This window comes from Myxocyprinus asiaticus, chromosome 4, assembly GCF_019703515.2.
Source record: "Myxocyprinus asiaticus isolate MX2 ecotype Aquarium Trade chromosome 4, UBuf_Myxa_2, whole genome shotgun sequence".
NCBI lineage: Eukaryota > Metazoa > Chordata > Actinopteri > Cypriniformes > Catostomidae > Myxocyprinus > Myxocyprinus asiaticus.
Window position 1 is genome coordinate 33,504,815 of NC_059347.1, and position 114,345 is coordinate 33,619,159.

Here is a 114,345-nt window from a genome sequence, read left to right on the forward strand (position 1 = left end):
CATTTCACTGTTTTGGTTTCTTGCTTACAGATTGCAGTTTCGGCAGGTGGCCACTGGGGAGAGTTGTTGGTTGTTCTGTCTCTGGTGATCGACAGTTCTGGAATATTGTATCTTAGACACAAACAACTCTATACAACATTTTACACTGTGTACTCTGCACCCATCACTCTAAACTAATTTATTTCCTTGTGCACAGTTTAACTCATCACATCACATTGAATATTCACAGAATTCTACACATAATTGGAGGGGCACAAACGTCAATTAAATGAGATGGGAGGTCCACTGATGTGGTAAAGAAGAAATAATGACTCAGCTATTCACTCAACAGATGATAAGTTTGGGTACTAATGAAGACGAGGGAAGATTTTTGGGGCGGCTTTGCTGCCAAAGACGTCATACTGCCTGCACATAATCACAGATAAACAAAGACAGAGTGAGAGGCTAAAACAGTGAGACAGTCAGAGATCACAAAAGGAAGAAAAATAAAGTATTTAAAACACATTAGTTCAAAATAATTTGCAATAAAACTGTTAAAAGTTAAACTAAACTATTTCTTTCAAATGGGGAAATTACAGATATTATATATTGATTACATACTTATATTATTACTATAAATAGTGAAAACTCTTGTGTGGTCTCTTTTTATGAAATAATTATGATTTCATGATTTTTGCATAAAAAGACAGCAGTATAGGGGATTGGGTAGCTCAGCGAGTAAAGACGCTGACTACCACCCCTGGAGTCGTGAGTTCAAGTCCAGGGTATGCTGAGTGACTCCAGCCAGGTCTCCTAAGCCAGTGTTTCCCAACTTTTTTCTGCCACAGCACACTTTTTACAATTAAACAAATCCCATGGCACACCTCTATCCCACTGTCCCACATAACCATCATTGATAGTTTTCCTTTTCAAGAACTTCCATATTTTCTGTCCACTTTAGTTGCATGTTTACTCATAATGTTTGAAATTCGGCTATGCAAAAAACGCAAGTCACGTAGGTACAGTGTATAATGAGATCACAGGTGGCAAGAGTGCTAACTGGGTAATGAATAAAGCAACAAATTTGCATCTTTTCTTATTTTTAGATTGTTCTTGCAAATTAATTCTAGCAATGCCACAGCAAATATTTTTTTTATTTATCTATTTATTTACATGGCTCCAGACTAACATTTGTGAGTGGTACCACCAGTGTTAAATTCTACAAATGGTTGCACCAGCACTTGAGTTGGTCACATCGGTCCAAATGAAAGAAAATTAGTTTTTCTTTTTATCAGGATCTTGGTGATTAAAATACAGTCATCTGAAGACAAACAAAGCCTTTTTCTACAATCAGAGGGCATTAGAAAAGATTTTACACAGAAGGAAAGTTCCATTGTATACATAGTTTTACCTGTGGCATTTGCAATAATATCATAGTAACCAAAAGTATAAGTAAAACCATGATTAGCAGTAACCATAAAACAAATTATGGCATTTTTCATAAGATAAACACATTCTGAAATTAAATTGTATTCTCTCACTACTATATTGATATAAGTTCATGGTAAATATATATTTTTTAATATCTGTGATGTGTGGATTGAAACCTTACAATTTCTGTCTGTTCATTGTGCAGATTTCTCCTTTATTCCTTTTCAGTGCTGTTTACAATGTTTGGGGCCGTTTAATACAATTTTAAACTGGTTTAATCATCGACACATTATGGGCTTTCATATAGTTATTTTTAAAACAAATAATCAATGCTGAATTCGCGATCCAGTCCATGCTTCTCGCAGCTCTGTTTATGATGATTTGTGAGGCTGAGCGCTGGATACCGGTCCACATATAAATGCACGTCTCTGCGCTGATCTGTCCATTGAGCAGCGCTGACTGAACCGGGTAAAGCTGTTTCCTTTCGCGTTTGGACCGTTTGCCGTTTGATATTTCTCATACGGAACAAAAAAACGACAGAGCACAATCAGAGAGTTAGCCAACTTTATAGTCACACCAATGCGACCTCTTGCAAAGTTTAATTGCACTGTTAGGAAAAATGGTTGAAAAATTAGTCTCAGTCCGGAGCCCTGATTTATTTTGTGGAATCTGATAATTTTCCAAGGCACACCTGACTGGCCAAATTGGCCTGGTTGCTGGGGAGGGTAGAGTCACATGGGGTAACCTCCTCGTGGTCGCTATAATGTGGTTCGCTCTCAGTGGTGCTCATGGCGAGTTGTGCATGGATGTATGTGACTGTAACATCGAGCGTATTTTGTAGTATTAAACACGTATTTTTGTAGTATTAAACCGATTTCATCAGGCTCCGAAAATTCTTTGAAAAGAACGCAAAGAATGGCCTTCTCAGCTGCCATAGTTGCAACGCTTGCGTAACACAACAGGGTGTTCAAGGCACCACTGTTTCCGTTTAAATAAACGTTTCGCTACGTTTTGTCAGGGCTGAATGTGCCCCTGATTTTACATGCCGTGTTCCATAGGGACGCCTTGTGTCCGAATCTTAACTATTAGAATTTTATGTCCGCTAGCTCCAATCCATGTTCATGATGCCTAAACATTAATTTAGCATTCACTTTTATCCAAAGCAACAGAACTCTTTTTAAATTACATTAACATGAATACACGGGTACAACTAAATCATACATTGTTATTAAAAATAAAAATAATATATAATAGACCAACTCCCAGTCAGCATATGGCCAAGTGATGTGGCTTGCGATCTCTCACGCGTCGTCCATTAAGAGGCAACAACACCATGATGTGCCAAGCAGCAATTTTCTAATACGTATGGCATGCATAGGTTACAGTTAGTGGTGGTTCGGGTCGGGACAATATTTAATGAAAACTGAGACAAATTTGCAGAGCAATTCCAACTCTTATTCTGGTTGATAGGATTAAGGCAGTACAGAAGACGGGCGGGTTGACCAATCAGATAAAAGGGGCGTTTCAGTGCCGCTTACATGTGCATATCAAATTTTCAAGCCATAAATTAATTTTTTTAACAATGAAAGAAAACAAAAATTAAGCCACTTTCCCCTTTCTCTTTATTAATTTTTAAATAGAAAATGAAATAGTCAACAGAAAATGAGTTTGTATCTGCTTATTCTATTCATCAGTGTTAAAACCAATAAAAGAAGAAAACCGCATTTTTCGTTTTTCATTTTTGGGTTTAAAACATAAAAAAGAATGGACGAAAAACAAGTAATTATTTGTTTTTTAAGATCGGTTTTGTAAACGAATGATGAAATAACAAAGTTTTTTGTTTTTCCGATTTTGAATTTCTAATTGAATATGAATATGAATTGAATATAATATTGAATTATAATACATGGATTATGCATATAAACCGAGTTTATAACTTGAATGTATGTTTTGCACATGTGGGCGGGCCTGACACCCCTATTTCCATTGATTGGTCAATACCCACCGTCATCTGTTCATCCTTAAACTCGTTCATAGAATATAACAGTTCACCAAGTTCAAGTTAGCCCATTGCTCTTGCGGACAGATTCTCATCATTCTAATGAAGAACTTTAATATTTTTTTGAAAACCTTCTGACTACTGCATGTTTATTGCAATCTCATCAAGCAATGGACACCTGGATACCACAATCATTGAATGCACGAACTCGCTATTGTCACCGCGGAATGGGCTGGCAGTGATTTTTTTTTTTTTAATCTCAAAAGGAAAATTATAGCACAATTATGAATTGGGATGCTGTGCACAGACCTAACTGTAACTAAATATACTTTGTTATCTGGTCATGATTGGCTGTGTCTCATTTGGAAGGCTGCGTCCTCCGGAGGTCGCATTTCTCGGCCGCATGCGTCATCGAGGCTGTCTCGTTTCAGAAAAGCGAGTAGGACACTTACAATGCGACCTTCTTTCACAGCAATTCGGAGGATGCATGAGGTGTATCCTTCTGGGCACTCACAACCCACAATTCTTTGCTTCAACGGATATATATATATATAACGCAAATTTGCCCGTAAATATGATGTTTAAACGCACATAATGTTAATTCACAAGATGAAGTGCCTCAGTAGATGGGTGCAGAGTATATAATATGTATAATTATATTAATATATAATTAAAATAAATTATTAGACTAAAAGTACACCTGTAAAATCAGTCTTTTTATTATCCCTTTTCTTTTCTCTTTACATCATTATAACTCTCCTAAAATGTACCTCATGCATTCACTTCCAGAGGGACTTTGTTCACTTCTCACTCGAAGCGCTCGCGCTTGTTAAAGAGTGGCGTGCTGTCATAGCAACCATGTTACGTTCCGTTTCCGTTTGTCCTATGAAGGCCGTCTCGTTTAAAGAGGCTTGTTTAAAGGAGGACACTCGGTATACTGCAGCATTCAAAGGACGCGTCCTGCCTAGCATGCAGCCTTCGAAACGAGACACAGACATTGTTGTTGTTATTATTAATAATGTTAATTAAAACAAGTCAATAATTGCAGGGGAAACATAAGGGAAAACATATATATTTATTGGATGCGAATAAGCCTCGAAGGATATCTGTGGCATCATTTTTATATCAACAGAACTTGAATTTGAAAAAGCCCCTGAATTCATGATCTTGAAAAAAGACTGGGTGTAATTTGATGTCATCAAATACAGGTGCATCTCAATAAATTAGAATGTCATGGAAAAGTTCATTTATTTCAGTAATTCAGCTCAAATTGTGAAACTCGTGTATTAAATAAATTCAGTGCACACAGACTGAAGTAATTTAAGTCTTTGGTTCTTTTAATTGTGACGATTTTGGCTCACATTTAACAAAAACCCACCAATTCACTATCTCAGAAAATTAGAATACATCATAAGACCAATAAAAAAAACATTTTTAGTGAATTGTTGGCCTTCCGGAAATTATGTTAATTTACTGTATATGTACTCAATACTTGGTAGGGGCTCCTTTTGCTTTAATTACTGCCTCAATTCGGCGTGGCATGGAGGTGATCAGTTTGTGGCACTGCCGAGGCGGTATGGAAGCCCAGGTTTCTTTGACAGTGGCCTTCAGCTCATCTGCATTTTTTGGTCTCTTGTTTCTCATTTTCCTCTTGACAATACCCCATAGATTCTCTATGGGGTTCAGGTCTGGTGAGTTTGCTGGCCAGTCAAGCACACCAACACCATGGTCATTTAACCAACTTTTGGTGCTTTTGGCAGTGTGGGCAGGTGCCAAATCCTGCTGGAAAATGAAATCAGCATCTTTAAAAAGCTGGTCAGCAGAAGGAAGCATGAAGTGCTCCAAAATTTCTTGGTAAACGGGTGCAGTGACTTTGGTTTTCAAAAAACACAATGGACCAACACCAGCAGATGACATTGCACCCCAAATCATCACAGACTGTGGAAACTTAACACTGGACTTCAAGCAACTTGGGCTATGAGCTTCTCCACCCTTCCTCCAGACTCTAGGACCTTGGTTTCCAAATGAAATACAAAACTTGCTCTCATCTGAAAAGAGGACTTTGGAACACTGGGCAACAGTCCAGTTCTTCTTCTCCTTAGCCCAGGTAAGACGCCTCTGACGTTGTCTGTGGTTCAGGAGTGGCTTAACAAGAGGAATACAACAACTGTAGCCAAACTCCTTGACACGTCTGTGTGTGGTGGCTCTTGATGCCTTGACCCCAGCCTCAGTCCATTCCTTGTGAAGTTCACCCAAATTCTTGAATCGATTTTGCTTGACAATCATAAGGCTGCGGTTCTCTCGGTTGGTTGTGTATCTTTTTCTTCCACACTTTTTCCTTCCACTCAACTTTCTGTTAACATGCTTGGATACAGCACTCTGTGAACAGCCAGCTTCTTTGGCAATGAATGTTTGTGGCTTACCCTCCTTGTGAAGGGTGTCAATGATTGTCTTCTGGACAACTGTCAGATCAGCAGTCTTCCACATGATTGTGTAGCCTAGTGAACCAAACTGAGAGACCATTTTGAAGGCTCAGGAAACCTTTGCAGGTGTTTTGAGTTGATTAGCTGATTGGCATGTCACCATATTCTAATTTTTTGAGATAGTGAATTGGTGGGTTTTTGTTAAATGTGAGCCAAAATCATCACAATTAGAAGAACCAAAGACTTAAACTACTTCAGTCTGTGTGCACTGAATTTATTTAATACACGAGTTTCACAATTTGAGTTGAATTACTGAAATAAATGAACTTTTCCACGACATTCTAATTTATTGAGATGCACCTGTATATTTGCTGTTAATTTTAAATATTTGAAAATATTTTGTGTGAATTCACCTAAAAAAATTCAGGTTGTGAACTTCAAGTTTTTATTATTCTATAAGTGGTGGATTTCAGGTCGTGAAATTCAGGTCTCAGTATTCAGGTTGTTGAATATGGATCGAAAAACTCATGTGGCAAAATTCGAGGATGACATCCGTGAATGCAAGGAAGAGCAAATGAGCGTCGATGTAATCTTTCTCTCTCTTGGACAATCGCAAAGTGATGGAAACAGCTCAAAAGTCATTTTAAATGAATCAGTGAATATATACAGTATATTATACATATATAGCAGTAAATATATATAGCCTACATTTTTAATAATGTGCAAAACGTCTTTTCTTTGCTCCTTGGCAATTCACATTAAACGAATCTGCTGAAAAGGCCATGAAAATGATTCACGTGCATGCATACATGCCCAGATAACACGATCCCCAGATGATCTATAACACCTGCCAATGTCAGTGGAACATCACTGTAAACATCTCTATTTCAGAAGTTTCAAATGTTTTGTGGTCTGATTAAAATACAAAACGTCTGTGATGATCACGTCTGTATAAATGTAAGAGATGCTTTTAACTCATGAAGAACACACAAAAAGTGAAAGCAACCGCGAGGCAGTGTTTATGACTAATGTTTACATTGTAGTCTGGCGGTGTGAATAAATTCTGTGCTTCATAATCTTATGTGTTGTTTATTGACCAACAGTAGTATATACACATAAAAAATATACTGTACATTGACATTATAATGCTTTTATTATAATAATTATAATGTGTTACAATCATGACATACCGGGGTCACGTGACGCCATGCAAGGAGCAGACGTGTGAGCGACGAGCTATGCGCACTTTGCTGAATTTTTGATTATTTTCATGTTATAATCTGGTGAAATTTGATACACCCAGTTACACATTTGCCCTTTGTTGCAAAACATGGCAAAGAAGTCAAAATCCTCAGGCTCTGGAGACATTAAAAGACACTTACGTGTTCAGGATGAAAGCCCCGACAGGCCTACAGACCGGGGACTCGATTTGGATGGCGCGGCGGGAGAGGTGATCCAGCGTCAGTTGTCCAACATGTCGGTGATGTTGACGAAGATTCTTGCTGACTTGGAGGATCTCGCTGTAATACGTCGATCGATTACGGCGATGGAAATAAAATTCTCCGAGTTAGGTACAAGAGTGACTGATGTTGAAAAATGAATTGATTTTTTGGAATCTTCGGAGAGGGAATTAATCCGCCCACGACCAAAGTTGATTTGGAAAATCTCCTTGAAAAGCTTGAAGATCTTGAAAATAGAAGATATGGTGAAATTCCTAGATGAGTTTTACCCGAGCCTGTTCGACATAACAGGCTACAAGCTGGAAATCGAGCGAGCTCACAGAGTCCCAGCTCACAGATTTGCTGAGGGAGAAAGGCCCCGACCAATTCTGGCCAGATTTTTGAGATCATCCGATAAAGATCTTGTGTTGCTCCAGGCGAGGGGCAAAGGGAAGCTTTCTTGGAAGAACCATAATATTTTCTTGTTCCCGGACTTTGCGAGTTCGACAAGAGAGAAACGCGATCGGTTCAAGGAATGTAAGAAACTCTTACATCAGAAAAAGATCTCGTTCGCTTTGATGTTTCCGGCCAAACTGAAAATAGAAACGAAGGTCGGTCGCAAAGTATTTACATGTCCAAATCTGGCAATGTCTTTTATTGAATCAATGACTGAGTAAACCATTGGATGTTCCTCATGTAAGTGGGTATGACTCACTGTACTTACTCTCGAGGAAGCTGGGCGACATTTTGGGTTTTTTGCGTTGGCTCCGCCGAGTATTATTTGTGAATAACACTTTTGCATTGATGAAAGAGTACTTTTGCATTGAAGTTCCCTGACAGATTGAGAGTGGACACTACAGATGACCGCAAAATATCTACAAGCTGCTCACACAAAGGATGTCTTTTGTAAAGTTGACGGATTGTGTAAGTCATGGTATATACTTTTATGCAGCCTCCAAGTGAATTGACTCGATCATCCGGGGAACCGGGATGCCGGTTTTGTTTCTTTTTGTATTGGTTCCGCCTAGAAGCTGGAGCTTGTTCTATTGAATAACACTCCTTTGGAACACCTGTGGATTAATCTGTTCATTCTTCGTGCTTTTGCCTCCTGCTGGCTGTAGTTTGTTTTGTTGAGTTTTTTTTACTAGACTTTGGAATGATTACATCATCCACTGAACTCATAACAAGCTGGCTCACTGAAGATTCGTTTGTCTGTCCGAGGATTCTGAATGGTTTTATATCAGCTGGAATTTATTTTGTGGAAGATCACACCTTTGAGACAGTTCTGTGAATGAATCTACACATTCTTTGTGTTCATTCTTCCTATTGACTGGGTTTATTTTACAAAGTATTTTCTGTTATGTAATTTGAGCAATCCGATGGCAAAGTTGTCGTGGGGGCTCGTGGGCGTTCATGGAACTTTTGAGTTTAGAGGGATTGTCGCTGGTTGACGCTTTCGTGCACAGGGTTAATGCACACGTTTTTCTTTTTTCTGTTTGTTTTGTTCAGGGGGATGTTTGGGGGTTGATTGTTTCACTAATGGGGAATGTGGTCTGTATAATTTTGTTTTTGACATGCAATTTATTTTTTCTACTATATCAAAATGTCAAATGTTAATATGAGTGTACTATCGCTCTCCACATGGAATGTAAATGGGTTGGGTCACCCCATAAAAAGAAGGATGGTTATTTCTTTTCTTAAACGTAAGAAATATGATATAGTGTTTCTTCAAGAAACACATTTTCCCCGCAGGAAGCTGAAAAATTTGGGAAGATATGTGGTGGACATGTTTTCTTTAGTGCTGGCTCAAGAAAGAGCAAGGGAGTCATTATATTGATTAATAAACATCTACAATTCAAATGTCTCAAACAGATTAAAGATAAATTAGGAAGAGTAATTATTGTGTTAGTTGAAATTCAAGGGCAAAGGTTGATTTTGGCTAATATTTACGCACCTAACGTTGATGATCAAGGCTTTTTTATAGATCTTGAAGGGATGCTGCAAACCACTGGCACCCCTCATGATATAATATTGGGAGGAGACTTTAATCTTTTGATGGAACCTTGATCATAGTGAAGCAAAAGTGTGCAAACCCCCTAGAGCAACATTGACGCTTCACAGGATGTGTAAAAATCTTGGTCTTACAGATATTTGGAGACTTTTGAACCCATCTGGTAGGGACTATACATTTTTTTCATCAGTCCATAAGATTTATTCTAGATAGATTTTTTTAATTTGTATATACAAATCCCTCATTTCATCTGTTGTGGATTGCTCAATTGGAAATATCTTAGTCTCAGATCATGCTCTGGTGAGTTTAAAGGTGTTGCCATATACAGAGAAAAAGAAATCATATAGTTGGCTCCTTAATGTGTCCCTTTTGCAAAATCCTGATTTCCAACAAATGTTAAAGACTGAAATCAGTGTTTATATGGAGACCAACTGGTCCTCAGTATCCTCTGGGAGGCACTTAAGGCGGTTCTTAGGGGTCGGATCATACAGTATGCCACATTCATTAAAAAATCCAAAGCACAAGAACTTGTGGAGTTGGAAGGGAATATTAAAAGTGCTGAGGCAGAGCTGAAGCGCCGTATGTCATCTGATGGCCTCAGAGAATTGACCCGATTGAAATATAGATATAATACTATTTTGTCACGGAAAGTGGAGTTTTGGTTATTCAGGGCAAGACAGTCATACTTTGAGTCAGATGACAAAGCAGGAAAACTTTTGGCTAGATATATAAAGCAGAGAGAGTCTTTTTCTATCATTCCCTCAGTGAAATCTGCTTGTGGTGAAATATTTACCTCGGCTATTGATATTAATAATGCCTTTAAAGAGCTCTATCTTGATCTCTATGGTTCCACGTCTTCATCCACTGATGAAGATATTAGGAACTTTGTGGAACCATTAGATCTCCCTAAACGGACGACTGTGCAAAAAAATTCTCTTGATTCTGAGATAACCTTGGAGGAGCTTGTTGAGGTAATTAAACCTCCGGGGCCTGATGGAGTTTTTCAAATCTTATGCTACAGAACTGGCTCCACTTTTGCTAGAAGTTTATACTGATTCATTAAAGAATGGAAAGCTTCCGCCAACCATGAAACAAGCCCGGATCAGTCTGATTCTTAAAAAGGACAAAGACCCAAGCGAGTGTGAAAGTTACCGCCCAATTTCCCTGATCCAGTTAGATGTAAAAATTTTGTCCAAAATTCTGGCTAATCGATTAAGTAAAGTTATGACATCACTTATACATATAGATCAGGTGGGGTTTATTTGAGGCCGTAGCTCTTCTGATAATATTAGGTGTCTCATCAATATCATGTGGTCAGTAGCGAATGATTAATCTCCGGTTGCTGCCATTTCTCTTGATGCCGAAAAGGCCTCTGATATGGTAGAATGGGATTATCTTTTTAAGATTTTGGAAAGGTATGGGTTCGGGAGTACATTTATTGGTTGGATTAAGTTACTTTATAGACACCCTGTAGCAGCGGTGCAAACAAATGGGTTAATTTCAGATTATTTTACTCTGGATAGGGGTACCCGGCAGGGTTGCCCTCTTTCCCCATTATTGTTCTGTCTTGCCCTGGAACCATTAGCAGCCGTGATAAGAAAAGATGATGATTTTCCAGGGGTGACGGCGGGAGGTGTGGCGCATAAGCTTCTGCTTTATGCAGATGATATTTTATTATTCGTCTCCGACCCTTCTAGATCTATGCCTTGCCTCCACAGAATTATTAATTCCTTTTCCAAATTCTCAGGATACAAAGTCAATTGGTCTAAATCCGAAGCTTTGGCTTTGACAGTGTACTGTCCAGTAACGGCCTTCCAGCTGGGTGCCTTCCAGTGGCCCAAACAGGGAATTAAGTATTTGGGAATTTTATTCCCAGCAAATTTGTCTGATTTAGTCAGAGTTAATTTTGATCCCTTAATAAAAAGGTTTTCGAATGATGTGGACAGATGGGCTTCATTGCACTTATCAATGATTGGGAAGGTTAAAATTATTAAAATGAATTGCATTTCAAAATTTAACTACCTGCTACAATCTCTCCCTGTAGATGTCCCCCTATCTTATTTCAAGCAATTTGATAGCATAGCGAAGTCCTTCATTTGGAATGGTAAACGTCCCAGGTTAAATTTCAGTAAGTTACATAGGCCGATTGACAAAGGTGGGTTAGGCCTACCCAAGATTTTATTTTATTATTATGCATTCAGTCTTAGACATTTGGTTCATTGGTTGCTTCCACCTGAGAGAGCTCCTCCCTGGTTTTGTATTGAAAAGGAAGTTCTTGCCCCTATCTCGCCACTGCAAAGCCTTTCGATTAAACTAGCTGGAGAGGTTAAGTCGCACCCCGTTATTTTGCATTTGCACTCGATATGGACAAAAGTGTCCAGAGTGTTTAATTCTGATATTTACTTAAACGTAGCCTCGAGCATATGGCTGAACCCTAAACTATGTATTAATAAGTCCCCTTTCTGTTGGTCAGATTGGATTGTGAGGGGGGTTAATACACTTGGTGACCTGTATGAGGGTGGAGTATTGAGATCTTTTGAAAATTTTATTCAACATTTTGGGATTCCCAAATCTCAATTTTATAAGTATTTATAGCTGCGCCACCTGCTCTGCTCTGTTTTTGGGAGTAGCATACACCCTCCTAGAGAGGCAGATACTCTGGAAGTGGTGATTGCTGCTTTTGGGAAGGGTCAAGAGGCATCAGTGTATTACTCCCTGTTAATTCAGAGTCTGGGGGACGGAGCTTTAAATTCTCTCAAAAGATTATGGGAGAAAGATTTAAACTTGGTATTGGAGGAGGGAGTGTGGGCAAGGATTCTAAAAAACATAAAGTTTGCATCTAGAGATGCAAGGGTTCGCCTTATGCAATGTAAGATTTTACATAGATTTTATTGGACCCCCTCTAGATTGTATAGGCTTGGTCTTAAGGACACACCCATCTGCTGGTGATGCCATACTGAAAATGGAGACACTATCCATGTTTTTTGGGGGTGCCTTAAGATCCAAGAATTTTGGCTGAAGGTGCAAAATTTTGTGTGTGATGTGTTGGGCACTCAGGTCTCGTTCTGCCCCAGACTCTGTATTTTGGGAGATAGGGAGGTCATGGATTTGGAGGATAAGTACATGAAGGACTAGGTTTTGACCAGTGTGATGATTGGTAGGCAGGTTATTTTAAGGAGTTGGAAGTCGGATGGAGCACCCTCGTTCCCGGAGTGGTGCGCGGAGATGGGGAGGGTGGCTGCCTTCGAGGAGGGGTCGAGCATTAGGATGGGGATTGGGGAATCTTACAATAAGAAATGGGGCAATTATTTAGCATTTTTGAGGGAATCTCGAGGTGGGGCAGTGGAGGTAGTAATTTAGAGTTTTTTTTATTTTATATTTATTTATTTATTTATTTTTTATTATACTTGATTATTGTATGTTATTTTATGTTGTTGTTTTAGTTTTCTGTGTGTGTGTCTATATTCTATTGACCACAGGGGTGTTCGTGGGGGGGTCAGGGTGGGTTGAGAGTTTGGTAGGGGTAGGGGATATAGTGGGGGTTTAATGTTTAAAGTTTTTGATTCATTATATAGATGTTGTTGTATTTTTTGTGTTAATTTATGAATCAATAAAAATGTTAATAACAACAATCATGACATACCATCTGTGTGTTATGAACTATATACATGAATGAAAAAAAAAACGTTTGCTGGCTTTTGTCGCATCCCGCGCAGCACACTGTCTGAAAGTAAATAGAATTTTGGTCACAAAGGCAGTGTGATCATACAGTGATGTCACATGTACAGGGGCGTAGCCAGAACTTTTTTTTTCAGGGGTAGCCAGGTAAGACCCAGTGATTTTATTGGGGTGGCCAAAAAAATTCTGTGACATGCTGTATCAAAAGCAAATTCTACAGACAAAAATTCGGTAAATTCTACAGAATTTATAGATCACATATGTACACAAGGAATTTAAAGCTATCAATTTATTTCCAATGCCATACAAAAGAAGGAAAACATTTATTGGCTGCATATCTAAAAAAACAAGGCTGGGTTGGTGTGCATGTTTGATGCATGTTTTTACTAGCTGTACCAATGTAGTCGCGAGTTCAGAACCCAACTTGATCTGCTTTTCCATGTTGCTGAATGTGCCATTATGTACTGATCCTACGTTGGCATCGTTGGCACGACTACATATAGTTTCTTTTTCCATGATACTGCAGTGAAATCAGAAACAAGTCATCAAGCGTCCCCACGTCAGTAAATAATGCAATAAAGTTGGCTTGACATTAGACGTTCTTGATTCACAAATAGTCGCGAATGTAGGGACCGTCTCTAAAGATACAGAAACATTGGAGCATACAAATCCAAAACATTTACAAACATTTCCAGTATACAACTTCAGGAACATTTGAAGCAAATGACCTACAGGCATACAACCAACTCCAAAGTGTGCATGTAGGTGTCAGCAATAATGCACACCTTTTAGATTTTTGATATAATAATAATAATAAAAACAAAACAATGTCCAGTTATATGTAAGCATTTCTATATTCATTAGTATTGTTATAGGCCTTGGTGTCAGGATCTGGATTTATTTTGTGGAAAAGCGGATCAAGTTGGGTTCTGAACTCGCGACTACATTGGTACAGTACAGCTAGTAAAAACATGCATCAAACATCCACACCAACCCATCCCAGCCTTGTTTTTTTTTTTTATAGATATGCAGCCAATAACCTACAAACAAGGAAGTCTTAAATAATGGCTAAACTAAAGACTGTGCTAACTAAATTCAGCTGACTTGATACATGTGTTAATGGATTATGATAATGGCCTACTCAGACAACACATTGTTTCCTAGAGCTGGCAGAAAATACTAAAAACAGACACAAGCAGCATCTATCAACCACAAATAATATAATATTGAGCAGCTGCCATCAGAGTTGCATTGGAGTGACGTCACATCCCCTCTTCGAATGATTGGCTAGAGGAGGAGCTCTCGATCAAGAACTAGTGGACCAATGGGGATGCAAAACACCCCCTGATTTACATGAAACTCTACTCACAAGTTTTGGAAAATCAAGCGAAGAACTTGAAAAATACAGCATAAGCATACAAAAAAATAAAATAAAATAAAAAAAAAAATTAAATATGAGCAAAATTGTCAGAGCACAAAAAACAGTAATATAACCAAGGAAAACATGATTTTGTTTGCAATTCTGATGACTTTGCTTCATTTTTTTTTTTTTGCAGCATATTATAAATGTGTTTATATATTTTTGATTCATGCTTGTTATTTTTTGATCTGTGCTTATTATTTTGATCTGCGCTTTTTATTTATTTTTACGCGTATCATTTTTTTTATCTGCGCTTATTTTTTTATTTATTCACGCATGTTATTTTGATTCATGCTTATTATTTTTGGATCCGTGACCGCAATACATTTGGTGGGATTTTGATCCCATACACTGCAACAGTCTTATATGACATCACACCTCTACACACAGAGGTTTGTGCCATGTGGGAGGTTTGCAGCTGTTCAGCCTGAATAGCGCAGACTGTTTGCATCATAGAGCGGCGAAAAAAAGTCACCTGTCTGTCAGTGTTGTAAAAATGCTTTGCACAACAGGGGTGGCCAGAGGAGTGGCCAAGCTTCAATCAGGGGTGGCACTGGCCACCCATGGCCGCCACGTACGCCTCTGCACATGTAACAGGTCAATATGCTCATGCATTACCGTGAATTATTTTATTTATTTATTTTTTTGGTATATACACGAATTGAGTGTATAGGAAATTAATATAATAATACCTGATTTATAATAGCTACAGGAAATAACAAATAGTACTTTATAGGCCTCTGTATTATTATTAATATGTAATATGTGTGTGTGTGTGTGTGTGTGTGTGTGTGTGTGTGTTAATAGCCTACTTAAAAGAAAATGTGAGGAAGAAAAAGATTGACATTTAAGGTTAAATGACTCGTGTAATGATCCCTTTTGATCTTTCACGCATGCATTACAAGCAAAACAAAAGAAACTATAATGGAATACTGCTGTCTAATTTTAGTAAGGGGTACAATGCAAATGCACATATTACAGAACACTTTACTCTAAAGGTGGAGCCCAGATTTGTATTATCATGAAGGTAACGTGGTCTGCCTGAAAATAAACATAATAAATAAGACACTTACAAATCATCAGTAGTGTACAAATCTACATAAAAGGTTAGACTATCCAGAATTTTGAAAAAAATATTAAAAAGCGAGATGGCATGCTAACTCAAGCAATCCAGACTGGTGTAAACAATTAGGAACAGAATGTGTGTTGTACATTCAAAGTTCACTATATTTTCATTCAACGCTAGTACAAATGTGCAAGAGAAAGTGAAATATAATTATAATAAATAACAGCCAAGACATGCAACACACTTACAAAATGGGTAAAGGCGGCTGTTGTTTCAGTCAGCCATAGGTCTGTATGATTGAACCTATTTACAGTAACAAAAAGAGGTAGATATCTACCCGATTCATATTACCTTGGATCTTTTTTTTTTTTTTAGATTTATTATTTAATACTTCTCAACTACAATGTATTTTTTTTTTTTTTTTTTAGACTTGCAGTTAAAATGATGTAGTTTGATTATTCGTTTCTACTGGTAAATGTAATTTGCCCATATGATTATGAAATTAGGTTCTTGATGAAACTTGCTGTTATGTGAAGGATCCAATTAACTGATTAAGTTGACCTTTTCTTCAAAACACATTAATGAAACATTATAAGTATCCCTAAAGTATACCTTTTTGTGTTTTCACAATGTTGTTGTCACAGTTGTTTAAAATGACTTTTGAGCTGTTTCCCATCGCTCTGCGATTGTCCAAGAGAGAGAAAGATTACATCGATGCTCATTTGCTCTTCCTTGCATTCCTGGATGGCATCCTCAAATTTTGCCACCTGAATTTTTCAACCCATATTTAACAACCTGAATATTGAGACCTGAATTTCACGACCTGAAATCCACCACTTGAATAATAAAAACTTGAATTTCACAACCTGATTTTTTTTTAGGTGAATTCACACAAATACTTTCAAATATTTAAAATTAACAGCAACAATTTTCGATAACGTCAAATTACACCCAGTCTTTTTTCAAAATCATGAATTCGGAGGCTTTTTCAAATTCAAGTTCTGTTGATATAAAAATGACACCATACTTACTGCCTATCTGAGGCCCACTCACCATTCCATTGAATTTATGAAATAAAATGCAACCAAACGCACCCTGTTCCTGATTTACTTTGGCTAACATGCAGTTGCATTTTGCATGGTTTATTTTAAAAAATAAATAAGATTTGAACCTGAAAATGGCCCCTCGCACTCGAAACATGAATCCCTGTAATTAATTTATTGATCATATGAGTCATTGTTCATCTGTTTTAAACTTTTTTTTGGATCAAAAAGGTAAATGTAGTACACCAAAAGTGTATTAAAAGTGTAGCCTAGTCCATCCAAACTGAATCACGTTGCTGGTACATCAAGCAAAAAATCCAAGGCACTCATGGGGTATAGGCCTTAATAAGGCTGGCTATAAAAATGAGACAATAATAATAAAAACCATAATCAAATTGTGGCTAGAAGAGCCTTACTTACGTACAACAATTATTTTACTTAATTCCCATTAAGTTTTAAACACATTCGCTGTCCATAAAATATAGCCTAATATTTAACTGTGTAATGGTTGATCATATAGTGAAGGTCAAATCTTGTCTTCATGCAGATCGTATAGTCCAGATGTTAAAGAGATACATACAACTAAATAATAGATAAGGGTTTTCCATCATTATATTCAATCAGTTCATGGTTAGTTGTATCCTAAAAAGAAACTCAGCTCAGTGTAGGCTAAGCGATGAACATGCGGTGATTTAGCGCTTGCAACGTCCCGTATGAAAAGGCTTTTATTCTGAAGAAAAGGAATGAGGAAGAGCAGATGACACTGCAGACTGACCAATCAGTAGAAATGGGCATGTCACGTCCATCCACTTGTGCAAATCAATTAATCAAGTCTTATATTTATTTTATGCACTTGAATGAAAAAACGATAAATCCAGCTGAATTCTTTTATTTCTTAGATGAAATTACAAAAACTGAAAAAATAAAGTGTTTTCTAAAAATGTTCCATTTCTTTCTAGATGAAAAACAAGTAAACGGTTGGTTTTATTGGTTATTTCACTTTGAAGAAAAAAAAAATTATAAGTTTTCCGAAGGTACACTGACAATCAGGCTCATTAGTTTTGGGTTGATTAGCAAGGTCTCTGTTCATAGAAACAGTAGGCTATATACTACCTACTGTATGTTAACATTTATGCAGGGTTATAACAACATAAGCAATTCTAATATCACCGAGGGGGTGCTGGATTGTCCACTGCAGGATTTCTATTAGTGCCCGTGCTGGGCAGAGAGTTGTAGAGGTATAAATAAATGTTCACGAGGAATAAGAATATTCTATGTGTAATTTAGATTAACATCATGTTTCTATGAGAACAATATGGCAAGTTTTTTCATTAATCATAAGCATTGAGTGCTGATTTGGATTAACTGATTGAGTCCTTTGCTGAGTCATTGCAATACAACCCCAATACACAGAGAAAGAGAGAGAGAGAGCAAGATCGGGGCTGGGGTGGAGTGAGGTCAATATAGAGACATGGGGACATGTCTCTTGGCTTTAAGAGAAATAAGAGAGAGAAAGAGCAGGAACGTATGGAATCTATCTATCTATCAATCTGTCCGTCCGTCCATCCGTCTATGCACTGATAAATGTTGTTGCAATAAAATTCACGAGAAAAAAAATAAATAAAAAAGGCAAGGAACACTACTCCACTATTGGTTTGGTGTGGTACGATTACAAACGTTCAAATGTTCCTGGCCCAGAATTCTCAAGACTGTTACTAACCACACTGAACCATGCTAGTGGAACGCCTGTAGTGATGTTGCAACTCATCATTGGTCACTTGTCCAGTCAGTCCATTCTAATACTGATTTTGCAGCACCACAGTCAAAAAAGAAACCATTGAGCCTGGATCGTTACAGAACAGCATGTTTCGGCAAAGAGAACCATTCAGCCTGATATTGGAAATGCCACTGTATGCGGTACCGTGCATATTACATTCAGGAGTTTGAGTTTGAAATTGGGTGTCTTAGACTTTGATCTGTCCTGTTTCAGATGGGTTTGGCTCAACTACACTTTGATTCAGAAACAGGCACAGATTTCATAATCCACATTTGGCAGGACAATAAAAAAAAAAAATTCATAATATATATATTTTTTTCTCTGTTTCACAGTTAGTGTTATTCCTGCTTTTTTGCTTTGTAGGACACTTTAGCACTTTTATACTCAAATTCAGAGAAAACGGAGAGTGCAAATTGCAGTAACTACAAAATCCACATTATGTAAAAACAACTTTGAAGGCATTTGTTTTCTCAGTTTCAGGCATAGTTACTGCATTTTATTATATTACAATAATTGAAAATGAAATTCCACCCCACTCCAGGTGACTTCTGAGACCTCCTGACCTACCCAACACACACCCAACCCTCTTTACAAGCATTCAAACAAGCATACATGCATCACACACATGAACACATGAACATTTACACTTGTTCATTTAGCAGACTTCTGCGAGATTTATGACTTACAAATGAGGAATGTCACAACATTAGTGATTAAGGATACATTCACATGAGAAGTGCTGCAATACAAAGTTACAAAATTGCACAGGGGGAAATAAAAACATGCTAGAACAGACATGCACACACACTCTATGAGTATCCCTTAAAACCAGGCATGGCTGAAGGTCATGTGAAGTGTTTAGACTTAGGTTATCTGCTGCCCTTCCAAAGGCTAAGTATATTATTAGCTGCTGCTGCTTAACTTGCTACGTTCACCAAGACTACAGAACATGATCACATTGCTTCCCCTGTACATGCACACACACGAGCATGAAGACTCCATGCAAGAGATTCTCAAGTTCACGCCTCACTTCCACTTCCACATTGTATGTGTACAATATGTATGTGTATCTTACAGTAAACAGCTCCAGCTAGTTTTCATTCTAGTTAGTTACAATCAGGCCCAGATGGAATCTGAAGGCTTTTTCTTTCTCATTTTCTGTGCTGATTTTGAGGGAAAATATGTGTAATTCTGCGGAAGGGAAAATGTAGCTTACAATACTGTACTCTTATTGGTAACTAAAAATCAAACCCAAATTAGCCAAAAAGATTTGATAAACAAACATTTCAACATGATCCCGATCCTCTTGGGAATCATCTTGATATCTGTTACTTGTACTGTTACATGTAGCTATCACACAGCTCAGCGACTACATTCCTTAAAGGTGCACTCAATAATTTTTTGTTTATGTTGTGCTGGCTGATATGGAAATTAACTTAGACTTATACTGACACCTAGTGTTGTGGAAGCAGCACCATCATACAAAAGTCATGATTCATTTATTCAAAAGTGTCCAATAACAGGGTTCTGTAATAAAGCGTGTAGTATTCATCTGGTGATCTGAACATGTCAGCGCCCATAAGGCGACATTCTAAAAATATTTTTCAAAAGTACTATTAATTTCATTTTCAATTTCATAAAATTTTCTATTTAATTTCTTAGATTTTAAAGTGTTCAACAACATTAGTCCTCTCAGGTTTTGTGTATGCAAGAAGACATGCTGTACATTTCTGTCCAGTCCTGGTTCTACGGGGGTGCTTACAAAACTTAGAGCATCCTCAATTGCAGACCAAGGCAAACTACTGCCCATGGGTCGATTTATCATGAACGTTTTTAATTAGATCTTTCATTTGTCTGGCTTTTGGACCTATCGCACATCCACAAGCTTTTAATATGCTCAGGGTTGCCAGATAATATATGCAACACACCAATCAGAGATTTATACTAGCAAAAAATGGAAATATTTCGCCTTATGTCATACTTAATTTATGCAATCTGGCAACCATGCGAGTGCACACGCTTTCTCTCAAGATCAAAAAACAAACAAACAACAACTCAGCGCTCAATAGTGCACAGAGGGGACATGCGAGTAAAACCAAATGAGCGAGGAATATATTTATTCTTTGTGTTGTTTGTAAAAGGCTGAAGCCTGTTTTATTCAGTAGTGTGCTGAATGGGGTGCCAAACACTGACAAGACTCACATCATGACCCATGAGCATGTAAAAAGGTTGATAATGTTCTAAGAATAAAACAAGTAAATGGGTCCACTTTGCGGCAAACATTAAAATAAGCTTTTAGAATCTCTTTCCCGAATATTTTATTTTACTTTTAAACCAGACTCCTGATATAGAGTGTTAAATTGAATACTAAATTACCACTGCATTGAAGTATGGTAAAATAATCAATTAATAATTTTATTCAGCCTTTATTCAGTTTTACTAACACATAATAGAAAGTATAGCAGCAAAACTTCAAGCAATTGCAGAATGGACCTTCAGTCTGTATACACTTCAGAAAATTGTGCATCATTCATTGAGTGCATGTGGGCTTAAAAGATAAAACTATGCAGAACTTTTTATCTTCTCTGTTCCATGTTCTACTTAACAGCTGATATGGCCCCAGTACCAAAATAATTGCACACCCCTGCTCAATTGAATATGTAAGACTAATACTGTAAATTGGCAAGCAGATTTTCTTGAATACCAGCAAACACACAAAAATCCTTGCATCAAAACTTATAAACGTGTATGATTTTGCAAATCAGTATGTCCTAATCTGCAGGCGCAGAATTTTGCTGTCATTTTCAGCGACAGATCATGGGAAAAAAATCCTGAAGCAATAAATGTTTTGTACATTAAAAAAAACAAACTTTTGTTTACGTTGTTTAAGTAGCATTTAAACATGATTGAATCTATTAAAAAAAATGTGTAATTATGATACACTTTATACAGAGCACCCCCACTAGTTTCAGAAGCATCCTCAGTGATTTTGATCTGGAACCGGGCCTGTTTCTCTCTCTCTTCACTTTCTTTGTGTTGTAACTCTCTTGTGCAGTAGCTGGAGCTGTAATGAGATTCTGTTCTTTCATCATATACAAAAATGGATGTTACACAACCTATTCCCCTTTCCATTAGCACACTATTCTGACACCACCTCACAGACCTATAAAGTTGTCAACTCTTACACACCCAACTGAAAGAACTAATATTACATGATTGCAAGGCAACACCCCTTTATTTCTATATGGAAAAGGTGGGTCAGTTCTTCCAGATGACACCTTAAGTCAAGACATTTGCTAAATAGCTAAATGATTACCATGAAATTGTTCGAAATCGCCTTTGGTTGCAATCATTTGGAAAGATGTTGCAGTATATTATGGTATACCATACCATATGCATAACCAGAAGAGAAACAAAATTGGTCACCATATGTGTGCAAGACAAATAGCTGTAGGAGTGTGATCTATGTGAGGGGACATGGGGTGTCACCACAGGGCAAGGGCACTGTGAAAGTCCCCTCCCTCTATATCTAGTCCTGGTCAATGATACTACCCTCCCCCAAGCAACCAAATCTTCAAATATTACACCCCTTGAATCTGTATGTTTGAACCATTAGTCTGGTGTCACACAAAATGTTGGAGTTGGAGTAATGAATTGAGCAATTAATTGACACAAGGAGCAAAAGAAAGCCAAAACCTTTGTCTACAGTATAGATACATACATACATACATACATATATGTGTGTGTGTGTGTGTGTGTGTGTGTGTGTGTGTGTGTGCGAGCGCATGTTTGACAGGTGCTAGTTGAGAATATGAGCTGAGACTAGCATGTTATTCACACTTGGTGGTATGTTGGAGACTGTAAGACTAATGTACTTCATTGAGTCTTCCTGTGAAACCTGAAGCCATAATGGAGAAAGGGAAAACTAAACAATGCTGATACATTTTGAGGAATAGGTAACCCAAAATGAAAATTCGGTCATCATTTACTCACCAAATGTTGTTACAAACCCATATGATTGTCTTTCTTCCATGAAACACAAAAGGAGATGTTTGGCAGAATGACAGCCTCAGTCACCGCTCATCTTGTTTTCCATACAATGAAAGAGAAAAGTGACAGAGGCCATGTCCACACTAATCCGTTAAAAAACGTAATTTTACATTTCTTGATGTAATTGTTTTTTCAAAGTAATGCAGTCATGGAGAGTATTTTCAAAAGTCTCAATTAAGTATTTGGTCTCAATATAAATGTGATGATTTCAGGAATTTTCATTAGCTACATAAATTTGCAACACTTTAAATAAGATTAAATATTAGATCAAATGACCTCCAAAATAACCTTTAGACAACACATACAATGATCTCATGGATCAGGTAGATTTAGCAGTGCATAGTGACAGACAAGTGTTTATGAAAATGCTGTGGTAGTTTTTGTTGCTATTTAGCATTTTGGGGGAAAAAATAAAACGTGCCTTTTACTCCAGGGGGGCTTTAGCCCCATTGTACCCTACTGCAGTGTTTAACAATACATAGATTTTTATAGCTCTAGAAGGTTAGTATATTATGTTTCTATAATTTAATACAAACAGTAGTAAACAGGAGTACAGGCATCAAAATGACATCCTGTAATGCCTGTAATATGGTCACTGTATTTTTATTTTTTTTTTTTACAGACTCCATTAAATAACAAAATGTGTCAAAAAATGGTCTTCCAAATCTATCTCAGGCAAGTGAGAAGTTGCAAGGGGACATGTTGAAACTGAACGGAGGGGGATTGCTAGACAGATACTGTATATGGGGGGAGGGGCATTCCCATAATATAGTGTGGGACTTTAGTGTTGGGAACGCTAATAGGGTATGCACAGGGCCTCCCTGAGTGAGAACATGGGTGTGTATAAATGTGTGCATGAGAGAAATTGGAGACACAAGAGTGTCCAAATACTACATACAGTACATAAAGTGGTCATTGTATTTTGTGATACTTATGGTTATCACACTGGACACCCACTGTGTGTGCATCTGTTGTGCGTCCATCAACTGATGACTGCTTAGTCACACTCAAGAGATTACTTTTTTACAGAGCAGGAGACTTATTGGAGTTCTCAGTAATGTTTTTTTTATTTTTTTATTTTTTTTACAGTAAGTATCAACTTTGTCTCAGATGTTTCTCCTAAAATTCCTTAGGCAAAATAAAACTAGAAACAAATGAAACAATTATTGACATTCAGTAATAGTACAGAGCTATCAAGTTAATGGAGATAGCACAGTTCACATAATTTGGTCTTGGAATAATTTAATGAGAGATGTAAGAGTTCATTTTGAAATACATTACTTTGGGATGCAAACATTGGTTTACTGGTAAATGTTAGCACAGTGTTGAGATCTCTTGTGAAACTTTAGAGTAGACACGTGATTTCCGGGGCCTTTTTCTCAGGAGAAACATCTGAGCAACAGGAGATTGAAGTAAAAGTCTCAATCAGTTTGTAGCTTTCTGGGATTAAAAACTGATATATTAACAAGGTCTCATGTGTGATTCTTCTTTTCTATGGGCAACCACAGTTTAGAGTACAAGTACAAAATGACTTTAGTACAACAACTAATATGCCAATTAATATTCCATTTACATTAAAATCTATATAATTATATTCATGTGATATACACATGTCAGAGATACTCCAATCTACCCAAAGGCAACAGGTTAGCAACTGAGAGTTCATCGAACTGACTTTCACAACAGCCAGGGTTGGGAGGTTTACTTTTGGAACGTATTCCACTACAGATTACAGAATACATGCTGTAAAATGTAATTTATAACGTATTCCGTTAGATTACTCAAGGTCAGTAACGTATTCTAAATACTTTGGATTACTTCTTCAGCACTGGTAGATTTTTTCACTTGTTTTGACTATAAAAATTGTGCCAGTACAGTAAGACAAAATACACATGTTAAAAATACATTCTCTGAAAAACCTAAATATCTCATGCAGTGTTGTTTTTAAAACAAGATCAATCTAATTGATCTTGTTTTAAGGATTTTTATATATTTTTACAGGAAAACAATACAAAAATTATCATCAAGAATACAATTTTTGCCCTAATATCAAAGGTCTTACTAGAAAAAGAAATTATGATCCAACATGAATTTTCTTGATAAAAAATATGATCGTGCCTGGTAACGTGCATGTAAAATGGCTAGAAATAGCATTTTATCTTAGCGTAAAGCTGACAATTTACACAAGGTTTATTTCTATTTCTTCTGCTCCAAACTTACTTCAGACTTCTCTGTCTGCTCGTATGAATGTAACACATCATAAGAAAGTGTTTCACCGCTGTTCAAATGCACTTTGGATCACATCATTTATATGTATAAATGTTTTCCATCTGAAAGGACTAAATATTAAATGAAACAAATGACAATAAAATGCAAAGTAATCTCTTCAATAATCAAAATACTTTTTGAATGTAACTGTATTCTAATTACCAATGATTTAATTTGTAACTGTAGTGGAATACAGTTACTTATATTTTGTATTTTAAATACGTAATCCCGTTACATGTATTCCGTTACTCCCCAACCCTGACAAAAGCTGTATCTTCTTCAAATTCTGTTCACAGTGTTTTAAAGTGGCAGCTGATGACCCTTTACACTCATCTGCATAAATTAGTCATCCAACATGACAGATAAATGAATCAAAACTGCTCAGATACTGTCACAAGCTTCACCTTCAAAACTGCTAAGTGAATTTGCACTAAGAATCATGTGATGGAGACTACAAGGTAATTTGTTCCTAGGCCATCTGCCTGAAGTGAGCACTACTGATACCCATGGTATGTTTGGCAAAAGTGCTGCTCAGCCTTTTTATCATGTGCAGACCCACCATGTCCCATGCCCCATCACCCACACACTTTTCCCACTGGAAAGCTATGTATGGGGCGGGAACTGTAAACGGATATGGGAGGGAAGGGGGGATGACCCACAGCTGCCATCTCATCTAAGATGTCTGGGATATAAATTGAAGCCTTTCGCAAACTAAACAGGGCATAAGAGACAGGGACCAGCCAATCAGAATTTAGCTATCTCTAAAATGGGCCATCCAATGGCTGCAGGGGTCAGTGGTATATAAACCCAAACTGGACTAATCTTGCTTGGGTGACCCCTATTTTGGCTTTGGTGAACAGGATCTGATCCCAAGGACTGTTACCACTTTTGTTGACTTGTGTGCAGGTAAAGATATCACTATTCTTGAACAAATGATATTCTTTGGAGGAGAGAATTCTCAGTAAAATGTAGCTGAAATAATTTGATGCAGTAACTGTTAGAGGATGTAAGATGCATCCTTGTGGAAACCCCCCCCCCATAAAAAAATAAAAATAAAATAACAAAACAAAATAAAAAATAGATCTGGTCAAGCTAAAGCAAAATGTAAGTTATTTATGAGGCTGCATGGATTTTGCAGATATATTAATCCTTTAAAAATCTTATTAGGCATAAGCTATTTGCTTAATGTATTTACAGTTATTATGCACACCAGCATTAGAGCAAGTTACAGTGAAGAAAAGATGAAAGGTTTATTGATATGACAAAAGTAGGAGAGTATTTGTGAAAGGCATTTAGATTTACTAAGGGTGAAAATATAAAAATGTGAGAAATTGAGTTTTTATTTAATTTAGCATGTTAAGGTTCACATTTTCTGGGTGAGGGACACAATGGTTTGGCTGATTTTAAGCATTTGTTTAAATGAGGGAGCACATAGGTGCTTTTGCTGGGCAGAATTACACCTTGTCTAAGGTCAAAAGTGTGACATGCAGCTGTTCTGAGAGCAAAATCAGATACAGCTATAAAAACCTAGGGACACGCTACTGTTTCTCCTACAGGAGCATTTGGGACAGGTTCCCTCTTGTGGCTATTTTTAAAATATGACCATGGGGTGGGCATGTGAGAAGTTTCTGGCAGTTATATTTCACAGGGCAACTAACACATAGCAAAGGCCAACATAAATCAATACTAATGTTATTTATGATGTACAAAGAACTTGATTTTATCCAAATGGACAATTAAATCACACAGCCAGGATTTGAAGAGTGTGTATGGCACATACCATTGATTTGATCTGAGACTTTGAGGAAACTGCTCAACCCAGTTATGTAATCTGAATACATTGTATTCCATCTTTTTGGCATCTGAGTTATGTGACTATATATCTGGTATGTGGCCAGTACGTTCAGAGTTTTTCGGGAGAGGTTCAAGATAATCTAAAAGCAAATGGGAGGGAGTGGACACCATAGTAAAAATAGATCAGTCAACATACAGACCTGATAGTCTCTCCCTTTCCTTGTCCAATCAGACATATCCTATTACAGATGAGGACCTCAAGTGGAAGTTGCTAGGACACCACACAGAATTGTTTTATGTTTGCAGCTGTGTTTCACATGTGTATCATTCATCACAATCAAATAAAGATTAAATTCGGCAGGGAAAGCTGTAATATCTGATGTTTTACTCAAGATATGGTTATGGACTGTATATATTTCATTGATCACAGTATGATGTAATTGGTTAACTAATTTGAAAACAAAAGGTGTCAGTGGGAATCCATTTAAAATCATCTGGGTATAGTACAGTTTTATTGTAAATGTAAATATTTAACTTAACATGTCTTAACATGCATGGTTGGAAAACATCTATCAGTCTTCTGTTAACTGACAAAGAGTTGAATTAGTCAAATTCATGTTAAAATACTTCAGAGACAATATCAGACAGGTGACGCCAGCATAACTGCAAATTCCTTGTCAATAACAATATTTAAATGAATATATAAATGATTCAACCATATGTCAATATTCTAAAGCTCTTTCTCGCTTCTTTTGTGTCCAAACCTCAGTGGTAGAATCGCAATCATGCCTTTCGGAAACACCCACAACAACTTTAAGCTGAACTACTCAGTTGATGATGAGTTTCCAGACCTTACCAAGCACAACAACCATATGGCCAAGGTACTGACTAAGGAGATGTACGCCAAGCTTAGGGACAAGCAGACACCCACTGGGTTCACTCTGGATGATATCATCCAGACTGGTGTTGACAATCCAGGTAAGCATTGATGTCTACTTCACAAATTACCACATCTTCACCTCGAACTATACTGCAGACGTTTAACGTGTTTGTGTACAGATTAAAACATGTTGACATAAGAAACCTAAATCTATTGATAATTAGCTGCCTTTTTTCACAATTTCATATTTTCTCTTTACTGAACTCTGTTATCCAATTTAAAGTGTTTTTCATGTCGTAAGATCAGCTAAATAAGCTTTTCTAAGAGATAAATCAGCACAGCATTTGTGAACTCACATTACACATCACAACATGTTTCCTTCCATACTTAATAAATGACTGAATTCTTGCCCTGCATTTTTCTCCAGGTCACCCCTTCATCATGACCGTCGGCTGTGTTGCTGGTGATGAGGAGTCCTATGATGTGTTCAAGGATCTCTTTGACCCAGTCATTTCTGACCGTCACGGTGGATACAAAGCAACTGACAAGCACAAGACTGACCTCAACTTTGAGAACCTGAAGGTACAAAACCTGTATCATATAAAAGTAAAGTTGTATAGATCAATAGTCTAACAAGGAAATATTGGTACAACCTCGTACTGTCTCCTTGACTTCAGTTGTTTTGCATGCTTCGTCTAGTAAATCCATCTGAAAATTCACCTCAAACCATATGGGTATACTAAACAAATTTGTCTGTAAACTTGTTTAACAATAGTTTTGAATATTTATTTTTAAGAATGTTGAATTTTAAAGAGAAAATTTCCATTTTTAGGGTGGTGATGACCTGGACCCCAACTATGTTCTGAGCAGCCGTGTGCGTACTGGCCGTAGCATCAAGGGATACGCTCTGCCCCCGCACAACAGCCGCGGAGAGCGCAGAGCTGTGGAGAAGCTGTCTGTTGAAGGTGTGTAGTAATTAAACATACATGTGTACACAAAATACAGACCTGTCAAGCACTGTATACCAAGTAGTACTAGACTGATATCCAATCAGTTGTATTTGCCCAGTTGAAATTACCCTAGGGATTATAACACATAAGGGTGGAAAATCACATAAAATATTAAGACAAAATGTTAGCATGACAATCCGAGAATAACAATGAAATCTGTATAGACTACTCAGAGTAAGAACATGATCTCTGCACTGAGCACTGTTGGCTTCTTTCTCCAGCTCTGAACAGCTTAGATGGAGAGTTCAAGGGTAAGTATTACCCCTTGAAGTCCATGACTGATGCTGAGCAGGAGCAGCTGATTGCTGACCACTTCCTCTTTGACAAACCCGTTTCCCCCCTGCTGTTGGCTGCTGGTATGGCCCGTGACTGGCCCGATGCCAGAGGCATTTGGTGAGTGAAATGATTGTGCATATACATAATGTATTAGTTTCAGAGGACACATATATAACCTATATTATAGGGAATAAGTGGTAGAGGATCGTTGGTATATGTTGGGTGATAAGGGTCCGTAGGGCAAAAGTTAGTAACCTCATTAGTTGAATGGTGGTTGAATGTGTCTAATTTGGGCCTGTTCAACTAATTACCTCACACAGGCACAATGAGAACAAGACCTTTTTGGTGTGGGTGAACGAGGAGGATCACCTGCGTGTCATTTCCATGCAGAAGGGTGGCAACATGAAGGAGGTGTTCAGGCGCTTCTGCGTTGGTCTTCAGAGGGTATGGAGAACACACACATACACACGAACACAAGCACATTGATATTACTATCATTATGAGAACTTTACTTTGACTTCTATTGTTTTTTAGATTGACCTAACAATATTTTCTATACTCTAACTTTGCTTTTGACATCTTTAGATTTTCAATAAATTATTACTTAGTATATTTATTAAGCCATTTAAATTGCGGGGACAGTTAGATGAAACATAAACATGCACATGTAAACCTCTATGCTCCCCCACTGAATGTGTATTTACTGTATATGTTCTGCATTAACAGATTGAGGAAATTTTCAAGAAGCACAATCATGGATTCATGTGGAACGAGCATCTTGGTTTCATTCTGACTTGCCCCTCTAACCTGGGCACAGGCCTGCGTGGTGGAGTCCATGTCAAGCTACCCAAGCTAAGCACACACCCCAAGTTTGAGGAGATCATGACCAGACTGCGCCTGCAAAAGCGTGGCACAGGTATCTAAACACCTAACATACACATATGCACACTCATGTCATATGGGATCAAACATAAATCACAGAAATATTTGATAGTATGATTACAAAGCTGGAGACACTATTATGTACTGTAGCTAAAGCATGACTTGAAGGGATAGTCACCCAAAAAAGAAAATTCTGCCATTTACTCGTCTTCATGTTGTTTCTTCTGAACACAAAAGGAGATGTTAGGCAGACTTCACTTTCATTTGATCTTTTTTTTATACACACAATAACAGTGCATGGTGACCAAGGATAACATTCTGCCTATTTCCCGGAAGACAGACAGACACTTCCACATTCCCAGTCTCACCAACTCATTCTGTTTCTGTCAGGTGGTGTGGACACCGCTTCCGTTGGTGGCGTGTTTGACATTTCCAATGCTGACCGTATTGGCTCATCTGAGGTTGAACAGGTGCAGTGTGTGGTTGATGGCGTCAAACTGATGGTTGAGATGGAGAAGAAGCTGGAGAAGGGCGAGGCCATCGACAGCATGATCCCAGCTCAGAAGTAAAGCGGGAGCCTTCCTTTATTTATTTTCTCGTCTTTGTCTTTTTTGTTTACAGTCCATCGTGCAATCTGACAGCAATGCGAGGAAACTGCTGCTCGAAAAGACAGTCTTGACTTTGCATCAGTCTTTCCTTTTTTCCCTTCTTCTTTATCTTTCATGTAATTTCGCCATTACTTTTTTCCACTTTGTTTCCTGTTCAGTTGGTAACATCTTGGGATCAGATTCCCGGCACAGGTGCGAGTACCTGTCGTCGAGGCTCACCTCAAATTTAACCGTGGTTGTAAAAAGTGAATCAAGTCAATCAAGTTGTATTTAAATAAAAAAAAAACATAAAAACATACTACTTCTAATATTTCATTACATTTGTGTGAGCACAGTCCATTATTATTCATTTCTTTAGTTATTTCTTTATAACTATTTACACATTTTTATGTAAAAGATGCCTTATTTAAAAGTGTGTAATTTCTGCACTATTAGCGGCGGCAAACAGAATAACAAAAAATATAAATCAGCTCTTTAGGACACTCCCCTGTCTTCCATATGGCAGATAAAAAGATAGTCCCAACCTAAACTCACACCAGTGGTTGAGTCAGTGTTGTTGTGTCGGGCTGGATGGACCACTCAAACAAATAGAATTGTTTTATAACACCACAGAAACAGTGTTTTCGAGAAAAGTTTTTGAGAAAATGAAAGCTACACTATGTAACTTTTGGGCCTCTGTCGGTTAAAAAATAAAACTGCATGCATCTTGCGGAAGAACATTGTTTTGGTAATGACACAAGTTGTGTTTCGGCTCTGCGCGGATGTATGTGGTTCGAGGCACCGATGTACACATGGATACAGGACATCTTATCAGAGCGAATGAACAAATAAATAACGAAAGACAGGAAAATATGGATATCCGAAACATGTAATCTGAACAGGTAAGTGCCATATCTTATACTGTTGATTTGACTTACTGGAAACATTAATGTTTTGAAATAAATTACGTTACAAAAGTTAGGTAACGTTCATTAACATTAGACATAACGATTGCTAGTCTGATAAGGTCAAACGTTGTAAAGTTTTTATAACTGCAGGATATTCTGGCCAAATAGACCACGGTAGTAACTAATTTATAGATTGTCATTGTTACCAACCAGTGTCAACATCATTTTATCCCCATAAATCTGCTAAATAAACCATTTAAACAACATACAAATACATTCAATAACTGAACACAAGCAAAGATGCCAACATCAGTTAAGTTTATTTCTCTCAAGATCTTTTGTTTCCATTTTAATATTTGGCCAGAGATGCAAAGACCTCTGGAAGAAAACAAAAATCCCTTTCTGCAAACAGCATCAAGAATTGAATCTCTCTGTCTCTCTTGCTCTCTCTCTCGTATACATAGTTTGTCCACCTGACTTCTTTCTAACATATTGCATATTAGCTAAATGCATCATGAGAAATCCAATGTCATAGCAGACAGTTTACGTTACAGACAGCACAACACTGAACTGGAGGGAGTTTACCATTCAGACAGAACACACTCAGCAACACACACTCAAAATTCTCACTTATCTCCTTAATACCCTTTTTAACGCCTTGGACATTAAAAAGCTCATTCATACCAACACACTTTCACTCCAGGTCAAGTATGGCTGCCAAAGCAAAGGTCTGCCCTAGTCCTCTCAAACAAACAATTCCTACCCGGAGAGAGAGAGAGAGAGAGAGAGAGAGAGAGAGAGAGAGAGAGAGAGAGAGAAAACAGATCAGTAGAGTAGGGCTATAATGTTCACACATTCATGCACACTCATACACATACCAGCAAACACACACACTCTCTCTCTCTCCCTCTTATTCTTTCAAGCTTTCTGTTATTCTGTTTATGCTCTCTCTCTCTTTCTCCATATCATGCAGGAATGCAGGTTAGTGTTTCAGTTCAGCACACATAGAAACATCTGGAGAGCTAGCAGAGGGTCTCTGCTCTAGCTATGAGTTAACCTGGAGTTCTAAGATACTGTATATACTATACTCACAATATTATCATCAGTATCATAATCTTTATGTAAAGCCAGTGTCTGACTGAAATAAACCATGTATTTTTTTCTCCCAAGATAATTATTCTAGAAAATAAATTAAGTACCTGTGCAAATATACACAAATCGAAGTGTTCACATTTAAGACATTGGTGCCCACCGGTGGCCAGAAATGGGTACTACCCACAGAGCCAAAGTATGCAGCTGATTCAAGTCAACATGTGTGCACAGAGGTCGTAATGGACATCTAACAGATACAGATCTCAGCAGTCCAAACCAGACAGAGCCAGACTGGTCCAGGACCTGCACTCTGTTCAGTTTGAAACAGGAAGTGTCTCCACAACAGGAGTCCAATCACAGAGCAGACAGAACAATGACACAAGGATTTTCAGTGATTTAGCAATTGGACGAGAAGGAACAAGGTGTCTTCCTGAACGTGCAGTGTAAAGGAAAAGAATAAAGTGAACAAGACAACAAAAAAAGTGGATTAGTGAGAGGATGGATGAAGAGATGGCAAAGGTGCAGAATGGAAGGGCTCACTGTGTGACTGAGGTCAAAGGTTAAAGGCGAAGCACCACCGTGAAACCTGTGGAGTCACTCAACTCTGAAACTTTGAAGAATAAATTAAGTGTGACTCTTGGTCAGCCTTTGATATACTTGCTGTAGATGAAACCATCCAAATTAAGAACCAACCTTATTGTCCGCACTGTAAACTAGACTCTCGAGCCAAATCAAAACACTCTCGTGAACAAAGAGAGAGATGCCATTATGAGCATGAAGAAAGTCAACAGGTAATCCTTCAGTATCTATGAAATACTTCACACATGACAGCATAATTGCTACCTCAGCCAATCAAAGGGTCTCTCACACACCAACCAACGTAAATCATGGAACTAGCAAGAACTATTCTGTAAACCTTAATGCATTGCTGTACTCTTCATGTTCTTCCACGTTAGCTTTCTGGTCATGGGCTGGCAGCACCAACAGGGTGTAAGCATGGCTTAAAACTATGACAGAAAACAACTTGTAGACATAACAGTAACATCTATTGCTATTGTACCGTCACCACCACTAATAATTAAATTTTTGATCCACAAATTGTGAATTTTATTGTTAGTTTTATGCTTTGCTAATTGACATCTAATGCATTTTAGGTCTTGTTATACAACAATTGACCAGAACTAGTTTCAAAAAGCAAGCAAAAGGCATTATTTAAAATGGTAAAAAAAAAAAGTAAACTCCTAAAAAAAATAATAATAATAATTCTGATCATAAAAGAAGCAGCATATACCTTCTATTCAAGTGCCAGACCTGCACATAATAATATATATATATGTATATATATATATATATATTAACGTGCTTGTAGCAGAGAGCTACAAAAGCCATAATTAGCCACAGAGAACACATGACCTGTCCGTAAATAATTTTCAGGTCAGATAGAATGCCATACAGAACATTCAATGTCCATTTTTAAATTGCAACTCTGTTTATTTGACATAGAATTGTAAGGAATTATTAGCCAAATTATTCAATGTAAGCTTGCAAACCTGCCACACACACAACACACACATTCTTTTCTAAACCCTGTTGGTGCACTTGCCTCTAAAAATCTATTCTGCAGTAAGAGCACTAAACTTTTTCCTGCAGTCCTGCATGAAAACATCCTGCATTTTAGATACAGTAAATGGTGCATTGAGGTAATATCTCATTGTTGGTTAAGCGATCAAAATGTGTTTGTTTGTTTTTTGTTTTGTTTTTATAAATAAATTTAATCATTTAAATCCCTGGAACACTGAATTGTCTGAATGCCTATTTGAATTTATAATTGCTGACATAAAGTTGGCAATTACTAAGCTGCAATAGTTAGCTAAATATTTATCTTTCTACTCTTTGTTTTACTACTGGAGGTTCATGGAAACATTTTTGTTATCCAGACCATGATTCTCTATTTAACATACTGATCCTTACTTGTTATTAAACGGTACAATTAAAATATAGAAATGTACATTACGATAGGTTTGACAATAGAATTAAATCCAATAGAAAAGGTGTGACTTGAAAAATTTTCACATATCTACAATGCAGGAAGTGTGTTCTAACAATGATCACTTAGATCCAAATCTGAATCACACGCTCTATAACCTCAACCCCACTCTGATTGGATAAAGGGAAAGGTAACTCCAACTGCAAAGAATCACAGAAGAGGAGTCATACAAAAAGGGATATCAACCAATCACAGATCCTGCTTGAGAAGGAGCAAGAAAAGTCATTTGGCATTAAATGTTTTTCTATATCTGGACAATAAATTAATCCGTAAGTAATACGTAAACTGGCATTATACATCAGAAAAACAAATTTTCTAAGGAACTAAATTCTGCTTGGACAATCTCAAGAACAATGTGTAGAGTGTTCCGTGATGAGTCTGTGATTGATTGGCTGACAGCCTCATCAAGTTTGTGTGGGCACTGTGATTTAGATTTGATTTAGATTTGTGTGGGCACTGTGAGCTATGATGGTGTTAGGATACGTTCGCCAACTTTATGTTTGTGCATATAGTTCACTGGCAGCTACAGTTCTACATTTGCGATGATTCAATGAGTTTATGACTCCGTAATAACAAATGTAAGACACATTAATCACAAAAACATAAAAAACATATGACCCGTTTAAAATGTCAAAACTTAAAAACATACAAAAGTGATAAAAAAAAAAGAATGACATAAATTATTGAAGAATTTCATGACTAGAATGAGAATAAAAATACTAAACTGGATTCAATCCAGATCCAGTGAATGAGGATGCTCAGAGTGTGTGTGTGTGTGCATTTGTGGGTGTGAGTATCTGTGTTAAGAAGGACTCCTTTTTATTTTGAGCATGAAGGGATATGCTTGTTTTTTTGTAGATTTCCCAATGTCAGGGATATGGGTGTTCCGTGCCTTTAATGTGATTGTGTTTGTGTATGCGTGTGTTTAAAGTTTTGGTGTTTGTTGAGTTGTGACTGGAGGAGGGAGCAGATGTTGCTTTAAGTCTATTACACATCGGTGGGTGGGTCAAAGTCAGTTCGCTATTATAACAGTATAGTGAGGGGGCATATTCGAGTCAAGTCTGCACTCCGTCCCCTCAGAGCTCCACCTCTTTAGAGATCAGCGATGCGATGTGCCTGAAGGCGAGTGGGGCCCCCCACAGGCGTGTGTAACGTACTCCATTTGCCTCTGCAGGACCCACACTCAGTTGGCACACCTCAGCTTGGAATCCGACCTTTGACCCTGCCGCCCCATGACTGCAACACAGCAGAAATGGGCCAGCATGCCGGACCTGGCAGCCACACCCCCTTGCTGCCTCACGCAAGGCCAGTACCACTTCTGCAGGGACCCGGTGGGGACGGGAGAGATGACCCCTTACATCCCACCCCCCTCCCCCGCCCCAGGGCTTGGACGCTTTCTGATCCCCAGATACATAGCCACTGGTAAAGAGAGAGAAAGAGTATGACAGAAATGCTGACAGATGATTGTCAGAAAAAGATCAAATGCAAGAGTTACCGGGGAAGGACATTCTTTTATCCACAGCAACTGTCAACAAAGTCCACTCATAAAGCATTAGCTTATCAAAAAAATTTAAATCCTGTTGTCATTTACTCATATAGTTTCAGAGCAGTAGGACTTTCTTTCTTCCATGGAACACAATTTTGAAGATGCTGCTCTTTTTTTCATACAATGAAAGTGAATGGTGGCTGAGGCTGTCAGTCCCTAAAAGTCTGCATTCTCCTTTTGTCATCCACAGAAGAAAGAAAGCCATACAGGTTTGGAACAATGTGATTTTCATTTTTAGGGAAATTATTCCTTTAAAAGTAACTAAGTGGACAATCCCTGATCATAACGTGCAGTATGATATGAGGACTCACCCTGTGACCGAAGATCTGCTGACTCCCTCAGATTCATTTGTGACCCTGCAAAGAAACACTCTTTTTGAGATAGTCTGCTTTACTCCAAAAGAGTCAGCTCCATGCAACAAAAATGAACTTCACCATAACAAACAAAACAGACGTACAAACATATCTGGATCTCTCAGTCCTGCCTGAAGATGTCCCAACAAATCTAATCTGCTAGCAGGTCACTAGCTGGCCTGATGTTGACTTGAGCTTTGTGTAATGAACTATACAGTATAGTACTATAAGTAAATACTTTTTGTCTGCATATGCATATGTTCTTGGATGCAGTGAAGGATCCATGCAAACCAACAAGAGACTCCATGCACCATCATCAAGACGTTCCTCACCCTTACATCCTGCTTACCAGCAGCTCAGAGACTCACACAGTTCTGCAACGGAGAGTGCATGCAAACAGGCATGCCATGTGCTGAGACATTCGAGCGTGCAGCAAGACAGGACAACAGACAGGCAAACAGAAACAGATAGGGTAACTTACTAACTGTTTTGGATCCCTGTGGAAGAGTACAACCCGACACTGATTTATTAGAGCCTTGGCGTTTAGAGGGGTCAAGATAGACCCTAGGAGAGTGAGACACACACAATGAAGAGAGAGAGAGAGAGAGAGAGAGAGAGAGAGAAAAAAAAAAGAGAGAGAGAGAGAGAGAGAGAGAGAGAGAGAGAGAGAAGAGATGAAGTAAGTCAAAGACAGAGGGAGAGTGGATTGAGTGACAGTAAGAGCAAATGCAAGACCAAATGGCAGAAAGAAGAGAAACACAGAAATAAGAACAAAAAAGGACAGATTAGGAACAAGAGGAAGCGTGGACCAGTTTTGAAGCAGTGATGGGTGTAAAACAAACTTTTAAGCTGAAAGATTTTCTCTGGGGGTTCATTGTATTTTTGGACAGACAGCGTTCCAACAGTAAAAGGAAGCTCTGTCAGATAAAAACTTTTTTAAAGATTCAGACTTTTTGATGCAGTGATGTCTGACATTCTAGATACAAGTCATATGAGGGTTTTTTGTAATATTTATTTTACTGTAATAATTTGAATTTGTGACACAGTATAAATAATTTTTGTTGCCATCACAAGCAATTCAAACAGTCAGAAGTTATTTAGTTTAAAATGAAATCAATTCTTAATAATCAATTCACATAGATGATATTTGTAAATAAACATTTTTATTTTAAATGGATAGTAAAAATAAAGTGGCAACGCAACATACATGAAAATGTGATGTCCATCGACTGAACGCGTCGCATCGCTTCTTCAGGTGTTTCCAGTTGACAGTTTCATTTATTATTATGTGAGCAAAATGGTTTTGAAGGATCTAATTTGGTGTAATGTGTTTTGTTTTGACTGAATTCTTGTTCAAGACCAGAAGATCAAAAACGATTTTAAAAGATTTCCTCTGTATTTTTCAATTGTTCACGTGTCCTGTATCCTGTTTGTTTGAGTGCATGTCTAAAAAAAGAGAGCATGAATCCCATTTTTTTGAGAGAGAGGTTGGAAATGTGATGTGAGAAAGTATTTGATATACAGTATCAGTTGAATTGTTGTCACATTTCTGCTAAAGAGGCGGGGGATCATTTCTAATTGGATCAGAGACAGCTTTCCCATTTAAAGGATACTTAACAAAGTTGTCTGTGATGTGGCATGTGTGTGCAGTGATTTGATGATGAGTGTGTGTGTTTGTCTCCTCTTACCGGCGTGTGAGTTTGGAGGTGATTTTGCTGAACAGGTTAGAGGTGGCCCGGCTGCGGGCGTTGGGCGGCAGGGCTCCAGCTTCATGGCTGAGAGTGGGTGACATGGGTGGAGGTCCATAGGTGGGCGGTACACGGTCACGGAGTTGACCCCCGTGGAAGGTGCTCCGGATGGTGGAACCACGTGTCAGCCGACAGCGCTCACCTGAGGAAGAGGAGGAGGAGGCTCCTGCTCCCACAATACTTAGAGTGGACGGAGAGGTCGGGGGGAGACGGTGAGACAGAGAGCTGGGAAGAGTCAGAAACACAAAAGTAAATGAGAGGTAGACAGTGACCTGGGATATATAACACAGTTTACGTCTGTGTTTGTATGTGTAAATGTGTGTCTTTGTAACCTGTTGTCTTTGCCGTTCTGCAGCAGCGAGTGTCGGTCAGTGCTAGAACGATCTGTACATACGTACGTGTTCCTGCGGGTCATAGTACTTCCTGGGATATTATTCTGCAACAAAGATGGCACATGACATTTCATTACCCCCCACAAAATATCTCATTAACATACATACAGTATGGACACAAAACACGCACATGCACTTAACAGGGTTCTCTCTCTTGTTGACCAATTAATTTCCTTTGCTTTTTCGTGACCTTTTCTGTCATTTGTGATTACAGGATAAGTGTTTTTAAAAATCATTTTAATTTTAGACCGATTTGATTTATTCAGACCGATTTGTGAAGTGGTCCGATCTATTAATTAAAAAAAGATATAACTCAAAAGTAATCACTGTGCCTTGAAAGCATGTTTTACTCTACACATTAGTAATATCTAGTCGATTAAATATTTTACAGCAGAGCAAAACTAGAAAAATTTATATTCACTTTATAGAAATTTAATGGACTTTTTCAGGCATGGAAAACATATGATTTCACATTTTCCCTTTCTGAAACTCTTCACCCTCTGTAACCCCACCCTCCTTTCTCTCTCTCACAGTGGTGGCAGTCATCTCCTTGCGTCGGTCAGGTATCTCCGCCTTGTTGGGGTTGTTGGCGGTGCTGACCATTGGACTAGATGGGGGGAGGGTCCGGCTGCCCATTACACTGCAGCTGGCCTTCCTCGGCGGCATACGGCTCTCACGCAGCTCACGATCTCCGCCACTGGTCGGGCTACGCTTAGGGTGCATCACAGGCATGCTGGGACCACCTGCACAACATACATGCATATATATTATAATTAACAACTTTAACTATTAAGTTTTTTGGTTGGAATTCATGCCTAATTAAGTTTTTCATACAGAAGTCACTGTGCCGTCGCTGGCGATGGTAGGTAGGGGTGCTGCGTTGAGTCTTGCTGTGTGATGATGAGGAAGATGATGAAGAGGTGGATTGTTTGTTGGTTCCGTTGGTAACTGGGTTTGGACGCACTCGTGGCAACGTCATACTGCCACTAACTCGAGACTCGGCACCATCCTATAACCATAACGATGAATAACAATGTCACATGGCCACTGCATTTAAATCATGTTTAATTGCTTATCTCCCAGTGAGAACTACACTACCTGCCAATGGAAAAAATCAATGAAAAATACACTAACCTCAGTCTTCAGGCCCAACAGTAGATATGTAGCTGTGACTTCATTATATTTCTGATTTAGTAAAGAGTCTTTAATCTCTTCTGTGGTAAAACCCATCCCAACCATAATCTCTGTAGAAAAATAGAGAGAAATCAGTGAGTTAGAGTGAAATATGTTTCTTTTTTCTAAGGAGAAATGTAACCGAACAGTGAAACGCATAACAGATGCATGAAAGTTCAGATTTTAGCCTGTTTCCTGCTGGTCTACATGCTCACCAATGCGTTTGGGGTCACTGTAGTCCTCCGTTGGCTCAATGTGAGGCTTTAGCTCATCACCCTCAAACCCTGCATTCATCCACTTGTCTTTCATCACTTGCTGTGGAGGGAATACAGCATACCGATTACACAGAAACTTCACAGCTCAGTCATTTAACTGCACAGGCTTTATAGCTCAAATTGTACATCAATAACAGTTTGCAGCAACTTTTAAGCTAAGGCTATTCAATGCATACATTTTTAAGCCCCTTGGCTTGCAGGTCTGTTCTGATAGGATCAGGACAACAGGGAAAAACAATTCTAAATGCAAATAATAGAATGCAACTAACCACATAATTGTGTATAGTTATCAGAGTAGCAAAATAAATACGATTATGAACTTTTAAAAGGGAGGAGAACATCATGACATCATGTTTTAGGCTGTACATCCAATGAAACTCTACGGTGTTTTGATTCAAATTCATCTGTCATTTGGTAGAAGGTAACCAAATTAGGCAGATGTCAACATGGGTAGGCTGCATAACATACCCTCATCCTCAAAAATTATGAACAAAACAAGAAAAAATGACCCAGACAACATTAAATATGGGTCCATTCGCAATGAGGATAAACAGTTTTGTGTAGTGAATTAATGGGTGCTGAGAGTATGGAATCATAAATTCAAGTAACAGTTAAAAACCAATGAACCAATTTATAAATTCAATATTTGATTTTAAGAACATTTTTGTTAACTTTTGTATGGCAAACGTCCTGGTTACTTTCGTAACCTCCATTCCCTGATGGAGGGAACGAGACGTTGTGTTGATGTAGTGACTCTAGGGGTCACTCTTGGGAGCCCCGAACACCTCTGCTTTCTGAAAAAAGGCCAATGGGAATTGGCGAGTGGAATTTGCATGCCACTCTCCCAGACATACGGGTATAAAAGGAGCTAGTATGCAACCACTCATTCAGGTTTTGTGCTGAGGAGCCGAGACAAGGTCCCGGCCATTTCAGCGGGTAGTTCAGCGTTGTGGGAAGAGGGACACAACATCTCGTTCCGTCCATCAGGGAACGGAGGTTACGAAAGTAACCAGGACGTTCCCTATCTGTCACTCACTCGACGTTGTGTTGCGTTACGTGGACTGGCGGTGCGAGATGGGCAGACCACTGTGTGCCTCGTTGCCAGCGCACCAGGCCATCACGTAACCTCCCCCAACGCTCTTATGAGCGCCGAAGGGTCCTTCGGGAACAAGTCGACTGCCCAACAAATAGAGACAGGCTAGCCCAGCCGTGGCCTCTTTTTCTCTTTTTTTCACCCCAAAAAGAGTGGAATTTGTTAACCGAATGGGGGCCATAAATGTCTACATCAGGGGGGTGTCACTCCCAAGGGGAAGACACCGCGGAGACCACACCCCGCCCAGAGAAGGGGGGGTTTTCGAGTGGAAATACGTCACATGGTCTTACCAAGTCTTGTTGGAAGTATGTCATGTGGAGCAGTCACATGGTAGGTCCTATCTGAGGCTCATGGAATATCAGATAATCTGAAAGTTGGCTTGAAAAGACTCCAGGCTGTTACAGACCGTATCTGTCAGTTTACTTTCATGTGTTGATGGATGGCTCGAGCCCCGTGGCCATGCTGAGTCCAGGGACATTGAAGCACTTACCTGGCTCCTGATACCCACCATAAGATTGGTCGAGGAGGGGGGAAGAGGAACATCGTTCCCGCAGTCCGTCGGAGTCAACCCGGTGTGAGTGTGTTTGTGCCACAGCTGGGTGTCTACCGGTGGAGCGCCAAACCTGCTGAAATGGGACGGTGGACGGCGGTCGTGACGACAGCCGTGCGCACCTGATATGTGACCCAGAGAACAAGGAAACCACTCTTTTGTTGAAGTTTGAAAATGAAACAAAAGATTCTCCTCCCGGCTCTCCACTGGGGGATGGAGTGGTCTGTCTACCAACTCCATAGAAGCAGATCTCCTCGTCCCTGGGTTGCCCGTCTCAGGGGCGCTTCGAAGACTTCCTAGGGTTCTTGGCGGCCGGCCATGAGACAGGAGGCGTCTGCTTCCTGCGGTGGGCTCCACGCCGGGGCCGGGCCGTGGGGGTGGGCTGAGGTGGAGCCGGTGCTGCTGCTACAGGAGGACGCCCTTGGCGACGGGCAGACGGGGTGCGGGGTCTTGAGCCATGCCAGGGCAGGATGTGTTGAATGGCCTCCGTCTGCTGCTTCACCACCGAGAACTGCTGGGCAAAGTCCTAGACGGTGTCGCCGAATAGGCCTACCTGGGAGATAGGGGTGTCAAGGAACCGTGCCTTGTCGGCCTCTCTCATCTCGACCAGATTGAGCCAAAGGTGGCGTTCCTGGACCACCAGGGTGGACATCGCCTTGACCTTCATCACCCAGAAAGCATGGTCGGTTGCCGAGTGCAGTTCCTGCATCAATCCCGGGTCAGAACTACCCTCGTGCAGCACTTTTAGCACCTTGGCTTGGTGAAACTGCAGGAGAGCCATGACGTGCAGGGCGGAGGCAGCTTGTCCAGCGGCACTGTAGGCCTTAGCTGTCAGGGACGACATAAACCTACAGGCCCTGGACGGGAGCTTCGGGCGCCCGTGCCAGGTGGCGGCGCTCTGCAGGCACAAGTGTACCGAGAGCGCCTTATCCACCTGGGGGGATCACCGAATACCCCTTGGCCGCCCCACCATCGAGGGTAGTGAGAGCAGGGGAGCTGAAAGATCAGGATCGGGCAGTAAAAGGTGCCCCCCATGATCTTGTCAGCTCTTCATGCACTTCTGGAAAGAAAGGGACCGGGGTGGGGTGCGGCCTTGAGTGGCGCTCTAGGCCCAGGAACCAATCATCGAGCCGTGAGGGTTCAGGGGAGAGCGGAGGGTTCCACTGTAGCCCGACGCTCGCAGATGCCCGGGAAAGCATGTCCGTCATCTCCGCGTCGGCCTGAGACTGGGCGACCACACACGAAGGAGGGAGCCCAGCCGAGGGGTCCGCATCAGAGTGGACGAGCCCGCTCTCCGATGCTGCGCTCGATAACTCATCATTTTCCCGGGCTCTGAATAAGAGGTCGAACTCGCTGTGAGACGAGCCGGCGGTCTCATCCGAGAGCCCGACCGGGGCAAGCGAACGTGCTGGGGAATGGGAGGTCCGTGGGGGTTTACCCGGCGGAGGTGCTCCCATTGAGGTCCTCAAATCACCCCCAGTGCTAATCGGCACGGCCTCATACCCTTAGGTAGAAGGACCGAGGCGGGGAGCCGCTGGGGTGGCTTGCTTTACGAATGCAATCCGTGACCGCAAGGTTGCCATGGTCATGTTCTCGCAATGAGGATAAGACCCATCCACGAACGATGTCTCCGCGTGGGCAGCGCTCAGACACGTAAGACAGCGATCGTGGCCGTCAGAAGCGGAGGGATAACGACCGCAATCAGGAATAACACACAAACGGAAAGGCATTTTTAAAAAGACGTTTCCGTGTGCCGCTCTTTTAGAAAGAAAATATACTCTTTTAGAATATACTCTTTTGCTCTGCCGAAGCGCCCAGGGGCGTTCTCTGCTCTCCACAGGGGCAGAGGGGGAGAAGCTGCTGAAATGCGCCATAAATCCAGCAGTGAGTGATTGCATACCAGCTCCTTTTATACCTGTATGTTCGGGGGGAAGTGGCATGCAAATTCCACTCGCCAATTGCCATTGGCCTTTTTTCAAAAAGCAGAGGTGTTCGGGGCTCCCAAAAATGACCCCTAGTGTCACTACATCGACACAACTTCGAGTGAGTGACAGATAGGGAACAATTTTGATACTGTTACACTCTGTCTACACCGGACGAGTCTGTTGACGAGACATGACGTGATGCGAAGGCTTGAGGCTGTCTACACCACAGATATCTATACATAGAAACCTCATTAGCAGCTGTTCCTATGGGCCACGATACGTTGGCGTGTTCGCCATATTGGAACGGTCAAGAGCCATCCATCAACACATGAAAGTAAACCGACAGATACGGTCTGTAACAGCCTGGAGTCTTTTCAAGCCAACTTTCAGATTATCTGATTTTCCATAAACATTGGGCAGTATTTTAAATGATATAAAATTCCTGACTTCACTTCTAAAATAATGTTTTTTTTTTCATAGCAAACTGAAAATAAAGTCCTCTTCAAATGAATGTATCATGGCAAACATACTGAAAATTAGCACACAGTCTGTCATTTTATTACATGATGAACTGTTTCTACACAAAAGCTGTTTATGCAGTGGTCTAAGGCTTCTTCTCCATTCACTTGAATTTAAACAGCTTTCCTTGTTGACCGCTCCAAGATGGCACTGCGGTCGACATATCCGAACCAGCCGACTGAGGCATCTATAGACCTTATTCAAGCGAGCGCCATCTTTGATTTTTAATGGGAATGACAACGAGGCTGTAAAGGATAGACTTACCATCTCTTTAATGGCACAAATGGTATAAAGCTGTAAAAAGCTCCTTGATCACATCTGATTTTCCAAAACTCATGTTGTCTGGAGTTCTTTGTATACTGAATGTTTTTAGAAAGATATTTTTTCAATGTTTTGTCTGCAGAACGTTCCAAAAACACTTTAAACTGCAGTAAAGCCCACTGAAGAGACTGCAAGCCTATCCCTCACAGCCTCATTGTCAGTCCCATTAAAAATCAAAGATGGTGCTAGCGTGAATAAGGTCTATGTATGTATATCTATGGTCTACACTGCAAACATCAAAAAGAACATTCTAAATAATGCGCAGAAAGTATGGACCAATTAGCTGTAAGCACGAGTAAACTTCAGCAACGGTTAATAACCTGTGTCCTACGTTATTTAACAGAAATTCACTGGTATAAACATTTACCTATATACACATATCATTGTAATGTTATTGTTGCTAAAACTGCATATACATCGAAACAAAAGAGTTTTTAAATTAGTAGACTAGAGACCAGAAACATCATGAGCTGGCTTAAATGCAACCGTCATTATTTTTTTTTAATAGGTAACAAATAAAATTCCAGGCAGAAAGATGCACACGTAGGATATCTGGTAAGTAAAATAATTTTATTTCAGACAGACAGGATGATAAAGTGTCTGGAGCAGCTCAGCAGTGCATCAGCAATAGCATGGGGCATTTGTTTACTGTCGGCGCTACACGATGCGAACGGACGCTTCGAGTGTAGACAGCATCATTGACTATAATGGGAGTTATCTGCTTTAATGTGATGCACTGCTCGCGTCTAGTGTTGACAGGGTGTTAGGTCACCAATCATTGCCAATATAAAATCTGAGTCCTGAAGTAAAACCAGTTGAGAACCACTGTTTTTAATCACAAACACTTTACAGAGAAATAATATAGAACAGATGCTTCATATAATGTAATCTGCTTCCATGTCCAAGGTTTGGAAAGTGTGAGTGTTAAGTGTGTGTCTGTGTATGTGTAAGTGGGCACCTCTAGAGTGCAACGTTTGCTGGGATTGAGCACAAGGAACCTGCGCAGAATCCCCTCACAGTCTGTGGACATATAGAAGGGCACACGATACTTCCCCCTCAACACTCGCTCACGCAGCTCCTGGAAAAAACACATGCCACCAGTGTGACTAAAGTTAAATCATTAAGACAGTAAGAATTTAGAAAGCAGAATTTAGAAAAAGTATTAAAAGTTAACACACATTACACTTTATGTAAATGTTAATACAGCATCTTAAACTTATAGAGTCAAGTTACAGTTAGTATAAAGCAACTGTCAAGCAACAGCAGGTGTCTGCGCAGTCAAGCTACAGTCTTCATCTGTATGTACACCACTAGTGATTCCTGGGTGTAGGCAAGGGAGGCAGTGTCTCCTCAAAAATTCGGGTGAGAAAAATAAATGACAATACATAAATAAAACAAATAAAATATTGTGAAATGTGAGCTCAGACAACGTGTGTAGCAGTCATATTTCTAAAGTCTAAAGCCTCCCTTCAGATCATTGAGTGCCTAAGCGTAGCATGAATGTGAGGGAGGTAACCGCCGAATATAGGAGACTGTCCTCACTGCGGACTGTAGCGCAAAGACGTAGTGGATTTAATCCTCTACGTAGTTGACTTCAATGACGTACTGGATGTTTTTAATGTGCATGCGCACAGCTACATATTATATTAGATTCTCTTTACAATATTATATTATTTAGTTATGTCAGTGTGGCATATAACCTATACGCAATTTTGTTTGACAGGTTATATTAGCTTAGTGGCTCCTAAAATTTAGTAGTTTAACTACTGCAGGTAGACATCTGTGTCTGTATAAGTTTAATGTTTAAATTCATCCATATAACAAATTTTATTTTCTCTCTGGAAACTTCAAAGTTTGGTGTTTATTTGAAATACTGGATATATGCATTGTTTTGTATTTTATCTCCACAAAGATCTTACTTTTTGGAGAAATGTCCTCTGGTCTAATGAAACAACAATTGAAATGTTTGGCCATAATGACCATCATTATGTTTGGAGGAAAAAGGGTGAGGCTTGCAAGCCGAAGAACACCATCCCAACCGTGAACCATAGGGGTGGCAGCATCATGTTGTGGGGGTGCTTTGCTGCAAGAGGGACTGGTGCACTTCACAAAATTGATAGCATCATGAGGAAGGAAAATTATGTGATATATTGAAGCAACATCTCAAGACATCAGCCAGGAAGTTAAAGCTCAGTCGCAAATGGGTCCCAAGCATACCTCCAAAGTTGTGGCAAAATGGCTTAAGGACAACAAAGTCAAGGTATTGGAGTGGCCATCACAAAGCCCTGACCTCAATCTGATAGAAAATTTGTGGGCAAAACTGAAGAAGTGTGTGCAAGCAAGGAGGCCTACAAACCTGACTCAGTTACACCAGTTCTGTCTGGAGGAATGGGCCAAAATTCCAGCAACTTATTGTGAGAAGCTTGTGGAAGGCTACCCAAAATGTTTTACCCAAGTTAAACAATTTAAACGCAATGCCATCAAATACTAACAAAGTGCATGTAAACTTCTGACAAACTGGGAATGTGATGAAAGAAATAAAAGCTGAAATAAATCATTCTCTCTATTATTCTGACATTTAACATTCTTAAAATAAAGAAGTGATCCTAATGGACCTAAGACTGGGAATGTTTTCTACGATTAAATGTCAGGAATTGTGAAAAACTTAGTTTAAATGTATTTGGCTAAGGTGTATGTAAACTTCTGACTTCAACTATATGAATTAGCTCCATCACTGTACTCCCCTCTCCACCGATAGTGTCTGGAGGGCGTTCTGGCACACAGTGGATGCCATTGCATCATCCAGGTGAATGCTGCACACTGGTGGTGATTGAGGTGAGTCCCCCAATACTATGCAAAGCACACTGAGTGTCTAGAAAAGTACTATATAAATGTAAGGAATTGTAATTATTATAATTAACATTAGTTATTAAGTACCAAACAATGTTAATGTCCATGAAAGGCATCAAAGAATTGTTGATGTCAGTTTATTGATTCAATATCACAACAAGAACTGCAATATAATACTGTATCGATTCTTCCCCCAACTCCAGGATACAGGGTGTTAAAGGGATAGTCCACCCAAAACGTACTGGTTACTTTCGTAACCTCCGTTCCCTGATGGAGGGAACGAGATGTTGTGTCAATGTAGTGACAGTAGGGGTCACTCTTGGGAGCCCAAAATACCTCTGCTTTTTGAAAAAAGGCCAATGGGAATTGGTGAGTGGAATTTGCATGCCACTCCCTCGGACATACGGGTATAAAAGGAGCTGGTATGTAACCACTCATTCAGGTTTTGTGCTGAGGAGCCGAGACGAGGTCCCGGACATTTCAGCGGGTAGTTCAGCATTGTGGCAAGAGGGACACAACGTCTCATTCCCTCCATCAGGGAACGGAGGTTACGAAAATAACTAGGACGTTCCCTATCTGTCACTCACTCGACGTTGTGTCGATGTAGTGACACTAGGGGTCCCTATACAAAATGCCATAAAATAGCTGAACTGTGTTATGTGGATTGGCAGTGCGAGACGGGCAGACCGCTGTGTGCCTCGTAGCCAGCGCACCAGGCCGTCACGTAACCTCCCCCGACGCTCTTATGAGCGTCAAACGGTCCTTTGGGAACAAGTCGACTGCCCAACAGTAGGGACAGGCTAGACCAGCCGTGGCCTCTTTTCCTCTTTTTTCTCCCCAAAAAGAGTGGAATTTGTTAACCAACTGGGGGCCATAAAAGTCTACGTTGGGGGGGGTGTCACTCCCAAGGGGAAGACACCACGGAGACCACACACCACCCAGAGAGGGAGGGGGTGGTATTTTGAGTGAAAATACGTCACATGGTCTTACTGAGTCTTGTCGGAAGTATGTCATGTGGAGAAGTCGCATGGTAGGTCCTACCCGAGGAGGGAAGATCTTCTACCAACATGGTGACCAGGGTCAGAGGGGTCTCTGTCCAAGGAAGACGCAGTTTACCGACAGGGAAACGATTTAGCGGAAGATATCACATGGGGTCACCTACGGGGAACCAGCACATGTGAAGCACCTACCCCAGTACAGGGCCTAATTAGCACACGTACTGGGTCGGCAGCGAATTTCTCCACAAACTCGTCTGCCACAGGGCTAAGGAGGAAAGTCATCCAGGGATCACAGCTTGTGAACACGACTGGAGGTCAAAAGCACATGTCTTCACCTCATGGGAGGGGAAAGGCGCTATGCGCAAGCGGTACACCTGGCCATCTGTCCCGGAACTTACCTGCTTGTACCTGACAATACACGGGACGAAACCGGCTCAACCCAGAGATTGTAGAACCTTGCAAATGTGTTGCCCAGCCCGCTGCTCTGCAGATGTCTGCCAAAGAGCCGCCACTGGTCAGGGCCTGGGGAAAGGAAAGCACCGATCCGACTGTGCATCTCTGGGGGTCTTCGCGTCAGGAAGAACACCACTTAGTGAACAGACGTCACTTCAAGGCATACTGGCACCTCGTAGAGGGAGCCCTAGCCTGAGTGATCTTGTCTACCACCGCCGGTGGTAGTCCACTTAGGGCTTCCGCGTCCCGTCCAAGGGCCAGACGTGGAGATTCCAGAGGTCTGGTCGTGAGTGCCAGATGGTGTCCCGTTCCTGAGAAAGAAGGTCCTTCCTCAAGGGAATTCGCCGGGGGGGGGCTGTCGCAAGGAGCGTGAGGTCTGAGAACCACATCTGGGTGGGCCAGTAGGGTGCTACTAGGACGACCTGCTCCTTGTCCTCCCTGACCTTTCACAGGGTCTTTGCAAGTAGGCTCACTGGGGGAAACGCATATTTGCATAATCCCAGGGGCCAGCTGTGTGCCAGCGCGTTTATACCGAGAGGTGCCTCAGTCAGGGCGTACCAAAGCGGGAAGTGGGAGTATTACCGGGAAGCAAACAGGTCTACCTGTGCTTGACTGAATTGACTCTAAATCAGCTGGACCACCTGGGGGTGGAGTCTCCACTCTCCCCTGAGTGTAACCTGTCGTGACAGCGCGTCTGCTGCGGTGTTGCGGTCGCCCGGGATGTGAGTGGCTCGTAGCGACTTGAGGTGCTGCTGACTCCAAAGGAGGAGACGGCGAGCGAGTTGTGACATACAACGGGAGTGTAGACTGCCTTGACGGTTGATGTATGCTACCGCTGCTGTGTTGTCCATCCGGACCAACACGTGCTTGCCCTGGATCAATGGCCGGAACCTCCGCTGGGCGAGCAGTACTGCCAACAACTCGAGGCAGTTGATGTGCCAACGCAGCAGCGGACCAGTCCAGGAGCCGGCGGCTGTGTGCCCATTGCATACGGTGCCCCATCCCATCTTGGAGGCGTCCGTTGTAACCACGACACGCCTGGAGACCTGCTCTAGGGGAACCCCTGCCCGTAGAAATGCAAGGTCGGTCCAAGGGCTGAAGAAGCGGTGACAGATCGGCGTGACAACCACCCGATGTGTCCCGCGGCGCCATGCCCATCCCGGGACTCGAGTCTGAAGCCAGTGCTGAAGCGGTCTCATATGCATCAACCCGAGCAGTGTGGCTACCGCTGAGGATGCCATATGTCCCAGGAGCCTCTGAAAAAGTTTCAGTGGAACCACTGTCTTCTGTCTGAACGCCTTCAGACAGTTCAGCACTGACTGTGCGTGCTCGTTCGTGAGGCACGCTGTCATCGAGACTGTGTCCAACTCCAAGCCGAGAAAAGATATGCTCTGAACCGGGGAGAGCTTGCTTTTTTCCCAGTTGACCCGAAGCCCCAGTCGGCTGGCACACAACACATCCCGAGAGTGAGCTAGGATTAGCCAGTCATCGAGATAATTGAAATACGTGAAAAAAAAGAATTTCACTGTATATGTGCAAATGTATAATCTGTGATAAATAAATAAAATTATAAATTATAATTATAAATTAATTGAGGATGTGGATGCCCACTTCCCTTAGCGGGGCAAGGGCTGCCTCTGTGACCTTCGTGAAGATGCGAGGGGACAAGGACAGGCGAAAGGCGAGGACCTTGTACTGGTATGCCCATCCCTCGAAATCAAACTGCAGGAAGGGTCTGTGTCAAGGTAAGACCGAGACGTGGAAGTACGCGTCCTTCAGGTCTACCGCCACGAACCAATCTTGATGCCAGAATCTTGCTAAAATGCGTTTTTGCATCAGCATCTTGAACAGGAGTCTGTGCAAGGCCTGGTTCAGTACTCGCAGGTCCAAGATTGGCCGCAACCCACTGCCTTTCTTCGGTACGATGAAGTAGGGGCTGTAAAACCCCTTCTTCATCTTGGCCGGAGGGACAGGCTCTATTGCACCCTTCCGTAGAAGGGTAGCGATCTCCACACGCAAGGTAGTGGCATTCTCACCCTTCACCGAGGTGAAGCGGACACCGCTGAATCTGGGCGGGCGCCTGGCGAACTGAATCGCATAGCCGAGTCAGACGGTCCGGGTCAGCCATCGCGACGGGTTGGAAAGCGCGAACCAGGCATCCAAACTCCTGGCAAGGGGGACCAAGGGGACAATCACGTTGGACATACCTGCGGGTGGGGCCTCGTGGTGGGGCGGAGCCTGAGGCGCCACGTCGAGGGGGCTCGAACTCCGTGGCTGTGCTGAGTCCAGAGACATCGAAGCACTTACCTGGCTCCTGACGCCCACCATAAGATTGGTCGAGGGGGGGAGGAGGAATATCGTCCCCGCAGTCCATCGGAACCAACCCAGTGTGGGCATGTTTGTGCCACAGCTGGACACGCAGGGGTGGGGGGTCTGCCGCTGGAGTGCCGAACCTGCCAAAATGGGACGGTGGATGGCGGTCGTGACGACGGCCATGCGCACCTGACATGTGACCCAGGGAACAAGAAAACCACTCTTTTGTTGAAGTTTTGGGTACCGCAGCCTCTTGGGCATGCGGCAAAAAATGAAACAAAAGATTATCCTCCTGGCCCTCCACTGGGGGATGGAGTGGTCTGTCTACCAGCTGCATAGAAGTGGGTCTCCTCGTCCCCGGGTCGCCCGTCTTAGGGGCGATTCGAAGCCTTCCTTGGCCTTGTGACGGGTGGGGTCTGCTTCCTGCGGTGGGCTCCACACCGGGGCCCGGCCGTGGGAGTGGGCTGTGGTGGAGCCGGTGCTGTTGCTGCAGGAGGACGCCCTTGGCGACAAGCAGACGGGGTGCGGGGTCTTGAGCCGCGCTGGGGCAGGATGTGTTGAATAGCCTCCGTCTGCTGCTTCACTGCCGAGAACTGCTGGGCAAAGTCCTCAATGGTGTCGCCGAACAGGCCAACCTGGGAAATTGGGGCGTCAAGGAACCGTGCCTTGTCCGCCTCTCTTATCTCGACCAGGTTGCTGCCTGGGAAAGCATGTCCGTCATCTCCGCGTCGGCCTGAGACTTGGCGACCATACCCGAAGGAGGAAGCCCAGCAGAAGCCTCCGCGTCAGACTGAATGAGCCTGCTCTCCGATGCTGCACTCGATAACTCATCATCTTCCCAGGCCCCGAATAAGAGGTCGAACTCGCCGAGAGACGAGCCGGCGGTCTCATCCGAGAGCCCGACCGGGGCAAGCGAGCGTGCTGAGGAATGGGAGGTCCGTGGAGGGTTACCCGGTGGAGGTGCTCCCACTGAAGTCCCCAAATCGCCCCCAGTGCTAACCGGCGAGGCCTCATATCCGTAGGTAGAAGGACCGAGGCGGGGAGCTGCTGGGGTGGCTTGCTTTCTTACGAAGGCAAGCCGCGACCGCAACGTTGCCATGGTCATGTTCTTGCAATGAGGACAAAACCCATCCACGAACGATGTCTCCGTGTGGGCAGAGCCCAGACATGTAAGACAGCGATCATGGCCGTCAGAAGCGGAGAGATAACGACCGCAACCAAGAATAACACACAAACGGAAAGGTATCTTTAAAAAGATGTTCCGTGTGTGCTACTCTTTTATGAAAATATACTCTTTTAGAATATACTTTTTGTTTTGCTCCGCCGAAGAGCCCAGGGGCATTCTCTGCACTCCATGGGTGCAGAGGGGGAGAAGCTGCTGAAATGCACCGTAAATCCAGCAGTTTGAGATGAACGTAAGGGAGAATTGAATTCAGTGCACTGAATGCAACTGCTCGGCTCTGAAGAGAAAATCTGAATGAGTGGTTGCATACCAGCTCCTTTTATACCCGTATGTCCAGGGGAGTGGCATGCAAATTCCACTCACCAATTCCCATTGGCCTTTTTTCAAAAAGCAGAGGTGTTTGGGGCTCCCAAGAGTGACCCCCTAGTGTCACTACATCGACATAACGTAGAGTGAGTGACAGATAGGGAAATGAAATTTCCTTCATCATTTACTCACCCTCATGCAGTCCCAGATGTGTATGACTTTCTTTTTTCTGCTGAACACAAAGATTTTTAGAAGAATATTTCAGCTCTGTATGTCCTCACAACTCAAGTGAATGGGTACCAAAGTTTTGAAGCTCCAAAATGCACATAAAGGCAGCATAAAAGTAATCCATATGACTCCAGTGATTAAATCCATGTCTTCAGAACCAATATGACAGATATGGGTGAGACACAGATCAATATTTAAGTCCTTTTTACTATAAATTCTCCTCCCTGCCCAGTAGCTGGCAATATGTATGAAGAATTGCCAAAATAAAAGAAGAATGTCATATGGATTACATTTATGCTGCCTTTATGTGCTTTTGGAGCTTCCAAATGCAGGTACCCATTCACTTGCACTGTATGGACCAACAGACCTTAAATATTCTTCAAAAATCTTTGTTCGTGTTCAGCAGAAAAAAGAAACTCATACACATCTGTAAAGGCATAAGGGTGAGTAAATGATGAGGGAATTTTCATTTTTGGGTTAACTATTACTTTAATGGGTTTTGAAAAGATAGTGGTGGGTTTAAGAATGAAGTAACTGTACCTTGAGGTTCTGTCCATCAAAAGGAAGAGACCCGCTGACCAGCGTGTAGAGGATGACCCCCAGACTCCAGATGTCCACCTCTGGCCCATCATACTTTTTGCCTTGAAAGAGCTCTGGGGCTGCATAAGGCGGGGAACCACAGAATGTGTCCAATTTATTCCCCAACGTAAACTCATTACTAAAGCCAAAGTCTGCTATCTTTATATTAGCATCTGCATCCAACAGCAAATTCTCTGCCTACAGAGGCAAAGAGTGAAGGAGAGAGAGACAGAGATTTATGTTGTATAGATCTGAACTGTGTGAGAAAAACAAAAAACAAAAAACAAAACAGGACAAAAAGTGATACAAACATAAACAATTCTGATCACATAATACTTTACACATTACTACATATTCTCCTCAGTGTAAAGATTCCAGCTTGTACCTTCAGATCTCTGTGAACTATATTCTTCTGATGACAGTAATGAACAGCTGACACAATCTGAAACAAAATTAAAAATAATACAAACCAGTAAGTACACAAAAAACTGTCAAATAGGAGCTAAAACTGTAAACTGGAGGTTTAATGTGGTGTAACAGTGCAGTATCCTGATTATTTAGTCCTACACTGTATGCAGTATAGTGTTGAGGTAAACATCTCACCTGTCTGAATTTGGCTCTAGCCTCAATCTCTTTCATTCTCCCATGAGACACCAGGTAATCAAACACCTCACCTAGAAATCAGCACATGAAAATATATCTTAAAGATCACAATATTATCAGAATCAGTATCAGTATGAGCTTTATTGCCAAGTATGCTTACACATACAAGGAATTTGTATGTACACAACAGCTTCCAGTACACAACAATACAAAAACAGCAACAAGACTTTTCAAAAATAATTAAAATTGAAAAAAAAAAATAGATAAATATTGAAAAGAAAAAGTATATATAGAAAACACAATAGACAATATATATATATATATATATATATATATATATATATATATATATATATATATATATATATATATATACATATATACACACACACACACACACACACACACACACATACACAAATACATACATATACACACACACACACACACACACACACACACATATATATATATATATATATATATATATATATATATATATATATATACACACATACACATACATACACACACATACATACATACACACACACAGACACACACACACATATATACACATATATACATACATATACATACATACATACATACACACACATACACATACATAGTGCAAATCTAAATACAAATTGGTTATGTACAGTGCAAGGGAATGTAATGGCAGAAGAGGTAGGATGTGTTGGATAATATAAAAAGACTAAGCTGTATATTGCACATTAATTATTGCTCAAAGGAGCAGTTTTAACTGTTCATGAGATGGATAGCCTGGGGGAAAAAACTGTTCCTGTGCCTGACAGTTCTGGTGCTCAGAGCTCTGAAGCGTCGGCCAGAAGGCAACAGTTCAAAAAGGTAGTGGGCAGGGTGAGTGGGGTCCAGAGTGATTTTTCTAGCCTTTTCCCTCACTCTGGAAGTGTATAGTTCTTGAAGGGGGGGGGCAGGGGGCAACCAATAATCCTCTCAGCAGTCCAAACTGTCCTTTGTAGTCTTCTGATGTCTGATTTCATAGCTGAACCAAACCAGACAGTTATTAAAGTGCAGAGGACAGACTCAATGACCGCTGAGTAGAACTGTATCAGCAGCACCTGTGGCAGGCTGAACTTCCTCAACTGATGAAGGAAGTGCAACCTCTGATGGGCCTTTTTCACAGTGGAGTCAATGTGGGTCTCCCACTTCAGGTCCTGTGAGATGGTAGTGCCCAGGAACCTGAATGACTCCACTACTGCCACAGTGCTGTTTAGAATGGTGAGGGGGGACAGTGCTGGGGGGTTCCTCCTAAAGTCCACAATCATTTCCACCGTTTTGAGAGTGTTCAGCTCAAGGTTGTTTTGACTGCACCAGACAGCCAGCTGTTTAACCTCCCTTCTGTATACAGACTCATCATCATCTCAGATGAGGCTGATGACAGTGGTGTCGTCTGCAAACTTCAGGTGCTTGACAGAGGGGTCCTTGGCAATGCAGTCATTGGTGTAGAGGGAGAAGAGTAGTGGGGAGAGCACACATCCCTGGGGGGCACCAGTGCTGATTGTACAGGTGCTGGAAGTGAATTTCCCCTATCTCACAAGCTGCTGCCTGTCTGTCAGAAAGCTGGTAATCCACTGACAGATAGACATGGGAACAGAGTGTTGGTGTAATTTAGTCTGGAGAATAGCTGGGATGATGGTGTTGAAAGCCGAACTGAAGTCCACAAAAAGGATCCCTGAATATGTCCCTGGTCTGTCCAGATGTTGCAGGATATGATGCAATCCCATGTTGACTGCATCATCCACAGACCTGTTTGCTCAATAAACAAATTGAAGGGGATCTAGAAAGGGTCCAGTGATGTCCTTCAGGTGGGCCAACACCAGCCTCTCAACTGACTTCATGACCACAGACATCAGGGTGACAGGTCTGTAGTCATTAAGTCATGTGATTTTTGGTTTCTTTGGGATGGGGATGATAGTGGAACGTTTGAAACAGCATGGGACTTCACACTGCTCCAGTGATCTATTGAAGATCTGTGTGAAGATGGGGGCCAGCTGGTTAGCACAGGATCTAAGACATGCAGGTGAAATGCCATCTGGGCCCTGTGCTTTCCTTATCCTTTGTTTTTGAAAAACTTGTTTTTCAGCTTCTCAGAGTATCTTCATTTAGCCACTCTGATTCCCTTATTCAGTGTGTTCCTGGCCTAATTGTACAAGACTTTATCCCCAACTCTGTAAGCATCCTCTTTGGCCTGATGAACCTGCCTGAGCTCTACTGTAAACCATGGTTTGTCATTGTTAAATGTTAAATAAGTCCTAGTAGGAATGCACATATCCTCACAGAAACTGATATATGATGTAACAGTATCTGTGAGCTCATCCAGGTCAGTGGCTGCAGCCTTAAAACACTCCAATCAGTGCAGTCGAAATAGGCTTGTAGTTCCAGCTCTGCTTTGTTGGTCCATCTCTTTACAGTCCTTAATACAGGCTAAGCAGATTTTAATTTCTGTCTATAGGTTGGAAGAAGATGAACCAGACAGTGATCAGATAGTCCCAAAGCTGCTCTAGGGACAGAGCGATATGCATCCTTTATTGTTGTGTAGCAGTGATTCAGTATATTTCTGTCTCTGGTTGGGCATGTAATGTGCTGTTTGTATTTGGGCAGTTCACGTGTGAGGTTTGCTTTGTTAAAATCCCCAAGAATAATAATAACTGAGTCCGGGTATTGTTGTTCTGTGTCTGTGATTTGATCAGCCAGCTGTTGCAGTGTGGCATTTAAACACACGTTTGGCACGATGTAAACATAAGAATAAATGAGGAAAACTCCCACGGCGAGTAGAAAGGCTTACAGTTAATAAAGAGCGCTTCCAAATTAGGACAGCACATCTTCTTTAATGTTGTTACATCTGTACACCAACTTTCATTGATGTAAAAGCATGTTCCACCACCTCTCGTTTTCCCCCTTAACTCTGCGATGCGATCTGCTCTGAACAGCTGAAAGCCCGGCAGATGTAACGTGCTGTCTGGAATGGCTTCACTCACACACAGGTTTCTGTGAAGCACAAGGCAGCAGAGGTTGAAAAGTCCTTGTTTGTGTGGGTGAGGAGATGTAGTTCGTCCATTTTGTTAGGGAGAGAGCGGAGATTCGCTAGATGAATGCTCGGCAGCGTTGTTCGAAAGCCCTGCCGACGGAGCTTGACCAGCACACCGGCTCGTCTCCCTCGCCTGCGTCTCATAGTGTGTTTAAACAACACAGCTGCACCTCCGACTAAAATGTCACACAAAATGTCTGAATATTTAAAATCCGGGAAAAGATTGACTGGTATATTCAGCAGTTCGTCTCTGGTAAAACTGACTGGAAAAAGATTACTAAACACAGGACAAACAAACAAAAACAACAAAACAATAGAAGCGTTCCACACCGAGGCGGCCATCCGTGGCGCCATCATGATGATAAGAATCAATATGTTAAGAATCATGCATTATGTTGCAGAAATCCTCAAAATATTGGTGTGGTTTCTACAGTTGAAGTCAGAAGTTTACATAAACTTAGGTTAAAGTAATTAAAACTATTTTTTTAACAACTCCACAGATTTAATATTAAATTAATAACTATAGCAAACTATAGTTTTGGCAAGTTGTTTAGGACATCTACTTTGTGCATGACGAGTGATTTTTCAAAAACAATTTACAGACAGATTGTTTCACTTTTAATTGACTTTATCACAATTCCAGTGGGTCAGAAGTTTACATACACTGTTAACTGTGCCTTTAAGCATATTGGAAAATTCCAGAAAATGATGTCAAGCCTTTAGAAAATTAGCTTCTGATAGGAGGTGTACTGAATTGGAGGTGTACCTGTGGATGTATTTTAAGGCCTATCTTCAAACTCTGTGTCTCTTTGCTTGACATCATGGGAAAATTAAAAAAAAAAATCAGCCAAGAAAAAAAAATGTGGACCTCCACAAGTCTGGTTCATCCTTGGGAGCAATTTCCAATCACTTGAAGGTACCACGTTCATCTGTACAAACAATAGTATGCAAATATAAACACCATGGGACCACGCAGCCATCACACCACTCAGGAAGGAGACATATTCTGTCTCCTAGAGATTAATTTAGTTTGGTGCAAAAAGTGCAAATCAATCCCAAAACAACAGCAAAGGACCTTGTGAAGATGCTGGAGGAAATAGGTAGACAAGTATCTATTTCCACAGTAAAACGAGTCCTATATCGACATAACCTGAAAGGCTGCTCAGCAAGGAAGAAGCCACTGCTCCAGAACTGTCATAAAAAAGCCAGACTACAGTTTGCATGTGCACATGGGGACAAAGATCTTACTTTTTGGAGAAATGTCCTCTGGTCTAATGAAACAAAAATTGAACTCTCTGGCCATAATGACCATCGTTATGTTTGGAGGAAAAAGGGTGAGTCTTGCAAGCCAAAGAACACCATCCCAGCCGTGGAGCATGGGGGTGGCAGCATCATGTTGTGGGGGTGCTTTGATGCAGGAGGGACTGGTGCATTTCACAAAATAGATGGCATCATGAGGAAGGAAAATTATGTGGATATATTGAAGCAACATCTCAAGACATCAGCCAGGATGTTAAAGCTCGGTTGCAAATGGGTCTTCCAAATGGACAATGACCACAAGCATACCTCCAAAGTTGTAGCAAAATGGCTTAAGGACAACAAAATCAAGGTACTGGAGTGGCCATCACAAAGCCCTGACCTCAATCTGATAGAAAATTTGGGGGAAGAACTGAAAAAGCATGTGCGAGCAAGGAGGCCTATAAACCTGACTCAGTTACACCAGTTCTGTCTGGAAGAATGGGCCAAAATTCCAGCAACTTATTGTGAGAAGCTTGTGGAAGGCTACCAAAAACGTTTGACCCAAGTTAAACAATTTAAAGGTAATGCTACCAAATACTAACAAAGTGTATGTAAACTTCTGACCCACTGGGAATGTGATGAAAGCTGAAATAATTCATTCTCCCTACTATTATTCTGATATGTCACACTCTTAAAATAAAGTAGTGATCCTAACTGACCAAAGACAGGGAATGTTTTCTAAGATTAAATGCAAGGAATTGTGAAAAACTGAGTTTAAATATATTTGGCTAAGGTGTCTGTAAACTTCTGACTTCAACTGTACATTATATACTGTATTCATCAAACATGGAGAGAAGCCACCTTACACAAATAATGATGGACACACAGGATATAAAAGTTACTTTCATGGTCAGAAAATATAGAGTTGACACAATGTAGTAAAAGAGCAAACTCCAGTATGGACATCACAGCTCACCTCCACTGGCATATTCCATCACAAGATAAAGCGTCTTCTCTGTTTCAATAACCTCGAAGAGTTTCACTGTAACATATAAACACATTAGTGTTTAAAACGCATCTATCTATCTGTCTGTCTATCTATCTATCTATCTATCTATCTATCTATTTATCTATCTATCTGTCTGTCTGTCTGTCTGTCTGTCTGTCTATCTATCTATCTATCGTATCCATCCATCCATCTATCTATCCATCCATCCATCCATCCTTTGTTGCATTTCAGTGCATCTTACCAATGTTGGGGTGATGGAGGGTCTTCATGATCCTCACCTCTCTGAACAGCTTAAAGAGATAACAGAAAGACAAAGAAAGAGAGAGAAACACACCTATGTGAGAAAAGACACACATGAAGAGGGACAAAATACAGTTTATAGATGAGAATATATGGATTTTGACATTCTTAACTGATCATCAACATGAAGCTTTCCTGTGGAACACTAATATCCAGATACAGAAACATTATACAGTATTCTTCTGTATTTTGTTCTCTATCTCCATCCACAGGGAGTACCTAATACATAATTCGTGTTGCTGTGGTAACACCAGTATGGAGTCCTGCACCTGTTCCAGAAGGATAATCTGCATCTGTCCCATAATACATCGAACAGAAGTGTGTATAGAGGTAAATAGCTTTAAAAAGGTCACAACTTCACATGTCACGGCTTCTAATTATCAAATTACACAAATACAGGTACATGTAAACACACATTCATAAACACACACAGAGATATATATTTAACAGAAAAAATCAACTCAGCCTGATAGTCATGGAGTTTTAATCTGAAATTCAGGAGGAGCTTGTGCATCTAATCCAGTGAATCATATCATTAGAATATATATAAAAAACTGTCCTGCATCTCTCCATCAACCATATATTTATAGTTTTAAATTATAAAAACTTCTTGTTTATAGAATTGTTGTATTAAAGTAATATCACGCAATTGTGCTGTTATAACATCTTGAGACCCAAGCATTTTTTTTTTGTGATAACATTTTTTTTATTGATTCATACAATAAACAAAGAAAAGCAAAACATATATACACAGAATCAACATTTAACCCCCACCACTACCCCTCCCCCTCACAATCCCCGACCCCACCCTGACCCCCAACAAACATTCCTGTGGTCACATGAGTATATACACACAAAAAAATAAACTAATTATATAAATATATATATATATATATATATAATCACATTGCCCCTCCCTGAGAACCCTCCAAGAATGCTAAATAGTTGTCCCATTTCCAAACAAACGCATCCAAGTTCCCCAGTCTTCTAGATGATGCTTACTCAAAAGCTGCCACCCTCCTCATCTCCGTGTACCACTCCTGAAATGGGGGTGCTCCAGGCGACCTCCATCCCTTTAAAACGACTTGTCTGGCGATCATAACACTGGTTAGAACCCAATTTTTTATGTGTTTATTCCCAATATTGATGACCGCCCCGTCTGAATTAAACACTCTGGACACTTTTGTCCATACAGAGTGCAAATGCGAGATAACGGGGTGTAACTCAACTTCTCCGATTAATTTGATAGAAAGGCTTTGCAATGGTGAAATAGGGGCAAGAACTTCCTGTTCAATAAAAAACCAGCGAGGGGCTCTGTCAGGTGGAAGCGACCATGAGCCAAATGTCTGAGACCGAATGCATAATAATAAAACAAAATCTTGGGTAGGCCTAGCCCACCTTTGTCAATCGGCCTATGCAACTTACTGAAATGTAATATGGGACATTTATCATTCCAAATGACAGACTTCGCTATGCTATCAAATTGCTTGAAATAAGAGAGGGGGACATCTATAGGGAGAGACTGTAGCAGGTAGTTGAATTTTGGAATACAATTCATTTTAATAACATTAACCTTGCCAATCATAGATAAATGTAATGAAGCCCACCTGCCCACATTGCTCGAAAACCTTTTTATTAAAGGGTCAAAATTAACTGTAACTAAATCACACAAATTTGCTGGGAATAAAATACCCAAATACTTAATGCCCTGTTTGGGCCACTGGAAGGCGCCTGGCTGAAAAGCTGTTACCGGGAGGTACGCTGTCAGAGCCAAAGCTTCGGATATAGACCAATTAACTCTGTATCCCGATAATTTAGGAAAGGTATTAATAATTCTGTGGCAAGGCACAGATCTAGTAGGGTCGGAGACGAATAATAAAATATCATCTGCATAAAGCAAAAGCTTATGTGCCACACCTCCTGCCACCACCCCTGGAAAATCATCCTAACTTTCTTATCTCGGCTGCTAATGGTTCCAGGGCAAGACAGAACAATAATAAGGAAAGAGGGCAACCCTGCCGGGTGCCCCTATCCAGAGTAAAATAATCTGAAATTAATCCATTCGTTTGTACTGCCACTACCTGGTGTCTATAAAGTAACTTAATCCAACCAATAAAAGTATTCCCGAACCCATACATTTCCAAAATCTTAAAAAGATAATCCCACTCTACCATATCAAACGCCTTTTCGGCGTCAAGTGAGATGGCAGCAACCAGAGTCTGATCATTCACCACTGACCACATGATATTGATGAAATGCCTAATGTTATCAGAAGAGCTACAGCCCCGAATAAACCCCACCTGATCTATATGTATAAGAGATGTCATAACTTAATCGGTTAGCCACATTTTTTTTACAATATTTTAACGTCTAGCTGGATCAGGGAAATTGGACGGTAACTCTTACACTCACTTGGATATTTGTACTTTTTAAGAATCAGACTGATCCAGGCTTGCGTCATGGTGGGCGGAAGCTTTGCATTCTTTAATGATTCCATATAAACTTATAGCAAAAGTGGAGCCAATTCTGTAGCATAAGATCTAAAAAACTCAGTGGCAAAGCCATCTGGCCCCGGAGCCTTGCCTTTAGGCAAGGCCTTAATTACCTCGCCAAGCTCCTCCAAGGTTATCTCAGAATCAAGAGAATTTTTTTGCTCAGCCGTCAGTTTAGGAAGTTCTAATTGTTCCACAGAGTTTCTAATATCCTCATCAGTAGATGAAGACATAGAACTATAGAGATCAAAATAGAATTCTTTAAAAGCATTATTAATATCAATGGCTGAGGTAAATATTCACCACCAGCAGATTTCACTGAGGGACTGGTAGAAAAAGACTCTCTCTGTTTTATATATCTAGCCAGAAGTTTTCCTGACTTGTCCCCCGACTCAAAGTATGATTGTCTTGCCCTGAATAGCCAAAACTCAAAATAGTATTATATCTGTATTTCAAATGGGTCAATTCTCTGAGGCCATCAGACGACATTCGACACTTCAGTTCTGCCTCAACATTTTTAATATTCCCTTCCAACTTCACTAGTTCTCATGCTTTGGTGAATGAGGCATACTGTATGATCCAGCCCCTAAGAACTGCCTTAAGTGCCTCCCAAGCCATGCCCTCAGACGATACTGAGGACCAGTTGGTCTCCATATAAACATTGATTTCAGCCTTTAACATTTGTTGGAATTCAGGATTTTGCAAAAGCGATACATTAAGGTGCCAACTATATGATTTCCTTTTCTCCATATGTGGCAACACCTCTAAACTCACCAGGGTGTGATCAGAGTCTAAAATGTTTCCAATTGAGCAATCAACAACAGATGAAATAAGGAACTTAGATATATAAAAAAATATATATATTCTAGAGTAAATCTTATGGACTGATATGAAATGTATAGTCCCTACCAGATGGGTTCAAAAGTCCCCAAATATCTGTAAGACCAAGATTTTTACACATCCTGTGAAGCGTCAGTGTTGCTCTAGGGGGCTTACACACTTTTGCTTCACTATGATCAAGGATTGAGTCCATCAAAAGATTAAAGTCTCCTTCCAATTTTATATAATGAGGGGTGCCAGCGGCATGCAATATCCCTTCAAGATCTATAAAAAATCTCTGATTATCAAGGTTAGGTGCGTAAATATTAGCCAAAATAAGACTTTGCCTCTGAATTTCTGCTAAAAATATAATGACTCTTCCTAATTTATCTTTAATCTGTTTGAGACATTTGAATTGTAGATGCTTACTTATCAGTGTAATGACTCCTCTGCTTTTACTTGAGCCAGCACTAAAGAAAACATGTACACCCCATATCTTCCCAAAATTTTCAGCTTCCTCCGGGGAAAGATGTGTTTCTTGAAGAAACACTATATTATATTTCTTATGCTTAAGAAGAGAAATAACCTTCCTTCTTTTTATGGGGTGCCCCAACCCATTCACATTCCACGTGGAGAGAGACGATCCACACATATTAACATTTGACATTTTGACATATTAGAAAAAATAGATTGCGTGTCAAAAACAAAATTATAAAAACCACATTCCAAAATTAGTGCAACAATCAAACCCCAAACTTCCCCCTGAACCAAACAAACAGAAAAAAGAAAAAAACCCACGCACAACAGCGCCAACTGGTGTCCATCCCCCCAAACTCAAACAGTCCATGTATGCCTACGAGAGCTTCTGCGACAACTTTGCAGTCGGATAGCTCAAATCCGGTGTTTCTATACAAGTTTTGTGAGACATAATTACACAACAAAAAATAATCTATAAAACAAACTCCAGCCAATAGGTGTGTCACGAGGAGGAGGGCAGGGCCTGGCCGTTAGTGCGCATGGCCGGCCCCCAATCAGGCTAATCAGCTGAGGAGAGGGATACAGCCGAGCCGGATGCGGCAGTTCAAGAGAGAGAGAGCCACACACAGCTGCCGTGTGTGTTTACGTTTATGTCTTTTTACGTTTTCATTAAACATTAATTTGACTGTTCAGCCAGTTCCTGCCTCCTCCATTGCCCACATTACCCTGTTACATTGGTGCCAAAACCCGGGAAGGAGGAGGGATGCGCTGTCGTGGAGTCTTCACCACTGCCATCTCCCGAAAGGAGCAGCCATGGCCGTCTGCAGGGGGATGGAGGAGAATGCGGAGGGGCGTTCCATCCACCAGGGGTTGGAGGACTCGCTGCTGTCCACCCAGGCAGGAGTGGCTGTCGTCCGCCAGAAGGAGGAGGTGTGGTTGAGGACCAGGCGACGGCATGTCTGGGAACCAGCTAGCAAATTTTTTTCTCTCTCTCCTCACTCTTTCTCTCACTCTATTTCCGCCTCGCTCTTTCCCTCTCCCCTGTTCCCTCCCCTTGTCTCCCTCCCAAGTCTCGAGAGGCGGGGAATGCCGGCACGGCCGGAAGGGCAACGCCTCCCCTCGGAAGGGGGGGCTGTACATCATGCCAGGGATTCCCCGGCCTGAGGCAAAGGAGGGAGGAGTGTGACGAGGAGGAGGGCGGGGCGGGGCGGGGCCGGGCGGGGCCGTGAGTGTGCATGGCCGGCCCCCAGTCAGGTTAATCAGCTGAGGAGAGGGATAAAGCCGAGCCGGATGCAGCAGTTCTGCCATGTGTGTTTATGTTTATGTCTTTTTAAGTTTTCATTAAACATTAATTTGACTGTTCAGCCGGTTCACGCATCCTCCATTGACCACATTACCCTGTTACAAGGCAGTATATACACAAAGAACGAGCAGATTCATCCACATAACTGTCCCGAAGGTGTGTTCCTCCACAAAACAAACTCCAGCTACTAGGCAGAACCATAAAAAAATAAAATAAAAAAAGGCACTCAGTTTCCTCAGACAGTCAAACGAATGTTCAGTGAGCCGGCCGATTTGGCTGCTACATGAGTGCAACAAATGACCTAATCACTCCAATGACCTGCAAAAAATACTCCATAAAACAAACTCTAGCCAATAGGAGATTCATCCACAGCACTGTCCCGAAGTAAACTTTTTATTTTACTCCACAAAATAAACTCCAGCCGCCAGGCGGAACCGGCACAAAAAGAAACAAAAAAGGCACTCAGTTTCCTTGGACAGTCAAGTGAATGTTCAGTGCGTGGTCCATTCAACGTGAGTACCACAAAATAATTTACTCCATTGACTATATGAAGAACATCGCTTGCTGGTGACATGTGAATGTTTTACAGCCATCCTTAGCATCTATTCTCAATTTGGTCAGGAAAATTAGTGCAAAAGCGAACTTCCATTGATGTAAGAGTTTCTTGCATTCCTTGAATCGATCATGTTTCTCTCTTGTCAAATTCGCAAAATCTGGGAACAAGAAAATGCTGTGGTTCTTCTAAGAAAGCCTTCCTTTATTCCTAGCCTCGCGTAACATGAGATCTTTATCGGATGATCTAAAAAATGTGGCCAGAATTGATCGGGGCCTGTCTACCTCAGCGGATCGCTGAGCCGGAACCCTGTGAGCTCGCTTGATTTCCAGCTTATGTCTTGTTATGTCGAGCAGACTCGGAAAGAGCCTGTCAAGGAATTTCACCATATCCTGACCTTCTTCAGCCTCAGGAATTCCAACAATTCAGACGTTATTCCGCTGGCTACGGTTCTCCAAGTCCTCCAACTTCTCCCAGACACACTCCAAATCCACCTTGGTCGCTAGCGGATTAACAGATAATTCCCTCTTCGATGACTCCAGATAATCAATCCAATTCTCGACATCCCCCAGTCTTGTAACCATCTCAGTGAATTTCGTCTCCATGGCAGTGATCGATCGACATATTACAGTAAGATCCTCCAAGTCAGCAACGACCTTCGTCAGCATTGCCGAGATGTTCAACATTTCTCGCCAAATTTCCCGCACTTCTCCGACCAAATCAGCTCCCTGGCTCGGGGCCTCCGCAGGGGAGTCAGCTTGAGCATGTAAGTGTCTTTTAATGTCTCCAGAGCCTGAGGATTTTGAATTCTTTGACATATTGTCCTCCTAGAACAGTTATGGAACAGAGTGTATAGAATCTCACCGGTTTATGCCATTAATAGTGTTAAAACTAGCAAAGTGCGCAAAGCTCCCCGTTCACACGTCCGAACCTCGCATGGTGACCCAAGCATTTTTTATTTTCCTTTTTTATTTATAACTAGTAGCCCCTAATAAACATGCAAAAAATCTGCAAATAGAGCAAAATAGTAAAAGAGCAAATAGTTTTCCTAAAAATGTATGTCCTCATATGGGGACAGCGGGACTAAGTTGTGAAATTTTAAATAATACAAAGCTAAAGTAAGTTAATCAAATTGTTTATTATGTTTCCAGCATTTTACCAATCAGAAATGAGCTAAATTAATTCTGATACAAGTAATTGCCAGCATCTTGCAATCACTGCCAACCATGTTAAAATACAATTTTGCATTATAAATTCTGAATCTATGTACTGATTACCATTGTTCCATGTCTGCCAACCATGTTGAGTGGTGCAAACATCATTTACAGCCTGAAATGGAACTATTGGTCAGATGTTAGGAGTGAATGATCTTGGCTGCATAGAAAAGCTATAGGATGCTCACTTGCTCCCAGTGCTTGTAGAGGAAGAAAAAAGTGCAGGTACTCTCCGTGTTAGTATTAAATTAGAATTTTTAATTTTTTTGGTAAATGACACTCAGAGACTGCTTATTTTTTATATTTCAACATATGTTTATTTAAAAATAAATAAATACATTTGTGGGTTACTATATGGCAGGGCTCTTTAACTACTTTCTTCATTGGTTAGATTATCCAGATGAAAACTCAATTGGGGCCAAACATTTTTCCGTATTTTTCTTACCTAACAATTTCATTATAGCTAACATGTTAACATGAATGTCACATCCCCGATCTGTTCACACAAGATCTCCTTACCCTGAGTATTAACCCATAACCGGACTACATTTCCCAGAACCCCCTTCTTCCCGCCATTGACTCTCACACCTGATTGCCATTCATTCATTAACTCCCTGTGAATGAATCCCCGCTCAAACTTCACTTCACTGCGAAGTCTTGCCAATTCACCCGTTGTCTTGCATTTCTGAGCGTTATATTTATCTACTGCCTGCCTGTGTTGATTATTGCCTGTCCCTTGGATTACCCCTTTGTTTACCATCTTTGATTTGTTTACTTTGTTTGGACTGCTTACCTGGTTTTGACCTCTGCCTGTTTCACTACGATTGCTATTAAACTCTGCACATGGATCTTCACTCTGTGTCTGCCTCTGACTCGTCACAATGAAAAACAAAACACTGTTAATAATGTGTGTTTGTTTACATTAAAATAGTCAGGGGTATTTAATTAATATTTTTTAAGGTCTGGCCATAAATTCCTTCTTAAGATCTGGCTAAAGAACAAAATTGACCTAACACCCTCAAATAACCAATAGGTTTTGACTTACTTTACTTTGAAAATAAAAACATACAATGTAGGGTTATTGTTTATGAAAACAGAGGAAGAACATTTAGATCTGCTGAAGTCTGTATATCTTTGACAATATTAACCTGCATAAGGAAACAATAGCAATCTATCGTAGAACTGTCTTTTTAGATAAAATAATGAAAAAATGCAATGTCGGTTCTTCCTTTTTCTCTATTATCCTCCCATTCAGGAGGTGAAAATTTGCCTTTCCTTGTCCAGAACATATGGTAAACTTGTGCAGGAGACAGATATTTGTGCAGTTAATCATTGGTAAGCAGAGAACAAACTGATTTGATGATGTTTGGAATTGAGAATTCAGACACAAATCTGATCATAGAACCAAACACATGCTTCACGTTATCACTTTTAACAAGCACGACTGACGCCGAGTTCACACATCCTCCGTGAGCGGGGCATGAGCGAGGTGTGAGCACCACATTTTCGTTTCGGTGACCATATTAACAGATTACACTGTTCACACTGCAAGCGTGGTGAAGCGTCCCAGATGTGGCAGTGAGCGGATAGTTTCGCCGTTGAGCTTATTTTTGCCGCGCAGCTCACGCTGAGCTCAGCAGCTCTGAGTGCAGTACAACACTAAAATAATCAGGAGATTATAGAAAAGACACAAAAGCAAATCAAAATGATTAAAAACGAACCTATAGCACACTACAATTTACATGTCTACATTCAAGTAAAATAAAATAAATTAATAAAGGAAAGAAATAATTAACTGCTGGACATTTTGCCATTCTGTGTATATAGGTGTACAGTATAGACACAACATTAACCAATCACAACCAAATGTGCTGATAAACATGAAGTGCACATGACTGCCCACTGTTGTCCTTGAAGCAGCAATAACCTCAGCTTATTATGACCTTATTAAAGAAAAAATGTGGCGTAGGACCCCAGAGATACTGTCAAGTCATTTTTATTTGTATAGCACCTTTCACAACACAAATAAATCAATCACTTTATTGTCACTCAACCATATACACAAGTGCAACAGTGGGTGAAAGTCTTGGGTGCAGTTCCGAGCAACATAGCAGTCATGACAGTGATGAGACATATACCAATTTACAATAAACATCAGATTTACACAACACAATTTACATATCTAATATACACATAATTACAACACAATATACAAATAATAATATACAATGTACAGTATACAATACACAATATAGAATACACACACACAATAGAGAATACACAGTATACAATAAAAATAGTATATATAAAATATACAGTTGGTTGTATTGTGCTGTATTGACATTCTGGCTGTCGGCTGATAATATTTAGGCTGTCGGTTGACAGCAGCTTTACAGAAAATCATGCATTAACAGAAAATGAAACTGTAATATCTATAATGTCTTAGAGTCAACATTGTGTAGTTTGATAAAATAAGTAATTAAATAATAATGGTATTTAGAAACCCAGTGAGCAAGCAGAAGGCGACTGTGTCAAGGAACACAAAACTCCATAAGATGATGGTTAATGGACAAAAATAACCTTGGAAGAAACCAGACTCACTGTGGGGGCCATTTCCCCTCTGGCTAACATCATGAATATAATGCCAATATTACTTAATTATGTATAGTGCAAGTCATGGTTTAAAATTATTAAACTAAGTAAATGTTAAGTGTCAGTGTTTAAACAAAGATTTTGTAAGAACTGTAAGATTAATGACTAAGTTCATCCTGGATTAACTGCAGAAGTTCACATGGATGCATTGTCCTTTGTTAGTTGGCTGATGAAGGTTTTTGTTGGCAATTAATTGACAGTCTATGTATTCCATTATAAGAGTGTAGTCATCATTAGACCAAGGTGATGCAGGCAGAGATCAGTGAGGTGCATCGGTAATTTCGGTGAGGTCTATCCTAAGTCCAAGGTTCAGGCTATGGCATATGATGTATCCCATGTCTTATGGTTGGAGTTGGTATCAGTTCATCCTCTGATGTCCATCGTATAGACTGAAGTGATGTTTGGCTGGCACCGGCTGCATATAGTCGTCATCACTCAGAGACACGTGGCAGTGGAGTCCAACACAAAGCAGGAATGGAGCTGGATCCAGCTGGTTTTGGTGACCTCAGGGTAGGAGTCCCGAGGTTGAGACAGGGATACAAATAGAATAATATTAGCATAGATGCCATTCAATTTATTGCAGAGTTATAGATCATGATCACTGTTTCTGGTTCTGGCAGACCAAACTAAAGCAGCCTAATTGTGAGTTGAAGGATAAATTAGGTGTATGCCTGGCTAAATAGATGAGTCTTTAGTCTAGACTTAAACTGAGTGAGTGTGTCTGCGTCCCGAACTGTGTTAGGGAGACTATTCCATTGTTTAGGAGCCAAATATGAAAAGGATCTACCTCCTTTTGTGGATTTTGATATTCTAGGAACTATTAACAGGCCAGAATTTTGCAATCATAATGAACGTGATGGCATATAGCATGGCAGAAGGTCACTTAAGAACTGTGGAGCTAGACCATTCAAAGCTTTGTACGTAGTTAACAGAATTTTAAAATTAATATGAAATTTAACCGGTAGCCAATGTAACGATGATAAAATTGGGCTAATATTATCATATTTCTTGGTTCTAGTCAGCACTCTGGCTGCTGCATTTTGAACCTATTGAAATTTATTTATTGATCTTGCTGGACATCCTCCCAGTAATGCATTACGATAATCTAGTGTTGAGGTCATGAACGCATGAATTCGTTTTTCACCATCAGCAACAGAGAGCATGTGTCGTAATTTAGCAATATTTCTTAGGTGGAAGAATGCTGTTCAACAAACACCGGTAGTATGATTTTCAAAGGACAGACTGGTATCAAATATAACGCCTAAGTTCTTCGCTGTTGAAGACGATGTAATAGTACATCCATCGAGAGTCAAATTATATTTTAGCAGCTTGTTTTTAGAGGTTTTTGGTCCAATAAACCACCTCTGTTTTGTCGGAATTGAGTAGAAGGAAATTTCTGGCCATCCAATCATTGATTTCATTGATACACTCTGCTAATTTGGAGAATTGTGAAATTTCGTCGGGTTTAGAAGAAATATAAACTTGGGTATCGTCAGCATAACAGTGGAAATTTATTCCACGATTCCATACTTTTGTTTGGTTTGACAATTCCTCATTTACATAGACAAAGTGGTAGTGGTCTGCTAAATAGGTCCTAAACCATGCTAATGCAAGTCCACAAATGCCAACATAATTCTCTAGCCTATTCAAGAGAATGTCGTGATCTATCGTGTCGAAGGCAGCACTAAGATCTAAAAGAAGTAGAAATGAAATGCAGCCGCGATCTGATTATAAAAGCAAGTCATTTGTAACTTTGATAAGTGCAGTTTCTGTACTGTGATGAGGCCTAAACCCTGACTGAAATTGTTCATATTACTATTTCTCTGTAAAAATGAACATAGTTGGGAGGACACTACCTTTTCTAGTATTTTCGACATAAACGTGAGATTTTAAATCAGTCTATAATTAGCTAGTTCTCCAGGATAAAGTTGTGGCTTCATAATAAGTGGTTTGATAACGGCCATTTTAAAGTTTCTTGTGACATGTCCTAAGGATAGCAAGGAGTTAATAATATTAAGAAGAGGTTGTGATATTAAATGGAATACCTCTTTTAAGAGCTTAGTTGGTATTGGATCTAACATACATGTTGTGGCTTTTGATGTTTCGATAAGTTTTGTTAGCTCTTCATGACCTATGACAGCGAAGGATTGAAGTTACACGTGAGGAAAATTATGAGACACTGTTTTCTGAGGTACTGTGACAGATGTTTGCATAATTCAAATTTTATTTCTGATTATTTCAATTTTATCAGTAAAGAAATTTATGAAGTCATTACTATTGTGCTGCGACAGAATATCTGGTTCAGTTGAGGCTTTATTCCTAACCAATTTAGCCACAATACTGAATAAACACCTATGATTGTTGTGGTTATTTTCTATGAATTTGCTAAAATATGCTGACCTGGCAGCATTTAGTGCCTGTCTGTAGCTATAGACACTATCCTTCCATGCACCACGAAATACCTCTGATTTTGTATTCTTCCACTTGCGCTCCATTATCCGAGCTGCTCTCTTGAGAGCATGAGTGTGATCATTGTACCATAGAGCAGGGCTTTTTTCTTTAATCGAAGGGGGGCGAGACTATCAGGAGTGCTAGAGAAGACTGTATTTATATTTTATGTTATTTCATCAAGTTCTTCTAGACTTTGGGACTTATTGAGTGTATGAGATAGATTTGGAAGATTATTAGTGAAGCTATCTTTAGTGGTCGAAAGAATAGTTCTACCTGAATTATAGCGTGGTGTAGATAGAGTAACATTAGTTGATCGCAGCATACAAAAATGAGGTAATGATCTATCTCATCGCTCTGCGGAAGAATTTCTATAGTATCAGCATCAACTCCATATGACAGAATTAAATCTAGCGTATGATTATGGCGATGAGTTGGTCCTGTCAGATTTTGTCTGACTCCAAGAGAGTTGAGAATAGGGCTATTTCAACATGATTCTCAGTGGGTACATCACTGAGTGGGGAGAAACGACTGGAAACCCTAACAGGAATGGGAGAGTGGTGTCACTTTGCTGAGCAAGTATGCCGCCGAGACGTCACCCAAACGCCCTGCTGTGGGGGCTCTACAGCCGGAACCAAAGTGTGTGTGGTGCTCGCTGTACTACCCACATCCGAAATAGTATCTACCGGCTTCTCTTTCTCACTGACCTCCACTAGCGTTCAGTTACGTGTCTCTAACTCATTGACCTCCTCTGTTAGCCTGACTAATTCCTTACATTTATCACATGTGAATCCCTCACTGCTGACGGAAGGAGCTATCATAAACATGTGACATGAAATGCAAGAAGAAATAACATGAGCGTATGCGACTTACCGCAATTTTTTGTTGTTTTTGTTGTTGGTGGTTCCTGAGCTGTGAGGGTTTGAGATCGATGTGAATCCCTTACACAATTGTTTGTTGTTATGGTTGTTCTTGATAAGCGGTGCTTTGAGATCGATGCAATAATCCGTGTAACACAGAGGATAAAAATGGCTGCGCGCTGTAAAATGCACGCAGTTTAATCGTGTTAAAAATAGAAAGCGGATGCACGCAGAAAATGCACGCAGTTGAATCACGGTAAGAGAATAATGCGGGGGCAAACCCGATGCGCGCTGAAAAATGTCAGATGTTAAGGATTAAAAGATGAAAACGGATAGATAAACGATGCTAAAAAAGCTAGCAGGCTACAAACACAGACTCGAGCTAGGCGCCAGCAGCAACAGGTAAAATACACACAGATGTAACAGTAGAAAAGCGGAAAAACCCGAAACACGTGGTAAAATGACAAAGGATAAAATGATTAACGTATGAGAATAAGAATAAGCAATGCTAAGCAGGCTACAAACACTTGAGTGTGCCGTCAGCAACAGGAACAGAAAGCGTACAGGAGGCGTATGGCAACTTGCGTAGTTTGTAACTTTATTTTCTGCACAGAGGTGCTGATGTTACTTGCGGAAAGACGCAGCCAATGTGAACATCCAACGCGACCGCCCCTCTCACGCGCCACTCACGGAGGATGTGTGAACCCGCGTGACCCTGAACAGATGAGACGTGCCCGTTAACACTTGAAGAATGGAGAATAAAAGCAAATGTTTATGTGTATTTTCTTTAAAGGTTCGGTTTTCATCATCGATTTATCTTTTATCAAAAGGTTCTTCAGCTTTTGTATGAACCCATTGATTCTCAGTGTGATAATGCACAGTGAATATAGGATTTCTAAAGGGCAAAAAGGCCTATAGACCTTATTCACGCTAGCGCCATCTTTGATTTTTTATGGGAATGACAACGTGGCTGAGGGATAGACTTACCATCTCAAACAACAGAATTTTCTTTTTCTTTTTTGGGGGAATATCCCCTTTAACTACATGGTAAATGCATAAGAACGTACACACATGCATCAAACCGCATGACACAGAACCAAACTCTAAGTTGTTCTCTGTGTGCAACACAAAGGGGTAGTATGATATGTACAGTCAAAAAATTTTGATTGCTAACTGAGCAAAACAATTACACATCTATAAAATCTAACCAAGAAAGAGGAAATGGGACAAACACTTGTTTAGTTAACAAATGGTCCACTGAACAGTGATTCTAACATTACTATAACAACAGAGTACCATATGACCGATCAAAAAGCCAAACGTGACTTATGTTCAAGAAGGGTGGTTTATGGGTTGTGTAAAGTTAACTGCGTGTATGTGTGTTACAGGGGGACATTCTGGGCCTGTGGAGAACCGCAGCTGTCAACCTCTCCTCTCCAACACACACACTAACCACACAAACAAATGAGGCATTTTGAAAACATGCTTGCCTACGACCAGAGAAAGAGATAATTTAATAAGTCAAAAGACTCTGGAATACAATTATATACATATACATACATAATGTAAATGCTCACAGTAGACATTTGGGGAAAAATACACAAAAGATTACTGATTAGTAAAGCAAACTGTCTCTCTCTTTTTTCTCTTAAGACAAATTTACTATAGTCTAAATTTGTTTATTTAATCATTCCAACATTTGAATTATTTTATATTAATGTATTGTACTTTCAGGCAGAGCATCCACAGAGAAACACCAATGCTTCACAATTAAAGAGAAATAGCATCTGAAAATCCTCACCTAACTGAAATGTAACATTTTCTACATGTTTTAGACCTGTCTCTCTCTCAAGCCTTTATTTGGTTAAAATCTAGATCTGTCTGTCTCTCTAGCCTTTATTTAGTTAAAATCCATTTCTGTTCAGTATCTCTGATGTCTGCTACTAAATGAGTAAGTTAATTTAATTCAGCACACAAAGGGAGCTGTTTTTAGGCCCGAGCTCTTGAATTTTAAGAGCTGAATACTGCAGTGAGAGCTGGGATTTAATTTAACATCCATCTAGATTCTGATTTCAAAACTATTGTTCAAAGCCAGAAGCATGAACCTTATCAATAATCATAACTTGATGTACTGTATGTTCGAACTCAGTGGAAGGTACAGGAAAAGAATCATATAGTGGCATTGGAGAGGTGGGCTTCAGTGGGAGAATTGAAGGCCGGAGATTATCTATTGCGAGACAGATGAGTCACTGGAGCACAGCCGAGAGCGCAGACTCAACAGTTACTCTAAACACTAACACAGCACAGACATTACTGCATTGCTTTTATACTAGTATTATTATAAGGTCCTCTAGTACTAAGGAACCCACACACTCCCTTTGATCAACATAATATATTGTTCATGAGGTGCTCAATATACTTTATATGGAATTTCTCAATATTTATCGGCAGATATTTATGTAGAATCTGGTTATTTTCCCCACTTTTGGTACAAAATATATTAAAATGGCATTACTGTATGATATTACTAGACCTGGGAAAAAATCTGGATTAATGGGTTGATAATGTTTATTTGTGCAGTGGCAATTCACAATATATATATATATATATATACAGCTCTGGAAAAAAATTAAGAGACCACTGCAAAGTTATCAGTTTCTCTGGGTTTGAGTAAAATGAACTTTTTTGTTTTATTCTATAAAGTACTGCACAACATTTCTCCAAATTCCAAATAAAAGTATTGTCATTTAGAGTGATTATTTGCAGAAAATGACAACTGGTCAAAATAACAAAAAAGATGCTGTGTTTTCAGACCCCTAAAATGCAAAGAAAACAAGTTCATATTAATTTTTAAACAGCACAATACTAATGTTTTAACTTAGGAAGAGTTCAAAAATCAATATTTGGTGGAATAACCCTGATTTTCAATCACAGCTTTCATGCATCTTGGCATGCTCTCTACCAGTCTTTCACATTGCTTTTGGGTGACTTTATGCCACTCCTGGCACAAACATTCAAGCAGCTCGGCATTGTTTGATGGCTTGTGGCCATCCATCTTCCTCTTGATCCCATTCCACTGAGCCTCCGCTTCTGAGACCATCAATCAACGCATCTTACCACGTGGCTCGTTGTGCATGACACCGCGGAGACTCCCAGCATGTGGAGGCTCATGCTATTCTCCGCGATCCACGCACATCTTACCACGTGGCCTACTGAGAGCGAGAACTCCTCGTGACCATGAGGAGGTTACCCCATGTGACTCTATATTAACACACTTAAAAAAAAACAATGTAAAAATACCACAAATACCTTATAGGCACACAGCATCTACAACATAATTTAAACCCAACCCCCCCACCCCATCAAAAAAACAGGGAATTCCAATATGTACATATAATGATCTTACCTTTTGTAGGCTGGTTGGGTTCAACTGAGTTTTGTCGATAATCTTTATTGCAACCTAAATATACAATACACAATTAGAGATTTGATACAGCCTGAGCTCCAAATCAAATGACATTTTTCTACTCCAGGTAAACAGGAAACTTCCAGATTGTTTGAAATCAAAGCTGATATAGGGCCATTTTTTCATTTATTCATTAGCAGATGCATTTATCCAAAGTGCCTAATACCACATTTCAACTAATAAGAATATGTCTGTTTTTCACTTCCAACATTAGAATGTTAAATATTAAAGAAGAAAAAAGACAAATTTATCCATCTGATTTCATCAATCATTCATTAATCAGCACCAAACCTTTACATAGTATTATTCAAGTAAGTTTTGCAACTACAATGCAACTAATGTCTATGAAAACCTCTATTCAGTAAAAGGCCTAATCTGGTAACTGGGTCATTGACAAATAAAGTTGTCCGAGGTAAGAAATAAGCTTGAAACACTTGTGTTCATAGAAATGTAATCTTTGTTTCAAATTGGGTTTCATACATGACCAAAAACCTTTGTAGCATTCTCTAAAAAAATAAATAAAAACAAATGTTTTAAAAATGCCATGTGGTGTAACCATAATGTAAAGAATTTGTCTCAGGGTTACTCCACATCACCTGAACAAAATATGCCTTTTCATAAAAAAGTCAAAATAATAGATGTTTTAAAACTTCACACACAGTCTTGAGGGTCCAAAGTGGTCCTCTTTGTTTTATGGTTTTTGTCAACATAAACAACAAAATGGCTACCTACATGTTAGTTATACCACATGACTTGGATTTGGTGGACAAACATGTTTTTAAATATAATATATAAAATAATATTAATCATATTTTAAAACATAGTTGTTTCACTGCTTATTTATTTTTATTCTTTATTCTTATCTTTTCTCCCCAATTAGGAATGGCCAATTCCCAATGCGCTCTAAGTCCTCGTGGTGGCGTAGTGACTCGCCTCAATCCGGGTGGCAGAGGACAAATCTCAGTTGCCTCCGCGTATGAGACAGTCAATCCGCGCATCTTATCACATGGCTTGTTGAGCGCATTACCGCGGAGACATAGCACACAACTCACCACGTGCCCAACTGAGAGCGAACCACATTATAGCGACCACAAGGAGGTTAACCCAACCTGACTCTACCCACCCTAGCAACCGGGCCAATTGGTTGCTTAAGAAGCCTGACTGGAACTGCTTATTTTTTTTAAGAATAACTAATAAAAGATTATTCTGCACTACTCATGCCAGCATTTCTTTTTTTGTGACTTTAAAGTGACATTAAACTCAGAAACTGAAAATAGAAGAGGTGTATGCAAGTAATAGTTTTATGTGAATTGTATTTTTTTTTATGTATTTTTGAACAATTTATTACATCTGGACAAAAACAACTGAGTCATGTTATTGACCCAACTATAGTCATAGTCAAATTTGCCAAAGTCATACCTCTACTATATACATAATAATATAATATACGTATGAATAGATATGAAGAGAAACCTGTCTCAGGATTTTAAAAGTATTCCTAGCTTCACTATGGCCATGAACACACTGCAGCTAAATGTGGTTGTGACTTCTCTTCCGAGTGCTTTGTTTCTCTGTGTACACACAGAGTTTGGTTATCAATACAATTGACAACCAAATTCAATCTCGATGAAAAAAAAAAAAAAGAAAGGAAAATTAGGTAGTTACAACTGAATTTTCTTTAAATCCACACAGTGTATTCTGAATAAAGAGGGTCGCACACCAGACGCATCTTTTGGATGACATGGCGCATTCTAAATGTCGGCATCGCCCAGCTACGATTCTGGAGGCTGCTCAAATTTCTGCCGCACCACAGAGCACAAACTCGCATCGATTTCTATTAAATTAGACCCAAATCATTATCAAATGACATAGATTATTTACTCTAACCATCACTGGATGATATAGTATATTGTGTATATGCATACCTGCCAACACTGGATTGTGAAAAATAGGGAGATTGTATGATTGTAGTGTTGGGTTCGAGTCCACCTTATTCGAGTCCGAGTCAAGTCCGAGTCTTTAATCAATCGAGTCTGAGTGGAGTCCGAGTCCAAAATGGGCCCGAGTCCAAGCCGAGTCCAAGTCTGAATGAATCTGTTCATGAATCTGAATTCAAATTGTAACTGTAAACTCAACATCAATATTTTAAGCTTATTTTAACTTTCACAGCTAAGAAAACATAATTGTCAATATAAATGTAACAAAAACACCTTTATATTTTATGATTCGTATCCTGCTGAACAAACTTCAAAGTGGTTTCAGAATGAAAGCATTTGCTTTAGGTATATGAAGACAAAACTGTCCTTCAACACACTTCTTATTGTGTTCTGGTGACATTTCAGTTTTTTGTTGTTTTTTCCCCTCCACTCAAAAATAGACTAAAGAAAGTGAAAGCTGTATTAGTCATTACAACCAGGATTATTATGTTTCGAATTTTAATTTCGTTTATTTCTACTTCATTTTCAATTTGTCCTTTCAATTTAGTTTAATTTTATCTAAAATTATCCCTATCTAAAGAAATATTATATACTGCCGACTGGTTTGGGAAAATAATGAGTCAACACAGTAGTAATTTGCACTCGCTGAGAAGTTACACAACTGACAGGACGACACAGAGTGCAAGCGCTAAGCGCATGATACATTTCAGCTGATTTGCTGAAGACTAGAATGAACGTTTCATCAAATCAATGTGCGACGCAACAAAATTAATTTTTTTCTCTGCAAACGATACCAGAGACAATATTGAGAAGGACAATGAGGAGATTTAATTTAAGAAGAAAATTCTGTGACCCTACCAAAAACTGGGACTATCCTGTGTAATAAAACGGGACAACTGGTCACCCAATCTATAATTAAATTATTAACAAAGCATTTTGCTGCCCAAAATAACTTCATATTTCATTGTGCATTTTATTGTGGAAAAAACTGTAAAAGAACATATTTTAAGCAACTCGTCAATGCTTTTAAAATAGAAAAACAATAAATAGGTGCTGTTTATCTGTTTTTCATAGTTGTAGTCTGCTTTAGCAATAACAATTTTTTTCCCGACTATTTAAAAAGTTACAGTAAATTCATCAAGGACCAGTTGTCAGGTCCCCTGCCATGCGAAACTGCCTTGTAGTCTCTAGTACATTGGCTACATACCTGTCTTTATGTGTTCGTTGTGCCAGCCACCTCAGTAATCGATGTTATATAGCAGTCTCTGTAGTAACATTCAAGCATATTGGTTGACTGAGTGTGCCCCTCTGCAGGTGCGTTTGCTCAACATGGTGAAACAAACTCTGGCTACGTCTACAACATATGGGGGTGCTACAACTTGCAGACAGAGTGTCCATTTATTTCTGTTTCGTTATTTTTATTTAATTATTTTGTTCATTGCATCACAAATCAAATGCCATGGACTCGGCCTGACTCGGAAAAAAATCCTGAGTCCCAAAGGCTCGAGTCCGAGTCCGTGACAAGTCCAAGTCCATTAAAATTGGACTCGTGAGTCCGAGTACGAACTCGAGTACCCCAACTCTATATGATTGTATAAAATAGGCGTGGATTGTATGTGTGATGAACAGCAGCCGGTGGAGTATCTGGTGCCCCACTAGGGTACGATGGTGCCGCCATAGGAAGCAGTTACTAACACAGGCTGCGTAATATGCATATAGGGAGCGACAGTACTGGTCAGTAATACAATTATTTAAGATGAATAATATGAAGAAATTGACCATGTACCCAGATGGTCCCTTACCACATCCTTCACAGTTTTAGCAATAAATGCTTTTTGAGTTATTAATAAATAAAGTGTACACCTTTTCTTATATGCTGGGAACTTTCCAGACTCATCCAGAATCGTCTGTGATTGTTTACATGTATTTTTAAATTTTTTAAGTTTATTTTAATTATTTATTTGTATTCACATATACCTCTTGATTTTATGACTCAGTTATATTGTATTCCTACATTGTTGGATCTGTGTAATTTTGTACATCTTACTGAAAATTTATATTAAACCTTCTGTTTTTCAAAAACATAAATCCACAGTTATAGCAAAATGTGTGGACTTTTCAAACGGTTCCTTACCACACCATCCACATTAGCACGTTTCAGCAAAATATGTGGACTTTCTAGATGACCTCTTACCTCCCGTATGAAAAATGTCCAACTTGTATCAATGTTAAATTAACGATCTGGAACGATTTCACCGTGACGCCATATGACCAGCCTGCGGGACAAATCGCGTCACGTATTGATTCGATACGGGACACATCATTTCACATTTTACAGGACAGGTGGCAACCGTACCTGGAGTTCTAATACTGTACATTCTCATGAGCAAAGTGTGGATGTGGAAAATCGTGAGTTTATCGGAAAAATTGTAAATTGGGAGTACAGCCAACAAAATCGGGAGTGTTGGCAGGTATGGTATATATATCTTTTATACAGCCTCCACAATGTATTTTCAATTACAAGTATGTCTTTTTGTGGGTTGACAGCTTGAATGAAACCTGTTCATACAAATTGCATAATAAATGTCACCATTTCTAATCGTGCAGTTGCACAAGTTTCATATACTAACCTGCAAACTCATTAACGTCAATTTGTTCATTCCTAGAAAAACACAAAAACCTTCGGAACGATTGTGTGTATCTGCACTGCACCTGCCACCTGCACAGCATCGACACATGCTGTCCTAGCCGTGCTTCTCGTCCAGTGTGTGACTGCCTTGAGCAGTTATTAGCAAGTCCGAGATGGATGAATGTGTCTATTATGGTATTATGATTCTAGAATTGATATTTCAACATTCTAACACTGCATGCTGACCTGATTCTTTAAACATCTCCACATTCTATTATTGTCCAAGATTATAAAAGCCTTCTACTGCCCACTAAAATCACACTATATCAGGTTTGGTTTATAAAAAGTAAACGTGGGTGTGGAAAATTTCACACTCGAGTTGGACCAGTTTAAAAATATACCCAAAGAATAATAGCACACAACTCAGTTTTGAATATCAGCAATAACTGTCCAACATCTTATCACAAAAGTTGTGGTTCTGCCTATTTGAACTCTCTCTCTCTTTCAGTCTTTCTCTCTCACCTCTTTGCCTGTGAGGATGTGGCGGGCTAGTTTGACTTTAGCAAAGTTGCCCTTGCCAATGGTTTTAAGAAGCCTGTAGTTTCCAATGTGTGGCAAATCGTCTGAGCAAGAGGCCATGGAGTTACGACATCTCGCACCCAGCGAACGACTCGACACATTCGTCCCCTTCTCTGAACGACTCGCCACCAGAGACGCATGCTGGACAGAGAGACAGACAGAGAGCCAAATGTATTCAAATTAATAGAGTTCCACTGATAACAAATGGATTGCATTAAACAAGGGAACACATTTTGGTAGTGAAGCAAAGAGAATTGGCATCAAAGAAAGACCTCTCATTCAGAGTCAGACTCAAAGAGGCAGGCCATTTGCCTGTGCCTCTATTCTATACAGACAGGTAATTAGCTCAGATTTGAGAAATTATATGTACAAATTCAAAGTAGATTTTTAGTTTTAAAATAAGAGAGTTTTACAAAGGGAGATTGTGGTGAAACAGAAATCAGACTAATGCTACAGCACTGACTGACTGCACCAGATTTCTGAATTAAAGGGATAGTCCACCCAAAAATTAAAATTCTCTCATTATTTATTCACGCTCATGATATCCCAGGTGTGTATGACTTTCTTTCTTCACCAGAACACATTTGAAGAAAATTAGAAAAATATCTTAGCTCAGTAGGTCCTTAAAATTCATGTAGATGGTGATCGATTTTTGAAGCTCCATAAATCACAGACAGTCAGCATAAACATCATCGATACGACCCCAGCGGTTAAATTAATGTCTTCTAAAGTGATACGATCACTTTTGGTGTGAAAAATATCAATATTTAAGTACTTTTTAACTCTAAATCATCGCTTCCAGTAAGTTTCATGAGAGGGTGGAGTTCAAGCGGTCTCTCTTGAGATGTATTTGCGTTGCCATGATACAGATGTAATCTCAAGTTCCCTTTCAAGTTGGTCACTTCGACTTTATGTCATAAGCTGATGCTAGGGGTCACACCTGAGAACCCGATCTCACTCTGAGCTCCACCTCAGAACTTCGTGAGCAGAGCGCGAGTATAAAACAAGTCCAACTTCATCATAACTCGTGATTCGTGACTCAAGATGGCGCCGAGTATGGCTGCTGCGTTGCGAGCTCCGACACAACACTGTAGTGTTTTGTTTGTTTTGTTTACAATTCTTATGTTTTTTGTACTGGATGTTGTATGCCTTATTGTCTACGACAGACAAACACTTTTGGACATTGGTTCAGCAATTACACACCGCAAACCGGACTTCAGATTCCTCAATGCCGACCCGCTGTTTACAAACACGCCAGCGGAGCCCTTTGTCTGGGCTGCCCGGCCGCGGAAACACAGGAGGAAAAGGGGAAACAGAGCCGGTGTTCTCATCAGAGTAAGACGTCACGCAAATCGACCCCCACTACCCAGTATTCTGCTGGCAAATGTTCAGTCTCTGGATAACAAGCTCTGCGAGCTGAAAGCGCGGATCTCTTTCCAACGAGAGACGAGGGACTGCTGCATTATCTGCCTAACAGAAACTTGGATGTCTGCTGAGATTCCAGATTCAGCCATTGAACCCGCGGGGTTCTCCGTGCACCGAGCGGACAGAGCGAAAGACCTCTCAGGTAAAAGCAGAGGTGGTGGTGTATGTTTTAAGATCAACAAATCCTGGTGTGATCAGAGGAACGTACATTCTATCAAGTCTTTCTGCTCTCCTGATCTGGAATTTCTCATGCTTCTGTATTGACCATTCTGGCTACCGAGGGAATTCACAGTGTACATCCCACCACAAGCCGACACAGACTGGGCACTCAAGGAACTGTATGGGATTATAAGCAAGCAGGAAACCGCGCACCCTGAGGCCGTGTTCATTGTGACCGGGGACTTTAATAAGGCCAGTTTAAAATCAGTCGCACCAAAATACCACCAACATATTCGTTTTAACACACAAGGGGACCGGGTTTTGGACCATTGCTACTCTCCCTTCCGGGACGGCTACAAATCCCTCCCCCGCCCACCATTTGGCAAATCGGACCACTCTTCCACTCTGCTTCTGCCCGTTTACAGGCAGAAACTGAAACAGGAAGCACCCACCCTCAGAATGATTCAGTGTTGGTCGGACCAATCAGACTCTATGCTACTGTTTATGCTAAGACTGTTTTGATCACTTGGACTGGGAGATGTTCCGGTCTGCCTCTAATGACGACATCGAGCTTTACGCTGATAGCATAAAGTGTTTCATCAGAAAGTGCGTAGAGGACGTCGTTCCGACCAGAACAATACGGATCTATCTGAACCAGAAACCTTGGATTAATAGCGATGTTCACGCGGCACTTGATGCATGGACCACCGCTTTTAATTCCGGGAACGCGGAGGAGCATAAACAAGCCAGTTATGCCCTCCGAAAAACTATCAGATCAGCAAAACTTCAGTACAGGAACAAGATTGAAGGACTGTTTAAGACCACCAACTCTAGAAGCATGTGGCAGGGAATTAACATCATCACGGACTTTAAAGGGAATAAAAACTCCGCCGTGAACACCGCTGCCTCTCTCCCGGAAGACCTAAATACTTTTTATGCTCGTTTTGAGGGAAATAACACCGCCCTCACGGAGAGAGCTCTCGAGGCCGAAGCTACAGAGGTTAGTTCACTCTCGGTCTCTGTAGCGGATGTAACCTGATCCTTCCAACAGGTGAATATCCGCAAAGCCGCGGGTCCAGACGGCATTCCGGGCCGCGTCAACAGAGCGTGCGCGAACCAACTGGCTGGTGTTTTTACTGACATTTTCAACCTTTCTCTCTCTTTGTCTGTAGTCCCTACATGCTTTAAAACGTCCACCATTGTGCCTGTTCCAAAGCAATCCAAAATAACTTGCTTAAATATATGGTGTCCTGTTGCTCTGACCCCCATCATCAGCAAATGCTTTGAGAGACTAATCAGAGATTACATCTGCTCTGTGCTACCTTCCTCACATGACCCATTGCAGTTTGCTTACCGCAACAACCGCTCCACTGATGATACCACTGCATCTACAATACACACTGCTCTCTCCCACCTGGAAAAAAGAACACTTATGTGAGAATGCTGTTTGTAGACTACAGCTCAGCATTCAACACCATAGTGCCCTCCAAGCTTGATGAGAAACTCCGGGCTCTGGACTTAAACAGCTCGCTGTGCAGCTGGATCCTGGACTTCCTGTCAAGCAGACGCCAGGTGGTTAGAATAGGCAGCAACATCTCCTCATCACTGACCCTCAACACTGGAGCCCCGCAGGGCTGTGTTCTCAGCCCACTCCTGTATTCCCTGTACACACATGACTGTGTGGCAACACACAGCTCCAATGCCATCATTAAATTTGCTGATGATACGACGGTGGTAGGTCTGATCACTGACAATGATGAAACAGCCTACAGAGAGGAGGTGCACACTCTGACACACTGGTGCCAGGAGCACAACTTCTCCCTCAATGTCAGTAAGACAAAGGAGCTTGTGGTGGATTTCAGGAGAAGAGACAGAGAACACAGTCCCATCACCATCAATGGAGCACCAATGGAGAGAGTCAGCAGCTTCAAGTTCCTGGGTGTCCACATCACTGAGGAGCTAACATGGTCCATCCACACTGAAGCTGTCGTGAAGAAGGCTCATCAGCGCCTCTTCTTCCTGAGACGGCTGAGGAAGTTTGGAATAAACCACCACATCTTCACACGGTTCTACACCTGCACTGTAGAGAGAATCCTGACTGGCTGCATCTCCGCCTGGTACGGCAATTGTACCGCCCACAACCGCAAAGCACTGCAAAGGGTGGTGCGAACTGCCAGACACATCATCGGAGGTGAGCTTCCCTCCCTCCAGGACATATATACCAGGCGGTGTGTGAAAAAAGCTCAGAGGATCATCAGAGACTCCAACCACCCAAGCCATGGGCTGTTCTCACTGCTATCATCAGGCAGGCGGTATCGCAGCATCAGGACCTGCACCGGCCGACTTCATGACAGCTTCTTCCCCCAAGCAATCACACTTTTGAACTCTTGATCTCCCACGATCAAATACATCAGCACTGCACTTTATTACTCTTATATCTCACACCGGACTGTCATAAATTATATTATTATTATATTATATTCTCTCTTAATAACTAACTATCAACCAACAGCCTGAATGTCAATACAGTACAATACAACCTACTGTACATTCTATATATAGTATATATACTTTTTTTGTATTGTATAATGTGTATTCTATATTGTGTGTATTGTATACTGTACATCATATGTTATTATTTGTATATTGTCTCATCACTGTCACGACTACTATGTTGCTCGGAACTACACCCAAGAATTTCACACACTATTGCACTTGTGTATATGGTTGTGTGACAATAAAAGTGATTTGATTTGATTTGATTTGATAACCTCAGAACTTCTTCAGAGTCGAGACGTTTTTCACCTGACGGACACGCCTTCTACTTCTATCGCTGTGAGAGGAAAGCACCTTTCAGCGGACCTGTGCCTTCCTGCCTACCTAAAGTACATATGAGTGTCTTTCACCTGCAGTGTTCACGGTGTACTGGCGAAATCGCTGTATTCTTACCTGCTCTTAGCACATTTAGCATATAATTAATAACGATTTAATTATCTTGTGCGTTTGCTGTCTCATAAAGAGCGCATTTGCGAATTTGTCTTTTTCAAGATGGAATTCCGCAAATGTTTTCCTCCCTGTGGGAGATACATCCCGCCATCTGAAGGGCACAATCGCTGCATGTTCTGTCTGGGCCGTGCCCAAGCAGAAGCAGCGTACAGCAAGGCTCTTTGCGGTCACTGTGATCACATGAGACTCAGGACACTGCCCTCCCAGTTGGCACTATGGCTGCCCCCGACCAAAGATTTTCCTAGTCGACTAGTAGTTGTTAGTTTAAGCCATCAGTCAACTAGTTGTCATACATTTATGATATTAATTTAATTACTTAAATATATATATTTTTGGGGGGCATCAGAAAATGGTTTGAGTTCCAGGGCTGGGAAAGAATTTTATAAGTAACATTGCTAACACTGTTCTACATTAGAGAGAAATACTCAACCATAATAATGAGCCTTTAAAATATAAATTTTACAAGTGCATGCACAAAGCAAACCGCAGCAAAACTGGCAAAAGTGGTAATGATTCTGAATGTGTCAGAAATCCAGCAAGGAGGCTGTCTGAACATTTTGTTAATTTACAGAGAGAAATGCACATTAAGTTAAACATACAGTAAGTGAGGTACTAATTTAGCTTCCCCATTCCCCACAAACACTTGGATAAGCCTAATAGCGCATATTTATCTAGGTTATCTAACATTAGAGCGAGTGGCCATGCGAAGTGTCAAACGTTAGGCTACTTACATGTTTCAAATGATAAGCCATGTTTGAGGTCGATGAATGATAGGCGAACGTTTGCCTCCAGATTTTGCATGTCACCTTCTTGGGGTCATCCTTTACCCTCTCGAAATGATCCCACACTTTGGATTTCCTGCCCGACATAATTAATTACAGCATGGACCAGCCGTGTAAACTATCATGTCTGTCCGTCACTGACTGCGTGACTTCGCCAATTCCAGTGGAGTTTTTTTTTCTGCGACCAACCAACCAATCAAAACTTGGTCGACTAAGACTCGACTATTAGGGGGCAGCCCTAGTTGGCGCTCTTTGATAAGAGCCCAAACACGTCTGTGGCCCCCTGCAATGCCCCCTCTGTGGATCCCAAGGGACCATATGAGGAAGGCGTGCGTGACTCAGATATGGAGCATGGGGATTTTGAGGAGGATTTCCCGCTTGTCCCTTGCTCCCCACCTGTAGTGCCTCCACCTATGGTTTATGTCAATAAAAATCTCCGTCCCTCCCTGAAGGAGCATGGCGCAATTTTCTTTGGCATAATCCCGGATAACGATGCTGTATCTCTTGTGGCGTCTGAAAGCAAGGACTGGTCAAACTCAGTTGATGATTCGCCCTGCTGCTTCGTGAGCGGGGCAGCCATGAGAGTTAACAAATCCAATGCCGAGCTGACCCGCGTGCTTTCTTGGGTAGTCAAAGAGCTTGGACTCGAGTGGTCCCCTCCACCTGAGCCCAAATGCTCTCGGCTCGATGAATGGTTCTGGACGTGAGCCGGTACAAAACACTTCCCTGCTGCCCAGTTCCATTTTTCCCCGAGGTGCTCTTGATGAGCTCTCCAAAACGTGGCAAGGGCCGTTCTCCACGCACTCTCCCGTTTCGGGTGCTGCCGCTTTTACAATGCTTGACCATGCTGACCAAAAGGGCTATATAAAATTGCCACAGGTAGAGGAAGCTATCACCGTGCATCTTTGCCCCATGTACGCTCCTACCTGAAAATCTTGCCCTACACTCCTGTCCAAGCCGTGTAGGCTTACATCCTACATGGCTTCAGGTCGGGCTGGTGCTGCCCTGCACACAATGGCAGTGTTGCAAGTATACTAACCAAGATCTTGAAAGACACGAGCGTGGACCTCTCGCTCTTTAAGGAATTGCATAGCACGATTGATCTTGCACTGCATGCCATGAAAGTCACGGCCCAAGCCATCGGCAGATCGATGGGCTTGTTGGTGGCATTAGAGCTGCATCTTTGGCTTAACCTGTCAGATATATGAGAGGCCGACAAAATAAAACTGCTTGACACCACTGTATCACGCAGGGGCCTGTTCGGTGTTACGTTTTATGATTTCTCTGAGAAACTCCTTGCTGTCAAAAAGCTATCCCAGGCAATCAAACACTTTTTGCCTTGGCGTGCAGCAGCCGCTGGGAAGCCACCACGCTCACGCTCATCATCCGGATAGCACCCTGTTTAGTCCAGCAGCACTCCTGTCCTGGCTCCGCCCAGCCCCACCGAGCCAGCAGTAAAACTTCAGCGCCTGTGGCCGTGCCACAGAGGGTCATTACCTGGTCCATTTTCCAACGGGAAAAACCCTCAGGGATGCCAGAAGCATTCCTGACTGTCAAGGACCAGTGAAGAGGAAGTTGGAGCTTTTCTTTGTAAGTCCGGCCCAGAAGATGGCTCGGATTTCACCTGCTCTCCCCGCCCCTGGTTCTAATGTTAGCAAATGCTCTAGTAAAGAAATTGTATCTCGATGCCAAGTCAGCACGAGACAAACATACTCTCTCGAAAAAGAGCACTTTTCCTCCTAACTGTCTAAACCTTAACCCACAGCCCGCTGTAAACCACTCCCGTATTATAAACGGCAGCTCCCCGCGTCTCTTACTCAAGCCCCTATGCCTGCTCGCGCATTATGCGACCAAGTGGCGCACGCTACTGAGTGTTTCTCTGTGGGTTCTGAATAAATCATGGTTACAAGCTACAGTTCGTGAGGCATCTGCCTCGCTTCAACGGCATTCTGTCCTCCATGGTATCAGTGCAGGACGCGCCCATTTTGCACTCCGAGGTAAAAAATATCCTCGTGAAGGAAGCGATAGAGATCGTTCCCCTGTGTAATACTCACAGAGGATTTTACAGCCGTTATTTTCTCATTCAGAAGAAAGACGGTGGCCTTCGGCCCATTTTGGACTTATGCCATTTGAATCAGGCCCTTGCGAAGGTCCCGTTCAAAATTATTACACAGAAACAGATCCTCACGCACGATCAAGTGCTCGATTATGAAAGACGCTTTCTTTCATGTACAAATCATCCCTCGTCACAGGCCATTCTTGAGATTCGCCTTCAAGGGGATTTATTATCAGTACAAGGTCCTCCCCTTTGGTTTGTCCCTGACACCTCGCACATTCAGGAAATGTATTGATGTGGCACTTGCACCTCTCAAAGCAAGGGCCATTCGCATCTTGAACTACCTCGACGACTGGAGGATTCTAGCATAGTCTAGCACATGGACCTGTTGCTTGCTCATTTGCAGGGCCTGGGATTTCGTGTCAATTGGGAAAAAAGCTGCCTTGCGCCAGTGCAGAACATCTCATTCTTGGGAATACAGATCGATTCAGTTGCCATTACAGAGCCTCTCACGAACAAGCGCATCCTGTCTATTCTCCGTTGCTTGAAAATGTTCAAGCTAGGGAGTGTGGTCCCTTAGAAGCTTTTTCAAAGGGCTTTGGGTCTCGTGGCCATTTCGGCCGTGGTTACGCCGCTGGGCCTCCTTCATATGAGACCAATCCAGCAGTGGCTCAGAGCGTGAGTTCCGTGGTCCTGGACCTCTGCGCATTCTGGTGATGCAACGTTGCATCTCAACATTGAGCCCATGGAATAAGGTCTCATTTCTCCGAACGGGCATCCTGCTGTGACAGGAGACCAGGTGCAAAGTCATCACCACGGATGTGTCCAAAACAGGCTGGGAAGCCCTGTGCGACGGGCATCCAGCCTCCGGCTCCTGGACAGGAGCGAGGCAGCAATGGCATGTAAATTGCCTTGAGCTGCTGGCAGTCATTTTGGTACTGAAAACATTTCATCCAGAACAAACACGTGCTGATCCGGACGAACATTACGTGGCATATATAAATCGGCAAGGAGGTGCTCGGTTGCGTCCGATGATGATTTTGATTTCTTGTGGTGTCAAACTCAACTCAAGTCGATTCATGCAGTGCACGTCCCAGGTCACCTAAACTGTGGAGCGGATGTGCTCCCGCATCTGAAAATTCTCTAGGGCAAGTGGAGACTTCATCCCCACTCTGTTTGCAAGATATGGGAGATGTTTGGGGAAGCGGAAGTGGATCTTTTCGCCTCCCAGAAGACCACCCACTGTCGGTTATGGTACTCTTTGACCCAGGCTCTGTTGGGGATGGATGCTCTGGCTCACAAATGGCCAGTGGGGATGTGGAAGCATGCCTTTCCCCGATCTGCCTACTGCACCAAGTGTTGTGCAAAATCAGGGAGGATCAAGAATCAGTGCTTTTGGTCGCACCGTATTGGCCCAATCAAGCTTGGTTTCCGGAGCTGGTACAGCTGTTGCTTGCTCCTCCTTGGAAAATCCTACTGAGGAGGGACCTCCTTTCCCTAGTGGGGGGCATGATCTGGAATCCATGGACAGATCTGTGGAATCTGCATGTTTGGCAGCTGAACGGCCCCCATGTGGCTTAGATGGGCTGTCACACACGATGACTTACACCATTTCTCAAGCCAGAGCCCCCTCTATGAGGCACCTTTATGCCCTTAAGTGGCGAGTTTTCACTGACTGGTGTTCTTCTCGTAAAGAGGATCCAGAATGCTGCACTGTGGAAACAGTGCTTAATTTCCCTCAAGAGCGCTTAGATGTGGGTTTAACCCCCTCCACACTTAAAGTGTATGTTTCTGCCATTGCGGCACACCATGACCCTATAGGCAGCTTTTCAGTGGGGAAGCACAACCTTGTCATCAAGTTTTTGTGTGGCGCAAAATGGCTAAAGCCCTTTAGACCACAGTCAGTGCATATATGGGACCTCTCCGTGGTCCTGAAATCTCTCTCAGGCTCTCCCTTTGAGCCTTTGGAGTCTATGGGCTTGCGCATACTCTCTTTGAAGGCCGCTTTGCTCATTACTCTTGCTTCTGTAAAGTGTTTAGGGGATTTACAGGCTCTTTCTGTTGACAGTTTCTGTTTGGAGTTTGGCCCAGGCTTTTCCAAGGCTGTCCTCTGGCCGAGGGCGAGCTACGTGCCCAAGGTTTTGTCTACTTCTTTCAGGGAGCAAGTCATTACCTTGCAAGCATTTTTTTCTCCCTTTCTGTCTGAAGGGGAATGTTTGCCTTACATGCTGTGCCCAGTGCGAGCGTTGCGAGTGTACGTTGAGCGTACTTGTCCATTCGGATTAACTGACCTGGTTGTTTGCTTCGGGGCCATTCCAAGGCCTTGGCAGTCTCCAAACAGAGGCTCTCTCATTGGTCATTGATGCTGTTGCTTTAGCTTACAACTAGCAAGGCTTGCGCTGCCCTATTGGAGTTCAAGTGCACTCCACTCGAGGAATGGCTTCCTCTTGGGTGTTGGCAAATGGTGTGTCCTTTTATTAATATAATTTATAATTGTCCTACTATGTCCAACAAGTGTCCTATTATTTAATCATTTACAAGTTCTGTCTCTCTGTCTCTTCCCAGGTGCTTTCTGCAAAGCGGGACTAAGCTTAGTTTAAAAAAAAACAGGGCTTTGCCATTTTTACAATATATTTCTTCACCATCTCCCTCTGCTGAGTGAGTATAGGTAGAATTATCATGTGCTAACATCTGCTTATGCTTATAGGCTTTAGCCCGACCTGTTGGTTTGGTCCCTGTTCTTGTTTGAGTGTGTTCCCCCTTGCGGGACATCTCTTATACATTCTAAGCAGTTTTCTTATACCCCTGCTGAATATGTGCCCCTTGTGGCTATGTGAACTCATTCCCTTATTAGCTCTCTCCCCACTGGTGAGGAGCTATTCATTTTTCTTTTAGTGGTCTCAGTGGTTGTTGACCCACCATAATTGTTTTCCACTCCTTTACCATTGTAAGTGGAACTGGTACTTTTATTCTGCCCTTTTACTACCAACTTTTTTAGTAGATGCAGTCTAAATCAGTATTCTAGCATTATGGTATTACCCCAAGTGTCAGCTAACAATGTAACGTCAAAGTGACCGTCTTGAAAGGGAACATCTAGGTTACTGTTGAAACCCTGGTTCCCTGAAAGGAGGGAACGAGATGTTATGTAATCAGCTATAAAACTGATTTTTGCTGAAAGGTTAGAGCATCATCTCGCCTCTTCAGTCGATTGTCCTGAGGCTATGATTAAGTTCGGCTCGTTTTATACTCATGCTCTGCATGCGAAGTACAGGGACAGGGCTCTGAACTATATCTGCCAATTGAACTGCCATGATGGTTTATAGTTCAGAGTGAGATCGGGCTCTCAGAAATGACCTCTAGCATCAGCTAACGACGTAACATCTCATTCCCTCCTTTCAGGGAACCGGGGTTACAACAGTAACCTAGATGTTCTCCACTCGGTTGAGACATCCAGGATAAGCACACAAACGTACCATTTTAAGTAAAGAAACAGATAAATACAGATCTAAACCAAAACCAACCACGCTACTGTACAGCATTCCTCCTTCTCACTTGAAAACAGTGCTGCTCTTCCGGCTGTGAAGCACGTGTCAGTTCTCACATGTTTCAAATGCCAATGCGATTACATCACACGCGCATACCGCTTCTGACCGGAAGCATGCTTTAGAGTTAAAAAAATAACTTAAATATTTATCTTTTACACACCGACATTAATTTAACAGCTGGAGTCGTATGGATGACGTTTATACTGCCTGTGATTTTTGGAGCTTAAAAAATGTGATCATCATCCACTTTGCTGGGCAATAGGACGATGTAATCGGATATCGACAATAACTTACAAAGGTCCCGGTGCCAATTGCGACACTCAATTGACAGACGATGATCGACAATATTGAGAAATGGCAAAACCATGGATCTGGGAAGTCAGCAAATATATTAAACTGTAGCCCAGGGTGTGAAACTACCACCTGCCACCCGCCAAATGCGACGAGGTAGGTACAACAGGCAGGTGACCTGTAAGACGTCTCGGAGTGACACATGACAAGAAATACTGTTAGTCACAAAGACACATGCTTTTTAAGAATAGACAAAAGAAAAGCCATCAATGATTGTGTCTGATTTGCTGTTTGTTCAGAGGCTTGCAGCACAAGCCTTTCTTGTGGAACTGAGCTAAGATATTATTCTTATTTTCTTCAAATGTGTTCTGGTGAAGAAAGTCATGCACACCTGGGATACCATGAGGATCAGTAAATAATGAGAGAATTTAAATTTTTGGGTGAACTATCTCTTTAAATACTCACTCACTGATTAAGGCTCTTATTACACACAAAAAATCAGTCTACAGACAAATTAATGCAAATAAGCCATCTTCACAACTAAGTACCAAGTAATTAGTATTTTTTTTTTTTTTTTTTTTATCTATTACGTTATCTATTAACTTTATTTTATTACCTCAAAGGCCTTAGGCCACTGCAACACTTTTACTGTATTTTCTGATTGATTAAATTATGGTGTGAACATTTCCAAAGATAACAATTAACAATGTGAGAACTGTATGAGAATATGTTCAGACTGTTATGGAGTGTGTTTGTCCTTGGCCAATGTTTAAAAAAAGAAAAAAGTTGATAACAGTCATCACAGCATTGAAAAGTAAAATCATAATACACCATCACAGATGAACACATAATATTAATAGACAAAAACACAACCTCACATTCAATGACTGAAATGGATCATCATATGCATTATCATATGGATCGCTGGTGTGATTATGGCATACATGCAGAAGAGTTTGCAGGCAAACCGAGGTCAGTGTTGGTGTGTGCGAGTAATTCTACCCTATAATACGGGATTAACTTACTTTGCCATGGAGGGTTTACTCTGACTGACTATGTCATTGCTGAAACTAAACTTTTCATTTACATCAGCACATTTAAAGTTGTCCTGAGCCCAGAACACTCAGACGAACGTCTGAAAAAGTTTACTGAACAGATCCAACTGCCCTATTTAGATGCAAGAGGAAAGAGCTGAAAACAAAACAAACCCACGACCCCATTAGAACTGTTGACCACAGGATTACAGCTCAGGGATTGATTGAATTAATTACTCACCTCACACACACTGTGCCCCACGCCACCCCACTGTGCAATACTACCTCATATCTAGGGATGTCCCGATTTCATTTTTTTTTTAAACAAGTACCGATACTTCATTTTTTGTACTCGCCGATACCGAGTCCGATGCCTGTTTTTTGTTTTTTGTTTTTTAACTCCATATCAACAGTTTATTTCAATTTTATCATCAAAATGGTGTTTAAATTAATTAATTAATTAAAACTTTAATCAAATGAAAATATAACAATTAATTTTCAACATAATATTGTATTATTTTTTATCAAATGAAGTGCTAATATACAGAACCTCACAGCACAATCCAATATACAACACTGGAGTTATACTTTGTCAGGTAAAATGCTGCATAACAGAGCATCACAGATGTTAGATACTGCTTAAGTATAATACAATTACTACTGATTTATTATTAGTAGTAGTAGCAGTAGTAGTGGTAGTAGTAGTAGTATTGCAGTGAATATTGCATAACTTTACAGTAGTGATATATTTCTGTCATACTTTTTTCCTATAAAAGTACCTTTAATTTTGACGGAGCTTTTATTTTTAAGTGTTTCTGTGTTGTGTTGACCAAGGAGCTCTGACGTTATGATCCACTCTGGAAAAGCCGGTTTCTACGTGACTCAAAGTGATTATTAAACCACAAAAGGCTGCTATTTAATTAAATAAGTATGTACTCTGTATGTGCCTAGTTCTACAATGTGAATTTGCACTCTGTTTACTGTCATCTGCTACCAGGGTTGGGAGGGTTACTTTTGAAATGTATTCCACTACAGATTACAGAATACATGCTGTAAAATGTAATTTGTAACGTATTCCGTTAGATTACTCAAGGTCAGTAACGGATTCTAAATACTTTGGATTACTTCTTCAGCACTGGTAGATTTTTTCACTTGTTTTGACTATAAAAACTCTAACAGTACAGTAAGACAAAATACACAAGTTAAAAATATATTCTCTGAAAAACCTAAATATCTTATTCAGTGTTGTTTCTAAATCAAACTGATCGTGTTTTAAGGATTTTTAGATATTTTTACAGGAAAACAACACAAAAATTATTATCAAGAATAGGATTTTTGCCCTAATATCAAAGGTCTTACTAGAAAAAAATAAATTATAATCCAACATGAATTTTCTTGATAAAAAACATATATATGATCGTGCCTGGTAACGTGCATGTAAAATGGCTAGAAATAGCATTTTATTTTAGCATAAAGCTGACCATTTACACAAGGTTTATTTCTATTTCTTCTGCTCCAAACTTACTTCAAACGTACTTCTCTGTCTGCTCGTATGAATGTAACACATCATAAGAAAGTGTTTCACTGCTGTTCAAATGCACTTTGGATCGCATTATTTATATGTATAAATGTTTTCCATCTGAAAGGACTAAATATTAAATGAAACAAATGACAATAAAATGCAAAGTAATCTCTTCAGTAATCAAAATACTTTTTGAATGTAACTGTATTCTAATTACTAATGATTTAAATTGTAACTGTAGTGGAATACAGTTACTTATATTTTGTATTTTAAATATGTATTCCCGTTACATGTATTTCGTTACTCCCCAACCCTGTCTGCTACAAACAGAGCGTGCGATGTTCATAACAGAGTTTTCCCTGTATGAGCCTTGGAGGAGCCTTAAAAAGCGTGAGCATCCAGCGTCAGCACAACACCGTCTCCACACATTCACAAGCGCTCACGTTTGAATTACATGCAAACTGTATATTTATCTAATTAAATTGCAGCTTTTGCAGTTAAATAATCTCACTAGGACATAACGTGATTTTAATTTGTGGGCTGAATGTTTATGTAATGACATTCGTCAGATAGTATCGTTTTTTGTTATCTGAGCATTTTTACGAGTACGAGTACTGGAACATGAGTGCAATACCAGTATCGGGACATCCATACTCATATCCATACAAAATGTGCCATGCCCTACCCCACTCTCAGTAAACGCCCTCATTCTTAATCACTCTCTCTAAATACTAGGGGTAATGTTTTTCAAAAATGTGAACAGAGAAAAGTGGGGGTCTGGTGGGTGAATCCCAGCCTTGAGAGAGCATGTCTCGGCACATTGGTGGGTGTAACATTAGCTCAGTCCAGTTCCTGCATACATTTTCAATGTAGGACATGAGTGGTTTACCCTAAGCATTCAGTACAAAGCTCTCCCTTTCAACACCTTTAAAAACTACCAGCCAAGCTTCCATAATAATGGCCAATTAGAATACAAAAAATGTTTCACTGCCATTATCTGAACTCTGTTCCAACCTGCAACCCACATCACTGGAGGCATTAAAGGTGTAGTTCACCCAAAAATTAAAATTCTATCATCATTTACTCACACTCATGCCATCCCAGATGAGTATGACATTCTTTCTTCTGCAGAACACAAATTAAGATTTTTAGAAGAATATCTCAGCTCTGAAGGTCCATACAATGCAAGTGAATGATTACCAGAACTTTTAAGCTCCAAAAATCACATGAAGTCAGCATTAAAGTAATCCATACGACTCCAGTGGTTAAATCCACGCTTTCAGAAGCGATATGATGTGTGTGGGTGAGAAACAGATCAATATTTAAGTCCTTTTTTACAATAAATGTCCACTTTTACTTTCACATTCTTCTTTTGTTTTTTGGCGATTCACATTCCTCATGCATATCGACACCTACTGGTCGGGGCTGGTCAAATGTGGAGATTTATAGTATAAAAGACTTAAATATTGATGGTTCTCACCCACACTTATCATATTGTTTCTGAAGATATGGATTTAACCACTGGAGTCTTATGGATTACTTTTATGTGGCCTTTATGTGATTTTTTGGAGATTCAAAGTTCTGGCACCCATTCACTTGCATTGTATGGACCAACAAAGCTCAAATATTCTTAAAAAATCTTTGAAAGAAAGACATCCACATCTGGGATTTCATGAGGGTGAGTAAATTGTCTTTTCTGCAACCGAGTTACCAATAATAATCATCAGATTATTGTTCTCCGAAAGAACAGTGTTCTCAGATCCTCACTTAAAATGTCAGTAATTCTCATTCTAAAATCTGGTTACATATACTGGTTGCATGCAATTCATTAATGAAAACTTTTTTTTCCTTAATTTACATGTGTGCTTGCAACTCTGCATATCATTTACAGTAATAAAACTAGGGACCATACATAAACATAAATGCTCTAATGTATAAACTATTTGAGTGCTTTATCATCAGCTGGGTTTGTTACAGTTTTAATTTATTTAAGAATTATTCTATTATTATTGATAAAGTTTCAATAATCACTCTTTTTGACTCTTTATGTAAAATCAAGCTGTCAAATAGCAGAGAAATTGAATCTGCACTGATGTGCATGTTTACATTTACAGGGCACTTACAGATGGCAGATCATAGCAAACGCTAAAACCTCATTCCCATGGACACACTGGCCAGACTCTGTGCCGGGTTGTAATATTAATTTTCCACACTATAGTGATGTACTGTTTCCTTGATTTTCTACCGCAAATGTTGCCAATAAAGCAAAAACTGCTTACTGTGAGGGGAGTGCGCTATCATTCCCTGCACGGAGCTGCGTTGAGCGCGCTCGTGTGCAGATGATGCACTGATGTCTACACTATGCGGATGGCCTGCGCTCTGCTGTGCTGCATGCGCGTTTCGCAACGGCGCTTTTGCTGTTTTGCACATTCAAAGATGCGGCCCATTTCCCCAAAGAACCTGCTACGCTTACTTGGGCCACTGTATCCTGCCTCTCCATCCTCCCATGAACAATATCGGTCAATGACGAGCATGAAATCACGGCTGCAAAAATAACAATGCACTTGAAATGAAATCCTCAAGCTTTATATGATATTTGTGGAAACGAAGCGATGATCTAATGAAAACAATTAATTGAAAACGATGACACTTACATGATCTGTGCTCCGGTCGTTCGCAGACGGTAAAGCAGACCGAGAGGACATTTTCCCTGAGATTGCAAACGATTAGAGATGAATAACCCGAACAGTATTTACATTTAATCTCCCCCGGTAAAGGCAGCCCACATCGGCCGTGCTGCTGCAGTTGGGGCCGTGCTTCTCTCACACCGACTGCTCGGTGACCGGTGGAGCTGGAAAGCCTGCGTCTGTCATGGCAGCGGCAACAGCAGTCCGCAAATCTCAAAGATGTCCTCGAGACAGCTGCATTATTTTCTGTGTTGCACACAGCGTCTATTTGTCGATGAAAACTCACGCGCGGCGGTATAAATGTGCTAAAACCGAACAGTGCTTGGCCGGAGCCCAACGATTTTATAGCGACTCGCTACCCCCCGCCTCATCTCTGCGAGCAAAACAAATACGGCTCCGAAAACCCCGTCCTCTATTCTCATAATAATACCGATTATCTTTCCTCTCCTCTGTACCGTTAACTCTCTCGCGCGCTCTCTCTCTCTCTTCGCATCTGCTTGTCATGGGAAAAACTGAAGCTTTGTCCGGTGACGGGGCATCCTAAAGCAGCCGTTTTATTCCAGCAGCGGATATTTGAGATGCGCCACTGCTGCCTCCGCTAGCGCGCACTGACTGACTGACTGACAGACACAAACGCGTGAACGCACGCGCGCACTGTCACAACTGATGGAGTATTGAAAGATCTCCACACGAGCGGACGCAGGCTGATAGGTAACTTAATATGTAAAAATGCTCCGTCTTTACATTCTCAATCAGTCCTCCTTTTCTGCACAAAAGGATTTTACTAACTAAAAGATGTTCTTAGAGAAAGGCACAGGTTCTCACATACAATTAAGAAAAACTTACTTAAGAACTACAGAATGTGCGCCTTTTCTCTTATAAGGTCTATCGATTCCAGACTTGCAGATACACCGTAGTATGGGGTACATTTTTTATAATAAATCATTTAATCCTTACTTCTATAATAAAATGCATAAAAACAAATAAAGGTTGAATTTTAAAGTATTGCTTGGGATGATAGCGAGAGACTGACCGAACTCAAAACACCCTTGTTGAAGTGCAAATTATTACCAAATGTATTACCAAATACCTATACAAAATTGACCTTGGTAACAATGGTTTCTGCCAAAGTATCATTCTCCATTTGTTTCTTTTATGAAAGATTCGGATTTGATTATAAATTGTTAGAAGCAATGACTAAAAACGAAATGTTTTTCATTTCGGTTCGTTCTGAGCAAAAACTGTATTTATTTTTTTTTTTATTATTATTTTTTTTTTTTTTTTTTTTTCCAGTTCAGAAGTTCTGCAGCCTCCTTTCCAAATGGTTACCGGTTAGAACAAAATAAAATAACAGTTAATAACGTTCGTTTTAAAATGACAGTACTCTGCACTAAGGTGTGGGTGAAATACCAATTGCAGTGTTGCCAGATCTCGCAAGAGAAACAAGCAACCTTATCTGGAATAACAAGCCCAAAATAAGCCACTTGCCTCACCAAAATAAGAGAAAATAAGCAATTAAATGTTTTCCTGTGTGGTGGATTTATCAGCATGGAAAGTATAATTTTAATTACAGATCTGCTTCTGAGTCAAAACCTAGCAGCATCAAATCTGTATTAATGCATCATATCAACAATAATTCAGTGAAGACTTGGAAACAACTGAGAAAAGTACTTTTTACCTCTAGTAATGTTTTCCTTGTACCTGGATTAGCTGTGCATGTATATGTAGTAATTATACATACCGTAGTTGTTAAAAAGGTTTTCATTCAGAGAATGCTTCATCCACTATGGGCAAGTAGGCAAAGAAATGTGTGATGCAGGAGTTTCCTTCAGAATCAAAGCACGTTTCATATTTTGGGGCAACATGAAGTGGTGTAATTCCAAGAAATTTACTGTGATAAACCCTTTGGCCTTTGGTGTCATTAAAAAATGATCGGAACATAATTAACCAGTTACCAGCTTTTAAAAATAATGTTTTCACTTCAGGAACAATTGACATGGCAATGTTTGACCAAAAAGTTCAATATATAATGTGGATATGTTGTATGTTTTCAGAAAATGAAAGAGAATGAGGTGTAAGTCCTGTCTATGAGCGCACCAACTGTGGATCACAACCCTTTTCTGTACCATTTTACTCTTTAAAACAAGGGTTTTCAAACCAGGGGACTGCGAGGGAGTGCTAAGGGGTCCGTGAAAAACAATTCCCTGAAAAACAAATGTTGTTAATATGAAGAGTGAATTTTACATTATTACTTTTTCCATATGCTTTCTAAAGACTTGTCGGAAATCATAAAATTAATTAAGATTATATTATTCTTTTGACAGCCATAGTTTCTCCTCCCCACTGTTTTATTTAGCTTTCTCAATGGGGTTGTAAGACAATTTTCTCAGTAAAGCTGCTTTGGGATGAAATTTTTGTGAAATGTGCTTTACAAATAAATTTGCATTGAATTGAACATTTATCTAATTTTAATTATGGCAAGAAAAAAAGATACAAACTAAATACAAAGGAAAAATATATATTTGTATAATTTCTTTTGGCTTTATAGTACAATGATAATATAAATACCAATTATTTAATTTTGTAAACATAATGCTGTCTTTATATTTTTTCTCTCACACAGTCTCAATGTGTCTTTATACATGAAAATATACTGTACAGCTGCCTTTATATTTTAGTTAGGGGTCCCTCGCAATTGAAATCAACATATTTTGTTGACATAGTCTGAAAACCTCTGCTTTAGAATACAGAAGTAGACTCTGGCAAAAGAGTAATTCCAACAGTGTGCTGAATTTTATACATAATGGTGTGTTGTAACAACAACCTTTGGTCAGATAATGGCAACAGCTCCAAATTAAAGTCAAAATTTTATTAGTATGTTAATAATTTTACTGTATATATACCATATGCAAAGAAATGACAAAAAAGCTATTTGGCTGAAAAGTAATTTTTAGGGGCTATATTATATTCGGTGAGAATTATATTATATTTGGACAAAAATGTACCAAAAAAAAATGTACCAGCTGATTTAAGTAATTTTTCTGTTTAAATCAAGACCATTCCAGGGTGGCTTCCAAAAGAGAGGAAGCACAGATATCAGTTATCAATGTACTCAGATCTAATGTATTATACTGGTGTCTGCAATGCTGTGGCAGAAGACAAGCTAAGTTTTAAACACAAAACTAAATGTGCTGCAGCAGACTGTAATTGTCAGCACCACAGTCTGTACTGCCAAGCACACTCCATTTGACTAAATGACAGCAATGCAATGTTTAAGTTCCAAACACTGTCAATCATGTACATCACCAATTCAATGACTGGATGTTTTTCACCTTATTTAGGCCTAGAACTGCCCTCTTAGATAGGTAGGAGCCATCTAACCTATAAGTTAAATGACCAAACACAGTTTGTTTTCTCTGTCTTGACTTCTAAAATTGATTAAATCTGAAATTGAAGATACCACAGTAATACTATAGATCAACATGCAGCTATAAGTGATAATAACTCAAATTCAAATAATGGTGCAACAGGCTCAGCAGAGGTTGCACAGACAACACAAAATGAGTAAAAAATGTATGTAGGTAAACTCAAAGAGTTTATAGCAAACACTGAGCCTCCTTAGAAAGAACAGCTTTTTGTTTTTAATCTGTAGCCTATAAATTCTAGTTTGTATTAATTCTACATTATTTGCTCAATACTCTTCACTTGCTATTTCCCACCAGAATTATGCTCAAGACACTGCTTACACAGCTGCCAAAAGCCTTGTCTTGTGGAACATTCAATCATCATCAATCCATACACCCCAGCCCAACCACAATGATCAGTCACATCTGGTTGACGAGTGCCTTTACAACCTCAGACTCCTGAGGAAGTTGAGGATGACCTCAAATACTAAGGTTATTTTACAGCATAATTCCAACACCAATGAAATTACTGCACATCACTGGACTGCAAAGTTCTGCAGAGAGTGATACACTAAGCTGAGCACATCATCAGGAATGCTCTCCTCACCTTACAGGACATTTACTCCAAGACGAACAGGATATTAACATCCAAACAGTGGTCTCTGTTTACTACTGCAGTCAGGAAAACACTTCCACAGCTCTACAGAAGAAATTTCTTTAAGCCATTAGGATGCTTACTGAGGATGCTGCCCAAGCACTGGCCATTACCTGCATTCCAACGAAGGCAACAATTTTACATGTATGCAAATTCAGGAAGTTGTGTTTTTGATCATTCATTTGTGTCTTGGACATTCAAAGCTAATCTGTACAACTGTGTTTTAACAATATGTAAACCTACACAACTGCGTTTGTCAGTACTACTACTGCCTTTATATTTATACCGACAATTTTTTCCCTTGGTTGAAATGGAAAATTTGGTGGCCACCAGGAGGGGATGACCTGCCTTGTGTAGAACTAAATAGCCTTTTTAGGGCCACTGATGTGACTGGACTCTTCATCTCATGTGAATGTACATCACTTTATTGTCAAAAAATGGAACAATTTCTTGGTACATTTTGTTCTATTTGTTTGAATGTTTTTGATCATCAAAACGCCACAAGATGGCGTTCTAACATAATTTGGGGATCTTACGTCAGATTAATTTTGGATAGCACCTCAAGCCATCTGTTCAAAGATAAAGACCATCATCACTCTCTGTTTGTAGGACCAGCAGTGCTTATTGTGCTAATCTCCTTTGACAAATTCCTGTAACAAGTACAGCGAATGCTTGGCACATGAGGCACATGAACTGATTAAGTAGCCTATGTCTGAAAAAAAGACATGAACATGTCGTTTAATTTCAATTAAATTTTAGTGAAAGCCATGCCTGTGTAGTCTTTAAGAAACAGTTCACCGAAAAATGTAAATTCTCTCATCATTTACTCACCCTCATACCATCCCAGATGTGTATGACTTTCTTTCTCCTGCAAAACACAAAAGATTTTTAGAAGAATATCTCAGATTTGTAGGTCCATACAATGCAAGTGAACAGCGACCAAAACTTCAAAGCTCCAAAAAGCACATAAAGGCAGCCACAAGACTCCAGTGGTTTAATCCATGTCTTCTGAAGCAATCTATTCGATTTTGGGTGAAAACGCACCAAAATGTAAGTCCTTTTTCACTATACACCTTGCCATTGCAGTCTCTAGGCATGATTATTATTTCGAGCTCAATTACATTTCCCAGTGCTTGATACATGCACAGAACATTAGATGGTGCTAGGAAGTGTAATCGAGCTTGAACTCATGATTGCCAATGAGACTGCTGATGTCAAGATTTATAGTGAAAAAGGGGTTATATTTTGGTTTGTTCTCACCGAAAACCGATTGGATTGCTTCAGAAGACATTTATTAAACCACTGGAGTCTTATGGATATTCCTATGGACTATTCTTTTAAAGTAGTAGCCACTGTTTAACTGATTTTACATAGAGCAGTGGCTGAAGGTTCAATCTCAACTGGTTTTGCTTCAGAACCCGGATTTTACATTGGGCAGTAGGTGATGAACCAACACTATAACATTTTTTAATCATTCAAAAGTAGCTTAATTAAAATGTCAATGTCAAACATTGAAATGTATCAGTTTTTACCATGAACTGACCAACAATATGCAAAATTACTAACATGACTTGTCTTTATAGTTTGAGTGTTTGGTTTATAAATGTCTCTTGAATTTCGATGGTTTCATGCTCACAGCAGCCAACAGTTCACAGCACAAAACACATTCTTGTTGGTGAACCTGTATTTAATGTAGTCTGGATCATAATTTATTGTACCTTGCGCACATTTGTTCGTGGTTTTCGAGGATGTCACGCTGCGCAGCGTCTATGTTGGCATACAGTTCATCTGCATCCTTTGGCTAGTTTCTACGAGTGAATTTGCATCAAAATACCTTAGAGTTTCATTGGACGCACAGCGTTTGATATCAGTAACAAACGCTGTGGGAGGCATTTCTCCCCACTTTTAAAAGTTGATGTCTTTTTTTTTTTACTTTTTTTTTTTTTACTATTCTAACTATGCACAATTGCACGGTTTATTTTTCTTTATTTAATTGTATATTTATTTAAGTATTTATTTATTTAGCATTTATTGGCATTGTTTACCCCTGCTCTTTGTAACCCTATCAGACCAAACCTCTGATTTTTGGGACCCCCTGTAGAGAACCACTGCAGAGGACTTAATTTTCACTGTAGTGTATGTTTCTCGCTTACCTTTCTCATTTTATTTATTTATTTATTTTATTTTATTTTATTTTTTTTAATTTTTTTTTTTGATAACTTTGTGAGCATCAGTAAAACCTGAAATATCCGAGACAGTACAGTTATACTCTCATAGAAGTGGTTTAATATCAAGATAACTTCACGATAAATTGGAAGAGAGAAAAGGAATGGAAAGGTTAAAAAAAATCTTAAATTTGCAGAAATACCATATTTTAATCCACTTCGCTTGTTGGGTTACTAGCATGAGTAATGGCTGTTCTGCAGGAAGGCCTCTTAAACATATAAAGGTTAAGTGCCCTGCTCTAAAGCACAATGATAAGTGAACAGAGGAAGGGCAGTGACATTAGAACCGTCTGTTCTCGCCTGCGAATCCAACATCTTTATGGACACACAATGTCAACATCCTCAGAGGCCCCATTTGGGACTCAAACCAGCATCATCAACCCTTTGATTATTGGTGATGAGCCCTGCAGTTAGATGTATGTTTTTACAGACAGTGTGTTCGATCAGATAATGAAGAGTGAGAGAATGATTAGTGTAATTGTGTCCTCATGTAATCAACTATATCTTCTTTACACATGTTATGAAGGGCATGCCATGCTGCTTGAATAGACCAGCACTGCTGGTCACCAGCATATGTTGGTTTTTGGATGCTGGTGTGCTTCTTAGAAGTAGTTTAACCAGTAACCATCCCTTGGTCAACCAACTTCATCAGAAAGACCATGCTGGCTGACCAGCATTTTCTGCTGATGAACAACACGACTTTGCTGCTCCATCAGTTAGACCAGCATAAACCATGTTGGACTAGCATGTAAATTCAAGCTGGTTTTTTCAACAGAAATGTCTGTTTGTTGTAATGATTTTATGTGTGTATTGGCAGTTTACTTTTTGTTTGTGATGAGTGTGTTGACGTGGTGTTAATTTGTGTGTGTGTCTTGAGTTTTTGTCCTGTTTCAGACCCACGCTACTGTTTCCTGCGGGACGTCCTCCAGACTGGTTGGCTGATGAAGCACGGCCCTATTTGCGTAAAGTTCTGTGTGAAGGGGGCAAAGGTCAACCGCACAATATAATATTTCAGCAAGCATGCTATTGTTTCTTTTTCTCGTTTACTCTCTGTCCTTCTCCCCTGTCCTCCCTGTTCCTCTCTCTTTCCTTCTCCTTCTACCCTGGAGACACTATAAATTAGTGTATGACTCTGAATCACAGACATGTTTTTGGCTGTGCTCAGCTCTCAGGTGGGCTGTCAGAGGTCATGAAAATGATGTGTTTGGTAGTGTGTGTGTTTACATACACTAAACAAAAGGATTCTGTTAGGATAAGAGCTATTCCAAGTTTATTCAAATGTATTTACATTAATGGGCCCCAGAATGTTCTAAGGACAGCACAAAAGACTCATCCAAAAAACAATCCTCCTGGTGACCTCACTCTTCTTTTTGACCAATATCTTCAAATCATTTCAAAATGAACTTGTAAATCAGTCTGCTTCATTAACCAATGAGACACCTAACAAGCTTATTGTCTTCAGTATCTTCATAACATTACTGTCACTGTTAACAGTAATGTTTGGTCGATTCCTAATAAACTATCAACAAACAGTCAGCATTTCCCACCTCATGTCTAATCCTAACTAGGGCATGTTGAATTAACGTGTTAATTCAGTGAGATTAATTATATATAAAATAACATGCTAAATAATAATGCAATTAATCATGTCCCCGGACCGTAACAAGGAATATTCCTACCATCAGAGCAATTCAGGCTTGAAGTGCCACCTGTTTTCAGCTGGGGGAAGTAAGCGAAACTCCAACTGTAAAGACAACATTCAGCTGCAAATAATAGGTTTATGTTCAATATGAAAATAAATATATTGTCTTCTAAAGCCACTTTTTTGTCTTATCAGTGCTTTACTGATCTACCATAATAATGCAATGCATTTAAATGATCTAAATTATTATTTTTATAATATATATTATGTTTATAATTATTAAAATATAGCTATTTATAACTATTAAACCATTATATACTGTATTATTGTTATTTGTTGGGTTTTTTCAGCAAATATTTATATATGAGAATAATTGCAATGTAATTCTATTAATTAATTGGCATATCGTAATTAATTTTATTAAAAAAAAAAAAGAAAAGAAATTATTGACAGCCCTAATCCTAACCTTTACACAGTATGTACATCCAGTGGCCAATTGTAAAGATTCTATGCTTCAGTTTAAAAAAAAATCTGAATTAAAACTTAAATAACAAAGTATATAATCATTATAACAATTTCTGTGAATTTTGAACTGACTATCAGTGAAATTTTTATGTATTTTAGAATATTTTCTTGGTATTTGGTATGCATCCCTTTTGCTTTAATGACAGCTTACACTCAAGTTGGCAACGATTCAACAGGTTAACATGGATCGTCAGATTTAAAAATTATTTCTTCTTAATTTTACATCATAACTTATCTTTGTTTTAAGTTAATGAAAATACCAAAACGTACTGTTTATTTATAGATTAAAATGAAATAATAATAATAATAATAATAATATAATAAATTCCAGAGATTAAAGTCCTTTGAACACCACTGTATATAACAAAAATATGTTGTTTAATGTTGCATTATGGTGTACAGTTTTATTATTTAATATACAGTGAGATGACTGTAGGTCACTTCTACTTCTTGTAAGAGTTCGGTATGGGTATGTCAGAGATGTGCTGATGACGCAGTCTGTTTTCTTCATGTATATTGACAGCCTGGTACAAACACAACCCAAGTTCAACTTTATAATTGCCTACAGGTGTATAAGGGCGAAGGTCAAGGCACAGAAAGGAAAAAGGAGTGTATGTTGTCTTAATGAATAAGAAAAAAGGTTTTAAGAGCACAGTGCTGTCCTCGCAGAATAGTCCTCTATAGTTTCCTGTTGACTAATGTGAAAATGACTTAGGGCAACAAATTTAAGATGATTTATTACTCTGTTATATAATAATAAGAGCATTCACAGCAAGAAAAGAGAGCGAAATTATGCCAGTTGCCCCCACTTTTGTCTATTCTAAGAAAGCTCTTCAGTGAGAATTTCTGTCCACCCTTAAACCCACCAAACAAACACGCCCTCACTTTTTCTTGTCAGCTACACTTTACCTATTTATAGAGTCCTCAAGTCTTTTTGCCTAGAGTTCTTCAGTTGTTTTGTAATAGGTCATATGCTTTGACATCCTAAACAATAGTGTTAATACACTGTTGTACAATTGGTGTGTGTATTAAAATAGAATGTTGCATTTTTCAGAAGAGCGTGTTCTCTGACCTGTGTATGTATAAAGTTGTTGCCCGCCAGGCTGACTTAAGGAGGAGGGGATGTGTTGTTGTAAATAAAGCACTCTGTACACACACAGAGACATAAACCATCTGTGTGCTGTATTCCCATGGTTATTCAAATGTCACAAATGTTTAATAAAAGATAAAGACACATCAGCCACCTTGTCGTCTGTTTATGGTGTCTTTGACATCAACGTCAGTATTTATGGAGTTCTTATCTGTTTTACGCCCATGCAAGAAGTGTTGATGTTAGTCACTGATATTCCTGCCGTTCAAAAATACATTTGAATGTGAAGGGATGTGGCTTACTCAAGAGCATTACATGATGAGTAGCATAGGAAGCACTGAAGAATAGATCAGATTCAAATGGTTTTCACATTAGTAAATAAAACAATAAAAATAAAACTTTTTTTGTTTCATTCAAAAAAGGAAACTCTTTCTTTGTGATATTTACCAATTTCTTAATAAATCTAATGAAAAGAGGTAACATGCCATTTTTACATTAAAGATGTATTACTACTTGATCTACCCCCAAAAAATTACTTGTTGGTGTAAGAATATTGTGGTATGAGTACATTATTTACACGTTTACTTAGTTACATAATCCAAAAATGTGGAAATATGTCAAATGTGGAAATGGCTGACATTAAAAAGTTCAATAAATACATGACTAGGACTATATTGACTGAGTCTGAGACTCAGAAATATTTGAAGTCTGATGTACTGTATGTGTGCAAATGTCAAAAGCATAAAGTCTCAAAAGACTTTGTACAGCAGTAACACAGTACATAATACACAACAACGTCCATGCGCATGTGTGTGTGTGTGTGTGTGTGTGTGTGTGTGTGTGTGTATGCAAGTTAATTTTTTGCAATAAATAAGGATGTCCTGTTTGCTTGAATACACACCTCCATTGTTCAACATTAGAGGTGCCACAGAGGTGAATGACTGACTGACTTTTTACAGTGTTAGGGTAGATAGGGACCCCTCCTGGGAAGGAGAGTTCATGACCATGCTTGCAGGTGAGCAACACTCCCAAAACAAACATATGAAAGGTACTGATGGTTTCCAAAGCTCTCCGTAATGAAAGGAAAGCAGTAAGAAAGTTTCTGGGAAATCCATTGTAACATTCCTATATTCAGTAGCACTGCATGCAGCCACTGATTGGAACGTCTGATTAAGTAATTAACTTGCTGTCAGTAGAGGCCAATGGCAGGAGTAAACTTGAGAGGGCTGGGATTAAAGGGATAGTTCACCCAAAAATGAAAATTCTCTCATGATGTACTCACCCCACTAGCATCCCAGATGTGTATGACTTTCTTCCTTCTGCAGAAAGCAAATTGTGATTTTTAGAACAATATTTCAGCTCTGTAGCTCCTCACAATGCAAGTGAATGGAGGCCAGAACTTTGAAGCTCCAAAATCCACATAAAGGGAGCATAAAAGTAATCCATACGATTCCAGTGGTTAAATCCATGTGTTCAGACATGATATGATAGGTGTGTATGAGAAACAGATCAATATTTAAGTCAGTTTTTACCATAAATTCTCCTCCCTGCACAGTAATGGTGATATGCATGAAGACTGTGAATCACCAAAAAAAAAAAAAAAAAGGAGAAAGTGAAAGTGAAAGTGAAGGAAAAGAAACTTAAATATTGATCAGTTTCTCACCTACACCTATCGTGTCACTTCAGAAGGTATGGATTTAACCACCAGAGTTGTCTGGAGTACTTCTGTATTTCCCTTATGTGGATTTTGGAGCTTCAACATTTTGGCACCCATTCACTTCCACTGTATGGAACTACAGAGCTGAAATATTCTTCTAAAATCTTAATTTGTTTTCATCAGAAGAAAGAAACCATACACATCTGGGATGGCATGAGGGTGAGTAAATGATGAGAGAATTTTCATTTAATGCTTTTAAAATGAGGAAAATGTTTCTATAGTTTAAGCAGCATCATATATAAACAACTTAAATTAAACAATAACTGTGATCATTGGTGTAAAGAACTTCAGAATGTGTACATCATCACTACTTAGGTATTTTGGAGAATCTGTACTTTATTCAGGTACTATTGAAACAGATTACTGGAAATCTATTACAATTCCAAGCAAAAAACAAACTCATCACAATTTTATTTAGACCTTAATGGTCCAAAGTACATATATTGTGGGTGTCATTATAACTTATATCTTATCAAATCACATCAATCAAATTGCCCTTCCATAAATGTTTCTGCACTTCTACAGTCAATGAAACCCATTGTAATTTAAAATGTAATTGGCCAAAACTATGGTTATTTGTCATCGTAAAGAGACATCTCATCAGTCACTCATTACAACACAGAGGGTATGTCCGAATCTGAAGGCAGTTGCCTGACTTCTCGCTGCCCAGTTAGTCAATGACTTAACAGGCAGTATTCTTTGTATGAAGGTACCTCTTAAGGAAACTGGTTTCAAACTGGCTACCAAGGCACTATAATGTCACAAATTATGTTTCCCAATACTGTTCCTGGAGGTCCCCCAACAGTACACACTTTGGATGTCTCCCTAATCAAATACAACTTGATTGAACTCATCAACCCATTAGTACTCCAAGAAATGGGTGTGTGAAATAAGGGTAACATCCAAATTGTGTACTGTTGGGGGACTTCTAGGAACAGGGTTGGGAAACTGACCTGAAAAAGTTCTAAAGAGCTTTTGATATAACCAAGCAAATATTTAATGACTACAATAGTTAGTAACCTTTATATGACCAGGACAAAAAATCAATTAGATAAAATCTCTTTTACAAGAGTGACCTGGCCAAGAAGGCAGCAAAAACACAATGACAGATAACATGTAACAAAGAAAACTGACAAAACAAAAAAGAAAACTAAAATCAATAAATCAGGCAAAGGATAAAACAAAATATATAGGCATGCTTATTTTATGTACTGTATATTTATGAACAATGCTTATTTCTCAGTAGAAATTGATGGTAAATTGAATGGTAAGTTGAAAGAAAGCCCCAAGACATTTTTAAATGAATAAGCTTTCTTTAAAGTGCTCTCTTACTGACATCATTTCCATTCTTTCTACCAACTGCCAAACCAAATATAAGTGGCCAAAAATAGGAGCTTGATGCCTTCCTTAAGGTTTCGGACAGAGCCACAGTTTTTGACATAAATCGATGCATTTTATTAATAACCATTGTTGAAAATCGCCAAACTTGACTCAAGTGTGATCATCAGTCTGAAAACAACAGATGTCATCTGCTAAATTAAAAGTTTATACCATAAATGTAATGTTTCAGGACATTGGCTTCAGTTTAGAAATGTGTATAAATGTGTCTATAAATGTGTCCTAAAGCCTAACACAGTCAGGACATTGAGAAAATTGTAAATAAACAGTGCTTTAAACAGTTTGCTGTAAAATCTTTTCTGTCTCTTGATTTCATTAGGCCACTTCAAAGCTGAGAAAATCATTTCACTTTGTACCTAAAAAAAATAAAGCCAAAATAACTTTGACATACTTTTCAACCATTATTTCTCAGTCTTTACTTTTGGCCGTGAGGTTAGATAAACTAGATGCACCACTGTAATGGCCAATTTACTTATAACAATTTATTTATTTGCAGTTTAAAGGTGAAAAGTGATCTCATAGTTGACCTATACTTACAATAGGACTAAATACATTGTATCATCTTAAAAAATTTGGTCACTAAGATCACCATTCATATTTGTGAAAAAAGCCCAGATAAACCTTTCGATTTGTATAGGACAACAGCCCCACAAAAAGGTATACCTGGTGTTGTGTGTTACCCAATTCTTCAATTCGTATGGGCAATAAAAAAAAAAAAAAAAAAAAGGTATAACACACTTAACATGCTCAGAAAAAGGTGTATTTATATATTGCAAGGTTTCAGTCTTTCTTATTCAAGTCCTAGTTTCTTTTCAATATTGTCCTTAGATGAACTTCCATATGTTATGATGATTTAATCAGAAGGAAATGTAGTCATAATATGGACAATAGCACATTTTAATTAGGGATCTCCTGTAATCTCAAATGATATTGTGCAGTAATTGAGCTATTTCTGAGTTTTATTTAAAAATAGAAATAAAAATCTTGGTTTGAAAAGGTCAGATCTGTTTGCATGAGCATTTATGTGTGTTTCTCTGACAGTTTGTTTGGAATAAAACAGGGTTGTTGTGTTGAAAAGGAAGTGGCTGCCTGTGGCGTTTTTATTGGCTCTGATAAGAGGATTCGTTTGGCACCTCTCAGAACAGCAGGAATAGACCAGTTACCAAAACATGCCTCAGCTTACAGGGGGCAGAGCTCAACCTTAATTCAACCCGAACCCACTGAAATCCACAGAACTTAAAGAAAGCTTTAAGGAGCAGGTGATTGTGCTAAATCTGAATGGGACTACAGTACAAGTCTTCAACTGATTTATGTGGTAAAGACGCTGGCTACCACCCCTGGAGTTCGCTAGTTCGAATCCCAGGGCATGCTGAGTGAATCCAGCCAGGTCTCCTAAGCAACCAAATTGGCCCGGTTGCTAGGGAGGGTCACATGGGGTAACCTCCTCATGGTCGCTATAATGTGGTTCGTTCTCGGTGGGGCGCGTGGATGCGGCGGTGGATGGCGTGAAGCCATGGCAATGCGCTCAACAAGCCACGTGATAAGATGCGCTGGTTGACGGTCTCAGATGCGGAGGCAGCTGGGATTCGTCCTCCACCACCCGGATTGAGGTGAATCACTACGTGACCACGAGGACTTAAAAAAGCGTATTGGGAATTGGGCATTCCAAATTGGGTGAAATCCCCACCCACCCACCCCCCCCCCCCCAAAAAAAAGAAAAGAAAAAGCATATTCATGGAATATTAAAACAGTAAAGTATATGGAATAAAGTGTTAGAGTTTGTTAGAAAAATAATAAAAAGCAACATTTCTTTTCAAGTTTTACTTAATTTCCCAGTCAATGGGTCTTTATTTATTTATCTGAAACTGAAACAATATCACAAATATTCATTTTCAGACATGTAAGATTTTTTTCAGTAATCTCAGTAAACTCAAAATTAGATTAACAGAATCCTAAACATTAATACAAAAAAAGAAGCATGTTCTTTAAATGTCACAGACCAACAATGTTTAAACCATTTTAATGTTTGCTCTTCTCTAAATAACATGTAATTTCAAACTTACAAGTTGTATATGAATTGTAGAACTGTACCTGGTGTTCTGATAACATCCTATACAGTACATGCCTTTGCTTTGTCGTGTGATTTAGAGTCAATCTTGAACAAGCCTGTACAAGTATAAAATGACTCAATTTCTTCATGTCCCAACTCTCCATAGGTTAGGTTCCTGCCGTTCCTCTCAAATCTTCTGGCTGTTCACACAACAGCGATCCAGCTAGTCAAAACACAGCAGCCACTAACAGCCTGTTTAAAGAATTATAGACATTTTCCTGTCTTCCTCTCAAGTTTACAAGCGTACACTGACTTGTTCAGCTGCAGCTGTGTTCTGAAGGACAAGCATTGTTGTGATTTTACTTGTACTGCCATAAACTTATCTTATACTCCCCTTTGGCGATATTCTGTCCACATTGACCTAGTTTGAGACAAATATCTGATTTGCATTTTGCGCCAACTACTTTTACGTTGTATCCACAAACCTGCAGTCTTTTGGTGTTGTGTGCTCATTGTTACATTGATCTGTTTATGTTGTATTTGTTGTGATGTTGTTTATTAATGTTGTTTAAGATGCTCTGCATTGCAGTCACTGTATGTTGGATGTCATTAAGTTTAAGGCTCTGTAAAATGCTTTGTTCAGTTTGACCGCAGTCTGTTGTCTGCATGCTTCTCAGTCTGGTTTCTTGTTCTCCGTTCACGGTGTGGTCGGGCACTGGCGACCCACGATGACACAGTCAGTGCGCAACGGATCAGAACCAGCCCCAGACAGGGCATGTCTTTGGCCACTGCGATTTCAGAGAAAAAGGCATGATCTCTGGGCAGATTAAAGGAGCTGTCGCTAGTCTCTAAGTCCTGGACAATGGCTAGAATCTCCTGACGATCTGTCTGATGCACCATCCCACGGACATTCAACACAGCAGATATATGTCTCCTTCTGTGAGCAGAAAGAGAGAGAGAGAGAGAGAGAGAGAGAGAGAATAAGGGTATATTACATACCTACAATACACAAAGATTTGACAGTATGGCTTCTGCATATTATTATTGTGCTTCCTCTCTTAAGCCCGGTGTTGGGAAAGTTACTCCAGAAAATTAATAACAAACTACTTTCTCTAAACTATGATGAGGTTACTTTTCTTATAACTCCCTCTGAACAGTATTACATGAAATAGCCTGATTTTTTCTGGAACCAATGTTAACCTTTATTAGATAGAAAGTACTATTCATTTTTAGAAATTCATTCTGGGTGTAATCATTTTGTTTCAGTTTTTGTTTGTTTGTTTGTTTGTTTGTTTGTTTGTTTAACACCATGCAAGCTTCTATGGCTATTTTTGCAGCAATGTTATAATTGTGTGTGTGTGTGTGTGTGTGTGTGTGTGGGCAGGTTTAAGTGGTTTACAATGACATTTTTTTTAGGTTACAAACTGGTAATTACAATGGTATTATGCTATAAATATGGTTTATGAGGACATTTCTAGTGTCCCCATAATTAAAATCACTTAAAAAACATACTAAACGATGTTTTATTGAAAATGTAAAAATGCAGAAAGGTTTTTGTAAGGGTTAGGTTTAGGGGTAGGGTTAGAGGATAGAATCTATAGTTCGTACAGTATAAAATTCATTATGTCTATGGAGAGTCCTCATAATGATAGCTGCACCAACGTGTGTGTGTGTGTGTGTGTGTGTGTGTGTGTGTTAACTAATGTTAATAAATACAAACTTATTAAGTGTTACCATTTATTTATTTATATATATATATATATATATATATATATATATATATATATGAATGAATGAACGTTACATTTATATAGCGCTTTTCTGACACTACACTCAAAGCACTTTACATTGAGGACAGGGGACTCTCTTCAACCACCACCAGTGTGCAGCATCCACCTGGATGATGCGACGGCAGCCATAGTGCACCAGCACGCTCGCCACACACCAGCTTTTGGTGGAGAGGAGAGAGCAGAGTTATATATAGGGTGGCCAGACGTCTCGTTTTTCCCAGAACAGTCCCGTATTTCAGCACTTTTTCTAATGTCCCGACTTATTCTGAAAAAATCGTGTTTTGCCCCGTATTTCCCTCTCCTAAAATTTCTCTATTGCCTATGCGGCATTCTCAGTCACGTGAGTATTCCAATCAAAAGTAGCCAAGGATACATCTTGTAAAACCAATGAAATAACACCATGTTATTTGAAGTACATGATTGGATTAAACTATCCAATCACAATCCCCTATCAATTGATGTCCAGTTAGTGAATTGATTGAAGAGTCAATTTGAAAGAGCACACAGATGAAATTACGGCTGGAAAAATGTCAAGGAAGCATGCATGTACATTTAATGAGGATCTTCAAAAAGAGTTTAAATTTCTAAAAAATGAGTCACAGACAGAGTGAGTGTAAAGTGAGGTGTGAGATTTGTGGAGCTCGTTTTTCCATCGCCCATGGAGGCCACACTGACATCGCACAGCATGTTCATACAAAAAGTATGTGGATGCTGCTAAAAGCAATTGTGCCACACCAAGTGTTAGTGATTTATTTATTTATTTATTTATTTATTTGTGAAGCAAAGTTCTGAATCTGACAGGGTGCACGCAAGTGAAGGACTTT

General features: G+C 40.1%; 3 protein-coding genes across 7 annotated transcripts in view; 1 reads left to right on the forward strand and 2 right to left on the reverse strand.

Moving 5' to 3' along the window:
• Positions 1–25,390: 25,390 nt before the first annotated feature.
• LOC127439657 (creatine kinase M-type-like) lies at positions 25,391–30,332 on the forward strand. The gene is made up of 8 exons (XM_051695900.1): positions 25,391–25,490; positions 27,148–27,356; positions 27,686–27,840; positions 28,091–28,223; positions 28,490–28,661; positions 28,865–28,988; positions 29,271–29,460; positions 29,817–30,332. The coding sequence occupies exons 2-8, from the start codon at positions 27,164–27,166 to the stop codon at positions 29,993–29,995; spliced, it is 1,146 nt and encodes a 381-aa protein (XP_051551860.1). The 5' UTR covers positions 25,391–25,490; positions 27,148–27,163; the 3' UTR covers positions 29,996–30,332.
• Positions 30,333–31,222: 890 nt separating this feature from the next.
• On the reverse strand, positions 31,223–97,668 carry LOC127439655 (MAP/microtubule affinity-regulating kinase 4-like). Of its 5 annotated transcripts, none has more exons than XM_051695897.1 (18): positions 96,993–97,668; positions 80,462–80,659; positions 75,314–75,367; positions 59,031–59,079; positions 58,757–58,822; positions 53,469–53,539; positions 53,251–53,307; positions 52,827–53,063; positions 44,914–45,033; positions 39,488–39,587; positions 39,234–39,343; positions 38,934–39,108; positions 38,631–38,842; positions 38,040–38,143; positions 37,648–37,932; positions 36,441–36,523; positions 35,918–35,962; positions 35,287–35,479 (listed from the first exon to the last, which is right to left on the reverse strand). In XM_051695897.1, the coding sequence occupies exons 1-18, from the start codon at positions 97,041–97,043 to the stop codon at positions 35,415–35,417; spliced, it is 2,082 nt and encodes a 693-aa protein (XP_051551857.1). In that variant the 5' UTR covers positions 97,044–97,668; the 3' UTR covers positions 35,287–35,414. The 5 variants fall into 5 exon arrangements, with proteins under 5 accessions (XP_051551855.1, XP_051551857.1, XP_051551859.1 ...); XM_051695899.1 differs by having other exon boundaries at positions 35,430–35,479; positions 36,441–36,456; XM_051695895.1 differs by lacking the exon at positions 36,441–36,523 and having other exon boundaries at positions 31,223–35,479.
• Positions 97,669–111,500: 13,832 nt separating this feature from the next.
• The window catches only part of LOC127439977 (tumor necrosis factor alpha-induced protein 2-like), a 21,098-nt gene continuing 18,253 nt past the window's right edge, over positions 111,501–114,345 (reverse strand). The window contains exon 13 of the mRNA XM_051696305.1: positions 111,501–112,668. Coding sequence (XP_051552265.1) covers positions 112,371–112,668 — 298 coding nt within the window. The 3' untranslated portion in view covers positions 111,501–112,370. The remainder of the gene's footprint in view (positions 112,669–114,345) is intronic.

What these genes read in the sequence shown, in the direction of transcription:
- LOC127439657 (XM_051695900.1), top strand. Translation starts at nt 27,164, where the DNA reads ATGCCTTTCGGAAACACCCACAACAACTTTAAGCTGAACTACTCAGTT. An exon ending in GGAGAAGCTGTCTGTTGAAG is followed by an intron (nt 28,224 to 28,489) that starts GTGTGTAGTAAT and finishes TTCTTTCTCCAG; the next exon opens with CTCTGAACAGCTTAGATGGA. An exon ending in TCTGCGTTGGTCTTCAGAGG is followed by an intron (nt 28,989 to 29,270) that starts GTATGGAGAACA and finishes CTGCATTAACAG; the next exon opens with ATTGAGGAAATTTTCAAGAA.
- LOC127439655 (XM_051695895.1), bottom strand. Translation starts at nt 97,043, where the DNA reads ATGTCCTCTCGGTCTGCTTTACCGTCTGCGAACGACCGGAGCACAGAT. An exon ending in CAGTGACCCCAAACGCATTG is followed by an intron (nt 39,344 to 39,487) that starts GTGAGCATGTAG and finishes ATTTTTCTACAG; the next exon opens with AGATTATGGTTGGGATGGGT. An exon ending in GCGACGGCACAGTGACTTCT is followed by an intron (nt 38,843 to 38,933) that starts GTATGAAAAACT and finishes TATGTTGTGCAG; the next exon opens with GTGGTCCCAGCATGCCTGTG.